Source organism: Bubalus kerabau, chromosome 6 (genome assembly GCF_029407905.1).
Source record: "Bubalus kerabau isolate K-KA32 ecotype Philippines breed swamp buffalo chromosome 6, PCC_UOA_SB_1v2, whole genome shotgun sequence".
Taxonomy (NCBI): domain Eukaryota; kingdom Metazoa; phylum Chordata; class Mammalia; order Artiodactyla; family Bovidae; genus Bubalus; species Bubalus kerabau.
This window is the reverse complement of record NC_073629.1, coordinates 117,557,133-117,698,360: the sequence shown is the minus strand read 5'-3', so window position 1 is coordinate 117,698,360 and position 141,228 is coordinate 117,557,133. Positions and strand designations below refer to the sequence as shown.

At 51.9% G+C, this 141,228-nt stretch overlaps 3 protein-coding genes and 1 non-coding gene across 4 annotated transcripts; 1 reads left to right on the top strand and 3 right to left on the bottom strand.

Moving 5' to 3' along the window:
• Positions 1–10,070: 10,070 nt before the first annotated feature.
• On the bottom strand, positions 10,071–10,143 carry TRNAG-CCC (transfer RNA glycine (anticodon CCC)). The gene has a single exon. It is a non-coding gene; the product is annotated as a tRNA-Gly (tRNA).
• A 14,792-nt stretch (positions 10,144–24,935) lies between these two features.
• RAB17 (RAB17, member RAS oncogene family) lies at positions 24,936–47,941 on the top strand. Its single transcript, XM_055587036.1, has 6 exons — positions 24,936–24,991; positions 35,083–35,242; positions 41,971–42,122; positions 42,492–42,617; positions 46,680–46,773; positions 47,044–47,941. Exons 2-6 carry the CDS (start codon positions 35,086–35,088, stop codon positions 47,154–47,156), a joined length of 642 nt encoding a protein of 213 aa, XP_055443011.1. The 5' UTR covers positions 24,936–24,991; positions 35,083–35,085; the 3' UTR covers positions 47,157–47,941.
• A 5,991-nt stretch (positions 47,942–53,932) lies between these two features.
• Positions 53,933–54,701, bottom strand: PRLH (prolactin releasing hormone). Its single transcript, XM_055587035.1, has 2 exons — positions 54,602–54,701; positions 53,933–54,129 (listed from the first exon to the last, which is right to left on the bottom strand). The coding sequence occupies exons 1-2, from the start codon at positions 54,699–54,701 to the stop codon at positions 53,933–53,935; spliced, it is 297 nt and encodes a 98-aa protein (XP_055443010.1).
• An 8,058-nt stretch (positions 54,702–62,759) lies between these two features.
• Positions 62,760–107,958, bottom strand: MLPH (melanophilin). Its single transcript, XM_055587034.1, has 16 exons — positions 107,848–107,958; positions 100,900–101,033; positions 86,429–86,650; positions 86,185–86,297; positions 84,097–84,135; positions 83,344–83,447; positions 81,419–81,538; positions 80,278–80,482; positions 78,055–78,194; positions 71,206–71,394; positions 70,822–70,977; positions 69,078–69,170; positions 68,307–68,384; positions 66,499–66,556; positions 65,761–65,861; positions 62,760–64,275 (listed from the first exon to the last, which is right to left on the bottom strand). The coding sequence occupies exons 2-16, from the start codon at positions 101,007–101,009 to the stop codon at positions 64,249–64,251; spliced, it is 1,755 nt and encodes a 584-aa protein (XP_055443009.1). The 5' UTR covers positions 101,010–101,033; positions 107,848–107,958; the 3' UTR covers positions 62,760–64,248.
• Positions 107,959–141,228: the final 33,270 nt, after the last annotated feature.

Below are 141,228 nucleotides of genomic sequence, written 5' to 3'. Positions count from 1 at the left end.
CCTCCCTGTCCATCACCAACTCCCGGAGTTCAACCAGACTCACGTCCATCGAGTCAGTGATGCCATCCAGCCATCTCATCCTCTGTCCTCCCCTTCTCCTCCTGCCCCCAATCCCTCCCAGCATCAGAGTCTTTTCCAATGAGTCAACTCTTCACATCAGGTGGCCAAAGTACTGGAGTTTCAGCTTCAGCATCATTCCTTCCAAAGAAATCCCAGGGCTGATCTCCTTCAGAATGGACTGGTTGGATCTCCTTGCAGTCCAAGGGACTCTCAAGAGTCTTCTCCAACACCACACTTCAAAAGCATCAATTCTTCGGTGCTCAGCTTTCTTCACAGTCCAACTCTCACATCCATACATGACCACAGGAAAAACCATAGCCTTGACTAGAAGGACCTTTGTTGGCAAAGTAATGTCTCTGCTTTTCAATATGCTATCTAGGTTGGTCATAACTTTCCTTCCAAGGAGTAAGCGTCTTTTAATTTCATGGCTGCAGTCACCATCTGCAGTGATTTTGGAGCCCAAAAAAATAAAGTCTGACACTGTTTCCACTGTTTCCCCATCAGCTCGATCCCACCTTTGCATATGTCGAGCCTCTATTTCCCATGAAGTGATGGGACCGGATGCCATGATCTTCATTTTCTGAATGTTGAGTTTTACGCCAACTTTTTCACTCTCCTCTTTCACTTTCATCAAGAGGCTTTTGAGTTCCTCTTCACTTTCTGCCATAAGGGTGGTGTCATCTGCATATCTGAGGTTATTGATATTTCTCCTGGCAATCTTAATTCCAGCTTGTGTTTCTTCCAGTCCAGCATTTCTCATGATGTACTCTGCATATAAGTTAAATAAGCAGGGTGACAATATACAGCCTTGACGTACTCCTTTTCCTATTTGGAACCAGTGTGTTGTTCCATGTCCAGTTCTAACTGTTGCTTCCTGACCTGCATACAAATTTCTCAAGAGGCAGGTCAGGTGGTCTGGTATTCCCATCTCTTGAAGAATTTTCCACAGTTTATTGTGATCCACACAGTCAAAGGCTTTGGCATAGTCAATAAAGCAGAAATAGATGTTTTTCTGGAACTCTCTTGCTTTTTCCATGATCCAGCAGATGTTGGCAATTTGATCTCTGATTCCTCTGCCTTTTCTAAAACCAGCTTGGACATCTGGAAGTTCACGGTTCATGTATTGCTGAAGGCTGGATTGGAGAATTTTGAGCATGACTTTACTAGCGTGTGAGATGAGTGCAATTGTGTGGTAGTTTGAGCACTGTTTGGCATTGCCTTTCTTTGGAATTGGAATGAAAACTGACCTTTTCCAGTCCCGTGGCCACTGCTGAGTTTTCCAAATTTGCTGGTATATTGAGTGCAGCACTTTCACAACATCATCTTTCAGGATTTGAAATAGCTCAACTGGAATTCCATCACCTCTACTAGCTTTGTTCGTAGTGATGCTTTCTAAGGCCCACTTGACTTCACATTCCAGGATGTCCGGCTCTAGGTGAGTGATCACACCATGGTGATTATCTTGGTCGTGAAGATCTTTTTTGTACAGTTCTTCTGTGTATTCTTGCCACCTCTTCTTAATATCTTCTGGTTCTGTTAGGTCCATACCATTTCTGTCCTTTATTGAGCCCATCTTTGCATGAAATGTTCCCTTGGTATCTCTAATGCCCATTGACAAATGAATGGATAAAGAAGATGTGCTGTATCTATATAATGGAATATTACTCAGCACTAAAAAGAATGAAATAATGCCATTTGTAGCAATGTGGATGGACCTAGAGATTATCATATTGAGTAAAGCAAGACAGAGAAAGACAAATGCCATATATCACTTATATGAGGAATCTTAAAATCATACAAATGATTTTACTTACTTACAAAGCAGAAATAGACTCACAGACATAGAAAACAAATTTATGTTTACCAAGGGGGAAGGGGAGGAAAGTGGTAAATTAGTTTGGGGTTAACAGATACACACTGCTGCTGCTAAGTCGCTTCAGTCATGTCCAACTCTGTGCGACCCCATAGACAGCAGCCCACCAGGCTCGCCCATCCCTGGGATTCTCTAGGCAAGAACACTGGAGTGGGTTGCCATTTCCTTCTCCACAGATACATAAAATAAAGAACAAGGACATACTGTATGGCACAGGGAACTATATTCAATATTTTGTAATAACTTGTAATGGAAAAGTATGGTAAAGGAATATATATATACACATATATATACACACACACATATTTATATATATCATATAAAACTGAATTGCTTAGCTGTATACCTGAAGCTAAACAACACTGTAAATCAACTCTACTTCAGTAAAACGTTCTTTGAAAAAATATACACAGATGACCAAAAAGTGCAGGAAAGATGTTCAACATCCTTGTCGTTAGGAATATGTAAAGTGAAACCACAGTGAGATCCCAGTTGGCATCTGCCAGATTGCCCACCATTGGAAAGATGGACAAGACCAAATGTGGGTGATGTGTAGCAGCTGGGACTCTCACACTGCTGGTGGGAGTACGGCATTGTACAGCCAGTTTGGAATGCTGTTTGGGAGTTTCTTAGAGACATAACCTACCCTATGATCTGGTCACTAGACTCACTGGTATTTGCCCAAAAGAAATGAAAAACATGTCCACAAAAAGACATGTGCAAGAATGTTTAGAGTAGCCCAAAGCCAAAAGCAACCCAGTGTCCATCAGTAGGTGAATAGACAAGCACATCATAGAGCAATAGTACTTGGCAATATAAACTAACAAACCCCTAAGACAGACAACAATGTGGGTGAATCTCCGAAAAACGATGTTGAGTAAAAGAAGTCAGACACAAAAATGTGCGTATTGAATGGTTCTGTTTATATGAAACTCTAGAACAGGCAACACTAAGCTGTGGAGATAGAAATAGACTAGTGATAGCTTCTGTAGGACTCATCTAACATGCTAGCAGAGTAATGCTCAAATTCTCCAAGCCAAACAGAACATGAACTGCGAACTTCCAGATGTTCAAGCTGGATTTAGAAAAGGTAGAGGAACCAGAGACCAAATTGCCAACATCCTCTGGATCATCAAGAAAGCAAGACAGTTCCAGAAAAACATCTATTTCTGCTTTATTGACCATGTCAAAGCCTTTCACTGTGGATCACAACAAACTGGAAAATTCTTCAAGAGATGGGAATACCAGACCATCTGACCTGTATGCAGGTCAAGAAGCAACACTTAGAACTGGACATGGAAAAACAGACTGGTTCCAAATTGGGAAAGGAGTATGTCAAGGCTGTATATTGTTACCCTGCTTATTTAACTTAAATTCAGAGTACATCAAGTGAAATGCTGGGCTGGATGAAGCACAAGCTGGAATCAAGATTGCCAGGAGAAATATCAATAACCTCAGATATGTAGATGACACCACCCTTATGGCAGAAAGCGAAGAACTAAAGAGCCTTTTGTTGAAAGTGAAAGAGGAGAGTGAAAAAGTTGACTTAAAACTCAACATTCAGAAAACGAAGATCATAGTGCCCTGTGCCATCACTTCATGGCAAATAGATGGAGAAACAATGGAAACAGTGGGAGGCTTTATTTTTCTTTTTTTTTTTTTTTGGTCTCCCAAATCACTGCAGATGGTGACTGCAGCCACAAAATTAAAAAATGCTTGCTCCTTGGAAGAAAAGCTATGACAAACCTAGACAGTATATTAAAAAGCAGAGACATTACTTTGCCAACAAAGGTCTGTCTGGTCAAAGCTATGATTTATCCAGTAGTCCTGTATGGATGTGAGAGTTGGACTATAAAGAAAGCTGAGCACTGGAGAATTGATGCTTTTGAATTGTGGTGTTGGAGAAGACTCTTGAGAGTCCCTTGGACAGCAAGGAGATCCAGCCAGACAATCCTAAAGGAAATCAGTCCTGATATTCATTGGAAAGACTGATGCTGAAGCTGAAACTCCAATACTTTGGCTACCTGATGTGAAGAATTGACTCCTTAGAAAAGACTCTGATGCTGGGAAAGATTGAAGGCAGGAGGAGAAGGGGATGACAAAGGATGAGATGGTTAGGTGGCATCACTGACTCGATGGATATGAGTTTGAGCTAGCTCCGGGAGTTGGTAATGGACAGGGAAGCCTTGTGTGCTGCAGTCCATGGGGTCACAAAGAGTCAGACATGACTGAGGGGCTGAACGGAGCTGCAGGATGAGTGGACTGACTACAAAGGGGCACAGGGAAGCTTCTGAGTGACGCAGATGCTCCTTCCATGAGGTGGCTGCTGCATAGGGAAAATAATTGTCCAGGTTTATCTGGGTATTATGGACAGAAGTCTGTAACATTGTATAGGAGGTGGTAACCAAAACCATCCCCAAGAAAAAGAAATGCAAGAAGGCAATAATGGTTGTCTGAGGAAGCCTTAAAAATAGCTGAGAAAAGATGAGAAGTCAAAGGCAAAGGAGAAAAGGAAAGATATACCCATTTGAATGCAGAGTTCCAAAGAATAGCAAGGAGAGATAAGAAAGCCTTCCTCAGTGATCAGTGCAAAGAAATAGAGAAAAACAATAGAATGGGAAAGACTAGAGACCTCTTCAAGAAAATTAGAGATATCAAGGGAACATTTCATGCACAGATGGGTACAATAAAGGACATAAACAATATGGACCTAACAGAAGCAGAAGATACTAAGAAGGGGTGGCAAGAATATACAGAATTACTGTGCAAAGAGGATCTTCATGACCCAGATAACCACGATGGTGTGATCACTCACCCAAAGCTGGACATCCTGGAATGCGAAGTCAAGTGGGCCTTAGGAAGCATCACTACAAACAAAGCTAGTGGAGGTGATGGAATTCCAGCTGAACTATTTCAAATCCTAAAAGATGATGCTGTGAAAGTGCTGCACTCAATATGCCAGCAAATATGGAAGACTCAGCAGTGACCAGTTTTCATTCCAATCCCAAAGAAAGGCAATGCCAAAGAATGTTCAAACTATGGCACCATTGCCCTCATTTCACATGCTAGCAAGGTAATGCTCAGAATCCTTCAAGCTAGGCTTCAGCAGTACATGAACTGAGAAATTCCAGACGTTCAAGCTGGATTGAGAAAAAGCAGAGGAACCAAAGATCAAATTGCCAACATCCGTTGGATCATAGAAAACAGCAAGAGAATTCCAGAAAAATATCTATTTCTGCTTCATTGACTATGCTAAAGCCTTTGACTATGTGGATCACAACAAACTGTGGAACATTCTTAAAGAGATGGGAATACCAGACCACCTTACTTGCCTTCTGAGAAATCTGTATGCAGGTCAAGGAGCAACATTTAGAAATGGACATGGAACAACAGACTGGTTCCAAATTGGAAAAGGGGTACATCAAGGCTGTGTACTGTCACCCTGCTTATTTAACTTATATGCAGAGTAGATTATGTGAAATGCCAGGCTGGTTGAAGCACAGGCTGGAATCAGGATTTCAGGGAGAAATCAACAACCTCAGATATGCAGATGATACCACCCTAATGGTAGAAAGTAAAGAGGAACAAAGGAGCTCTTGATGAGGTGAAAGAGGAGAGTGAAAAAGTTGGCTTAAAGCTCAACATTCAAAAAACACAGATCATGGCATCTGGTCCTATCACTTCATGGCAAATAGATGGGGAAACAATGGAAACAGTGACAGACTTTATTTTTTTGGGTTCCAAAATTACTGTGGATTGTGACTGCAGCCATGAAATTCAAAGACAGTTGCTCCTTGGAAGAAAAGCTATGACCAACCTAGACAGCATATTTAATAACAGAGACGTTATTTTGCCAACAAAGATCCATAGAGTCAAAGCTATGGTTTTTCCAGTAGTCATGTATAGATGTAAGCGTTGGACCATAAAGAATACCGAGAGCCAAAGAATTGATGCCTTCGAACTGTGGTGCTGGAAAAGACTCTTGAGGGTCCCTTGGACTGCAAGGAGATAAAACCAGTCCATCCTAAAGGAAATCAGTCCTGCATATTCATTGGAAGGACTGTTGCTGAAGCTGAAGCTCCAATATTTTGGCCACCTGATGCGAAGAGCTGACTCATTGGAAAAGACCCTGATGCTGGGAAAGATAAAAGGCAGGAGAAGAAGGGGGCCATAGAGGATGAGATGGTTGGATGGCATCACTGACTCGATGGCCATGAGTTTGAGCAAACTTTGGGAGATTGGGAAGGACAGGGAAGCCTGGCGTGCTGCAGTCCATGGGGTTGCAAAAAGTTGGACACAACTGAGAGACTGAACAAAGACTCTTGAAGAATTTTCCACAGTTTATTGTGATCCACACAGTCAAAGGCTTTGGCATAGTCAATAAAGCAGAAATAGATGTTTTTCTGGAACTCTCTTGCTTTTTCCATGATCCAGCGGATGTTGGCAATTTGATCTCTGGTTCCTCTGCCTTTTCTAAAACCAGCTTGAACATCAGGAAGTTCATGGTTCACGTATTGCTGAAGCCTGGCTTGGAGAAGTTTGAGCATGTGTGTGAGATGAGTGCAATTGTGCGGTCTGCATGCACATCTACACGCATGTCCATCGCATGCACACTACTGTGTATAAATTATACGATTTTTCAAAAAGTGCTTAAAAATGAGGGTGAAGGTCTTCTTTGAAGGTGTGTTGGGTAAAACTGTGGGCTCCCAATGCAGGGCACCCGAGTTAGATCCCTGGTTGGGGAAACTAGATCCCACATGGGTGGGGCACCCGAGGGTCCTCCTGACACAAGTATGAAGTTCATGTGCTGCAGTGAAGACCCCCGGGGCCGCAGCTAAGACCCCACTCAGCCAAAATAATAAACAGGTAAGTATATTTTTTAAAAGTGATGATAAGAAGATGAAACCGATGGAAAAATAAGGAGGCAACAGTAGAGAGCACTGGCCCCCTCTGAGCATCGTATTAGACTTGTGGTTATAGTGTAACGACTTTTGAAAGCCCGTAACCTGACGCATCACCTCCTCCAGGATGAGGAGGCCTGGACACATAGATGCCGTGAAGGGGTGTTTGGTGTTAGCCTGTTTGACCCCCGTCTCCTGGGAGTGTCAGGAGGTTGGGGTGGTCATTTGTGGTGGGGTCTCAGATAGCAATTGGCATGCTGCTTTGCTGCAGAAGGACCACGGGTAGCGTCAGGACATGGAAACAGAGGTGATCTTCCCGCCATCCAGTTCAACCCACTGTGGCAGTTCTGAAAGGAATCCCCAAGCTCACTTCTTTTCTTCGCCTCCTGCCAGCTCATCAGGTGTCCTGTGGTCCTGTCTCCCTGTGAGCTTGTCTGTCCTCATGGTCACTGATCACCTGTAAGCTGGAGGGTGGGGCCAGGGAAACCCCGGCTGTGTCTGATCTGCCCTGTTTCCTGTCCGGTACTGCAAGGTGATCTGAGTTGTGGGCTGGTTCCTGTGGCGTGTTTGACAGTTTGTATACATCTGTGCCTGTGGTGAGGCTTTTTCTTTTCTGGTTTGCAGCCAGGTTTATTTTTTTACTTGAAGCATATGGCAACCCTGGGCTTCCCAGGTGGCAATAGTGGTAAAGAATCCACCTGTCAATGCAGGAGACATAAGAGATGTGGGTTCGATCCCTGGGTCAGGAAGATCCCTGGAGGAGGAAGTGGCAACCCAGTATTCTTGCCTGGAGAATCCCACGGACAAAGGAGCCTGGTGGGCTGTGGTCCACAGGGTCGAAAAGAGTCGAACACGTCTGAAGCAACTGAGCATACATAATTGATCTACAATATTAGATTCATTTCAGGTACACGACATAGTGATTCAGTGTTTTTATAGGTTACACTCCCTTTAAAGTTACAACATATTGGTTCTATACTCCTTGTTGTACAACATATCCTTGTAGCTTTTCTTTGGTGAGTGTAGAGTCTGGCCCCAAGGTCACAGGGGCAAGGCCAAGGCTACAGAAGCAGAGCCCAGAGCCAAGGTCACTTCTGAAACTGACTGAGCCCCATTATAACCACTGCCAGATCTTCACCAGCAGGCTTCCTGAACCTAAATTCTGCAAAAACGCCCACCTCAGGGATCACCATACAGTCCCCTAACCAATCACCTAATGCCAACCTTCTGGCAAGAATTTCCTTTGTTTTGAGGCTATAAAAATTGGCTACAAACCCACAAAAGTGTGTTGCCTCTGCCTGGCCTGTTAGAAGGTCGGCCCACTGTACTTGGTGCGCCCTGATTATCTCTGCTCTTTGTTCTTAGTAAACTCACCCTCTTCTGAAATACTGTGTCAGGAGATTCTTTTCCAACCCGCAGGGATGGCAGGGCAGGGAGGCACCTTGAGTAGGAGGTCACTGGGTTTCTCCAGCCCTTACAGGGACCAGTTAGCAAGTGGAGCTTTCCCCCTTGAGGAATCGCTGTTTTCTATGAGCAAACAGCGTCCTTATCAGCTGCTCAACACCACTTCTCCCAGGTGGGGACTGAATGCACATGTTTCAGGTCTTTCTCATTATTTTAGGAAGATGCTTGCCGTATTTTTGGCAGTAGCTTTGAAGAGCGCTCTGTGTGCTGAATTTGCCAATTTTAAAATAGCACAAACATTTCCCCATGTTTTGGTTCTACTGAAGAGCGCTCTGAAGACTTTCTCCTGAGAAGTTCACTGGAAATTTTTTTCTACATTAAGATAGCGCTGAACAATTGAGACCAGCCTGGCGGGGCCTGAGCTTTGCCTCGTGTGACTGTCTACCGTGACAGCGCCCAAGGGCTCTGGGCTGAGATGAAGCGCTCAGTGCCAGCACTCAGGCTATTTTAGGAACATAATAGAAAAATAGTTCGCCACTTACTCATCTGCAGTCTGTGCTCAAGTTGGAGCTCTTGATATCCATACTCCCAGACAAACAGCGGTTTGTAAAATTTGTTACAAGCAGTGTCTAAAATTCAGCTTTGCCTCAAGCAGAACAAAGGTTATATGGTTTTCTTCTTGGGAAACATTTTTTTTTTTTTTGGGGGGTTTGTTTATTCACAGTAAAATCTAGTCACTATGCAAGTTAGCATCACTGGGATGATTAAATGAAATCACAACTCGTGCCAAGTGCCCGGCAGAGCACAGCCCACTGGAAATGTACATTAGCACACCTACTATGTGCAAGGCGGTCAGGGAGAAAGGACGATGAGCAAGAGCCGGTTCCTGTCCCCTGTGGGTCTCAAGGCAGCAACGGAAGCCTAGACTGGCTCTGCTCCAGTGGAGCTTCTCGCTGGGAAAATCAGGCAGGAGTGGCACCGTCCTGTGGATGCACCGGACTTGTTCCCACAGGGAGAAGTGGTAACCTCAGAAAGCCCAGGCAGAGAGGCGATGAGCTGCAGCCTTGCATTTACACGGGCATCACGGCCACAGTGGGCTTCCCTAGAGGCTCAGACAGTACAGCGTCCGCCTGCAATGCGGGAGACCTGGGTTCAATCCCTGGGTTGGGAAGATCTCCTGGAGAAGGAAATGGCAACCCACTCCAGTACTCTTGCCTGGAGAATCCCATGCACAGAAGAGCCTGGTAGGCTACAGTGCATGGGGTTGCAAAGAGTTGGACATGACTGAGTGACTTCACTTTTTAGTCCACAACCACAGTTTCACTGCCCAAAGGGCACAAGTGTTAAACCCCAAAGGGTAGCAGGATGCAGTATCCCAAAATATGCGTTTTTGGTGTGAGGCTTATTCTGAGCTGATTGTTTTGAGAAATGGCAGACACAGGCTTCCCAGGGGGCTCAGAGGTAAAAAATCCGCCTGCCAATGCAGGAGATGCAAGAGATGCAGGTTCGATCCCTGGGTTCAGAAGAACCCCTGGAGGAGGAAATGGCAACCCTCTCCAGGATTCTTGCCTGGAGAATCCCATGGACAGAGGAGCCTGGTGGGCTATAGTCCATGGGGTCACAAAGAGTCAGACTGCGCGCACATACACACAAACACAGGAAAAGCCCAGCAAACAGAGTAGAAGTTGCCCTCCTCCTTTCTTAAAATATTTAGATTGCTTAATTTTTTAAATACTTATTTTTATTTTTTTGGCTGCACCAGGCCTTAGTCGCAGCGTGTGGGGTCATTAGTTGCGGCGTGTAAACTCCTAACTGTGTCATGTGGGATCTAGTTCCCTGACCAGGGATTGAACCTGGGGCCCCTGCATTGGGAGCGCAGAGTCTTAGCCACTGGACCACCAGGGAAGTCCCAAAGTTGTCCTTTGGTAAGATAAATCTGCACATCTTAAGGGTGTCTCCATGTATAAGGGGGGGGTCTCCCTCTGCACCAGGAACAGAAGACGGCTGTAAATCACAAGAAACCCTTATCAGTGGCTAAGGCACCATTTAGATCTGCAAGTAAACCTCACCCCTGTTTACCTGCTAACATCCCATGATTGAATCCCCACCTTTCTGTTTTGTCATTAGTTAAGATGGGATTTGGGACTTCCCAGGTGGTGCTAGTGGTAAAGAACCCGCCTGTCAATGCAGGAGACATGAGACGTGGATTTGATCCCTGGGTTGGGAAGATCCCCTGGAGGAGGGCACGGACCCACTCCAGTGTTCTTGCCTGGAGAATCCCATGGACAGAGGAGCCTGGTGGGCTACAGTCCATGGGGTTGGAAAGAGTCGGACACGACTGAGCAACTAAGCACAGCACAGCACAAATATGTTCCTAAACTTCCGTTTGCTTTTCTCTTGTTACTCTGTCTTTTATTTCAGAGATTTTAGCCAAGAACTCGGAAGGGTAGAGAGAAAACTGTGTTTTCTCTCCTGCAACATCTCTCTCCAGGGAAACTCTCATCCTGTTACGCTGAGAAGGGGACTCAGGACCTTTGCTCAGCCCCAGACCTTAGCTGTTGACCAAAGCCGCTGTCTGTCCTGACAGGACAGAGATGAGCTGCCCGCTCCCAGGAGGAGGGCCTCTGGCCTTGAGGAAGAGGAGGATGTGGGAGGCAGGGACAGGGCTGAGGTTGGGCCGGGGCCAGTCCTGGAAGGACGGACAGACAGCCTCCAGAACAAGCCCAGATAAGGGGACAAAGACATGTCTGTGCGCGGCTGAGAGGGAGCAAAGACGAGGCCGACAGGGCCACCATGCACAGATCTGCTCGTGTGAGTATAAGTGTGTATATGTTTGTGTGTGTGTTCGTGTAAAGTACATTCCTAACTCTCTGCTTCCCAGTCTTGAGCAAGACCTTGCTTTTGTCTGATGGTTGATAAATGTAGGGAAAACCATCCATTCAGATTACTGCAACATATTCAATGTTCGGATGATTTCCGTTCCTAAAGGAAATGGGGTGTTTATTCACTCACTGGTTCCTTCATTCACGTGGCCCTTTCATTCTGTGCAAGGCCTCGCTTCAGATGAAAAGCCTGACTTTGTTTTTGTGGTTTTCGTTCATCTGCTGGTCACTCGCTCACTCACCAGTTCAGTGAGTGTTCCTGAGCGTCCTCTGGGAACAAGGCGAGTGGGCCTCCTCCACGCTTTGGAAGCGTCCGGGGTGAAGCCTTTTCTGGTGTTCTCGAGATGTCCTCTCTCACGTTCAATCGCAGCGTTTCCTGTGCTTATTGCGGCTTCCCAGTTTCCATTTTCGCTGCAAAGAATCTCCCTGCAGACTTGCTCCCCCATTCAGGTCCTGGGAAGGCGACTTGCACTCTGCTGTGCTTGGGGAGGACCGCTGTGTCCTCAGGCCGCAGGACTTAGGGAGAAGGGTCCCCTACAGCACACCTGGAGAAGGGAGCTGGGGTCCGATCAGACGCCTGTCTCCACCGGCGTGACCCTCCAGGCTGGTGGCTCTTCAATGCACCAGGTGCATGTTTCTGGGTGGGCGAGGATGGACGCCACGTGTTTCTGATGATTCTGAGTGTCTTTCATACTCCCGGGCGCTGACCCGTATACTCTTACTGTGCAGCTGACATGAATCTTTTAATGTTTATATTGGTACTGAGTTTGTGAAGTTTTCTTTGGCATTCCTCATTCTGCAGTAAGCTCCCTGAGGGCATTTCTAGGGGCCCTTTAGGTCTTGGCACAGTTCTGGGGACATGGGATGGGTTCTGAGAGGCGCCGAGTGGAGGATAAGTTTTGAGATCTATTGTGTAAGAGAAAGGATGTGTCTGCTCCATCTCGTGCTGGTCAGACTGCTCTCAGGAGTGTGGTCTGGCTCCGGGAGGAAATGTGGATTGGACACAGACACAGCGTCCAGAAGGGCAACCGGGAGGCCTGGGCGCTGCTGGGGAGCTGAGCAGAGTGGACTGTGGCGGCGCTGAGGGCCGGGGGGCAGGCGTGGGTGCAGGTCACAGGGCAAGCGGAGGAAGAGGCTTCTCGGCGTCAGGTCCCAAGAGAGGCCGGGGACCTCGTGGCAGATGCAGAGAGCCTCAGACAAACCTCCTGCCAGAGAGACCCCTGAGGAGGGCTAGCTTCAAGCTGGGCAGGTTTTCCCCCACGTCCATTTCCTGGACCACTAATTCCAGAACATGCTAACAGGTAGTCTGTGAAAATGTGTCTGGGCTCCAGCAAATGGGGAGCTGATTTCAATAAACCTGAACAGCTTGCAATGTGGGGGCTTCTGTGTACAAATGCGCCTTGACTCTCTGAGAAGGGATCACAAGGAACCATCACTTCAGACCCATCTGACCTCAGACCTGGTCCTGGAAACATCACACATCAAGAATCCACAGAGCCCACTTTGGAGATAACAGAGAACAGTGTGTCTGATAAGACCGAGGCCAAGGGCCCTTCCGGCTGTGAGATTGCAACAGGGAGGTTCATCCACTGAGCTGGGTGCTTTACTGGAGCTTTGTGTGGCTGCCCTGTCCACTCGGGCTGTAACAGAACACTGCAGATTGGGTGACTTACGAACAATAGCGAATTACTCCTCACTGTCCTGGTGGCCGGGAAGGCCAAGATCATGGGCAGTTTCAGTGTCTGGTGGGGTCTGCTTCCTGGTTCACTGTGCACTCTCAGGGTGGAGGCGATGGGAGATCTCTCTGCAGTCCCTTTTACAAGAACCCGAATCCTATTCGTAAGGGCTCTGCCCTCATCACCTATTCCCTTCCCAAAGACCCCACTCCTAAAACGATCACACTGAGGGGTAGGCTTCAACATGTGAATTTTTTTGGGGTACAAATATTTTAAAAACTTAAGATTATGGCATCCAGTCCCATCACTTCATGGCAAGTAGAAGGGGAAAAGGTGGAAGCAGTGAGAGACTTTATTTTCATGGGCTCCAAAATCACTGCGAATGGTGACTGCAGCCATGAAACTAAAAGACACTTGCTCCTTGGAAGGAAAGCTATGACAAACGCAGACAACATATTAAAAAGCAGAGACATCACTTTGCTAACAAAGTTGCATATAGTCAAAGCTATGGTTTTTCCAGCAGTCGTGTAGGGATGTGGGAGTTGGACCATTAAGAAGACTTAACACTGAAGAACTGATGCTTTTGAACTGTGGTGCTGGAGAAGATTCTTGAGAGTCCCTTGGACTGCAAGGAGATCAAACCAGTCAATCCTCAAGGAAATCAACTCTGAATATTCATTGGAAGGACTGATGCTGAAGCTGAAGTTCCAATTCTTTGGCCACCTGATGTGAAGAACCGACTCATTTGAAAAGACCCTGATGCTGGGAAAGATTGAAGGCAGGAGGAGCAGGGGACAACAGAGGATGAGATGGTTGGATGGCATCACCGACTCAGTGGACATGAACTTGGGCAAACTCTGGGAGATGGTGATGGACAGGGAAGCCTGTTGTGCTGCAGTCCATGGGGCTGCAACGAGTTGGACAGGACTGAACGACTGAACAACAGCAAGAAGCATTCAGTCCATCAAAGTGGCTTTCTGAACAACCTGGAATCAGGATGCATTTTAGGTATATCTACCCTGAGGAACTGAAACAATACAAGACAGATTGGTTTTGAGTTCTGGAGTTTGTAGGCAGTTTAATGATAATTATTAAAGTAATAGGCATCGCTCTGCAGGGAACCCATGTGGCTCAGGATGCTCCCTTCTGCTCAGAGCTTCCTCTTTCCACCATGTTTGTCATGGTCCCCCCACCTCCCCCCACCTTCCCCCACCTCCTCCAGCTTCCTCAGCAGCTGATGGGCTGTGGGTGACTGTATGGGAAGTCAGGGTTGGGGCAGGGGCGGGACTGATGGTCAGGCAAGGCTGCTCCCTTGTCAGTACCAGAACCATGGGCTGCTGTGAGTGTGAGAGGCAGAGCAGCAAACAAGAGCTGGGGGACACACAGAGGACCCCTGAAGCGGACAGCTCGTCCCTCCCAGGGCTGGCTGCCCTCTGTTTTGTCAGACATGAGTAGATGTCTAACAAAATCCTTTTTACTCCAATAAGCTTGAGTTGGTTTGGTGACTTGCAACCAAAAGAATGTTTTCAAAGTCTCCTTGTGAGTGCCTGCCATTTCAGGCTCCATTCTGGGTCTTGTCCACACCTGACATTTTTGTACTCACAACTTCACATGGCTAAGGCCCAAATTTATTCATCGTTTACAGATGAAGTGAGGTTCAGAGAGGTCATGTGACCTGCGAAGGTCACACAGCCAGCAAAGCTCAGAGCAATCTCCAAAACCCAGTCGGTCTGACACCACGGCCGTGGCTCAGCCTCTCTCTGCACTTGCCAGCTGTACTCTTCTCTCTGCAGTGGGGAGGGCAGGGTAGGGGCCCGGTGGGCCCCAGAATGGCCCCTAGGGGGAGCAGGTGATGGGGGTTCCAGCTTCAGGCAAGAACCCCATTGCTCTGAGGGTTCCCCGGGATGGCATCCCGTCTGCAGAGTGGGTGGAGGGGGCTGGGTGGCCGTGAGGAGCCCCGCCCCGGCTGGGGGGTGGGAAGCTGATCTCCAGGTGAGGACTCCTGCCTGGTCTCCGGGCTCTGCACCCACGGGTGACTGCACCCGCTCAGCCCCTCGTTCCCGGGCTGCACCGCCCCCATCGCCACTGCCCCGCCCCTCCCCCGCCCCCTCCACGCCTCTACCCCCTTCTCACCCCGCCCACTTCCCTCCCCACCACCCCCACCCCCGCCCAGGCCCAGTCGAGCAGGGCAGGGACACTGTGCTGCCGATCCTTCAGTTGTGAAGAGTGACGAGGACGCCAGCCACAGGGAATTCTGACCACACAGCAGATCTCACGGGAGCTAGACTGAAGCGATCCGAGACTCTGCAGTCCTGGGGACCAAACTGTAACCCGCCGCCCCTCTAGAGGGCCACGGCTGCCACAGCCCACGGGCCTGTTCCGTCTCTGTCTGCCTTCTTGGTTCCCACTGTCGTGGCCAAATGCTTAACTGGAGAAGGTAACTGTCCCAGTCCCTCGGAACTAACAGGCGACACGCGCGTGTCCCCAGCATCACCTCTGCTGGGGAGACCCTGTGCATAGCGCCTGCTGCCTGGAGCCTGGGCGGGGCTCCAGCGTGCGCCCTGTGCAGACGTGCAGGGCCGTGCCCAGGAGGGCCCCGGGCTCGGGCTGGCGCTCTGTGTGGGTCTACTAACCTCCCGAAGGGCACGGGTTGGTCTAAGTTCTGTACCAGTGTCCTGGGAGAGATGTGACAAGTCACCACAGCCTGGAGGGCTTGAACCAACAGGCGTGTGTAGTCTCACGGTCCTGGAGGCTTGGAAGGCAAGGTGTAGGTGGAGTTGGTCCCTTCTCGAAGCTCTGAGGGCATCCATGCCTCTGTCCTGGCTTCCAGGGGTCACTGGAAGCCCGTGGTGTTTCTTGGATGTGAATCTGGGGGACACTCTTCAGTCACGTGGAGTCCAAAGGCCTCCTCTTGGTTCAGGAACCCCCAAATGACCAGGCCTGAGACAAATGCCCTACCTGCTCCTCACAGAGACAGATCTACACAGAAGCACGTGGGTTGACCTTCTCATGAGTATTTATGATGTCCATGGTATCATGAGTTGAATTGTGTCCCCCCAGAACTTGCATGTTGAAGTCCTAAGCTCCAGCCTCCTAAATGTGACCGTATTTGGAGTTCAGTTCAGTCACTCAGTGATGTCTGACTTTTTGCGACCCCACAGACTGCAGCACGCCAGGCTTCCCTGTCCATCACCAACTCCCAGAGCTTGTTCAAACCCATGTCCATTGAGTCGGTGATGCCATCCAACCATCTCATCCTCTATCGTCCTCTTCTCCTCCTGCCTTCAATCTTTCCCAGCATCAGAGTCTTTTCAACGAGTCTGTTCTTTGCATCAGGTGGCCAAAGTACTGGAGTTTCAGCTTCAGCATCAGTCCTTCCAAATGGGAGAGAGAGTCTTTACAGAGGTCGTCAAATTGCAGTGAGGTCATTAGGGTGGGCCCTGGTCCCATATGACTGGTGCACTTATCAAAGGGGAAGGGTGGACACAGACACACTCTCACGGGGAGAACACCTTGTGAAGAGATGGAGGTGGCGCTTTTATGAGGTGAAAAGTGGTGAAGGCTACAGCAAACCCCGCAAAGCAGGGCAGAGGCTTCAAGCAGCTTCCTTCTCTCAGCTGCAGAGGGAACCAACGTGCCCACACAATGTCTGGGGGGAGAAAGTGCTGTTTCTCCACTTTTTAAAGAGATGGGTTTTCCATACGTCTGGATCTTCCCATAGTCCTGCCTGGCTCCCTCTGAACATCACCGAGCGCATCCCTGGCTGGGTCCCCCTCGCCACCTACTCCCTTGTCCCGGCTGAGGATGTGGACACAGTGGTCTGCAGCCTCTGTGGTGGTCATGCCACCCAAGGCTTCTCAAGTGTGGACCATGATCCCTGCAATGAGCCTCGGGGCTTGGGAGGGTCCGGGTGTGTGGTTGCTGGGGGAGGTCTACTCCACAGCTTCTTCCTTAGGGAGGGCAGCCCCAGAATCTCAGCGGAAGCTGAGGAACCACTGGGAAAGGAGGAAATCCAATGGTCTGTGGCTCAGACAACTCTTAGATTTAAGTACCCCACGTCTCAGTCTCAGAAGTTTATCTAAATTGAGTTGAAGTCCCCCCTCCTGCCCTCGTCCCAGTTTCACATTTCCCCAAGGCTGCCTCGTGTGCCCCACGGCTGGCTGGGCAGGAGGCTGAGTAATTTCACTGTCAGCATGAAGTGTAGCTAAAAGTAGCTGATGAGCTCAAGAACTGAATCATTTCCTCAGTTCTGCCCTCTGGATTCTAGGTGCTTTCTGCATGTGGAGCTGCAGCTGAGTCAAAGGCTGTATTATCATCAAGCCCATTGAGAAGAATTCCCAGTTTGTCTTCCAGAAAAACAAACATTCTCAGTAGCAGTTTCTAGAAGTGTCTCGACTCTCTTTAAGTGAAGGAGCCTGTGTGTGGAGCCAAGCTCCCAACTGATAAATTGATGTTGAACCTGTGTTAACTCCAGCACCCCATGACCCAGCCACAGCTTGGCTTCACCCTTAAACAAATGCAATTCAACAACTGAAGCTAATTTAAGAAGTGATTCCAGGGGTGTCTGAGTTCTAGTAAAGGTGCAAGAGCTTGTACTGGACTACTCTTCCCACAAAGAGCAAAGATAAAATGTAAAATGGGTTTCCCTGGTGGCTCGGATGGTAAAGAATCTGCCTGCAATGCAAGAGATCTGGGTTCGACCTGTGGGTGGGAAGATCCCCTGGAGAAGGAAATGGCAACCCACTGCAGTAGTCTTGCCTGCGAGGTCCCATGGACAGAGGAGCCTGGTGGGCTACAGTCCACGGGGTCACAAAGAGTTGGGCATGACAGAGCGAGTAACAACACAAAATGTAAAACACTGTTTCAGGACACTGGAGAGTGACTTGAGAAGCAAAAAGTGGAGGGACTTGACCCTTGAAAGAAGGGGAACTGCTCTGGGTGAAATACCCATGAGTGTGAATCCTCAGAGGGCTCCTCTTGGTCTGCTCAGGGCGGGGCAGCTGGAACTTACAGGTCTGAGAAGTCGGAGGGTGGAGTTCGGTGGCCAGGGTGGCTGGAGAAGGAGGGGTGAAACCTTAGTTACCGAGGGTTTTTGTTATGAAGGGGTATTGGATTTTGCAAATGTTTTTTCTTCATCTACTGATATAATCATGATTTTCCTCTTTTAGCTTCTTGATGTGGTGGATTGCGTTAACTAATTCTTGAATATTGAACCAGCCTTGCATATCTGGGGATAAATCCCACTTGGTCATGGTGTACAATTCTTTCTATATACTTTGTTGGATTTGATTTGAGAATATTTTGTTGAGGATTTTTGCATCCATGTTCAAAAGAGTTATTGGTCTATAGTTTTCTTTTTTTAAAAAAATTAATTAATTTATTTCAATTGGAGGCTAATTACTTTACAATATTGTAGTGGTTTTTGCTATACATTGACATGAATCAGCCATGGTTGTACATATAGTTTTCTTATAATGTCTTTGGTTTTGGTATTAGGATAATGCTGGCCCCATAGGATGCATTAGCAAATATTTCCTCTGATTCTATCCTCTGAAAGAGATTGTAGAAAACTGGTGTAATTTATTTTTTAAATGTTTGGTAGAATTTACAGGTGAACCCATTTGGGCCTGGAGCTTTCTGTTTTGGAAGATTATTAATTAGGGATGCAATTTTTAAAATAATAAATATAGGTTTATTCAGATTGTCTATTTCTTCTTGTGTGAGTTTTGGCAAATTGTGTCTTTCAAGGAATTGGTCCTTTTCATCTAGGTTACCAAATCTGTGGGCAAAGAGTTGTTCCTAGCAGCATTTTATTATTGCTTAATGCCCATGGGATCTAAACTATTCCTTATTTTCATTTCCAATATTAGTAATTTGTTTCTTCTTTCCATTTTCCTTAGCCCAGCTAGAGGTTTATTAATTTTATTAATCTTTTCAAAGAACCAGCTTTTGGTTTCTTTGACTTTTTCTATTGAATTCTTATTTTCAATTGCATTGACTTCCATTCTAATTCTTGTCAATTTTTCTGCTATCTTCGGATTTAATTTGTTCTTATTTTTCTAGTTTCCTAAGGTGGAAACCTAAGGGTATTGATTGTATATCTTCTTTTCTAATATACATATTCAACACCATAAATTTTCCTCTAAGCGCTGCTTTTAGCACATCCCACAATTTTGGTAAGTTGTGTTTTCATTTTTAGTTAAAAATATTTTCAAATTTCTCTTGAGGGTTCTTCTTTGACTCGTGTTATTTACAAGTGTATTGTTTAATCTTCATAAATTGAGGGATTTTCCAGTTATCTTTCTGTTATTGATTTCTAGTGTAATTCCACTGTGGTCAGAGAGCAGACATTGTATAATTTCTATCATTTTAAATCTGTTAAGGTGTGTCTTATGGCCAAGAAAGTGGTCTGTCTCAGTGAATATTCCACGTGAGCTTGAGAAACGTGTGTTTGCTGTCTTTGAATGGAGAGGTGAAATCCTGAAAAACAAGGGAGCCCCCAAACATTGTAGATTAATGCTCCCCAAATCCATAGCGGTCCCCTCAAGAGCTCATGCACAGGTGAGGTTGCCAGAAGCCCAGAGGCAATGCCTGAAGGTTTAAAGAGCTGAGCAGTGATTTTCACTGCCACCCACTCACTTCAGGGGACAGTGAGTTTGAAGTCTAATTTCTGCTGTGTAGAGGGGCCTGGTGGACCCCTCAGACTTTCCACTGAAGCCCCAGAAGGTCTTGAGCTTAGGAGCAAAGACTGTGCCCCCAGACTAAGGTTCATCTTAGGACTGAAGGCAAACAAAAACAGTTTCCACCCCAACAAAGCGTAAAGCACACTTTCCAAAATTTAAAGAGGACCCACCAGCAATTTAACTGCCTTCTAGAATCAACTCAACACTTTTCACAGGGAAAGAATCCAGAGTCTCAGCAACACACTGTTCACAATGTCTGACACACAGTGATTCCCAGACACACGGAGAATCAGGAAAATGTGACCTGTGGTGAAGAAAAACACAGAAAAGTCAGTCAACAGACCCCCAAACCAGAACTGGTAAATAAGGAGCTTAAAATACTACGATAAATAAAATAGACAATCTATAGGGAACGGTGCATATCATGAAAAGAGAAGTGGCAAATTTCGGGGGAGATTTAGAGATGCTAAAACAGAACCAAATGGAAATCATAGAACTGAAACATACAATAAGGTACTTAAAAAAACAGTAAAGAAGAGAGACTTTAAGGTACTTCATTAAAGCAAAAGGAGAAGGACAGAGGAACAGACAGAACAAATAGAAAACAAACAAGACGGTAGAAAAGAGAAAGCGAAAGCTGCTTAGATGTGTCTGACTCTTTGTGACCCCAAGGACTATACAGTCCATGGGATTCTCCAGGCCAGAATACTGGAATGGGTAGCCTTTTCCTTCTCCAGGGCATCTTCCCAACCCAGGGATCAAACCCAGGTTTCCCGCATTGCGGGCAGATTCTAACTGTATCAATAATTGTATTAATAGTAAACAGGCCAGAGACTAAATTGGAAGGCAGACAGGATGAAAGAGTTAACACTCAACTCTGTATACTGTTTACAAGAGACACACAATAAGCATAAAGGCAGGTTGAAAATTAAAGTATGGAAGAGATATATTGGCTCATTTGCCCTGGTGGGGGGTCCTTACCCATTTCCTTCCTGTCGAGTCACATACCTTGCAGCCAAGAGAAGGAAGGGCTTTCTGAGCTCCGGGAGTACTGTGCGCACATTGTGAGGGCCTGGGACTGTGCCCTGGGGGGTGCCAGTGAGTTCAGGGCCTGCAGTGGGTGGCCCCAAGAGGCTGGCCTGGAGAGATGCCCCGTGGGTGAAGACAGTTCTTCATTTATCAAGCCTTTTTGTGTCTCCGCCTTCCCTGGTGACTCAGCTGGTAAAGAATCTGCCTACAGTGCGGGAGACCTGGGTTCGATCCCTGGATTGGGAAGATCCTTGGAGGAAGGGAAAGTCTACCCACTCCAGTATTCTGGCCTGGAGAATTCCATGGACCATATAGTCCATGGGGTCGAAGAGAGTTGGACACGACTGAGCGGCTTTCACTTTCTTGTGTCTCCAACCACTCTGCCTCCTGGCCTGGATGCACACACTGGTTTGCTTTGCTGGGGGGTAGGGGGTACAGGCCAGCTCAGAGGCCTGTGGGGAGGTAGGCCTGGGGCTACTGGGGAATTCTCAGGATCTAGAAGTCGGGGGTGGCACAGGTTTTAAGTAGTTGCATCCCTTGGCCCCATGGACTCGTCCTCTGTGACAGCAGGCTGGAAGGCCAGCAGAAGGCCCTTGGAGAGTGACCCACAAGCTGGGGTTGCTGAGGATAGGGGTGAAATCAAAGATTTCAAGTTAAGGGCTTAGCAGAGGGCCTGGTGAATAGTAGGTGCTCAGGAAAAAGAAGTTATGTTGGTTTGTTACCTGTTCTAGTCTTTGCAGAATTGGACAAGGCTTCTCCCCACTCACCCTGCCACCTACTGCAGGCCCTGCACCCACTGGCGCCCCCTAGGGCACAGTTCCAGGCCCTCATGATGTGCACACAGTACTCCTGGAGCTCAGAAAGCCCTTCCTTCTCTTGGCTGCAGGTTTCTCATCCATCTGTCCATCCATGTGTTCATATTTCCTCCTGCAGATACCTTTCCCACTTCACTCTGATCAAGCGAGGGGCTCTCCTCTGCCTGTGCCCTCTGCCCCTCTTGGACCTGGTCTGAGCCAGGGCGGCCTCTTTCTGGATGCCGCCCTCCTCCCGTCCTGCAGCCTGGGTGCCCTGGGGCAGCACTTTGCTTCATCTGCGCCTCTCCCCTCTGCTCTGCCCAGCCTGGCAGGCGGCCACACGCCGAACTGATTGTTGAGCTGAGGAATTTAACTTGGTGCTCAGAAACCGCTGTTGGAATTTTCCATTGAGATAAGCGAGGGTGAAGGTTTCAAGGTGAGGCTGGAGGTCATGCCTGCTTATCTCAAGGTTCTTAGGAGGTAAGAACAGTCTGGAAGATCTGTGTCTCAGATTTCTATCACACTATGAGGTTGATTCTTGCCTAGAGCCCTCCAGGAGGCTCCACGGAAGAATGGGAGGCTCGTCTCCCCTGCAGATATCTAAAGCAGGTCACTAGGCACGTCTATCAGAAAGCGGTGTGGATAATCTGGGCCACGGGGTTCTTTCACAGGGAGCAGGGGCTGGGGCGGGCAGTTGGCAGTGTTTGCTACAAGCCCTGAAAACTTCTTCAAAAATCTCAGAAATGTTTATTCAGAAGTGGGTCAGGCATTTGCCAAGTGACCCCAGGAGGACATGAAGGTGGAAAGTTACAAAAAGCTGATGTTTGAACCATCTCAGGATGTCGAATCCTAGAATCTAGAATCCACATGGATATTTGAGCAGAGACTGGAAAATCAGTGGGCAGTGCTAATGGTGTGTTCTTCAGCCAGTGGGTGCTTAGGCCAGATGGTCCCCAGGGGCCCCTTCAACTCCAAAATCCTGTAGTTTTGCATTTCTTTTGAAAGGGGAATGTGCCCATGCATGCCTGTATCTGTGGCCTGATTAATTGGCATGGCGGAAAATTTTCCCTGTTAATGTCCATACAGGAAAGTTGATAAATGCAAAGAGAGAAAGTTAAAAGTTTGTATGGCCATATAAAAATAACATTAATTATGGTCATATAAGTAAATTTGTTGGGCTTCCCAGGTGGGATAAGAATCCACCTGCAATGCAGGAGATGAGAGTTCGATCCCTGGGTCAGGAAGATCCCCTGGAGACAGGCATGGCAACCCACTCCAGAATTCTTGCCTGGAGAATCCCATGGACAGAGGGGTCTAGAGGGCTATAGTCCATGGGGTCGCATAGAGTCGGACATGACAAGCAACTGAGCACGCATGCGTACAATTGCTTATGCACAAGTTTTGACTAATTTCCACCACAAGCAGTGATGACTGGCCTGCAGGTCTCAGCGAGGTTAGCAGTCAGAAGGTCTGTGTTCTAAGTCTCCATCCGCCCACCAGGGACTTCACTTGTGCCCAGGCCTGACTCCCCACACCCTCACCGGAAGGCCTCCCCTGGTTTAAGTGTGGCTGCTGGGGCCTGAGATCAAGTCACAGAGGCCAGAGGTGAAGGGAGATCTGGAGCCCTGTGATCCAACGGCTCACCTTAGAGATGAGGAATCGGCCGTCGAGAGGGGGAGTGACTTGCTGAGGTCTACGTGTGAGGAACCTACAGGTTTCAGGGAAAAGACCCACCGAGATGACAGCCGTGCAGGGTGACCCCAAGACCACAGAAGCGATGAGCCCCCAGGCCCTCCTGAGCATGTGAGTCTTGGCCTCTCATGGCCTTTTGAGGTGAGAACAGGTCCGTTGTTGGGGGCTGGCCTGAGTCCAGGCCCCGGGGGTGGTTCTTCGACACCCGCCAGCGGTCACTCAGCGTCACCTGGGGGGTGGGGGTGCCCCACCCCCGTGTGCTTTGGCTCAAGTCCTGAGACAGCCAGGACTCTAGGTGGTTCCTGAGATTCCCACCCCAGGTGTCCACACCCCGGCTAACCCCGTCCCCTTGAGGGCGCCCAGGGCCTGGCCGCAATGATGCCACCCTTGAGATCAGGTTGCAGTACATGGCGAAGGTGAAGGCATTGTCGCCGACGGAACTAGGGTCCCTCATCAACTGACTCCGAGTTAAGGAAAGGGAGATTGTGCCTGGTGGGCCTGGCCTGATCAGATGAGATGGGGTGGGCGTCTGGAAGTCAGAGAGAGGTCCTGATGGCCTTGAGAAAGCAGCCATGTGTGAGAGGGCCTGGGGGTTCTGGCCAGGAGCCTTCTGTGGGGGCTTCTGAGAGGTGAGACTGGCCCTGACAGGGAGCTAGTAGCAAAAGGAGACCCCAGTTCTGCACTGGGAAAGACTGGATTCCACCAAGACTACATGAGCGTGGGGGGACCTTGAGTTTCAGAAAGGACAGAACCTGGCTGGCATCTTAACCGCAGCCTGTGAGACTGAAAGGTTGTTTTTGAATCACGCGAATACACCAGGATTCTTGGCCCCCGGAGGAGAATTCAATCCGGGGCCAGAGAGGAGGCTTGATTGCTCAGAGCTTTTGTGTAATAAAGAGTTATTAAAGTATAAAGGAGATAGAGAAAGCTTCTGACACAGGCATCAGAAGGGGGCAGAAAGAGTACCTGCTTGCTAGTGTTAACAATGAGGTTATATAATCCAAAGAATGTCTGGAGGTTGCAAAGACCTCATCAGACCCACTCCCATAATTTACATCTTAAGGTAACACTGTCCTCAGGCAAGATACATCCTTGTAAAGACCAGGTCTACTCCCATAATTAACATTTTAAGATAACAGAAGGTTGAATCCAAAGACTGTCCTTAGCAGGATACATTATTGTTATATAATCCTAAGGAATGTAGAGAAGGAAAAAAAAGTTTGTCCTTTCTTCCTCCTTGAGAATTCCAGACCCCTCTCTCCTTGGGGACCCCTAGACTCTCTATCAACCTGCCTAGGAAATGACTCTCTCAAGACCCTGGGCAGAGGACCCCGGAGGCTGCGCCCAGGCTCCTGACCCTTGGAATCTGTGAGGCTATAAATGTGTTCTGTAAGCCTCCGAGTTGAGAGTTGCTTGTTACACAGAGACAGACGGACAGACAGGCCCTGAGCCCCCGTGCACCCAGAGGTGCTGCGTTGGCCCCACTCCAGGCTGCAGTGGGAGCACCATGGATTTGGGGCTGTTCCCTCTGCTCCTGGGCCAGTCACTGGGGGCTCTGGGGCCATAGGTCACAGAGTTCTAAATGCAGTTTTATTTTATGTTGATCATTCATGAGGCTTCCTCTGCTGGGAAATGGAAGCAGGGATTCTCCACTTCAGTCCCGTCCAGGGAACTTGCTCCCCGCGGGCCTGGAAAGACACAGAGCCCCAACCCCACCCCTGGCGCTGGCTCCTGGCTGTTGGTGGCAGCGGTGAATTCTTCTGACCCAAATACTTCCTGCTCTTCTGGGCTACTAGTTTCATGCACAACAAAGAGCCCCACAGCTTGAGGAAGGCGCGGAGGGAAATAAATCTGCAGCGCCAAAATGAGACTCACAACAAAGCTGAGAAACTCAGCGGGAGCCGGGGCCTGGGAGGAGCGGGACTTCCGGCAGGTGCTCCGGCAGGTGCTCAGAGGCTCCGCAGCCCCCGCGCTAAAGGCCAGACCCCCTGCCCCAGGTGACCACGGTGCACCTTGCCCCGGGAGTTTCTCTGGAAGGGAGGCGGCCTGACCTTGGGGAGGCTGCCTCTCACCTGTTTTCTGTCGGAGCCGAGCCTCTGCCCGGCCCCCGGCACACGGCCACGCCCAGCCTGCCCGTGGAGGGAGCTGGCCTTCCCCGTGACCAGAAGTGGGGGAAAGGGGGACCCAGGTCGGGGCCCTGGGGGACCCAGTGATGACCGGCTGTCAGGCTTGCTGGAAGTGACGGGGCCTGGGGAGCACGTGAGTCAGGGTTTAAACTCCTGAGTGTTGTTGTGTGTGTGTGTGTGTGTGTGTGTGTGTGTGTGTGAGTCTGTGTGAGTCTGTGTGCACATGTGTGTGTCTGAATGTCTGTGTGTGTCTGTCGTGTGTATCAGTGTCTGGGTGCATGTGTGTGGATGTGTGCATATCTGTGTGTCATGTGGGTTTGCGCCTCTATGTCTTTGTGTCTGTGCCTGAGCCCCCGTGTACGGAATCAGAAGTGGAAACTGAGGGGCCAGGAGTGTGTACTCCTGAGCGCCAGAGGTGACCTCGCTCGTCCCTGCGGTTTGCTAGGTCAGGGTTCCGGCAGGAGATTCCGGTTGAAAGAATCTCCTTTAATCTCTTTGTTGTTGTTTAGCCACTGAATCCTGTCTAATTCTTTTGCGACCCCCATGGACTGTAGCCCGCCAAGCTCCTCTGTCCATGGGATTCTCCAGGCAAGAATACTGGAGTGGGTTGCTCTTTCCTTCTCCAGGAGATCTTGCCAACCCAGGGATGGAAGCCGTGTCTCCTGCTTGGGAGGCGGGTTCTTTACCGCTGGGCCAGCAGGGCAGCTGGTTTAAAGAGTGGCCTCCGGGAAAATTCAGTTCAAATCTTGAATCCATTTCCAACGGATTTCGGATCTGGACGCGGACTGTCCTCAGGGTAGACAGCTGCGCGGTAATCCTTGCACGTTGGGCGGGGCCAGCCAGGGCGGAGGCCTTGGGCAGACTGCAGACCGACCCTCCCTGGGGCGGCTCCTCCCCAGAAAGGCTGGTTTGGATTTCCCACCCTCTCCTTTCTCCCTCGGTGGAGGGATGTGAGCTTGTAAGAAAGAAAAGCCCCAAACTGCAAGGTTCGAGAGGGTGTCCCTATTGGCCTCAAGCATGAGAATGTCTCTGCATTTAGAGAGACTTCAGTCACCCCAGTTCAGTTCAGTCACTCAGTCGTGTCCGACTCTCTGTGACCCCACGGACTGCAGCACGCCAGGCTTCCTTGTCCGTCACCCCATCTTCATGAAATTCCAAAGGCCAAGCCAGCAGTCACATTTTTGATTCTCTCCCTGAACAGAGGGCTCCAACCTCTGATTATCAAATGCTTATGACATGTAATCACACAAAAAAAGTCATACAGGAAAATGCTTACTGCAGTCTTATTTATTACAGGAAAAAAAAAAAAAAAAAAGAAAGCCAAGTAAACATCCGGTAACGGAAATAGTTCAGCAAACTGGAATCGTTGTAGGGGTGTTATGTGGTCATTAAACACACACATGTCAAATGCATCTGTAACATATATAGCAATGTGGAAAACTACTCTTGATACAGCTTATTTTTTTTCTTAATGTTAAAACGATTGTTTGTAAGATTCTGAGAAACAAACTAGAAGAAAGTAGGCAATATCTTGTCCCTCGTGTAAAGGGAATGGGATTATGGGTAAAGAGATTTTTTTCATGTTGACAATTATGTGTTTATGTTTATAGCAAAATAATATTTGTAGATAAAGAGGTGGGTTACCTGTATGTTTATTTATACTCCACCGAGTTTGGTTATTTCACACATTTTGGACTAAAGATTTTCTTGACTTGAGTTTTATTAGTTTGTGCACAGAAATAGAAAAGAAAACTCAAAGAGGTATCTTTAAATACTTGAGAATGCATTGCTTCAGTGTGTTAGAAAGCTCTCTTTATGTAGCATTATAGCACAGGTGAGTGGAATACCTGCTTCTCAGCAGGTGCCTTAGGTACTTAGCAAGAAGCAGGGCATTTCTGCGGGTGTCACAGACAGCTAGGGAGTCCATTCTTAAAAGTGTTGCTTTTTCTGAGCTTTATTGAGACATAGTCGACTTTTAACATTGTCTATCTTTAAGGTTTGTTACGTGCTGACTGGATATATTTGCATATTGCAAAATTATAACCATCATAGCTGAGCCAACACCCCTACCCCCTCACATAATTACTGTGTCTTTTAAAAATTTTTCTTTATTTATTTTAACTGGAGTATAACTGCTTCACGATGTGATACTGGTTTCTGACGTTGGTTTCAGCTATGTGTGTGCGTATATGCCCTCCCTGTAGAGCCTCCCTCCCACTCACCCCCGTCCTGGCCCTCTCGTCATCACAGAGCTGAGCTCCCTGTGCTGGACAGCAGGTTCCCGCTAGCTGTCTGGCTCACACATGGTGTCAATATGTCGGGGCTACTCTCCCCGTTCATCCTCTCCTTTCCTTCCCTCACTCTTTCCATGTGTCTGTTCTCTCCAGGGGGGTCTCTATTCCTGCCTTGGAAATAGCTTCATCCGTACCATTTTTCTAGACTTCACATATATCTGTTAATATATATTTGTTTTTCTCTTTTTGACTTACTTCACTCACTCTGTATAACAGGTGCTGCTGCTGCTAAGTCGCTTCAGTCGTGTCCAACTCTGTGCAACCACATAGACGGCAGCCCATCAGGCTCCCCCATCCCTGGGATTCTCCAGGCAAGAACACTGGAGTGGGTTGCCATTGCCTTCTCAGATAATAGGCGCTAGGTCCATCCATATCTCTACAAATGACCCTCTTTAGTTTCTTTTAATGGCCGAGTAATGTTCCATTGTATAGATGTACCAGGTGGGAACATTTAAGATCTCTCTCTTGGTGGTTTTCAAGTGTGTGATCAGTATCAGCTCTAATCATTATGCTATACTCGAGGTCCCCCCCCCCCAAATTCGCGAATCTTACAGCTGAAGCTTGCACCGTTCGACCTGTATCTCTCCGTTTCCCCCACCCCAGCCACTGGTCACCACTGCACTACAGTTTCTCCACATTCAGCCAAAGAACAGGTGGTTAATGAGTGAGGGCTTGCTACTGAGCTGACCCTCTTTAGGATGGTGAGCTCAGGCTGGCGGCTCCCCGGCAGGCTCCTTGCACCAGCAGTTATAGACGTGGACGGAACACAGGACCTGCTGGCTCTGTAAGTGGTTGAAATGATGCTCGTTCCTGGTGAATGCGGTGTGGACATGAAGGCAGCCTGCTCTGGCTTTAAAATTTTTTTTTCTTTTAAAAACAACTTTGTTTTATTGAAGCTGATCTACAATGTTGCATTCATTTCTTCTTTATAGTAGAGTACTTCAATTATGTATATGCATATATATATATTCTTTCTTATACTCTTTTCCATCATGGTTTGTCCCAGGATAGCAAATATAATTCCCTGTGCTATATGGTAGGACCTTGTTGTTTATCCATCCTACATATACCAGTTGGCATCTGCTAATCCCAAACTCCCAATCCATCCCTCCCCCTTGAGCCTGCTCTGACTTTGAATCCCAAATCTTTGTCTTAGGAAAGCTTCTCATCTCTCCATAAGGTGAGGTAACACTGGCCCCGGAGGCTTCTTGCTTGGCTTCAACAGAAGCCTGTGTGCAGCTGAGCCGTGCAGGGCCCCGAGCCTGCCGCCCCTGCTCATCGGTGGACACGGCCTGTCCCTTAGCCTTGGTCTCCTCCTCCCCTGCCATCTTGTGGAGCAAGGGCTCCCTGCTCCACACACAGAGAAGCCAACACTATGGCACTGTCTTTTGAGAAAAGACAGCTTTAATTCGAGGTTGACCAGAGAGGAGACAGGAGACAAGGCTCCCTCTCTGCAGTCCAGTGTTGGGGCCACATTTAAGGGGCTCTGGGAATTTTAAACTCAGAAGCTAATTAGTTCATCTTAGATCAGTCCATTTAAGTGTTCATTGGAAGGACTGATGTTGAAGCTGAAACTCCAATACTTTGGCCACCTGGTGCGAAGAGCTGACTCATTGGAAAAGACCCTGATGCTGGGAAAGATTGAGAGCAGGAGGAAAAGGGGATGAAAGAGGATGAGATGGTTGGATGGCATCACCGACTCAATGGACATGAGTTTGAGTAAACTCCGGGAGTTGGTGATGGACAGGGAGGCCTAGCGTGCTGTGGTTCATGGGGTCGAAAAGAGTTGGACACGACTGAGCGACTGAACTGAACTGAACTGAACTGAAACCAGTCCATATAAGTGACTCGCGCACCCAGAAGTCGTGTTTTCCTTATTAAAGGACTTCTCACATGATAAAGGGCTCTGATGCCAGCACTTCTGTTCTTTGCTTTCCGTAGTCTGAAGCCTCTTGGTCCGGAGTCATCCTGGAGGCATGGTTTCTGCCTCTCCCATGCACAGCACTGTCTCTGTACAGCGACTCCAGGTTTGATTAGTCAACCAATCTGTTTAGGGAGGCAAGACCTGTTCAAGTTGGTCAAGGTTTTACGTGCTGTTTTAGCAGCTTCATCTGAATGTAGGGTGATCCTAAAGGCAGTTCAGTTCAGTTCAGTCGCTCACTCATGTCCGACTCTTTGTGACCCCATGGACTGCAACACACCAGGCCTCCCTGTCCATCACCAACTCCCGGAGCTTACTCAAGCTCGTGTCCATTGAGTCGGTGATCCAACTTTCGGTAACTTTCTGCTTTCCTTGGTCTCTCAGGCTGAGCTGCCTGGCGGAAGCTGGTCTCAGGGCCTGCTGGAGGCCCCCTCCTCTGGTTCTCTTTCTGCAGAGACCCCAGCCTACTGCTTGACAAGCTATCTGGCGTAGGGCTGGCTACACAAACGATGTCTGACATGCTGACTTCTTGCTAAGCCAGCCCCACGTTCACTCATGAGATCTTTATTGAGCACCTACTGTAATCTCAGTGGTTAGATGGCATCACCAACTCAGTGGACAGGAGTTTGAGCAAACTCCAGGAGATAGTGGAGGACAGGGAAGCCTGGTGTGCTGCAGTCCACGGGGTCGCAAAGAGTTGGACACGACGTAGCAACTGAACAACAGCAGCAATCTCAGTGAACCCTCGGCTTTCTTGAGAGGTTACAGCCCAGTGAGAGAGATAAACAATTACCATCAAAGTAGCTGAATTAAGGTAGAGTTAGACACTGAGATCATTTCAATCAAGAAGAGGAACAGGGGGCTGTAGGCCGGGCGATGGCAGGGAGTGTTGTCTCTTTTTTGAGCTGCTATTTACGGGGACTGGACACAGGATGGGATGGGGCGGTGGGTACCAGGGTGGGGTGATGTAGGAGTGGCAGCTGTGAGAACAGACGGGACGCTGCGGCTGGAGAGGGATTTGCATCGGAGTGAGCAGAAAGCAGAGGTAGCTGCTCCACTGTGAGGCAAATTCCCCAGCTTATTTGGCGATGTGGTCGACAGATAAGCAGCTCTAGCAACCCCTGACCTTTGAGCCTGTGTGTGCTTGTTATCTCTCCTGGGGCTTCAGGCTGCTTTCCGGACTCTGGTTTGCCCTTTGACCCGCAGAAGTGAGTTACAGGCGTCATTTTATCCCTGGAGGGCCAGCCTCTTCGGGGGCTCCCCGTTTGTCCTTAGTGTTTATTTTACTGTGTCTTTTTTTGAAAAAGTGTTTTAACTTATTTATTTATTTTTTTGGCTGTGGCGCTCGGCATGAGGGATCTTAGTTCCCCAACCAGGGATTGAACCTGTGTTCCCTGCCACGGTAGCTCAGAGTGTTAACCCCTGGACCACCAGGGAAGTCCCTATTTTACTTTGCCTTTGAGTTTCATTTCTACCTGTGGGTCAGGAATCTGCAGCAGGACAGCTTTGAGTTCTTGCATGAGTGGTGGGTTCTGGAGAGAGGGCTGGCCCTTGTAGAACCCATCCCCCAACCCCAGGCAGCTGTGAGTCTGGGGGCTGCAGAAGAAGCTGCAGCGGGATGTCACCCACTGACACCATTAAGTGTCCCGAGGAATATAGGGTTCCAGACGCGGTCTCCGGGAACCACTCACCTCTGCTGAGTCCCTGTCCCCGGGGAGCAGATGGGCCTGTGAGCCCTTGTCTGCCAGGCATGGTAACTCTGGGCACTTTCTGTTCAGAAAGTCTCACTTGGTAGTTAGGACTTGCTCCTGTTCGATTGTTTTCCTCTTGTCCCCACAGGGCAGAGCAGACCGGCCTATGGCCCTGGCTGCTTGTTGGGGACATTGCGGGGCTGGGGTTGGGGGTTGCTTCCTACTGCTGTTTCTTCCTTTCCTCTCCAGAATCCCTTCCCTTCCTACATGGAGATGGGAGAGGCTCTGCTCACAAGATGGGCTGACTCTGAGGTCGATTTGGCCAATTTTCAGGGAAAGATTTTTCTAGAAGCAATGCAGACAATTGTTGTTACTTAGTTGCTAAGTTGTGTCCAACTTTTTTGTGACCCCATGGACTGTAGGCCACTAGGCTCCTCTGTCCATGGGATTTTCCAAGCAAGAATACTTGGTGGATTGCCATTTCCCTCTCCAGGGGAATCTTCCTGACATTATCTGCCTTCTGAAGAAACATGTACCACACTCACAAAAGCATTCTTGCCAAAAGATAGCCAGTATCCAAGCAGATTTCTGTTCTGAGCCACCAAACTACAGAAAATACAGGTTTTGCAGGAGCATATTCAGTGACCATTCAGGGATGCAATCAGCAAAATCCAGACTGAAAACTATAGGAAAATATGATTTCTTCCACAAATAAATTGCAAGGAAAAAGAGGATGCATGTACATATACTGATATTTGCAAAAAGAAATAATAGGATGTCTAAGAATCCCCTCAAAGTAATCTTTGGTGGGAGTGGGGTTTGGGGGTATGGGCACAGCTAGTTCTTGGGAGGTGGATGATGGAAGCCTGAGGTTCACCGGAATGACCTCCTTCTGTGCTGTTCTGGTACACGCCTGACATTTTCTGTAATGAAAAAATACATGGAGTTTGCCCAGATTTATTTTGATCACAGACCCTTTTTCTCCAGGGCCTATCACTGAGTGTTTTCAGTTAGTCAGTTCAGTCATTCAGTCATGTCGACTCTGCGACCCCATGGACTGCAGCATGCCAGGCCTCCCTGTCCATCACCAACTCCTGGAGCTTGCTCAAACTCATCTCCATCGAGTTGGTGATGCCGTCCAGCCATCTCATCCTCTCTCATCCCCTTCTCCTCCTGCCTTCAATCTTTCCCAGCACCAGGGTTTTTTCCAGTGAGCTGGCTGTTCACATCAGGTGGGCAAAGTATTGAAGTTTCAGCTTCAGCATCAGTCCTTCTAATGAATATTCAGGACTGATTTCCTTTAGGATGGACTGGTTGGATCTCCTTACAGTCCAAGGGACTCTCAAGAGTCTTCTCTAACACCACAGTTCAAAAGCATCAATTCTTTGGCACTCAGCTTTCTTTATAGTCCAACTCTCACATCCATACACGACTACTGGAAAAATCATAGCTTTGACTATATGGATCTTTGTTGGCAAAATGATGTCTCTGCTTTTAAATATGCTATCTAGCTTTTTCATAGCTTTTGTTCCAAGGAGCAAGTGTCTTTGGATTTCATGGCTGCAGTCACAATCCACAGTAATTTTGGAGCCCAAGAAAATAAAGTTTGTCACTGTTTCCATTGTTTTCCCATCTATTCGCTGTGAAGTGATGGAACTGTATGCCATGATCTTTGTGTTTTGAATGTTGAGTTTTAAGCCAGCTTTTTCACTCTCATCTTTCACTTTCATCAAGAGGCTCTTTAGTTTTTCTTCACGTTCTGCCATAAGGATGGTGCCATCTGCGTATCTGAGGTTATTGATATTTCTCCCGGCAATCTTGATTCCAGCTTGTGCTTCATCCAGCCTGGCACTTTGCATGATGTACTCTGCATATAAGTTAAATAAGCAGGGTGACAATATACAGCCTTGACATACACCTTTCCCAATTTGGAGCCAGTCTATTGTTCCATGTCCAGTTCTAACTGTTGCATTTTGAGCTACGTACAGATTTCTCAAGAGGCAGGTCAGGTGGTCTGGTGTTCCCATCTCTTTAAGAATTTCCCACAGTTTGTTGTGATCTACACAGTCAAAGGCTTCAGCATAATCAATAAAGCAGAAGTAGATGTTTTTTCTGAAACTCTTTTGCTTTTTCTATAATCCAACAGATGATGGCAATTTGATCTCTGGTTCCTCTGCCTTTTCTAAATCCAGCTTGAATATCTGGAAGTTCACAGTTCACATACTGTTGAAGCCTGACTTGGAGAATTTTGAGCATTACTTTGCTAGTGTGTGAGGTGAGTGCAACTAACTGTGGGGTAGTTTGAACATTCTTTGGCATTGCCCTTCTTTCAGATTGGAATGAAAACTGACCTTTTCCAGTCCTGTGTCCACTGCTGAGCTTTCCAAATTCGCTGGCATATTGAGTGCATCACTTTCACAGCATCATCTTTTAGGATTTTAAATAGCTCAACTGGAATTCCATCACCTCCACTAGCTTTGTTCATAGTGATGCTTCCTAAGGCCCAGTTGACTTCACATTCCAGGATGTCTGGCTCTAGGTGGGTGATCACACCATTGTGGTTATCTGTGTCATGAAGATTTTCTGGGATAGTTCTTCTGTGTATTCTTGCCACCTCTTCTTAATACGTTCAGCTTCTGTTAGGTCCATACCATTTCTGTCCTTTATTGTGCCCATCTTTGCATGAAATATTCCCCAGGTATCTCTAATTTTCTTGAAGAGATCTCTAATCTTTCCCATTCTGTTGTTTTCCTCTATTTCTTTGCATTGATCTCTGAGGAAGGCTTTCTTATCTCTCCTTGCTGTTCTTTGGAACTCTGCATTCAAATGGGTATATATATTCCCTTTTCTCCTTTGCCTTACACTTCTCTTCTTTTCTCAGCTGTTTGTAAGACCTCCTCAGACAATCATTTTGTGTTTTTGCATTTCTTTTTCTTGGGAATGGTCTTGATCCCTGCTTCCCGTACAATGTCACAAACTTCCATCCATAGTTCTTCAGGCACTCTATCAGATCTGATCCCTTGAATCTATTTGTTACTTCCACTGTATAATCATAAGGGATTTGATTTAGGTCATATCTGAATGCTCTAATGGTTTTCCCTACTGTCTTCAACTTAAGTCTGAATTTGGCAATAAGGAGTTCATGATCTGAGCCACAGTCAGCTCCTAGTCTTGTTTTTGCTGACTGTATAGAGCTTCTCCATCTTTGACTGCAAAGAATATAATCCATCTGATTTCGGTGTTGACCGTCTGGTGATGTCCATGTATAGAGTCATCTCTTGTGTTGTTGGAAGAGGGTGCTTGTTATGACTGTATGTTTTAAGGCTTTCAGTACAGTGGGAAATACTAAAATGTTTTGAGATCCTTGAAACACTAACCATTTTTGTAAATAGGTTTTCTGGAACCTATTTACCAGCCAGTTTTAATCCAGGACTTCCCTGGTGGCTCAGATGGTAAAGCATCTGCATACAACACGGGAGACCTGGGTTCAGTCCCTGGGTTGGGAAGATCTCCTGGAGAAGGAAATGGCAACCCACTCCAATATTCTTGCCCGGAAAACCCCATGAATGGAGGAGCCTGTTAGGCTACAGTCCATGGGGTCGCAAAGAATCGGACACGACTGAGCGACTTCACTTCTTTAATCCAGGAACCACAACTGAGAGAGTGCTGTGCCTCTCAGGCTTTTCAGAACATTTTTGGAACAGCTATGGATTGTTCAAAAGTGAGAGGTGATAGGAGGAGGAAGGGAGCCGGTCGGATGACTAGCATTCAACGGCTACCCTGCAGGGTTTGAAGATGTTCGTATGCGTTGGCCCTGCAGGGTCCTGGGGACATGCTTTCCAAGCACATCACAACAGACCTATGTCATAGCTATCGTGACCCCGATTTCCAGATGGCAAGATGGGGTGCATAGTGCCCAGGACTGGCAAGCCAGGCGCCTCTGACTTAGAACTCCATTCCGTTCAGGGCTGTCCAGGTTTGGTCAGTGTCCCGGGGGTGAGCTTGCTGAGATCATTTGGCATCATTCAACCTCCTTGCATCACTGTCTCTCTGCAGGGCATGGCGCAGGTGAATGGGGTCCCTCGTCCCGGAGCCGCCCCAGGCCAGCCCTGCATCTTCAAGCTGGTTCTCCTGGGCAGTGGCTCTGTGGGCAAGTCCAGCTTGGCTCTCCGGTATGTGAAGAACGACTTCAAGAGTATCCTGCCGACCGTGGGATGTAAGTGATGGGACAGGGCACCGCTTCCTTAGTCTCCTAGTGGGGAAGCCAGAGCTGCTGACCCCATGTGGGGCACATGGGAACCAGCCACCTGGGAATTCTCATGCCCTCCTGGAGCCTCAGGCGTGCCAGGGGCACAAGGTCCTCCATGGGCTGGCAGGCACGCACATGGAATCCAGAACTCAACCAGGCTTCAGCTCAGCTGGAAGATTCCAGGGCTGAGTCTGGCACTGAGGGTTGGGTATGTGAGAGATTTTGTTGGTGAAAGGGGAGCCCAGAAGAAGCACCTGCCCCCACGCTCTGGGACCCGGCCCCCTAGACAAGCCAGCCTCTCACTCTGGATGGTTGCCCTCCTACTAAAGCTATTCCTTTTCTGCCCGGACTCAGTTTACCCTCCTGGCTTGGGTTGGAGGGGGGATGGGTGCTGTTGGAAAGGTTGTCAGGGATGGAGGTTCCTCTCACTGTGTTGGTTAAAGAGGCTAACGGATCACAGCTTTCAGAGGGGAAGGACTTTGGAGCATCTGTGGGCAATCAGCCTCCTTCACATCCTGTCTAGGGGTGAAACCCCCCATTTCCCACCCAAAATAGGGAAACCCAACCTGTGTTTTGTGTCAGTTTGCTTGGGAGGCAGCCCAACGTGCTGGAAAGACACCTAATTTGGAATGAAAGCTTTGGTTTGAAATTGGGACTCGGTTATGCAGAGTCCCTTGGACTGCAAAGAGATCCAACCAGTCCATCCTAAAGGAAATCAGTCCTGAATATTCACTGAAAGGACTGATGCTGAAGCTGAAACTCCAATACTTTGGCCACCTGATGCGAAGAACTGACTCATTTGCAAAGACCCCGATGCTGGGAAAGATTGAAGGTGGGAGGAGAAGGGGACGACAGAGGATGAGATAGTTGGATGGCATCACCGAAGCAATGGCCATGAGTTTGAGCAAGCTCCGGGAGTTGGTGATGGACAGGGAGGCCCGGTGTGCTGCAGCCCATGGGGTCGCAAAGAGTGGACATGACTGAGCAGCTGAACTGATACTGATGGATAAGCCTTCCATTTCTCTGCATCCATTCATTCATTCGCTCATCTATCCACTCCCTGTCTCACTTAGTAAGTAGCTGGGGGTGGCCTGTGTCCCAGGCCCCTAATAGGTATGGAGGATTTTCTAAATGCCAAGCAGGCACACCGACACAGAAACAAAAATTCAATGAACAGCCTTTGGGGGCCCTCAGTCTTCTCAGGACGGTGGTTCCTGAGTCCCTGAGGCATGCAGGGCCCAAGGGACTGGCAAGGGCCAGGCTCCTGGAGTCAGTGGTGGGAAGGGCAGAGCAGGGCGAGGGGCTGGCCATGGGATGGAGCCGTGGGGAGAGGACTGTGGATTCAGGCCTGCCGAGGGTGCACAGGGAAACCTCTTCTCCTTCAGCAGGAAAGCTGACCCCACTCACCTGTGATACTGGACTGGGCCTTAAAAGAAAAAATACAACTAAGTGCTAAGTCTGGCCTGCAGGTGGGTTTGAGTCCAGAGCAGAGACCACAGAAGGGGCCAGGCCGAGCTGGGATGTGAGGGGGGTCATGTGCCTGGGTGTGACCCAGATCTGGACAAGCCGTCTACACTGGTCCTTGCTGTCTCCTTCTCCTGAATCCGGATCCAGGTTCACACCCAGGCACACAGCCCTCCATATCCCAGCCCAGCCAGAGGGCTGAGATCCCACCTGTGAGCTCACAGGGCTCTGCCTGTTTTTGTGAATAAAGTTATCTGGGAATACCTGCCCATACCTGTGTATTCTCAGTGGCCCACAACCCTCTGGCTGAGGGTGTGTGTGTGTGTGTGTGTGTGTGTGTGTGTGTGTGTGTTTGTGTGTATGTGTGTGTGTGTGAAGTTGCTTTAGTTGTGTCTGACTCTTTGCAACCCTACGAACTGTAGCCCACCAGGCTCCTTTGTCTAAGGGATTCTCCAGGCGAGAATACTGGAGTGGGTTGCCATTTCCTCCTCCAGGGGATCTTCCCGACCCTGGAATTAAACCCGTCTCTTTAATGTGGGTTCTTCACCCGCACGTTCCAGGGACGTCTCTGGAGGGGTGGTGACATCTAGCGCTTGTGTGCGGATTTGCCGGTGGAACCAGTTTGGACCAGCTGGGGCTTGTGTGAAGCAGGGGAGTCGCCAAGGGTGCTGGGTTTCTCCCCCCTCTGCCCCTCTCCCTGCTGAAGGAAACTTTGCTGGAGCCCAGGCGTCCCTGAGGAGTCACCCATGTCGTGTTCCCTTCAACCCGGAGGCAGTTCATGACTTTTACAAAAAAAGGGAAGGCTGCAGAGAGGGCTTGAGTGAGCCGGAACGGCTGTTTAATTAAATTAAAAGGTCAAAAAGCAAAGCCTTTCCTTGTGTTAAGGTTTAGCCGAGAGTCCTTTGTATTGGGGGCCACAATATGCAAGTTGAAGGAAAAACCCCAGTGAGTTCTTCGGTCATTCAGTGTCCGCAGGGGGTCCATTCAGCTCAGCGAGTGGAAGGCACACCTGCTTCCAGAGGCTGGGGAGGGGGCCGGGAGTGTCCCCAGGGGTCCCTGCCACTGGGGCCCCCTTGTTGAATCTGTGGCGGGGGGGGGGGGTGCAGAGGGGGTCGGAGCCCTGCTTTGCGTCACCAAGAAGAGCAGCGTGCCACGTGGCCCGGTTCAGATTATTGGCTGATGAAAATGCGCCAACGTGTCGTCTCCCCCAGCACCGTCCAGAAACGTGAACGGTTCCTGGTTCTTGGTCCGGCTTGTTGCCAATATCATTTTAGGCCAAATCTCCAAGTCTGTTTGCACATCTTGGAAGTTTATCTCTTAATCACTCTTCCTCTTTACCTGTGAACAGGTAGAAAATGTGGTCAGCAGTTTTCTGAACAAGGTACATGTGGGGTCTTTTCTGGAGCCAGAGAGTCTCCAGGGCAGGGGGTGGAAGTTGGCATCAGTTACCAGCCCAGAGGGCCCCCTGGGGGCCTGTCTCTCTCTCTCTCTCTCTCTCTCTCTCTCCCGGGAGATGAGGGGCTGTGGTCTGTAAACAGCCAGCAGCCTCTTGTACCACATCATTGCTCCAACTGAAAACCCTGCCCTCCTTGGAAATTTGTTAGGATTTTATTAAATACTTTGATTTACACTCAACCATGACTTGTCATTTTCAGAGTAGGAAAGGAAAATATCAGAAGCTAAGACAGCTAAACAGAGGAAACAGAGCTGAGTTTTATGCCCACCTGTCACCCGGCAGTGAGGGTTTTTAGGATGAAACCAAAATCGAACTCAGAAGTGTGATGTGACCTGACAGCAAACAGGTGAAGCATGTGGGCAAAAGGCTGCTGCTCCCGGCCGAGGAGCCAGGGGAGAGGGAGGCGGGGAAGGGATGTCGGGTGGCAGACAGGCGCCTCCTCTCTTTTCTCACGGGTTTGACAACACGCTGGGAAGAGGGCATTGTTGACTCATGGTAAGGAAGGAAGCTGGGCTTTCGAAGGTTTAAGGAAATCAGCACATTTCTTGCAGCGGATAGGCCTCTTTCCAAGGCCCGTGTGGGGCCATCACCCTCGTGACATCAACAGTCCTAGTGTGACCTCATCCTGCTCAGGCTTCCCTGGTGGCTCAGAGGGTAAAGCGTCTGCCTACAATGCAGGAGACCAGGGTTTGATCCCTGGGTCGGGAAGATCCCCTGGAGAAGGAAATGGCAACCCACTCCAGTACTCTTGCCTGGAGAATCCTATGGACGGAGGAGCCTGGTGGGCTACAATCCACGGGGTCGCAAAGAGTGGGACACGACTGAGCGACTTCGCTTCACTTTTCTCTCAGGCCCCACAGTAGCCTCTCAGGAGCCGGGAGCTGTCAGTCCTGCTGTTGAGCTGCATACTGCAGCTTTGTTTGACCTGGTGTCGTGGTCTGCTGGGCTGTGGCAGCAGAACACCACAGACTGGGTGCCTTAAGCATCAGAGACTTATTCTCACAGGTCTGGAGGCTGGAAGTCCAAGCATGAGGGGCTGGCAAAGTAGGTTTCATTTGGAGCCCTCTTTTCTTGCCGTATGGGTAGCTGCCATCCTGGTAACTGGCTGTGTGTCTGCATGGCCTCTTCTTTGTGTTTGCAAGGGATGGAAGAGAAAGAGAGACAGACAGGGAGAGAGACAGAGAGACACACAGAGAAACAGACAGAGCATGATGGGGGTGCATTCTTACAAAGACACTAACCCTGTTTTGGGGGCCCTACCCTCGCTGGACTTCCCTTGTAGCTCAGTTGTTACAAAGAATCTGCCTGCAATGCAGGAGACCCAGGTTCAATCCCTGGGTCAGGAAGATCCCTTGGAGAAGGAAATGACAACCCACTCCAGTATTCTTGCCTGGAGAATCCCATGGACAGAGGAGCCTGGCAGGCTACATAGTCCATGGGGTTGCAAGAGTCGGACATGACTGAGCAACTAATCCACCACCCTCAGGACCTCATTTAAGCCTCATCACCTCGCAAAGGCTCCATCTCCAAATACCATCACGCTGAGGGTTAGGGCTTCGACCCACTGACTTTCGGAGGACACAGGCATTCAGTCCATAGCACCTAACAAGTGTATATGACTCCAAGCTTGTGGATGAGCAGAAAAATGCAGGCCAGGCAGGCAGAGGCCCCATCGGCAGCTTCCATTTAAGAGTTGCCCCAGACCAGGTTCTCGTGAGAGAGAGTGGTGATCTTCCCCTTTTTGCGCTGGAATCTCAGCCCAGATGTGTCTCTTACCCTCCATCTGTAGTGGATTGAATCGTGTCCTCAGTGATACATCCACGTCCTAATCCCCAGTACCTATGGCTTTATTGGGAAGAGGGTGTTTGCAGACATAACTAGTTAAGGCTATTCCTGGGTTTCGGGTGCACCCTGAATCCCATGACCAGTGTCCCTGGAAGAGGAGAACACAGAGATGCAGAGGGGACAGCCCTGTGAAGACAGCGGCAGGGGGGGAGCGCCTTCAAGCCAGGGCCACCCATCACTGCCGCCCCTACCGGGAGCCGGGAGGGGGCGTGGGGCGGAGTGCCTCCCAGAACTTCTGGAAGGAACCATCCCTGGTGATTTTGAACCTTGATTTTGAACCCCTGACCCCCAGAACAGAAATAATACGTTTCTGCTGTTTTAAGCCATGCATCTTGTGGTCATTTGTTCTGGCGACCCCAGGACACTCACACGCTGCCCTTGGAGTGAAAGTTTTCATTTCAAGCATGAAGCCACATCTGCCAGAACCTCCCAACAAGCCCCCAGCGCAGCCCCGGTCTGGGCAGGGCAGCAGTTTTGCCTGGAGCACCCCACGGGCTCCTCTGCAGTCTCTGGTTTAGTTCTGTATGTGACACACCCCATATGCTACGGGGCCAGAACACCTTTTTTTAAAATAACTTTTATTTTATTGAAGTATGGTTGATTCGCAGTGTTGTCTTAATTTCTTCTGTACAGAAAAGTGACTCAGTTGTGCCTGCGCCTCCCCTTGGCAGCCACAGGCTGCTCTGTGTGTCCTTGTTTCTTAGATGAGCTCATTTGTGTCATAGTTTAGATTCTGCATTATGTGATGTCATGTAATATTGGTGTTTCTCTGTCTGACTTGCTTCGCTTAGTATGATCATCTCTAGGTCCATCCATGTTGCTGCAGATGGTATTATCCCATTCTTTTCTGTGGCTGAGTAATATTCCATTGTGTATATGTACCACATCTTCTTTATCCATTCATCTGTTGATGAACATCTAGGTTGCTTCCAGGCCCTGACTATTGTAAATAATGCTGCTATGAACATTGGGATGCACGTATCTTTTCTAATTAGAGCTTTTTCCTTTTCTGGATACATGCCCAGGAGTGGGATTGCTGGATCATATGGTAGCTCTGTTTTTACTTTTTTGAGGACCCTCCACACTGTTTTCCACAGTGGCTGCACCAATTACCAATTTACATTCTGGGGACAAAGCGTCTTGGTGTTACTAATTAGCTCCCTTAAAGTCACGTCACTTGGGAAAGCTCTGTGAGGGGAAAAGCAATCTTCACGTGAAAGGTGGGTTGCCCTGGATGTCAAAGGGAAGGTTTGGGGTAGTTCTTTCATTGTGTGTGATCATTAAGCAGAGACACGGATGCATAAGCAGAGTCCAGATGCTCACTGCCCCCAGGGGTGACAGGTAAGAGCACAGACGTCTCCCTGCAGTGAGTGTGTGCAGAGCACAGAATAGGCTGCCATAGACTGCCTCCTGGGGAAGTGGGGCCCAGCGGCACCCCGAGGGCCGACACTCAAAGACCCCAGTGGGCTTGTCGGGAGGTGGGGAAGAAAGGATTCTAAGCAGAGTTGTCAGTGGAGATGGGAGGTCGGGAGGCAGAGGTGTGGATGAGGCTGGGAGGTTAGCAGGAGGCCAGGAAGGATTCAGGGGAGGAGATGGGTGACCATCACTTGCATTGCTGGACACCCACGGGGACGTGCGGAGCCCTGGTTGCCAGAGACCCTTCCATGCCACACATTGTCCAGAGGATTTGAGTAGGACCCTGGAGTCCATCTTCCCACACAAAGCCTCTGTGGAATCTACGAGCAAGTTCCTTGTAACTCTGCTTCTTCTGGAAGCTGCCACCTTCCAGACGAGGTGTTTGCTGAGCCTCGCCCACAGAGGTTGCCAGGGAGCATGGGCTGTCTGTCTCCCGCTGGTGAGCTGAGCCCCGGCTGAGCGGTGGATAGGATCTCGTTCTGCAGGTGAAGGTCGCTCTGGGCCTGTGTTTCAGGTGCATTCTTCACCAAGGTGGTGGACCTGGGGGCCGCGTGTCTGAAGTTTGAGATCTGGGACACGGCTGGTCAGGAGAAGTACCACAGTGTCTGCCGCCTCTACTTCAGGGGCGCCAACGCTGCGCTTTTGGTGTATGACATCACCAGGAAGGTGAGGCTCACCTGGGCGTGTCCCCGCCCTCCCAGCCCTGAGGAGGCTACCTTCCAGAGGCATCATGTGACTGGCCTGGGCTGGTCCTTTATATTAAAATCGTGACAACCAGTGGAGACTCCTTCAGTGAAAGTTGGTCACCTCCTCCAGGAAGCCCTCCCTGACCACCCCTCTTCCTGCTGCACAGTTGGGTTTGTGCTGCTCCGTGGTCCTCTTTCTGGAGCATCACTATCCATCACTCATGATTCCTTGGGGGGGCGGTCAGTTGGACCGTGTTTTACACGGGGTGGCCACTGACACCTGCCTTGTCTTTTCTGGGACGGCTGAGGAAGAACACCAAAAAGGAAAACACCCGTTTTCCTTTTTCAGGATTCCTTCTGCAAAGCGCAGCAGTGGCTGAAGGACCTGGAGGAGGAGTTCCACCCTGGAGAGGTTGTGGTGATGCTGGTCGGCAACAAGACAGACCTGGAAGAGGAGCGGGAGGTGACCTTTGAGGTGGGTCTGGAGACTGTCATCAAGTCGCAGTGGGGGAGATGGGAGGGACCCCAAACACACGTGACCACCCACTCGCACAGCCACACACGCACACACGATTCCAAATTCAGTTTCCTTCCTGGGCCAAGGTTTCTGATCTCTCCTGGGAAGGTCAGACCCAGAGATGGTGGCTTCCAGCTGTGGGGAGAGCCCTGAGCATCACCATAGACCCCACTCCCCCCTGGGCACCGAGGCATGGCACGGGCAGGCAGCACCAGGAACGAGGAAACCATGGCCTCCCCACCCTCTCCCCCTGTGAGTGATGTGGGTTTCAGGTCTTCATCTTTGTGTTTAACAGACTGTTCAAGAAGTACGTGCTAAGTCGCTCAGTCATGTCCGACTCTATGAGACCCCATGGCCTGTAGCCCAGCAGGCTCCTCTGTCCGTGGGATTCTCCAGGCAAGAACACTGGGCTGTGTTGCCATTTCCTCCTCCAGGTTCAAGGGGCAAACCCAAATTTATTTGCTAGGAAATTAGCAAGGAACAGAGGACCCAGAAGCTGTAGTTCTTCTGTAAAATGACCAAGAGCAGAAAAAGTGCCCAGGGAGGTGAGCCTGTGAAGTGCTGGGAGCCTGGAGCAGGGAGCACGGGTCTGTGTGTGTGTCTCTGTGTGTACGGGTGTGTGTGTCTCTGTGGGTACAGGTGTGTCTCTTTGTGTGTATAGGTATGGGTGTCTCTATGTGTGTGTATAGGTGGTATCTGTGTGTGTATGGGAGAGTGTGTGTGTATAGGAGGTACAGGTGGTATCTGTGTGTATAGGTGTGTGTGTCTGTGTGTGAACAGGTGTGTGTCTCTGTGTGTGTGTACAGGTGTGTGTGTGAACAGGTGTGTATGTCTCTGTGTGTGTACAGGTGTGTGTGTGTCTAGGAGGTAAGGTGGTGTCTGTATAGGTGTGTGTCTCTTTGTGTGTACAAGTGTGTGTGTCTCTGTGTATGTGTGTATAGGTGTGTGTGTGTGTAGGAGGTAAGGTGGTGTCTGTGTCTACAGGTCTGTGTCTCTGTGTATGTATAGGTGTGTGTAGGAGGTAAAGTGGTGTCTGTGTATAGGTGTGTGTCTCTGTGTGTACAAGTGTGTGTGTCTGTCTGGGGGTGTGTATAGGTGTGTATGTGTAGGAGGTAAGGTGGTGTCTGTATATAGGTGTGTGTCTCTCTTTGTGTACAGGTGTGTGTGTGTCTCTGTGTGTGTATAGGTGTGTGTGTGTAGGAGGTAAGGTGGTGTCTGTGTACAGGTGTGAGTGTCTGTGAACAGGTGTGTGTGTCTCTCTGTACAGTTGTGTGTGTCTGTGTGTGTAGGAGGTAAGGTGATGTCTGTATGAACAGGTGTGTGTTGGTGTGTGTGTGGAAGGTAAGGTGGTGTCTGTGTGTACAGGTGTGTGTCTCTATGTGAACAGGTGTGTGTGTGTGTCTCTGTGTACCAGTGTGTGTGTCTGTGTGAACAGGTGTGTGTGTCTGTATGAACAGGTGTGTGTCTGTGTGTGCACAGGTGTGTGTGTACAGGTGTGTGTCTCTGTGTGAACAGGTGTGTGTGTCTGTGTGTGCACAGTTGTGTGTGTGTAGGAGGTGAGGTGGTGTCTGTGTGTGTGGGGTATGTGGGATGGGTTTAGGAGAGGTGGAGGGGCAGATGAGGGGTGGCAAGGGGTAGGGAGGGGAGGGAGGCTGGAGGCTGTGGGCTGCCAGAGAAGCCCCATGCTGCCCTGGGGCTCAGTGGCAGAGCCCCCCGCGGTGGTGGTGGGCCCAGGGGCGGGGATCTGATGGGTGACTTAGGAAGAACATGCGGAGGACAGGTCAGGCTGTGGGGGAGATGGGACCTGGGTGGGGAGACCCTCAGGGAGGCCAGGGGTCCAGCTCTGGGGCGGGCGGGGCCTCCTCACCCCATGGCTTAGACTGCACGGGAGCCGCCACCCCAGGGCTGTTGACCCTGGGACCCCAGACCCCACCCTGGCCTCTTCTTCACTCCGAGCTCCCACCAGGCTGGGCCTTGGGGTGGGGGTGGGGGGACAGAGTGCACAGGTGCCTCGTCTGGGCAGAGGCCAGGCTGACCAGAGGGCGGTGAAGCTTTCACAGTAATTTGGGGGCTTTTCTTCTTAAAATAATTGCAGCATTACAAAACTTGTTGCAGAAATAGTACAGATAGTTCCTGTCTGCCCTTCTCCCAGCTTTCCCAGGTACGAACGACTGACTTACGTAAGCACAGAAAGTGAAAGTGAAAGTCGCTCAGTCGTGTCTGACTCTTTGCGACCCCATGGACTATACAGTCCGTGGAATTCTCCAGGCCAGAATACTGGAGTGGGTAGCCTTTCCCTTTTCCAGGGGATCTTCCCAACCCAGGGATCGAACCCAGGTCTCCCACATTGCAGGCGGATTTTTTATCAGCTGAGCCACATGGGAAGCCTGAGAATACTGGAGTGCTCCAGAGGATCTTCCCAACCCAGGAATTGAACCGGGATCTCCTGCATTGCAGGTGAATTCTTCACCAGCTGAGCTCTCAGGGAAGCCCTCAAGCACAGAATGATGAGCAAATCAGGAAACGAACAGCCACCCAGTGCTCTTAGCTCAGATTGGATCACTTTCCCACTATGGTCCTCTCCCTGGTTCAGGGAGCTCTCGTCCTGGATCTGGCCACTGAGAAATCCCCCACCCCAGTGGGCCTTGTCCCTCCTGCCCCGTTATTCTTTGAGGTCTTTCTTCCTTCATGGCTGGCCAGGAATGGCTGGCCAACTTATTCCTGGTTCATCTTGCCCTTTCCTAGCCCCAGCCCTGGAAATCATTTCTCTGAGGAGCACTGGTTCCTTGCGTGGGGGAATGAATTTAGGAGCCAAGATCTCTGCACTGGATGTTCTTATTCCACGGGCAGTGAGATAACCATTAACCCCATCCTGGGGGACCTCAAGGACAAACTGGCAGACGGGAGGCTGGGGACCTGCAATTTAGGAGCTAGAGGCCCATTGCACTGAGAACAAACCCTTAGAGTGACCCCACCTGGAACCCTCAAGCTAGTGGGGGAAAGGCAGATATTTGGGTTTCATTCAGATGACCAGGGGCTTCCCAGGTGGCGCAGTGGTAAAGAATCCCCCTGACAATGCAGGTGATGCAGGAAAAGAGGGTTCGATTCCTGTTGGGAAGATCCCCTGGAGGAGGAAATGGCAACACACTCCAGTATTCTTGCCTGGGAAATCCCATGGACAGAGGAGCCTGGCGGGCCACAGTCCATGAGATTGCAAAGATTTGGACATGACTGAGTGAGCATGCATGCAGATATGACCAGATGTGAGCTACCCGAAGTCACCAAGTCTTCATCTGTACCAGGTCACATTGTCCTTTAAAACACAAATGATAATGAGCCATCTCTGTGTCTGGGAGGGGCTGAGAAGCTTGGGGGGGGTGGTGGAGTGCAGCTCTGTGGCTCAGGTGAGGAGAGTGGACGCTGCTGGGTGCAATGCTGCAGGCCTGGCTGGCCCAGCCCCCGGGGCCCGCTCAGCCTCAGGCAGGACCATCTGGGGCCCAAGCTCCTCCTGGGAGGGTCTGGAGGTGAGGGGCCTGCCTGGGGAGGCCCCCAGGTCCTCCTTCGTGGAGCCTTTTCCCCTTCTTGGCCACACAAGCAGCCCTGGAGTTTCCCAGCCTCCCTTGCTTCACACACCATCACTCCATGCAGGCCTGACCCCTGTGACCAGCAAGGAGGGGGAGCAGAAAAGGGCCTAGGGGGGCTCCCACCAGGCTGGCCTCATCCCCCTTCCACGTCTCCTCCATTCTCGCTTGCTTTCAGAGCCCCCCGCCCCCACCAGATTCCACGGTGGGAGGGGAGCCTCCCCACAGACCCCACTGGGGGTGCTAGGCTCCCCTTCCAGTGAGCGCCACACCCCCCTCCTGGCCCCACTGCCCAGTCCTGACCACCTCCCCCAGGAGCCCCAGTAACAGGACGTGAGGAATGAGGTTCTCCACTGATGCAACTGTCCCGTGGTCTTTCTGGGTCTTCTCAGTACATTTCTGATGATTAATGTGGACTTTCCACGGTCACTTCCTCCAGGAAGGGAAGGAGTTTGCAGAGAGCAAGGGGCTGCTGTTCATGGAAACCTCGGCCAAACAGAACTACCAGGTGGCCGACGTCTTCAATGCTGTCGGTGAGTGACCAGCCCCCCGCCCCGGAGCCAGAGGTGGGGTGGGGTGGGGTGAGGGAGTGCGCCTTCTTCACATGGGTCTTCTCTGGCCTCCTGAGGCCCAGCCGAATGTTGCCAGGGGCCTGGAAGGTGGACATGAGTCAAGGGCGCCTGTTTCCTGGTTCCCGGAGAGCATGAGGGAGGGGGCGTCTCCAGGGGCTGCCAAGGGTGCAGGGGCTGCGCTGGGCTGGGGGCTTCCCTCCCAGCTGGGCTTCCCCCTCCTGTCGTCCGCAGCCCGGGAGCTTTCGCGGAGAGAAGAGAGCAAGGAGGGCCAGAGGCAGCGGAGAGACGCTCCGCTGACCCTGAGCGAGCGGCCCTCGTGGCGGGGCCGATGCTGCGCCCACTAGAAGCGGCCGCTCCGGGGGCAGCCGCGGGGAGCGGGTACTCCCAGCCCGCGCCCCGGCGGTCCTCCGAGCGAGCTACGGCCAGCTCCGTGGTGACGGCGGTGCTGACCCCGGTCCACCGTCGAGCCCGGCGCGTGCTTGAGTCCTCGAGGTGCAGGAAGCCGGCATTCCTTAGAATAATCGCCTCCCTACCCACTCCAGTGTTCTTGCCTGGAGAATCCCAGGGACGGGGAAGCCTGGTGGGCTGCCGTCTATGGGGTCGCACAGAGTTGGACATGACTGAAGCGACTTAGCAGCAGCAGCAGCAGCAAGCTCGTGGGAACCCTTTGGGAGACGTTTGTGTGTCCAGGGGCCTCCAGAGGGTGGGGGCTCCACGTCCCCAGATGTCAGATTCCGCCTAAATCCCGGATGTCCTGGGGGTGGGCACGCCTGACCCTGCCTGGAGGTGCCCCCCTCAGCTGCCTGGCCACCAGGTACCGAAGGAGGGGAAATCAGCCGGCAGGCACTTGGTTCTGGGCAGGAAGCTGCCCGGGGTGGGTTGGGGGGTTTCACCTGCTCCCGGGACGGGGGAGAGGGGTCAGCAAGCCCCGCTGGAGTGGACCACGTTGTCCCTGGACCTCTGTGAGGGTCCCTGAGGGGGGCACCTGGGGGCGGAGCGGGGCCCCACAGTCCACTTCTCGGGGTGACTATGAGGACAAGACGCTTGGGCCCATAGGCTTGAGGACTCGGATTTTGAGCGGAGGGATACCTTGTTCTGCTCCAGTGAGTTTTTCTCCTAAAAGTAAACCTCTTTCTCGCACGTGGTCTCTGGTGAGTTTGTAGGGGGGGGTTGTTACGCACGTCCCCCGAGGGCCCCCAGGCGGGGTGGCGGTGGCAGCGGTGGGCACAGGGCATCTTTCGGGCGGAGACACGTCTCGGGCTCGCCTGGTTCCTCCTTTTAGAGAGGCCCCCCACGGCCCTTCTGGGAGGTGAGCCAGCGGCCACATGAAGGTAGTTTAAAGGCGGCTGCTTGAGGGGGAGGTGGTGATGCCGGTTCCCCCTCTGAGACTGTGATAAGCAGGTGTGAAATTTTAAATAAGATGCCACTGTCATCCTCCCCCCACCCCCCGCAAAAGTGGCTTCACTTTGTCAACTGTAAGGATTAACAGAAGGACAAACGTAAAGCGGCCTCCCTGTTGATGCCGAGCCCCTTGACGTCCCCCAAACGCGTGTTTCTTTCCTAGACAATTTCTGGGTGAAACCTGGCGGCTTACTGCTGTGAGCCCTGCAGATTCTGGCTGCAGTGAAGTGTCTTATACGGCCGTTCCCTTGAAGATGGAGCGTGTGGGACACGAGCCCTTGCTGGGTCAGACCGTTTCCTGTGCGCTGTCTCCTCACTCAGGGCAGCAGGGCAGGGTGGCTTAGTCGCTATGTCCTGTCCGACTCTGGGGACCCGGTGGACTGTAGCCCACCAGGCTCCTCTGTTTCTGGGATTTCCCAGGCAAGAACACAGGAGGGGGTTGCCATTTCCTTCTCCAGGGGATCCTCCCCATTCAGGGATTAAACCGGGGTCTCATGCGCTGCAGGTAGTCTCCTGCATTGCAGGCGGACGCTTTGCTGACCGAGCCACCAGGGAAGCCGGCTGGGCTGGGACTCCCCCAGCAAAGGAGGAGACCACTTTGGAGGTGGCGGGAGGCTGAGGTTGCCTCTGGCCACTAGATGGCACTCCAGCCTCGCTGAAGCAAACCCCACTGCTCCAGGTCCGGAGAGTTGCTTTGCTGAACGATAGATGTCTTTCAGAGGAGTATCGACCCATCCATGATGAAATAGGAAGTGGAGAGATCATGCTAGCAGTAGGATGCCTATATATGTGATTGCTTTCCTCCTGTTTTCTCAGGCCAGAATTTATTATTAAAGCATATTCTTTGACTCATTGCCACCTCCCTCCTTCATGCCTCCCTCCCTCCCCGCAGGATGGGATGGGGTGCATGGTGACTCTGGAGTCTAGGGTCCCCATTGCCGGGTGTGATTGCCCCTTTCCCTCACCTTCTTCCCCACGAGGCAGGTGGGGCTCAGCCCTGGAATCACCTGGAAGCCTCTGTAGGCAGTATCCCTGAGCCCACCAGCTCCGTGTTAGATCTGTCTGCAGGGCGGCATGGGCCCTGGGAGGCCTAGACCCACTCAGTGACCTAATATTCAGACACAGGGGAGCTCTGTGGTAAGGGCAGGGGTTCTCTCTGTCCTCACATGGGGCTCCCAGTGCCTGGTATGACTCTGGCATATGCCAAGCACTCAGCAAATGTGTCCCAGGAGAGGACTGAGGCTATTTTCCCCAGCATTGTAAAGAAAAGGCAGGTTTTTGCTTAGAAACAGCCTCCACCACACCCAGGGACAGGTGTTTCTGGAGCCTCTGTGTCTGCTGCACACACCTGAGCTCAGCCCGCCCTGGACCATGAGGTCGGGGTGGGTGTGGAGCCTGGAGGGAGATGAGTCCCTGGGGTTGCGGGTGTTCCAGGCACAGATTCTCCAGGGTAAACGGTCCTGGGGGAGGCCAGTATGTGAGCTCTCTCCGGTCTGCAGCTGGGAAAGCCGCTCCAGCCCTTTTCACGAGCCAGAGACTCTGTGTGTGTGTGTGTGTGTGTGTGTGTGTGTGTGTGCACGCACGCATGTGTGCTCGTGGTGGAGGTAGGAGGCACAGCAGAGCTGAGAAGCAGCCTCTGGGAGCAACCCTGCTTCCTTCCTGTGGTCCTGACCTTTCCCCTCCCGCTCTATTTCTAGCTCCTCCTCCGTCTCCCCTGGAAGAGCCCCCTGTGCCTGGAGGGGCTGACTCAGGAATCCATTCTTTTCCTTTTAAAATAGTCCCTTTTTGGAGGTCACATTTAGAACAACTTGAAATCATCTTACCATTTGTAAGATGTTGAATGAAAAGAAAAAAAAAAGGAAGAAAGGGGAAAAAGGAGAAATACCTCCTTTAGAAGAATCTGCTCAGGAGGAAAGAATCAGAGGATCAGCATCATGCAGCCCACGAAAGACAGCTGGTCTCAGCAAGGGTACCTGGGGGCCCGAGTCCCTGGCCGGAAGCTCTTTGGGAGACAGGCTGCTGTCACAGGGCCCCAGGACTTCTGAAGATCGTTTCTGAGCAGACGGGAAACTGAGAGGGTCTTACAGTCTGCAAAGGGTCATGCTTGGCTTCTATCGGAGTGGGACCTGGAGCCCACCATCAGATACCATGTTGTAGGACAGACACGGAGTGTCCGTGCCTCAGCGATGGCTGAGCCCCACTCTGCCCTTGGACCCAACTGCTCAGATAACAGGAAATACAGGGGCAGGACGGAAGGAGGAGGTCAGAGCACTTGGGGGAGCAGGCGCCACGTGCTGCGCGTGGATCATCCTACCAGGTAACGCATCTGGGCTCTTGTAAGAGTTGGTGTCATGACAAAATCAGATGACGGGGGATGAACAGGAAATAACTAACCATGACCCTGAATCTAGACTGGAGTCTGGCTTCCAAAAAAAAAAAAAAAAAAGAAAAAAAGGCAGCTAAGAGTTCCTTGCCTTATTTGGGGAATTTTGAGTATGGATGAAAAACTCTATGATATTATGGAATTCTTACAAAATGTTTGAGGCATGATAATTTTGTGGTTATGGTGGAGATTGCCCTTCATTTGAGGAGAAAGACACAGAAATGTCTAAGGGAAATATGATATCTATAACTCACTTCCAAGGGGTAGAGAGAAGAGGGGAGAGTGCGGGAGAGAAAGTAAATGCAGTGATAATCGTGGACACTATTAGTATTTTTATAGAGATGGCACCCCACTCCAGTACTCTTGCCTGGAAAATCCCATGGACGGAGGAGCCTGATGGGCTGCAGTCCATGGGGTCTCGAAGAATTGGACATGACTGGGCAACTTCACTTTCACTTTTCACTTTCATACATTGGAGAAGGAAATGGCAACCCACTCCAGTGTTCTTGCCTGGAGAATCCCAGGGACGGGGAAGCCTGGTGGGCTGCCGTCTCTGGGGTCGCACAGAGTTGGACATGACTGAAGCGACTTAGCAGCAACAGCAGCAACAGTAATTTTCTGGTGGAACCTTTTGGATTTTCTATGTACAGTGTCATGTCATCTGCAAACAGTGCGAGTTTTACTTCTTCTTTTCCGGTCTGGAATCCTTGCCCTTCCATCTTAAACAAGCGGAACCAAGCCCTTTCCTCTTCCCTCCCCTTCACTGCTATCTCCCTCTCCTTTCCCTTCACAAACAAGGCTTTGAAACAATCGTCTTTACGGACTCACTTGCGATGCTATTCTCAGGGTGCTGGAATTGCCCACCACGATCCAAACATTGGATCATTTTGATCTCCTTATCAGAATTTTACTCTTGACCCATTTCCTCCTTTTTATATGGTCTTTTCTAAGGACTGTGGGCTTCCCTGGTAGCTCAGTTGGTAAAGAATCCACCTGCAATGCAGGAGACCTGGGTTTGATCCCTGGGTTGGGAAGATCCGCTGGAGAATGGATAGGCTACCCACTCCAGTGTTCTTGGGCTTCCCCTGTGGCTCAGCTGGTAAAGAATCTGCCCGCAATGCGGGAGACCTGGGTTCTATCCCTGGGTTGGGAAGATCCCCTGGAGAAGGGAAAGGCCCCAGTATTCTGGCCTGGAGAATCCCATGGGCTGTATAGTCCATGGGGTCACAAGGAGTTGGATACAACTGAGCCACTTTCACTTTCACTTCTAAGGGCTTGTTACATTTTCTCAGACTCCAGCTATTATAAATGGAGGGTAGGGACTTCCCTGGGAGTCCAGTGGTTAAGACTCTGTGCTTTCAATGAGCCAGTTCGATTCCCGGTCAGGGAACTAAAAGCCCACATGCCTTGAAGCCAAAAAAAAAAAAAAAAAAAAAAAATTAAGTGGAGGATATAAGTTATCATCATAATATTTTTGAACTTTCTTGTGTGTTTAAAACTTCCATAGTAGGAGTTTGGAGAATACATAAAATATCCCATCTCCCCGACTCTCTGGGCCCAGAAGATGTGTTCCAGGGGCTGCCCTGACTGGGTACCAGGTACTGTGTGGCTGGAATCCGGAGCCCTTTGCCACACTGATGTTTCCATGTCTGCAGCACATGGGGCTGTGAGTGCTTCTATTTAAAGTGCGCAGCTGAGTGGCGTTTAGCCTGGTTACCACCTTGGCCAAGTTCCCAGACACTTTCAACCCCTAAAGGAAGCCCTGCATCCATGGAGCAGCCCCCGGCAGCCACCAGACCACTTTCTGCCTGTGGACTTGCCTCCCCGGACCTTTGTAAATGGAATCATGAGCGAGGGGCCTTTGGTGCCCGGCTTCTGCCGTGCTGCGTCCTGTGTTCACGATTCCCCCATGTGGCAGCATCAGGCAGGGCGTCACTCCTTTCCGTGGCTGAGTAATAAGCCGTGGTACGTGTGCGTAGACCGCGTTTTGGTATCCATTTATCTGTTGATGGGGGTTGGGGTTGTTTCTACCTTTTTTGGCCGTTGTGCTGCTGGGAACTGTCCTATATAAGTGTTTGAACAGTGGTTCTCAGCTCCTGGGGAGTGTCCCCACGGGTGGGAGGGGGCCATGTGGTCACTTAGGGTTGAACTGCTTTCCTTGGTCCTCCATGCTTCTGGGCCGGGCCCAGCACCTGCCTGCCCTGGGAGGGGACTGGCCGCACTCCTGTTCCTACGTGCGCGTCCAGCCTGGGGCAGTGCTGACCGAGCAGGAGCTCTCTCCTTGGGGGGGGACTGGCCCCTGCCCTCCCTCCAGCCTCCCTGGGGCTGGGGAGGGGGCAGCCCTGACCCAGCCCAATCCGGGCGGTCTGGGCCAGTTCAGCCTCCTCCAGCTGGCCAGTGAGCGTGGACCCCTGCCTTCCTCTATCTGGGCAGGGCAGCCGGGCCGGGGTCCTGCAGGCTGGCTCTGTGTCCCTGCCCCTGCTGAGTGTGGATGGAAGGAGTCCCGAGGCCTGGGGGTTCCTGAGATCCTGCAGGCAGGGTGCAGGCAGAGGCCTGACGGGCCTGAGCTCTGGGTTCAGAAGCAACTGGTTAAACCTGCCCGCCCGCTCCTGGCCCCAGCGCTGGAGGGGTGGGCACACCTTGGGGAAGGGGGTTTATGCTCACAGAGCATGCACACCTGTTGGCAGGTACACAGGGGCCGCGCCACCCAAGCTCAGGACTGAGGAGGGTGTTCACAGGCCCAGATTCGTGTGGGAACCGGGGCCCCCAGGAGGTGGGGATGGAGCTCAGTTGTCCCATCAGTGGCTGTGTGCCCCCGACACCAAAGCGAGCTCCGCCTGAAACAGGACGCAGGGGCATCCCCGTGCGATTTGAAAGGGACACAGGTGGGGCTGAAATACTCGAATCCAAGAGTACTGGAGACAAGCACCCCTGTTTCTTTCTCTTCCACAAGTACCAACAGGGAGGCAAAAAGAACTGCAGCAGAGAGCGGGGCAGGTGAGGCCGAGGGGCCGTGATGCCCTCCCTAGGGCCTCTGCACAGCGGCCTCATGCAGTGCGCAGCCTGAGCAACTGGTCAGGGCGGCTTGGAGGTTGTCATGGGCTGCAGGTGGCCAAGGCCGCCCCAGCCCCCTGCTCAGTGCCAGGTGCCCTTGGGCGAGTCCTGGAGCCTCTGGGCTGCTGGGCTCTGAGGGTCCTTCCAGGCTAACATCCTGTGAGGGAGAGCACCGTGTGCTCTGTCGCCATGCAGACACATGTGAACAAGACAGCTGCTTTTATTAGGACTGGAGGGAAGGTGGCTGGTGGAGGAGGAGGGGTGGGGGGCAGGCTCCCGCTGTTACTCCTGGACCAGCTGGGCCATCAGCCGCCCCAGGAGGGCTCGGGAGGGCTCAGCGCCGCCTTCCAGGGGGAAGCAGGCCGGCACGCGCCGGGAGCCAGGCCTGGGTCCGTCCCCCGGGGCAGCTCTCCGCCGGCCGAAGCGGCCCACAGGCCGGATCCCGCGGCCCGCGTACCAGGCAGGGTTGATGTCGGGGGCTGGAAACAGCGAGAAGAGCGCATGGAGGCCTGTGCCCTGGTGGGTGCAGCCCTGGTGGCCGGGCCGGGTGTGTGCTCAGCTCACGGCTGCCTGTCGCCCAGGCCGTGCCAGGACCACCCACCCGCACAGGAGGCTCACCCGGAGCGTCCATTTCTGGTGCTGGGGTGGCTTTGGGAAGTAGGATTTCAGACTCACACCAGGACACACTCCCCTTCCTTTCCTGTCCCCACAGCCCCGTTCTCATGGGTGACGTGCACTCAGCCCCAGGCCACCCATGTGGTGAGGAGTGACCCTCCCCCATGTGCTGGGCCGCGACCCTTGGGAGCAGCTGTTGGGGCCACCTGGGGGAAGGGTCTGGGGAACAGGAGGCCAAACCCCAACTCCGGGATGCTTAGCAAGGATGCCCCAGCCCAGGAAGTGGCCAGGCACCCCCTGTGACCCCTGGGGGCGGGGGCGGGGCTGGACACTCACTGCGGATCTCCATGGAGTGCTGGTGGGCTCTGCTGGCAGCCCCCTGCAGGGCCAGGCCCAGCAGCAGCAGGCAGAGGAGCCAGGCCCCCACCGCCTTCATCCTACTCGCTCCTCGCAGAGGCCCCGCTTGGGAGGGTGCAGCCTGGGGGCAAAGGTGAGCGCACATGAGGGTGTGTGCACAAAGCGGGGCGCCTCGGGTAACGCCTCACACACTCTGTGTGTGTCAGAGTGGATGTGCGTGAGTGTGTGCACACATGCATGTACACGCACATGGGTGTGCACAGGTGTGCGGCAGGTGTGCATGGGGTTACACGCGTGTGCACACCCAGTCGGGCTCCGGTGTGCACTTCTCTGCTGGGATGGCAGTGAGCCTGGAGCAGCAGGTGTGCCTGACTGTGTGCACAGTCCCTCGCTCCCCCGGGGACCCCAGTCTCTGCTCTGTACAGTGAGCGTTCGATGAGGTGACCACGTGTGTATTGGCCTCTCCTGGGCTCAGTCGTGTTTACAAGGACCGTCTGTCATCAGAAGGAGCCCGGGGGGAATATGAGCTGTGGGTGCAGAGAGCTGGGCTGTCTTGGATGTGCTTCGGTCTGTCTGCCTGTCCATCTGTGTCAGGGAGCCAGGAGTGTGGGAGGCCTCTGCTCCACTGTGGGTGTGCACACTTGGCTTTGGTGGGGTGGCGAGGGGGGACGACAGAGGCGAGCAGGTTGGTGGGGACCTGCCAGGAGGAGCCAGGTGGCTGCCGAGGTGGAGGGGGTGGCCTAACCTCAGCCATCAGCCGGGGGTGGGGGCCTGGGGGTTGCTGAACCCGGACCTCGCTCAGGGCAGGGGACCCCGGTGCAGGGCTCTTTCCCTCCCTCAGCCCAGTTCCATCCTGCCCTCTGCCCGCTGACAGCCGGGCACTGTAGAAGGGTCATCATTCACCATCCCTGCCAGGAGTGCTCACCAGCCCCCTTGACCCCAGATCCAAGCCGCTGAGTCTCCAAGATCAACCAGCAGCCCGTGGGGACCTGCCCTCATGCAGCAGGACAGCCTTGTACAGGTGGGGGAGAGCTGTGGGTGACAGAGGCACCCAGAAATCTGCCTCTCACCCTGCTGGGCTGAGCCCGAAACAGCGTCCACCTGGCAAACCTGGCAACTCCTTCTGCAGGTGCCCTCACCTCAGGGCTGGCTCCTTCCCCCGCTCCCCACTCCCCCAGCACTTAAGGAACCAGCAGAAGACGCCAGAGAGCTTGTCTTTTTCAGGGAAGACCCCTCTGCTGACCTTGGCTTTCCAGCCTGTCCCTGAGCCCAGCGGAAAGTCAAAGCGTTAGTCCCTCAGTCGTGTCCGACTCTTTACAATGCTGTGGACTGTATCCCGCCAGGCTCCTCTGTCCCTGGGATTCTCCAGGCAAGAATACTGGAGTGTATTCTTAGGGTTAGGTTAGGGTAGGTAGCCATTTCCTCCTCTGGGGGATCTTCCCTACCCAGGGATCGAACCTGTGTCTCCTGCAATGCAGGTAGATTCTTTACCGTCTGAGCCACCAGGGAAGCCCTAGCTCCAAGGAACATGCTCTCCAACTGAGAGATTTAAAATGTCCACCCCTTCCTTTTTTAGAGACCTGTTGGCAGGGGGACTCCAACTTAGAGGAAATGGAGGCGCCATCATGAAAGTAGAGTGATAAAGAGGTGCTCCCAGACCGGCTGGGCTGTTCGCTGTCCCCTGGCTAGGACCCCTGCTGGGTGCAGGGCGCCTTAGGAGAGCCCTGGCGGAGCCTGTCTCCTGACCCTCAAGGTCCGGCCTCCTGAGAGCCCGGGGCTCGCTGTCTCCTGGCTGGTGGGACTCCTGGTCTGTGTTCCCAGCGGAGTTGCCTGGATGGCTCTACCTTTCGTTTCCACCATGACAGCCGACTGGATAGGGGGCCCGGACAGCCAGGGGTGGCTTCTGGATGCACAAACGGGGTGGGGTCCCCACCAGAGCTGGTCCTGGCTGCCAGGACAGAGCCGTGCCCGGATAGGGAGGGAAGGGTGGCAGGGGAGGAGGCTGGAGCGTCAGGGACCCCCGCCCTCTCCAGCGCTCCTCGAGTTACTCACCGAGGTTCCCAGCGGCTGGCGAGTGCTGTGGACAGGAGCGGGGACCCAGGTGGGGCTCTCGCCCCTTTTATGCGCCCGGGAGGAAGCAGCTGACCCAACCCCCTCCCTCCCTCTCCGCCCGCCTCCCTCACTGGGCCACATCGGAAGAGTCATTTTCTTTTTTCTTTTCTTCTAATTTTTTTTTTTTTTTAACTCTCATCACCGATGTGATGTGTCTTTTCCTGGGTTATATAATTTCATTTGGGCTGAGTGGTTTTAAAACACATTAGCTTTCCTTCTGCACGCTTTGGGTAGACTGCAGAGCCAGGCACCACTGGCCTGGGTGCTCCGAGCCACAAGACGGCTGACACAGAGGTGACCCTCCAGCCACCTCCCTCCTCCTTTAAGTACCGCTTCCCGTGCAGAGTCACCCAAAGAGGCCATCACAGCTGAACGACACCCTCCTAACCCTTCCCTGACCAGTCCGTCACCCACGTGCCTTTTCACAGCTGCATTTATTACATACAAACCACTTTCGTCCTGTTTCTACCACTGAAAAATTGTGTTTATTCCAGCCCTTTCCAGAGTCATCATAATTACAGTTGAAAGAAGTTTATTATGATTATCTGGTGAAGGGAATGGCAATCCACTCCAGTATTCTCGCCTGGAAAATCCCATGGACAGAGGAGCCTGGTGCGTTACAATCCATGGGGTTGTAAAGAATCAGACACAACTGAGCAATGAACACACACACACATTATGATTATAAAATGAATGAGTACATTTCTATTATAAAATAAATAACATATGCTAAGCTGCTTCAGTGGTGTCTGACTCTTTGCGCTCCTGTGGACCGTAGCCCGCCAGGCTTCTCTGCCCATGAGATTCTCTAGGCAAGAACACTGGAGGCAGTTGCTGTGCCCTTCTCTGGGGGATCTTCCCAACTCGAACCTGTGTCTCCTATGTCTCCTGCATTGGCTGCAGGGTTCTTTACCACTAGCACCACCTGGGAAGCTCCGATTATAAAACAAAGACCTGTATTTCTATTATGAAATAAATAATGAAGAGGCTTATTTTTATTATAAAAGCAATTTACATACACTTGGATAGAATTTAGCACATACAGAAAAATAGGAATCTAAGAACACCCATGTATCAGAGAAGTCAGCCATTGATCCCATGTGATGCACTTCCTTTTCATAGGCTTTTCACCTATATTCTGGGTAGGTTCATTGGATTCATGCATTTTTGAATCTCATTACTTCCATTTAACCATCATATCCTCAAGTTGTGAAAAAATCTGTACACTTAGGCCATTTTAAATAACTACACACTGTTCTCCATTTCACTTGGGCCTCATATTCTGAATAATGATAGGAACCAACCAGTGCATCCTAAAGGAAATCAACCCTGAATATTCATTGGAAGGACTGATGCTGAAGTTCCAATCCTTTGACCTCCTGATGCGAAGAGCTGACCCATTGGAAAAGACCCTGATGCTGGGAAAGATTGAAGGCAGGAGGAGAAGGGGATGACAGAGGATGAGATGGTTGGACGGCATCACCAACTTAACAGACATGAGTCTGTGTAAACTCCGGGAGTTGGTGATGGACAGGGAGGCCTGGCGTGCTGCGGCTCATGGGGTCACAAAGAGTTGGACACGACTGAGAGCCTGAACAGCAACATAGCAAAGGTCATTTACACCCCCCTGAACATCAACCCGAGGAGCCCATCCTGGGGGGACCCCTCCCGGCTGTTTCCCCCAGACATGTGCAGGGGCCCTGCGGCCCTTCCCCAGCCTCCATCAGACTTTGAGGAAAGTTCCAGAGCAGCTCCCAGCCCTCAGAGGGTCAAGTGTGCTTCTCTTTCCTCCCACGGCTGCCCATTCCCGGTGAAGAAGGTTTTGCGGGGGGCAGGTGGGCTCTCTGGGGGTCTGGAGTGGAGGTCGGGGGGAGGGATGCTGGTGAGGGGGGTGTCCACAGAGCGTGAGGGGCAGAGGAGGGGCCCGGCCCACACCCCGGCTGCAAACTGAGGCCCCTGGGATGGAGTCCGTCCGGATCCCTGGGGAGCACGGGGTGAGCAGGGGTCAGAGTGGCTGTGCTGAGGACTGCTTCTGGAAGCGCTGCTGAGGCCAGCCCCGTCCGGAGGGTCCTCTCCTCCTCTCCCTGCAGGGCTGCCCGGCACCAGGCCCTCGGGGGAGCAGACCCCGTGAGACCAGGGCAGCTGGAGGCAGCTGGAGGCAGCTTCCTGGGCAGACCGTTGGGGGAGCGTGTGCTTGTGTGTGTGTGTGTGTGTGCGCGCGTGTGAGTGTGTGGGGTAGTGAACCCTCCCCTTTCAGCCAAGCATCTTCGCCACAGTGCAGGGTTGGTGCTGATGAAAGAAATAACCACATGCTGAGGCCTGGGGAAGTCATGCTGGCTTATAGGGGAAAGGGAAAGTCGCTCAGTCGTATCCAACTCTTTCCGACCCTGTGAACTGTATGGAATTCTCCAGGCCAGAATACTGGAGTGGGTAGCCGTTCCTGTCTCCAGGAGATCTTCCCGACCCAGGGATGGAACCCAGAACTGGGATCTCCTGCATTTCAGGTGGGTTCTTTACCAACTGAGCCATCAGGGAAGTCCCACTTGTATGCGAGTTACCCTGAATTTGAAACCAACTAGAACAGCCTGTTTGTGGCCCATCAAACATACTTTGTGCAGCTGCTTAAACTCAAACAGGAAAAGGCTCACTGCCCACCAGGAAAGAACGCCACTGTTGTGCATGCTGAGCCGTGTCCCACTGTGCGACCCCAGGGACCGTGGCCCACCCGGGTCCTCTGTGCATCGGATTTCCCAGACAAGAATACTGGGGTGGATTGCCATTTTCTCCTCCAGGGGATCTTCCCGGATCAGGGACTGAACCCGCGACTCTGTGCCTCCTGCATTGTTGGGGGCTTCCCAACTAAGAATGTCCATGTTCAAAATAAAGATGAGATGCCTCCCATCCTGGGACTATAAGGCTGGTCCTCCTTTGATAAGACTCCCCTCTCAGGTGCCAAGGCCGTGCTGACCCCCTGTGCACGGGCTGATCTGTTCTGCTTTTGAAACCTTGAAGGGATGTATCCCTGACTTGTTTAATGTTTTTTTGTTCTGGCGAGACATGAAACTGCTGAAAGCCTGCTTCTCTGGAGCAGATTCTGAGTGATCTGAGAGGCCATGTCTCGGGCTGTAGCCCTCAGCTTGGCTCAGATAAAGCCCTTTCCCATTCCCTCTGTAGACTTGACTTTACTTTCCTGTTGCTTACTTTACTCGGGGGTCCACCAGTGGGCGGTGGCACGGCTCCAGCCCTCCCCCTTCTTCTCAGAGCAGAGAGCTCGGCCCAGCTGACAGAGCGGAATGATGCCCCCCACCCCGTAGTCTCTGGGGGCAGTCATCAGAGGACCCAGAGTGACTGAGGGGCCCTTGGGGAGCTGAAGATGTCATGGCAGCTGGTGGGGCAAACGCAGGTGAGATGCTCTGCTGCTCTTGCCAGGACCCCTGAGCCCCAGGGAGTGCCTGCAAGATTTTTTTTTGGGGGGGAGTGGGGGTTGTTCACGTGGCACGTGGGATCTTAGTTCCCCGACCAGAGATCGAACCCGTGCTCCCTGTATTGGAAGCATGGAGTCTTAGCCACTAGGCTGCCAGGGAAGTCCACACGTGACCTTTTCCAGAACAGGGTCTTTGCTTGTGCGATTGGGGTAAAGATCTTGAGATGAGGGGACTGTCCTGGAGAATGCAGATGGGCCCTAAATCTAACGATGAGGGTCCTTGCGAGAGACGGGCAGAGGGAGGTTTGGGACAGACAGGAGACACAGGGAAGGAGCCTGGGTGGCGGTGGAGTCGCAGACTGGAGGGAGGAGGCCGCCGGCCGAGGACAGCGGGAGTCGCCAGAGCTGGGCAGAGGCCGCAGACAGCCTCTCCTGGAGCCTCTGCGGGGAGCACGGCCCTGCACACACCTCGATTGTGGACTTCCGGCCTCTGCCAGAGGATACGCTTCTGTCGTCTAAGCTGCCCAGTTTGTAGCAATCTATTCGAGCAGCTGGGGGTCCATGGAGATCAGGCTGTGTGTGTTGTGTTTTCCAAGACACAACATATTCGGTTTTTTGCCGAGATTGTGAGTGAATGGGAGATGCTAGCTTCTTCATCCTCTCCTCATTCTGGCTCCTTTGGGGTTTCCTGGTGGCTCAAATGGTAAAGAATCTGCCTGCCAAAGGGTTGGGAGGGTCCTCTGGAGAAGGAAATGGCAACCCACTCCAGTATTCTTGCCTGGAGAATTCCAAGGACAGAGGAGCCTGGCGGGCTACAGTCCATGGGATTGCAAAGAGTCAGACCAACTGAGTGACTAACTCATCACTTATTCCTCGCTTTTGGCTTCTTCACCAAACAAAACTTGCAGTAATTATAGAACGAGAGAACAAACAAGGCCAGACTTTGAGAAGAGCCTCAGGGCGGGGGGCAGACAGGCACCTGGGAGGGAAGGTTTGGGTGGTGGTGGCAGAAGCCGGGGTGCGGGGAGGCTGGGGTGAAGATGCAGGAGGTAAACATGGTCTGGTCCTTCCTCCCTGCTTGGCACTGCCTGGGATGATGCTTGCCAGCCCCTGCTGCCCAGGTCAATGCCACAGGCCCGGACCAGGGGTCAGCACAGATTTCCCGTACGCACTCAGCTCTGATTTTGTAGCACAGAAGCAACCACAGACACAAGGAAACACAGGGACGTGGCCAGATCTGCTGACCCGACCTAGGCCGCTGGGGTGGGCAGCCTCAGGAGGGGACAGGAGCAGAGGGGCTCTGGAGAAAAGGGAAGGGCTAATCTGCCTTGGATGTCGTCCCTCCAAACCGACAGGACCGTGGGGCCCAGGCCAGGGGGCTGCCTCCTCTCAAGCTCCCCGGGGCTGGAAAGGCAAGGTGCAGGGGGCCGGCAGTGGGGTTCTGGTGACCTTTCTGACGCCCCAAGTGTGGCAGGCAGCAGCCAGTGGTCCTGGGAAACCCGCGTCCACAAGACACAAGGACGCTCTCGAGAGGACAGTCACACACTGGACCACAGGTCGCCCTGGAAACAAAAGCACAGCATCCATGCAACACAAGCCGGTATAAAACAAGCACAGGAAGGCATTGCAGGCAGAGGCCAGGGGGTTCGTGAGACCAGGCCTGGCATTCTAGAAACAGCGGAGTGCACGCCTTTGGCATAAAAATGTATCCCCAGGATGTCCCTGGATGCCCAGGGGTTAAGGCTTCACTTTCCAATGCAGGGGGAGCAGGTTTGATCCCTGGTCAGGGAACTAACATCCCACATGTCTTGTGGCCAAAAAAAACCAAAACATAAAACAGAAGCAATAGTGTAACAAATCCAATAAACGCTTTAAAAGTGGTCCACATCAAAAATAAATCTGAAAGAAAAATCCCGAATCAGTGACACATCTGCTGATGGAGTGGGAGGGCGGAGGTGCATGCAGAAGGCAGAGGCCAGCTTTCCTGACAGAACGTGAGATTGAAGAGAGGGCAGAGCCTTGGCCGGAGCCCCGGGGAGGACAGAGCTGATGTGAGTGGGTACAGCAGGGTGTGGGGGATGAGATCTGAGGTCAGCAGGACGAGCTGACGTTGAGATGCTGGAGGAAGGGGTGGCTGGTCTGTGCAGGGGACCTCGGGGCGTCTGGCCGGCAGACCAGCCATGGGCACCTAAAGCCATGGTCCTAACAGGGAAGGAGAGGAGGCAGGAGGGGCCGGGGAGCCAGCACAGGATCTGGAGAACTGACATCCCCGATGACCCGGCCATGGCCACGGATGAACACAGAGTCCTGGGCTGTGCGCACCGTCAGGTGATTGAGTGAATGAGTGAGTACAGCTCTGGACCTAATCGGAAAGCCCCGCGAGGGGCCTTGGAAAGAGGGACCAGTGTGTTTCCAGGCTGGAAGCTCTCTGCACTTAAGTTAGCTGTGGAGCGAAGTGGCCACTCTGGTCCTCAGTGGGCCTGTTACCCTCACCAGGGCAGGGCTCCAGGCCAGCCAGGACCACCTCCCCCCAAGGCTAGGAACTCACAGCAACCCCCTGTTTACTTTGTGAATAAGGAGGACTGCACATCACAAAGGACCGGCCCTCTTCCACGTACAAGCGTCTTTAATCATTTCCAGCACTGAATTGAGGAGCTGCCTATTTGAAGCAGCTTTCATTCGGAGAAGGAGGATCACCTCCATCGTTTCCACAAACCCCAGCACACTGCCAAAGCCCAAGTCATCTGGATCAATGCGGAAGCCAATTCTAAAAGTCCCCCTGGAGCGGCCATGGGCCAGTTTGTGGGCAATGTGGCCCCTGCGGGGACTGAGACCCTGTGGGGTCAGTGGGGATGGGATCAGACCTCCTGGTGCAGAATCCGTAAGCCGTAGTGAGACAGTCAAGTCGGAAGAAAATCTTAGCGGGCAAGGCTCTTGGGCATCACAGATTCACCATCTCCTTTCAGTTGCCACTGAACACAAGCACCAAGCATTTGCGAGAGGGAAGTGAAAGCTGACCTGAAGTCACCTTGGAAAGCATTAGAGGGTCACAAGGTGGCTTCCAGCCCAGAGGGAGGCTGCTTCACCCTCGGGGCTCCGCTCTGCAAAATGGGCTGCTCTGACAGTCATACAAACAGGTCCCCGTGAGGCCCCCAGCCACGCCCTGGAGGGGGCGATGCGGTTACCGTGCCCAAGGCAGCTGCAGAGGGTCCCAGGGGGCCGCCCTTAAAGCTGGACCTCACTCTGACTCCCAGATTGTCCGAGGTGGAGGAGGACTCGGAGCTTGTCTACGGACAAACGGCAGGTGGCCGGCGGGTGTCACCAGCTGGTCCTTTGCCCCACTGGATCCCACCACAGTGAGCGGCAGTGCCAGGCTGGAGCCCAGCCTTCTGCCCGCCCGTCCAGAGTGCCACCAGGGCCTCCCAGCAGGTGGTGTGCCCCAACACCCGGGCTGTGAGTGGACGCCCACCTGCTCCCCCTGCACACTCTGTCCTCAACCAAAGGGTCCTCTCTCCCAGCTTGCGAAGCACGGGTGGACTTGAAGACAGGGGTGTGTGTGTAAGGAGATCTGACAGCCTGTCCCTCCTTCTCATTCAGAGAGACAAGAGTCCAGTCACTTGTCCCGATGTCCAGGAGTGCTCACACATCCGGCAACGCTCACGCAGACACACTCACGAGGACACAGACAGCCAGGGCGGTCACCGCGTCCTCTCCTGTCCATGCCGGTCATGAAAGCAGCATTAGGAAGCCAGCAGGGAGTGGGTAAAAAATCACACTGAGAAAGATTTTTGTGCTCTTCAGAAAGCTTAAACCACAGCGCCCTGGAGGAAAGACATACAGCCTAGATGCCTCTTACGAATCAGAGCAGCCACGGACCAGGGGGCCTTGGAGGTGGTCTGTGAACTTGGGTGAAGAGCTGATGATCTGAGAACCTCTGTCAGCTTGTGGGTGGGTTTCCAGCACGGGCCGGGGTCTCTTCTTCTTCCTCCACTGGGCTGTGTGCAGCGGAAAGCGTGGGGCAGGAGGGGGTACGCGGTGACCGAGGCGGAGGGGAAGAGGGTGGGTGTCCCGTTCAGGCGAACCTCTCCTCTTAGGGCTGGTGGGTCATCACGGGTTTCTGTGAAGCACAAACACACATGGACACACCATATGCACAAGTGGGTGTGAGATACACAGCCATACACGTAGGCACACACAGGCACAGAAACTCACAGGTGAGGACAGAGGATCATGGAGACACACAGGTGTGCACACGAGTAAAGACGCACTTAGCTATATGAGTGTGTGCACATAAAAACACACGGGCGTGAACACAGACGCACACGCGCACACACGCAGGAGGGCACACAGCTGTACACGAACCCATGGACCTGCGGTCAGAAGGCATCGGTCAACCCCCGGCCGGTTTTTCACTCAACCCCTCTCTGCCTCAGTCTCCCCAGCTATGAATTTGGGTCCATGACACTGGCCCTCATCAAATGGGCTGTGAAGATGCAAAGTATTTTGACAACTGGAAGCGCTGAAACACAGGAAGGTGTGTTCTCATTTGGAAGCACTTAGATTTTCAAGGCCCCATTGGCGATTTCATTATCAGTCTCCTGCAGTGAGTGGCCCTGCTCTGGCCACGGCCCAGGCGGCCTTTGCCCGGCTCACGTGGGGCCGGGCGGGGAGCCTCGTCTGGGCTGGGGCTGACGCTGGCTGTGTCGGACCCATGGGGCCCACCTGCCTGCCCGTCTCCCAGCCCCAGGTATCAGCAATGAGTGTTGTGAAATCCTTTGAAATCTGTTTAAAGATGGAGTCCATGGAAATAACAGAGCGGGCACTTCATCTTCTCGGACAGCCAAGGCATCGGCTCAGACTTGCTTAACCGGGATGATGTCGGAATTGTTGCTGGGTGGTTGCAGCCGGCAGGTGTGGTGTGGGTGTGGACAGCGGTGGGGATCCAGGGTGTTGGGACCCTGATGGTGGCCACTGAGGCCTCCTGCCCATCCCTGGGCTGTGGGCGTGACTCTGGTCCCTCGAGGTTGGCTGTCACACTGTGATAGCACCGTGTGTGTGTGGACCGCTGTGGGGGCCCCAGGAAGGCGGCACCTCCATCAGAGAACCCGACGCTTCCCCCAGGATCTCGTGCGGCTGGAAACACCAGGGACCGTGGTGTAGGAGAAGGCCTGCCAGAGGTGCTCCTGCAGGCGTCAAGGCCACAGCCACTCCCGGGCCAGCCTGATGCTCCCTGGGCTTGGGGAGGAACCCCAGGCTCCTTCTGCACGGAGGTCCCTCCCAGGGAAGCAGGGGGACAGCGCCGACCCCAGCATCTGCACAGGTGGCTCGGCTGCTCGACCTTTAGGCACGCGGGGCTGGGCGGGGAGCCCCCACTGCCTCGTGGGCTGTCCTGGATCCCAAGCCCAGACCCCCGGGGGGGTGACGCCCCCCAATCAGCCTGACCCTGGGGTACCTTTAGATATGTTTTCCATTTTCCTATAGATCTTTTGTTGATCTTACTTTTCTTGTGAGTTTATCCCAATTCTTTACTTGGAAGACTTCACGTGTCAGCCGGACAGGTCACAGAATTTTAAAGCCGCCCCAGTGAACAGAGAACACTCACCGCAAAGCTGTGGTTGGCGGCTCTCTTCCTGCCGTTGGGGTTTCTCTGGGTCAGGGACCCACGGTACATGGACTTCCGACTGAAGGAGTCATCATCTTTGTCTTTGGGGAAAACAGAAGGGGGCTTGTTTACTAATCACACACTTACCTCAAACAAGCATCTTTGCCTCCTAAGAAATTTTAAAAGGAGCATGAAAACAAATGCATCATCCAGGACGAATGCCGTCCTTGTCACCACCAAGACATCAAGAAACTGTGTCCCACGCTCTGTGTGAGGTCTGGAGCTGAGCATTGTGCGAGCGCGTGCCTGCTCAGTGATGTCTGACTCTTCCACACTCCGTGGACTGTAGCCCCCCAGGCTCTTCTGTCCATGGGACTTCCCAGGCAAGAAATACTGGAGTGGCTTGCCATTTCCTTCTCCAGGGGCTCTTCCCAACCCAGGAATTGAACCTGTGTCTCCTGTGTCTCCCGCACTGGCAGGCCGATTCTTTACCACGGCGCCACACCATGTACGTACAAATCATATCACAGACACAGACGCCACACCTCCACTTTTACGTGCTTAAAGTAGCAAATCCCAGGGGTCCAGGCATCAGCTCCCTGCAACAGTCCCGGGGGGTGGCCAGGGAACAATGGGGTGTCCTGTGGGTGTCCCCTGGCTTACTTACAAATCTGGGGCCCTGATCGGTCATTTTCATGCTCTCTTAGGCCTGGGGAATGAGGGGAGCAAGTGACTTACCTTGGCTTTTGGGGTAATCGCTGAGCTCCCTCCTCATGGGATGGGGCGCAGCCTCTACCTGGGAGAATGCCCGTCTCTGGGTGTCACTATGTCGCTGAGATTGTAGGGGCACCGGGAGCTAAACGCAAAGTTCTCATCATTCAAGCAAATTCTGACAAGTGAGGGTAACTGTCTTCTGTTCTTTGGCAGTATTAGAACTTTAAACAGTACTAAAATGCATGTTATCAATAAATCACCAAATACCAGAATATAAAAGAGATGTATGCCTTTTGGGGAACTGCCCATTTTGGGAAGGGACTCTCAAGAGTCTGTGGTCTTGGAGAAGACTCTTGAGAGTCCCTTGGACTGCAAGGAGACCCAATCAGTCCATCCTAAGGGAAATCGATCCTGAATGTTCATTGGAAGGACTGATGCTGAAGCTGAAACTCCAATACTTTGGCCACCTGATGCAAAGAACTGACTCACTGGAAAAGACCCTGATGCTGGGAAAGACTGAAGGCGGGAGGAGAAGGGGACGACAGAGGATGAGATGGTTGGATGGCATCACCGACTCAATGGACATGAGTTTGAGTAAACTCCGGGAGATGGTGAAGGACATGGAGGCCTGGTGTGCTGCAGTCCATGGGGTCGCAGAGTCGGACGCGACTGAGCGACTGAACAACAACGATACCTGCCCAGCACCCACGGTTGCTGACTCACACCTTCCCTTCCCTCGCCCTTTCTTGTCGCTCAACTCTCTACTCTGGGACAATTCTTTCCCCCTCCTCAGGGGGAAGCGAGAGCCAAACAGCCTGACTTCCCGGGAAGTCCTGCCAACGCCGGCCCCCTGGGATTCAGCCCAGCTGCTCTGGGGCTGTACCAGGGGCCTGGCCGTGGACGCCTCCAGGGCCGGGCATCCCGGGACACGTCAGGGAGGTCTGGCCCCAAAAGAGGCTGGAGTTGGGGCCAGGGGTCCTGCCTGAGACCCTCTAGCTCGGTGGTCTGTGTGGTCTCCTCCCTGACCCCCAGTCTCCCCATCACTTTAACAGGGGTGGCATCCGCCCCGGCTCACCAGGTGTTGTAAATCTCAGACGGAAGGGATGAAAAATACTGTGTTTATTGGAAAGAGCAACCCAGCGCTGCTGTCATGAGAAGCAGAAGCGACTAGATGGGCACTGGAGATCCCCAGAAGCTGGCAGGACATGGGGCAGATGCCGCTCTCCATGGGGCCCTGGGAGGCGCTGCCCCCTCCCTCCCACCCCACCCCGTGTCTTCCTGACGGGCAGGCTGAGGGGTGTTGCCCCCCCAACCCCGTCTACCCTTGTGCTGCTGCCTGCACGGAGGCTCTGTGCTCCCTCCCACGGGCTGGACGCGCGGCTCCCAGAGCAGGGCCGTCCCCAGACCCTGTGCCAGTGGACACGTGTCCTCCGTGACCGGTGAGCACGCAGGGGGCACACGTCCAGCACGTGGTCCAGATGCAGGATGGCTCCCCTGTGACCTGCAGTGTCTCCGGGGCTCTGTGTTACCCTGAGCCGGTTGCCCTGCCTGGAGGTCTACCCGCCTCCTCCCCAGCCCCTACCCCAGCCCTGCCCTCTGTCCCACCCTCCCACTCCCCTGCTGGGTTTTCCCAGCTCCCCCCTCCCCACCCCCGATAGACACCCTACCCCAAGCCGTGCCTCTGGGGGAAGCCAGCCTGGGAGACTCGCCAGGCTTCTTAAAGTCTCAATATTTCAGCTCCACCGCCCACCAGCTTGTCCTGCTGCTACAAAAGTCAGGCCAGTCGTTTACCCTCTCCCACCCTGTCGAGCCTGGGTGCAGCGAACACATACCTCGGCCTCATCCGAAGGGTCTGTGTTTGGATCCTTCAGACTCTGGCCAGATGTCCTGACAAGCCGGGGGAGAAAGATCTGGAGAACAAGGAAGGCGTCTGGGCGTCACGACAGCCTGTCTGACCTCCAGCCACAGGGCAGGTGAGCGGGACTAAGGACGGATGTGCTCTCTGATACTCGGCCTGAAAGGCTGGGATGGCCTGTCAGCCCTCCAAACACACCACTGCAGTGCTGCTGGGTTCCGCAGATTAAAGTACGGAATGCCCAGCTGGCTCTGATTTGCAGATCATGAGTGAACAACTGCAGTATATGCAGGCCCCAAAGAGCGCACAGGGTGTACTTATACGAGGAAATGACTTGTTGCACATCCGAAGTTCAGGTTCAACTGGGGTGTCCTGGGAGCACCTGTCATTCTGCCAGATTCCCTCACAGTGTGGTCTGCCTGGAGATTCCCGACTTGAATCGGGGAGGAGGATGCCGCTCTCAGGTCTCTGCTGTGGGCGGATCTCCACCCTGACCCTCGATCTCACCCGCTGTGAAGCGGAGCTCTGTTAAGCCTGTCCAGGCCCCCCTACTCTGCCTCCCCGGGGTAAAGTGCTCTTTATGTCAGAATTGGCAGTAACAGATGAAAAAGAATCCCATCCAGGTCACTGACATCAGGGGAGGGAAGAGGAAGGCGGCTGGTGGGGGCCATTGCTGCCCCAGGCCACTCCATGCCCCTCCCGGGGCTCCGGGCACGACCCCCCAGGGCCCCGAAGTCCCTGCACTCACCGGGAGGTTAGACTTCCTCTGGGGCGTTTCCGAGGGCCGCACCGTGAGCCCCGCTGCCTGCAAGGCTGCAATCCTGGACTTGATATTCGAAACCTGGAGGAACGACAGATAGACATCACTCGGAAGTCCCTTCTCAATGTTGCGGACCAGGAAGAGCAGCTGTTCTGGCTTCATCGAATTTGCTAACATGATACTCCCCCTGAGATGGGTGTCGCGACCAGGGGTGCTTCCTGGGGACCTCATTTTCACCCATCTTCCATGGTCATCGGAAGGGTCACCCATCCCCAAAGGTGAGGAGAGGGGTTCCAGACATTGTCTGGAGGCTCATCCTTGAGGGCTGGAAGGAAGACGGTAGTGACTGGGGAGAGAGTGGGAGGAGGAAGCTTCCGGGAACAGGAACCAGGGCCCGTCAGCTCCATTCAGATGCCTCCTGAGGCCTGTCATCGTTCCTGAGGTCCCCAGGGTTCTCTGGAATCGGCCCGCCCCTCACACCTCACTCCCCTAGTGTCAGGGTTTCACTGTTGATCCCTGAACATGCCTCGTTCACACCACTGCAGGGCCTTTGCACACGCTGCCTTCTTCTTTTTAGTCTTTGCTTATTTGTCTGCACCAGGCCCTGGTTGCGGCGTGCAGGACCTGTATTTGCAGCACGTGGGAGCTAGTTCCCTGACCAGGGATCGAACCCAGGCCCCCTGCATTGGGAGAGCGGAGTCTTAGCCACCGGACCACCAGAGAAGCCCCATGCCTTCTTCCAGTGTTATCCCTTCCTGACCACCCTTCTAAGCGGCCTGTCCAAGTGCTCCCTCGGGCTCTCCTCTCCTCATGAACCGAGATGACCTCCTTGTCGCGGACTTGCTCTCTGTCTCCTCCCACTAAGGATGTGAGCTCCATGAAGGCAGGGGCTTGGTCTGAGGTGTTCACTGCTGCATCTGTGTGTCTACATGACACCCACCACACTCGGAAGGTTGAGGATTGTCTGCCCCACAAGAAGGAATAAGTGAACCCAGAGTTCCCAGGCTAGCTTGCTCCCCATAGCCTGCCCAGCCTGGCAACACACCCCTCTTCCTGGGGATGGAAGGGCACGTGCTGGAGAGAACAGAAACAGGAATGAATGGGCAGTGGGGGCTGGGTTCCCCCCACTCTGAGGGCTGAACCCCTATTCTCCAGGGTCCCCGGGGGCAGGCAGAGTAGAGCCCAGGCTCCTTCATTGTCTCTGGAAGCCCCTGCTCCATCCTTTGATCTTTGCACACCGCTGACCCACCCCCACCCCCAAACTCAGGCCCTGGACCCAAACACACAGGGTGACCCTCGGTCAGAATTTGAGCCCTGGGGCCATCCTAAATCTAAGCCTCCTTCTGGACAGCCCTCCCAGGACAGGGAGGGGAAGGGTCAGCCTCTTCCTTCCACACTGCCTGTCTCTTGCCGACCTGAAGGGGAACAGGTAGGGCTGGGGTGCTGGGGGTGGACGGAGGGTGGTTCCCACAGACACCCCCAAAGTCCTGCTCTGGAGCTGACAGGGTGGGCTCTGCTATGCGAGCTCTTCAGGGCCCTTCCCCGGCCTTCAGGGCCCCCACCACCTGTCTGGGGCACCCTTCCGTCCCCGAGGAGAAGGTCATGTCTCCAGGCCATGCACGTTCCAGGCGGCAGGCCAGCCTGGGGACTCCGGGTTCACTTATTCCTTCTCGTGAAGCGAACAGTGCTCCATCTCCTGAGCGGGGCAGGCATCACGCGGCCAGCCGCCTACCTGGCTCTCCGTCCGCCGCACCTCGCAAGTTGTGGCAGCCACTCGGCCCTCTAGCTCTGCCAGCTCCGCCTCCATGGTCCTGCTGGGCTGCTCGGGGTCGCCAGGACTCAGCGGGTCCTTTCCCTGGCTGGGCGTTTGGCCTGCAGCCGTGCGGACCTAGGACAGGGAAGCCCCAAGTGTGACCACGAGGCAAAGAGGCCGCAGGGCTCTCACTGACGCACGTCCCATCCTGACGATGCTTCTCTCTGCACTCCAGGGGCGGCCGGGCACCCGGGGCCCTCAGGGCCCACCAACGGTTGTGTCTGGGCTGGTGGCTTAGTCACAAACTGCTGATCCCTGGCCCTGCCTCCCCGTCTCCTGCTGAGACCGCTCGGGGGACCTCACCTCCCGGGTGACTCCAGGGTGGTCCTCGACGGTCTTGCTTCTGCCCATCTCAGCCCCTGCATCCGTGCCCTCCTCCTCCTCCGCGGATGAGGCCCCTTGGTCACTGATGTGGCTGGTCAACTCCTCCAGCTTTCTCTTGAGGGCCGCTTCTTCTGCGTCGGCATCTGTGGGCTCGTCAGCACCTGGATGCTGAAATGGACAAGCGGGTGGGTCTCACTCAGCAGGTCATCTGGAATCACCGTGCTCAGAGGCAGGGCTCCAGGAGGCGCCCCGTCCTCCGCCCCCCTGGGACTCGGGGAGCTGTGGTCTCATCCACCCCCTACACGAGCATGGCCAAGGTGCTGCCCACCCCAGCCTCCAGAACCAGGCAGGGTGGGGTGTCCTGAAGATCCTAACAGCATCCAGGCCATTGGAGAGGCACCATTTTGAATATCTCTCTGTCCCCAAACTGGGTCCGCAAGCTATTTCCTAGGGCTTAGCGTCATTGTTAAGGTGCCAAACCAAGATCTCGGCCTGGACTGTTTGGAACTGGTTGGCTGAGGCCCAGCGAGTTGACACATTCTCTGGGTTTTCCTCTGTCCGCTTCATGTTTATACTGAAGTAGGGCTCAGGGGTGGGTCCTGAACTTGCATAAGAACAGTGGCATTCACGTCCACTGACCACGGCGTGTCTCTGCCTGCCAGGCTCTGTGCCCACGCCTCCTGTCGGCTTTGCAAGGGGAGTCAGAGTCGCAGATGCCTGCCTGGAGCTGAGACGTGTCCACAGCATATCTGTGACTCTTGTGTGAGCATCGCAGGCATGTTTTCTATGACACCGTGAGCAGCACCTTTGCCACGTGTCCCTTCTTGAATCTAGAGCCAGAGAAGTTTGTCATCTGGCTTGGATGAGATTCATACAACCCAGAATGTCTACTTATCTGCCTCAGCTGCTGAGAAACACAGAGGAAAATAGTGCTTGTATCTGGCAATCTCTACTCCAGGCTCTTATCTGTGTATGTGCTTCTCAAAACTAATTTTCAGGGTGGGATTATTTGGTCAAAATTGTTAAAGTCTCTGTTATAAATGCAGTTGCGATTGCAGCATAAACAGTGGCTGGAATAGAAGGGAACCAACATGTATGGATGTGAGAGTTGGATCATAAAGAAGGCTGAGCCCTGAAGAATTGATGCTTTCAAACTGTGGTGCTGGAGAAGACTCTTGAGAGTCCCTTGGACTGTAAAGAGATCCAACCAGCCCATCCTAAAGGAGATCAGTCCTGAATCTTCATTGGAAGGACTGATGCTGAAGCTGAAACTCCAATACTTTGGCCACCTAGTGCGAAGAGCTGACTCATTTGAAAAGACCCTGATGCTGGGAAAGATTGAAGGTAGAGGAGAAGGGGGCGACAGAGGATGAGATGGTTGGATGGCATCCTTGACTCAACGGACATGAGTTTGAGTAAACTCCAGGAGTTGGTGATGGACAGGGAGGCCTGGCGTGCTGCAGTCCATGGGGTCGCAAAGAGTCAGACGGGACTGAACTGAAATGACTAAGACTGCACCCCTGCATGCCTCTGAGTTTCCTGCACGTTCTGCTGGGCCCACTGAGGCACAGGCTCTAGGTACAGCTGATGGCAGGGGGCCTGGATGGGGCAGGGGACTCCACTCACACCACCACCGCCCCCACCCCAGCTCTCTAAGCACCATGCATAAGCTCACAACCCAGGAAACCTCAAGAGATCTGGGTGGGTGCCTCAACCTCCCTTAACAAAGGGGCTTCAGCTCTCTCTCCTTACTTGGCTGGGACCTTCCTGGCCCCTGGGGGTCACCTGGCTGCCAGAAGCATGACTGTTTCAGCAGGAAATCCACAGCTGACACCTGCATGTCCGCTCACAGATCTGGAGCAGAGGGTGGGACCCAGTGGTTGGAAGATGGAGCCACACCTGCCTTGGGACACTGACACCCACCACCCTGGGTGCTCCAGACGCCAGGCGGTGGAAGGAGAGCTAAGTGCACCATCAGGGACATAGGCTGGGAAGGGAACTGGGAGGCCTCTGTTCTGACCACAGGGCTCTGGGGCGCCAAGCTGCAGCAGGAGCAGGCAGCAGGGCCTGGGGAACATGACTAAAGCAGGAAAGGTGACACGTTCGGCGTCACTGCCGTGGGCAGTGGACCCGTCACCACGGATCATGAGCCACACAGGAAGGTAGGAATTGATCGCGCCAGCCTGATGGGACGAAACGGCCAGTGCCCCGGGTCACCGTGGGCCAGGAGGCACCAAGGTAACGACCTGAAGTGACTCAGCGTACGGCCTTCTCATCCCTGAGTCACCAGCTCTTGAATCTTGAGTCACAGTCTATTAGCTCCCAGGCTGGGACAGAGGAAATCAATTCTTCCATTTTCCTCTGAGCCCAGCAGATGTATCTTTCCTGCCATTATCTTGTCCGTGGGCCGCCTTGTCTTAAGAGGCAAATGGCACCAGCGGGCTGGGAAGACTCTTCCACATAGTTTCATAGGTAATTAATTAGTTTGATCTTCACAGCAGCAAGGGCCCTGAGTGGGCAAGTCTGCCCGGAGAAGAACACGAGCTGAGAAACTTAAGCATGAAGGTTTCAGGCAGGAGGGGCCCCGCCGTCACCTCAAGTGACTGCTGGCAACTGGAACCAGCTCTGGTCGCACTCTGTGTCATCTGAGAAGCAACAATCAATCCCTGGCAGGGCGGGGAGGGGTGCTCAGAGGACAGCCTCGTGTCCCCAGGGAGCATGGCTGGCCTGGAACACGTGGCCAGAGGGTAAGAGCTGAACCAACCAGAGCCCAACACAGGCACAGTGAAATGTCACATCCACAGTGAAACAGAAGGAAGCACACCCATGATGAGAATCAGGAAGTTCTCGTCCTGATAGAGAGGGGCTGGGGGGTGGGGGTGGGCAGCGTGGAGCCACTGGGAGGCCACAGTCCCCAGTCCAGGAGGTGAGCTTCGGGCTCCACGCTGCTCTCTGGGAAAGGACTCGGCCATCTGCCTCCTGGACGGCATGGACATGATGCACAGAGCACCATCCTGCTTTTCCACCTGGGATCAAGAGCTACTGGCCCCGTGTGGACAACCCCCCCCCCCCGCCCCGCCCCAACCTCCCCCCCTGCCCCGCCCAACCAGCACCTGCCTCTCAGGCGCTCAGGAACCCAACGCTCTTGGCCCTCCCTTCTGCAAGAGTGGGAGTCACTCTGCCCCGTGTGAGCTCCGTGTCGAGGTAAGTCACACGCTCCCGGGACGCACGGGTGGCAACTCGGAATAAACTCCTAGTGTTTTCAGCTCCTTTGCAGCAAAACGTAAACAAACAATGTACAAATACAGTCCAGACAGACACAGGCCGTGGAGGAAAACAAACCGCTGTCACTTGCTGCTGGTGAGGCCCTTTGTGGGGAAACTGAGTCAGTGTCTGGAGCCCAAGCTCTCAGGTCCCCAACGCTCACCACCCACCACTCGGGGTGGGGTGCGTGCCATGGCGTGCCATCTCAGGGCCTTGGAGCATCCATCCTCAGTACCAGTGCACCATCTTCGGCTTCCTCTTGGCATGAATGATTGTTTATACAAAGTCTTTGCTGAGTCCCTCACCCAGAAAGTCCTGACCATGAGTACAGACTCAGACAGACAATAGGTCACATGAGGACCATTCAGATGGACCCCAACAAAAGATTATTCTCAAGAACTCTTGCCCTCCCACAGGCATGTCTGTGAGACCTGGTTTAGAAGAGATGCTCTGAGAGGTGGGTGGAGGCAGAGACCTTCCTCCAGGGCCCTGTAGCAGCTCCTCCACGAAGACCCTGTAAGGGTTGGCCCTGGGTCTTCACTGACACTTGGGGATGCTGCTGCCTTGGGAGGTCGCTCTTCATCCTGCCCAACTCCCTGTTCATAAAGATGTGGAGGACACCCTGCAGGGGAAATGTTAGTCGGAGTAAATAAAGTCAAGAGAAAGAAATGGAGAAGAACTCCAGAGACAAGGTACAAGCATGAAATTCAAGGAGGCAAGAAGGAGGATTGGTGTCAGGAGGGCTAATACTGGGATCTGTGTTTTCCTGAAAGTCACTGAAGTTGCTAAATTTAAAACTTGCTGAAAATAGACAGTTTAATTCTAGTCTTCATCCCATTGTCCCTGGGAACTGGGAACTGCTCTGCCAGATGTGTTCTGCAACCCACGGAGGTCTCTGTCCTGGAGAGGTCTCAGTCTGGGGAGGTCTCTGTCCTGGGGAGGTCTCTGTACGGGGGAGATCTCTGTACGGGGGAGATCTCTGTCTTGGAGTGGCCTTTCCCTCCACCACCATCCTCCCCCACCCTCCTCTGCCTGGGGAGGTCTCTGCCTAGAGAGGTCTCTGCCTGGGGAGGTCTCTGTCCTGGGGAGGTCTCTGTCCTGGAGAGGTCTCTGTCGGGGGAGGTCTCTGTCTTGGAGTGGCCTTTCCCTCCACCACCATCCTCCCCCACCCCGCAGGGGCCAAGCCAGTGACCCCCGGTCTGAATCAAAGCACACTTCCTTTGTGTCAGAATCTCCCCAGCTGTTCCCCAAAGGAAGTGAGACCCCCCTGGGTCGCAGGGCAGAGAGAGACCGCCCTTCCCCGCAGGCCTTCTCAGGGCCTCTCACACCCTGCTGCGCTCAGGGCAAAGGGTCAGCGACACCTCTCGGGGATGGAGGTGGGAGCAGGAGGAATGCCTGGCCCTGGGTCGGGCGACACCTCCAGGCGGTGTTACAGGAATGAGGGCCAGTGGGCTGAGGGCACGGACTCTGGAGAGGGAGACACGCAGAGCTGAAGCCGAGCATCTGCCCCACTGATGCTTTAGCCCAAACCTGACACTGATTCACCAAAGAGCCAGGCAAAGACAGGCTCCTCCTACAAGTCAGGCCACCTTCCGAGTGCAGTCACGAAGGGCCTGAGGCTGGAAAGGCCCCTCGCCCGTTCCAGGCTTGGACAGAGGACAGGCCGGCACCCCACCCTCCCTGCTGGAGAAGAGCAGATCTCCTGCTGTCAGCGCTGGGGCGGGGGGCTCAGCGAAGGCCCTACCCGCTGGGCAGCCCTACTTCTCATCCCCAAGGCCCTGGGGAGCAGTTGGTAGCCTGTGACACCAGGCTGGATGAAGCACAAGCTGGAATCAAGACTGCCGGGAGAAATATCAATAAGCTCAGTTATACAGATGACATCACCCACATGGCAGAAAGTGAAGAGGAACTAAAGAGCCTCTTGATGAAAGTGAAAAAGGAGAGTGAAAAAGTTGGCTTAAAACTCAGCATTCAGAAAATGAAGATCATGGCATCTGGTCCCATCACTTCATGGCAAATAGATGGAGAAATATTGGAAATAGTGAGAGACTTTATTTTTTAGGGCTCCAAAATCACTGCAGATGGTGACTGCAGCCATGAAATTAAAAGATGTTTGCTCCTTGGAAGAAAAGCTATGACCAACCTAGATAGCATATTAAAAAGCAGAGACATTACTTTGCCAACAAAGGTCCCTCTAGTCAAAACTATGGTTTTTCCAGTAGTCATGTATGGATGTGAGAGTTGGACTATAAAAAAAGCTGAGAGCCGAAGAACCGATGCTTTTGAACTGTGGTATTGGAGAAGACTCTTGAGAGTCCCTTGGACTGCAAGGAGATCCAACCAGTCCATCCTAAAGGAAATCAGTCCTGAATAATCATTGGAAGGGCTGATGCTGAAGCTGAAACTCCAATCCTTTGGTTACCTGATGCGAAGAGCTAACTCACTGGAAAAGACCCTAATGCTGGACAAAATTGAAGGCAGGAGGAGAAGGGGATACAGGCTGAGATGGTTGTACGGCATCACCGACTTAATGGATATGAGTTTGACCAAGCTCCAGGCCAACTCCTGATGGAAAGGGAAGCGTGGTATGCTGCAGTCCATGGGTTTCAAACAGTTGGGCATGACTGAGAGACTGAACTGAACTGAAAGGCTTTGGAATAACAGGTTGCTTCTTCCTCTTGTGAAATATATATATATATATATCTTAAGATCCCCAACCACTGATCGAACCCGAGTCCCCTGCAGTGGAAGGTCAGAGTCCTAACCCCTGGACACCCAGGGAATTCCCTAAACACACAATACTTGATAAAGTATAACATAGATATTTTCATTTCAGGGGATCAAGTACTGATACCTGCTATAACGCGATCAACCTCAAGAACACTGCTCTCAGTGAGAGAAGCCAGGAACAAAAGGTCACAGATTGTACGGTCGCGGACTGTATGTGGACTGTCCAGAAGAGGCAAGTCCACAGAGACAAAAAGCAGGCCGGTGTTTGTGGGGCGGGAGGATACAAGCTTCCTTTTGTGGTGACAGAGATGGATTGGAGCTGACAGAGGGGGTGTTTGCACCACCTTGTGAATCTGCTAGGTGCAGATTGTTTATTTTGCTAAACGTTTATTCTGCTAAATGCATCGTTTATTTTATTTTTAAAATTTTATTTATTTATTTGGCTGTGCTGGGTCTTCATTGCTGCACGGGCAGGCTCCAGAGCACAGGCTCGGTATTTGTGGCCCATGGGCTTAGCTGCTCCGTAGCATGTGGAATCCTCCCAGACCAGAGATGGAACCCGTGTCTCCTGCAGTGGCAGGCGGATTCTTCACTACCGAGCCACCAGGGAAGCCCTGGACTGTTCACTTTAAAATGGTTCATTGTGTGCTATGTGAATTTCATGTCAATAAAAAATATATTTTGAAGACACCGCATCTCTGTTATGTAGGCTTGCCAATCTTGTAGTTTAAAAGTTGTAAGAGCTTTAAGCTCTCAGAGGTGAACTGACATTAAGGTAAAAAGACTTCAGACCCAGAGAAGCAACCAGAATGCGTTCTTTCCGCCCCGCTTTACCTGGCTCTCAGAGGCAGTCCAGCCTTTCTGTCTGGGATGGTGAGAGGCCACTCTCTGAGTCCAGATGCTTTCTTCATCCGAGGTGTCCACGTCGGCCAGATACTGGGAGGGCAGCTGCTCATTCCTGAGGATGTCTGTCCCTGTGGAGTAAGAATGGGGTTGTGGTGAAAAACTGAAGCCAGTGGGTGTTTTATCCAATGAAGAAAAATGAGAGATCAAAGACAACAGAGACATGATTCTACTCCACTGATGATACGGGGCTGAAGATCCCTCAACTAAGATAAGAAGGGAGCAGAGTCCTTGTCCCCCCCACAAGGAACTTTGGGGACAGAAGCCCCTGGCCCGGCCGGCACTCACTGGGGGCTCCAAGTGTTGGAAGCCAGGTGGTGCCTGGTGTGGCAGATGTGGGTCCCGGCAAGTTTCCATGCGTGGACATGACTTTGGGAAGTCTTTCCACCTTAGTCTCTGGGGGCTGGCTTTCCTGCCAGACTAGTGATTCCCAGACTCATGGGCATGGGTCACTGATGGTGTGGCTTCAGAGACTTATTCCTGGGCTCTGGTGGTGGAAGATCACACAAGTCCTCACCAGGAAGTACCCTCCAAGCTCCAAGTTGGCCTGGAGCGCACCATACACAGCCGTGCTGGAACAGGGAGGGGGCGAGCTTGCGTGGGAGGACACACAGAAGCCCGTGTCCCGGGAGTCAGCGTCCACAAGCTGCTCTTGTGCCTGACCTGCCGTGGGGCTCTGCCGACGCCCTGCATGGCCTGGGGGCGGGGCTCTGAGCTCGGATGAGGCTCTGGCCCTGCCGACCCTGTGGTTGCAGCCCAGGAGACCTGTGCTGAGGACCTGGGGAAGCCCTGCCAGACACCTGGCCCCTGTGGGCTTGTCAATGTGTGTAGCTTTAAGCCAGTACATTTGTGATAAGTTGTTACTCGGCAATAGCTAATAGATACACCATCCCATTTAAAGTCCCCAACAGTGTGGTGAGTTAGGTGCTGGCCCTGGTTTACAATGAGGACACTGAGCCCGGTGGTTAAGGGGTTTGATCAAGCACACACCGTACTCCTTTAAAGCTCAGACCTTGTGGCTTGTCTGATACATTTATTGAGACGGCACTACGGATCAATCTCCCACACTTGCTGTAAGATGCTCCCAATTTAAGAGGCAAGGTGACAGAATGTGTCTTAGAGTCCGTGAGATAGGGTGGCGAGTTGGTCAGCAGAGCTGGGCTTGGTACTCAGAGCTGCCTGTCCCCCCAGGCACCTGCCCCAGCTCCACAGAGTCTGTCTTCCTCTCCCCTCCCACTGCCCCCGCCATCCACGTGCTGGGGGTGATTAGGGATCCCGGGAGGAAATGTGCTGATCTACGTCTTCATCCAAAGACTCAGTCAATGTAGATTCACTTATCCATTGTTTATGGGGAAATAAAAGTCCCCTCCCCACCCCCCAAATGCCTCCAGCATTTTAATGGGCGTGTGGATCATGAGATTAGAGTCCCTATAATACAATGAAAAGGGAAAATGGAAAGAAGGCCCGTTTCCTGGCAGACACCGTCTTAACTACATTTCCCGGGAGCTGGCCCCCACTGTGGTAAGGTCAGGCGGGAGCACATTGTGGCAGGCAGCCTGGGCTGTCTGTGGTCTCATCGGCTTCTACATCACTCGGACACCTGACCCCCCGGACCCCGGCGCCCACTCCCACAGGGCACAGACACAGACAGCGATTCGAGATTTCATCTCTAAGCCAACTGACAACAAAATCAAACTGAGCGAACCCAGGGTCTCAGCACTTGCAGACCTCCCGAGTCACAGCAGGCAGGCAGGCAGCCCAGATGGACCTGTGCCCTATCTTGGTCCCAGGTTTGGAACTGCCTGGTCCAGCGGTCAGGAAAGTTGGTCCAGGTGACCGGTGACCCTAGGCATTTCAGGGACACCTGCGTGTCTCTATCCCACTCCCACTCGACATCCCCCGTCACAGGCGGCAGTGAGCTGTGTGGCCAGCCAGGGGGTTGAGCTGGTACCTCTGAGGGTTATGGGGAGGCACCCCACCCCGGGGAGCTCCGCTGACAACGGCGTCTGCCAGGACTGCACACGCTGGACAATCCCAGGAAGGAAGGGGCTCCTGGCAATCAGCCAGTGTCCCGGCGTTGTGGGGGGCTGGGCTCCGGCGACCCCCTGCTCCCGTGTGGAGCCTGTGTGGAAGACCACGGTCAAGCACACTTACCGGGAGTGGCAGCGACCCCTGGGCCTGCGGTGCAGGACTCTCCCGGCAGGCAGAGCTCCGAGAGCTCGTCTGGTCCAGCAGGTGAGAGGCCGACCCTCTGCTCTTCTGGACAGGGGTGGCACCCGGGGGCCCTGGCATCAGCCTGGTCCAGGATCCTGGCCTCCTGGGAGGTGGTCTCCTCCACGCAGGGGTCATCTGTGAGGGCCTGAGCACACGGGAATGGTCAGCAGGTTTCACTAGGAACAGGCAGCTCCTTGGAATGTCTTTCCAGTCCAAGGACTGAGAGTTTTCAGGTATCATTCGACCGACCAAACACAAGTCACCCCTCCTCTGCACCCCAGCAATTCAACTCCCTTTCATTTCAAAGGGCTGGACTTGCTACCAGAGCAGGACCGTGGACCAAAGACCTGATGGGTGCTGGGTCCCAGCTCTCTTCCCTATTGGACCCTGCACCCAGGGGTCCATAGATCGCCCTGGGTGGACCCCATCCTGGGCTGGCACCACCCGAGCCAGGGCACTGAGATGTCAGGGCTCCAGCTGGGGCACCGTCACTCTGAGGCTGGGGTGTGCCAGGCTCAGTCTCCAGTCCCTCGTGGAAGGGATTCCGTGAGGCAGAGATCACCCCTTTACCAGATGAGGTGAGAGGTGGGGAGCCTCACACAGGTTGCCCAGACCAAGGGCACAGAGCCAAGGAGCCAAGGGACCACACGGCCGGGCTCTCCCCGGCAGCCCTGCGGAGGCCCCGTGTCCTGGTGTGATTACCAACAGCCTCTTCCACCACAAGACCGTCCTAGCTTGGGCAATAAGGTACAGGAGCCCTGCGGATCAGACCAGGGGTGCTGGACTCGGGGACCGTCCGACTCCTCTACCTTGCGCTCCTGAGTCACGGGGGGTCTGCCTTCATTAGAGGACAGACAACCCAGGCCCCCGACTCATTGGCCCCGCACCCCTCTTCTCAAAGCAGTCCACCCAGGCTCTCCAGGACAGGAGGGTGTGAGGCCTCTGTACCCCGACTCCAGTTGCCTCCCCCCAATGCTATGCCTGCAGGGCCATCAGACTGTCCCCCAGAATGCTGTCCTTTCCTGGGGCCCGAAAACCTGTCCCCCAGGTTAACTCAGGGGCGAAAAGAGAGCCCACTGACCTGCAGGCCGTCCGTGGCCCCTGAGACTGAGGACAGGCTTGGTGGGTGACCACAGGATGGATCAGAGTCGTCCGAGTCGGCCTCAAAGTCCCAGCCGTGGATGGGGAGGAGGCGCTTTTTCTGAGCAGAAAGGGATTCCAGGGAGAGGGGAGGGAGGGTCAGCCTGATGGCGGGGGCCAGACATCCCAACCCCGGGCAGCAGGGGGTGGCGGGGGAGGGCTCCTCCACGGACCCATCTGCCTTCTGTGCTAGACACGAACCCAAGCAGACCCCGAGAAGGCTCCTAGGGCCGCCCAGAGTCCACCCCCATCACAGGATCTGCACGCCCAGCCCCTCTTAGAAGAGCAGGGGGAAACACCTGCTGGGCCTCCAACGGGCACCTGGCTGCTCAGAGGCACTGAGGTCACAGGCCTGGGCCGCAGCCTTGGGGGGCAGGCAGGGTTTCTCGGGCTAAGGAGGGGGGCCTCCTGGCCCTCCCCCCTTGGTGAAAGAGGGGCACCCAGCACGGGGAGAAGGTGGGGAACGGGGCCCCCAAGAGCTCCTTCACCTCTAGATGCTAGAGCAGAGCTGAGTTCCAAATCCTTCCTTCATAAGGGTTTCCACCCTTTGAATGTATTTGCAGGGAATATTTCAGACACTAGAGAGTGTTTCCGGAGCCCAGTAAATAGCACGAGTACAGTTTTATTTTCATAAGAAGATGCATGTGCTCCCCAGGGAGCAGCCGGCAGAACTGCCAGTGTGGCTCTCAGAGACCCCCTAACTCTCCAAGGGTCTCCATCCAGCACCGCCCACCCTGCCCTGCCCTTGCCCCGATCCTCTTCTGTCGTCCCGCCCAGACCCCCAGAGGCTCTCTCTCCTGCCTTTGTCTCCAAAAATAAGTTAAAAACTAAGTGAAAACGGGGCTTCCCTGGTGGCTCAGTGGCAGAATCCACCTGTCAATGCAGGACACACGGGTTTGATCCCTGGTGGGAAGATCCCACGTGCCAAGGAGCAACTAAACCCAAGCACCAGAATCACTGAGCCTGTGTTCCAGAGCCCGGGAGCCACAGCTACTGAGCCCCTGTGCTGAAGGTCCTGAAGCCCGTGTAGCCCAGAGCACGTGCTTTGTAACAGCAGTGAGTGAAGTCGCTCAGTCGTGTCCGACTCTTTGCAACTCCGTGGACTGTAGCCCACCATGCTCCTCTGTCTGTGGGATTTTTCAGGCATGAAGACTGGAGTGGGTTGCCATTTCCTTCTCCAGGGGATATTCCCAACCCCAGGGATCGAACCCAGGTCTTCCACATTGCAGGCAGACGCTTTACCGTCTGAGCCACAAGGGAAGCCCTTGCAACAGCAGAGGCCTCTCCAGTGAGAAAGATGAGCACTGCAACTAGAGAGAAAGCCCCGCTCGCCGCAACTAGGGAAGGCCAACACGCAGCCGCAAAGCCTGGGCAGGGCCAAAAATAATAAATAAAATAAAGAACACAGCCTTGAAAAAATAGGTGAAAACAGGCATAGACCAATAAAAACAAGACTCATGGTTGGCTATAAACAAAAGCAAGAAAGTTTACAGAGGAGAGCGGGCGGGGGCTGCTTCCCTGAAAGGTACAAAGGCTGACTCGGGGACACCCGTGCCCTCAGGACAAGACCCAGGACTCTTGGCCGGATGGGCCAGGCTGGAGGTCCAGGCAGGCCCTGCCCTCCGCTGCGTGCTCTGGGTTCCCACCGGGATACCGATGCTGAGAGCTGAGAGGACATCTGGATTTGGTACCCAGCCATCTCAGAGACCCTGGAGCACGGCGGAGGTGGCTGGGTCTCCCGGCTTCTGCCAGGTTAGCTAGTGGAGGAACACAGAGCCTGAGGTTTCTCCGGAAATCAGAACAGAGGCTCCAGCTTCGGGGCGGGGGAGTGGGGGGGGGAGTGGGCGGGGCTGCGGGAAGACCTACTTGGCTGCCAAGGGGCTGGGCCTGGGCCGCTGTGTCCCCTTCTCCATCCTCATCAGTCTGCTCTTCCTCTCCACTTGGGTGTCCGGGCATCTGCTCAGGCCCACCTGCAGTGGATGCATGCGTGACTCCACCAGGGAGAGAGACCAGGACAAACCATTCATCCACCCACCCACCCACGCATCCGTCCATCCCCCCACCTCCACCTGCTGTGAAGCTACCCGACCAGGCCCTCTGCTGGCCTCCAGAGCCCTGTCAGAGCATCGCATAGGGCTGGTCTGAATCCATAGCAGGAAACCAACGCCCCGCATCACTTTCACCAACAGCCGCCTTCACTGACCGCCTCCTAGGGATCTGAAGACACTGCGGTGCGGTGGGCGAAGGGGCCCTGGAGCTGTCACTGCTTAGCCCAACAAACCTCTTCACCTGCAGTCCATTCACCTCCTTCTCAGCAGGGCCCCAAGACTGCGGGGCGAGGCTCAGCCCCTGGCGCTCCTCCCCACCTCTCTCCCCCTGACCCCGGTGTTTCCTCACCTGCGTCCCCAGGCCTGGCCCCCCCATCCCCCGTTATCCCCACTGCAACCTCATTTTTTCCTCTTTTCTCCTGTTCGCCCTGGCCTGGCCTGGGTTCTTCTCTTAAGACACTACCAGGATGACCCCGTGAATTCTGGGGTTCAGTCTGGCAGCCTCGGGGATCATCCCCCCTGCTCAGGGGGCGAGGGCACCCTGGCACCTGTGTGAGCAGGAAGGACTTACTGTGGACGTCGGGCGCACTCCGCACTCTATCAGGTAAACCTACGATGGAGGAAAAGGCGCTGAGGGGACCGGCATTCTCCGGGAGCCACCTGCCCGAGCCGGGCTTCCTTTCCTGCCCCCCCGCCCCCCGACACTGCCTGCCCGTCCTGTTTCGGGGGCGGAGGAGGGGGGCGTGGGGGAACGCGCCCACCGCTCTGAAGCCTCCCACGCAGGGAAGACCCCAGCGGGCCCCCCACCTGCTACCCTGCCTGGGCCAGGTTTCAAAACATTCACTTTGATCCTTTCTTCTCTGTAAGCTTGAATACTTTTTTTAAAGGCACGACTTCCCCATTTCGCGCTCGCTCCCGGCGCCCTTTCTTGTCTGCTGCACTGACAGGGGCCAGCAGGGAGAAGGCAGGCCCCCGGAACCAGCACCCGGCCTGGGCCCGCCGCGCTGCCCGCCGCCCCACACCGGCAGCGGCCTGAACCAGGACTTTGGTTGCTTCGCAGCGCCACCTCCTGGCCGGCAGCGTTGACAGTTCGGAAACGGGAGGTTCCGGGTGGTACCGGCTCCTGCAGCTTTAAAGGGCCCTGGCTGGGCCGTCAGAATCCTCCTGGCTTTTTACCTAAGGCGGATTCCTGAGCCCACTCGGGTCTCTAGAAATAAGCGCCCCCTACACCGGAGCGAGGCCCAGGTCCTCAGGGTTGTGATGTGGCTGTGGTTACCCACCGCGAGCGGGGACTTGAGATTATCAGATGCTCCGCAGGATGGCTTTTCCCACGTTGCCTGTGGTTCCCACGCCTGAGCCCTGCGCAGGGGGCCCCTTGGCTGGCTGGCCGAGCCGGCACGGGGATTTACTGATACGCTCCAGCCGAGACAGAGATATGGGTCATGGAGAAGCAGCCCAGGGAGGAGGTGGGGAAACCTCACAAGAATAGGGTGACGGTGCCTTCCCATGTCCCCGGGGCACCCTTAGTGATGCTGGCTGTCTCAGTGTGGTTCTCAGGAGGGCTGCTTTACTCTTAAAAATGTCCTGGTTTCAATGATTTATCACATGCCCCCACAGCCCCCGCCCAGGGAAGGTCCCTCACCCCGCCGTGGTCTGTTCCTCCAGGTGCCAAGAGCTATTACAGGTGAGGGTGCCTCTGGGTGGTCTGTGCTAAATTCAACAGTGTCCTAAGGGACTGCCCTGGCGGTCCAGTCGGCTAAGACTCCAAGCTACCAATGCAGGGGGCCTGGGTTCGATCCCTGGTCAGGGAAGTAGATCCCTCATGCTGCAACTAAGGGTTCAGATGGTGCAACGATCCCGTGTGCTGCAAAGACCTAAGACCCCAAGTACCACAACTAAGACCCTGGGAAGCCAAAGAAATACGAACAAATACAATAAAAACACACAAGAGTGTGCTGAGACCCCTCTGAAACCTGTGCCAGGCCCAGTGCATGTGCAAATGCCCTGGGGGTGGCCATGCCCAACTTCTGCATCCTCCCATTAACCTGAGGCTTTAAGGGTCACAGGACACAAGGCGGCACCTCCCCAGGAGGCCCCGGGCAGATGGCCAGGCTGGGGCACAGTGAGGACACCCTCAGTCTCAGGAGCATGGCACCTTTTCTGGACCTGCAGGGGATCCAGACCCGAGGGAACTGGCCTTGGTCCCCCAGGTAGAGACAGTCAAGATGCTGAGCCCCCAGACAGCGGCCTAATAGCTCTCGTGGCCTGGATGCCTGGCCAGGTGTAACTGCCCAGCCTGGGGCTCAGGTGACAGGGTGACAGGCTAGTGCTTCCTGAAAACACTGCTCAGTTCTCCCCATCCAAGTTTAGGAGGAACTTTCAAGTTCAGGCAACCTCAGAGCCTTCTCTGAAATATTCATCTACTCAAATGGCTTCAAGGTGGACAATACAGGTGAACACACGTTGAGTGTAAGAGCACAGTCTGAATTTCAAGTTCTTCATGGAATAAATACTTGGATTCAAAATATGAAAGCCACTGATTGAGTTATAATCCATCTCTTCAAGTCTTGATTATCATCAGACTCAACGGGAAATGTTTGTTGAAAAGATAGAGTCCAGGTGCCAAATCAGACACCTAGGGAGGAGGCCCACTCCTTACCTGCTCCCTGCAGCCGCCCGCAGAGGGACCGGACCACCTGGGCGCTCCCGAAGCGCTTGAAGCGGGCTCTCACGTGGCTGTAGTACCACTCCAGTGAGCCCATCTTCACGACCCTGCAGGCGGGGACATGGAGCTCAGGCCCATGCCTTGCCCTGGGGGGTGCACACACACACACACGAGTCCCTGGAAGGGACAGGCCAAGCCCCTCATCTGCAGGACCCTCCGACCTCGAGGTCCCACTCACCTGGCCAGATGGCAGGGGTCACAGAGCCAGCCTTGCTCCTCTGGGTGGGGGTGGCCGCAGCCTCTGCAGGTGAAGAGGTGGCAGGCCAGGCACTGCCTCTTGGGGGTCTCAAGGAGCCGGAAGGGCTGCAGGCAGCGGGCGCAGTGGGTGTTGTTCAGGTGGGCCGTGTCTGAAAGCAGCTCCCTCTTGGAGTTTTCCTTCTTAATCTTGCCCTTCAACCCCCTTTATTGGAAACAAGAAAATATTGGACCCCTTGTTTTTACAACAAGCTTTAAATGTGTACACACACAGAGAGCTATCACATTCAGAGATTCAGACAATAGCAACCCCAAAGTCAGGTAATGGCGCCACAGGCAGGCCTTACTGTCCACAGCACCGCCCCATCCCACTCCAGGGAAGACCAGCAAGCTGGGTTCAAACACGTGCCGTCCAGGTAGGCTGGAATCGAAACCCGCTACGTTCATAGATGTGAAATTGCATTTGAGCACTTCTGTGACTCTCTATGAGGTTACGTTTCCCCAGGCAGTGTGCCCATGACTTTCTTTCATAGCCAAAGGGGTGCAAACTGTACAGATTCAGCCTCGTGGGAGGGGCTCCCCACCACGGCCCGCACAATCTCACGTGACTCAGTGTAACATGAGGATGGACAGAGGTCCTGGAGCCCAGGTTCATCCCCCAGCTCTGACCCTGAGCCCAGGGATTTTCTGATGCAAAGCCCACAGCCTGCAGGCTCCACCCAGGCACCCTGTGCAGCTGGACGAGCGTGGACCCGTGGCCACTAGGACCCAGGGTCCAAGCTCCCTCAGACCAGGTGGGGTCGGCAGCTCCAGGAAACTAGCAGAGATGGAGCCAGGGGGGATTCTGGAGGGGTGCACCCTGGTCAGGCCACACGGTTATCTAGAGTAAATCTGTTGCCCAGTTTCATTGTTTAAGAGGAAATTAGATCCCATAGGCCGCAACTAAGATTTTACATGCTCTGACTAAAGATTCCTAGTGCTGCAAACGAAGATCCCTCGTGCTGCAACTAAGACCCAGCACAGCCAAATAAATAAACAGAAGAGGAGGTTAGAGAAGACAGAAAATCCAGGAGGTCCTGGTCTGGTCGGAACAGCAGCAGGAGTCAGAGAGGACGATGTGAGAAGCCTCATCCAGATGTCTGGGTGATGCTGCCTTCTCCAGGGCCCGGCTGGCCACAGCTGCTCTGCCTCCCTGGACTGAGTGAATGGTGCTGAGCTGGGGACAATACTACGTAAGTGGAGGTCAGGTCGGGACCTGATTGTGAGAGTTGAGAAGCTCAACCCAGACCAGGTTAAGGGAGCCATAAAGGTTCAGAATCACATGGTCCCACTGCTGCCTGAATGTGCTCAGTCCCTCAGTCGTGTCTGACTCTTTGCGACCCATGACTGTAGCCCGCCAGGCTCCTCTGTCCATGGGATTCTCCGGGTGAGCATACTGGAGTGGGTTGCCATTCCCTTCTCCGGGGATCTTCCCAACCCAGAGATCAAACCCTGGTCTCCTGCATTGCAGGCAGATTCTTTACTGTCTGAACTGCCCAAATAACCTCCCTAAAAAGGCGACACAGAGAGTCCTAAGGGCAAAGTCAGACAGTATTTCCTCCTGGAGCAGGTTGAGCTGACTCCCCAAGTTGGTTTTCCTGAATAAGACTGAAGAGTCCCGGGCAAACCAGTTCTTCACACCAGCAAGTGTTCAGTCGCAGCTTCCCGGTGAACTTGCCAAGTGGAACTGACTGGTAAATGTGCCCCCAACAAGGAACACACTGCTCTTGTTCTGGCTGCAGAGAATGTGTGCCAAACGTAATATTTTTAGTTTTAGATGAGATAAAATTAATCCATTCTTAGCGACAGAGATTAGCCAGACACTAGATGCCATTGTCTCCAGAGAACTCCGCAGAAACTGTGGTTTCTGATGGGGACGCCCCAGAGCAGCGTGGGGGTCTAAGACAAGGCAGTGATTCTACGGAGCTCTGGGAACCTCCTGATCGAGCTAGGCATTGGCTGCACTGTGCTGACTTCCCTCTCCCCACTGTGCACTAAAGTACGCATGAAGACAGACAAAATAACTTGGCCCCCCAAGCCAAGAAACACAGTCTAGAGGTAGCAGGAACCTAAAAATACTATTATTCACTGCCAGTCTAGATAAAACTGCATTGACAAGGCAAAGAAAGGGTCTGCCTCAGGCTTCCCACCTGGCCCAGCGGAGCACCTGGGCCCGGGGGAAGGGCCTAGTCTTCAGGTTCACTCTTGCTGTCTCTACTTCAGCCAGAGAACCTAGAGGCCACGCCTTGGCTCGGCAGGGCCGTGTCCAGCTTCTCTCCATAAGTGTCCTCGTTCTCCATCCAGGTAGAGTCAGACCCCCTGGGAAGAAAGATCAGGATATGGGGAGGTAGGGGGAGCTCAGGATGTGAAAGTGCAAGTGCAGGGCATGAGGTCCTCTTAAATAAGAGCTCATAGAGTCCACAGGAGGTGGATGCATTTCAGGTGTTGAATTTTGGGGGGAACAGATAAAGATACTCTGCTTTAGACTCTTTAAAACATAACTTCTCTTCTTCACAGCTGGAGAACAGGAAGGCAGGAAGAGGGGGACCCCATGTTGGTCCAGCAGAGTAACACCAGATGCTGGCCAGCCACAGAGCATATCCACCAACCTGGAGAATCTGAGGGGCCAGAGACATCCACAGCCTGCTGACAGCAAACATGGGGTTGACCAGATGTCCCTGCACTACAGGCGCTTCAGCGGGCAAAAGCCCAACATGAAGCTGCAGGTAAAGGTCACCTTCAGGAATACAGATGCCTGAATGAGATGTACCACCAGAAACAGAGGAAGGCTTGGAGCCATCTGTGTGCTGTGCTGAGTGGGCATAAGAGGGAGGAGCAGGAGGTAAGAAGAAGCCAGGCTGAGATGGAAAGACCACAGACCACATCCACTGAGATGGAGAAGACTGGGCTAAAGTGAAGATGGAAAGGAACCAAAGTTGGCAACGAAGAGGGGAACTGGTAGAATGTCAAGTCCAGTGATTCAGAATAGTGGTTCTCAAAGTGTGCTCCAGGGGCCACCAGGGGTACCCCAGACCCCTCAACAGGGGCCACAGTGTCAAAAGTCTTTTCATAATAACACTAACATTTGTCTTTTCTGCTCTTGGGCCCCTGCACTGGCAGTGTGAAAGTGGTGGTGGGTGAAAGTTCTGGGCTCAGAACAGATCAAGCCAGAGGAGCAGACTGTCCCTCTGCTCTCAGAAAGAAAAGGAAAGCGTGTCTTATGACTGTGTCTTTGATTGAAAGCATGCCACGTGGGACTTTCCTGGTGTCCAGGGGTTAGGAATCCGCCTGCCAATGCCGGGGACACGGGTTCTTCTGTGTCTGTGATGATCCCACATGCCACCAGGCCATATGGAAGCCCGCCTGCCCTGTTCAGTCACTCAGTCATGTCTGACTCTTTGCAACCCCACGGGCTGCAGCATGTCAGGCTTCCCTGCCCTTCACCATTTTCCAGAGCTTGCTCAAACTCATGTCCATTGAGTCGATGATGCCATCCAACCATCTCATCCTCTGTCACCCCCTTCTCCTCATGTCCTCCATGTGCCCCAACATCACGGTCTTTTCCAATGAGTCCGGTCTTCGCATCAGGTGGCCAAAGTATTGTTGGAGCTTCAGCTTCAACATCAGCCCTTCTAATGAATATTCAGGGATGGTTTCCTTTAGGATGGACTGGCCCTAGAGTTCCACAACAAGAGAAGCCATCGCAATGAGAGGCCCTCACACAGCAATGAAGAGTAGCCGCTGCTCACTGCAACTGGAAAAAGCCTGCATGCAGCAACAAAGACCCAGCACAGCCCAAAATAAACTAATTAATTATAGAGTATGTCAAGTGATGGTATTAGTTGCTGGTGACGAAACCCAGGCTTTCAAGCTCAGAAAAGACTTTTGGAAAACTTTTGTCTCTGCTGCCCTGAGCTTCAGAGTTTTCTGTCACAGAGAGGTTTCTGATGAGATCAGCAGCGATAATGATGAATTGCTTTGGTTATGTATAATGAAACGTACTGACGTCGGGAAAGTCTGCACAGGTGTCAGCAAAGCACATGTGGATAGAAGAACCATTCCATGTGCGACACGGACCAGTGGATCTTAATGTAACGGGGAAGTTCATTGACATGGCTTCAGATTCCACATGACAACTTTAAGAAACTACCAGTCACAGGGTTTTCATGTATTGTCAGAACATAACACCCATAATCATCTGGAAAGGCTCCTCCTTCTTTTTCCTACTACATCTGTATGAAGTCCGAATTTCTTCAACAACACATTACAACACCCTGAGTGCAGAGGAAGTATCAGAATTCAGTCATCTCCAATCAAGCCAGACATGGAAGGGGTTTTCAAAACACACAGAACAATGCCATTGTCCTCATTTATGTTTTTGTTTTGGAAAAATGTATTTTTCATAACATTTTTATTATGTTATAAGGGGGCTATTGTACTTTAAATAAATGAACAACTACTTTTTAAATGCCCAGTTGCAACTTTTGGTGGGTAAGTATAGACAGATATAACCCAGGTAAGCAAAACCTCTTTGGAGTTTTCAAAAATTTAAGAATCTATCAGGTCCCTCAGGGCAAAATACTTGAGAACCACTTATTTTGAAGCCACATGTTTACTCTCCTGAATGCAGAGGAAAGGGCTGAAGAGACAGGAGTGCAGAGAGAAGATGATGGCCAGGGCAGAGAAGGGCAAACACCTGGCAGGTAATTCAGGCACACCTCGGAGTCACTGTGGGTTTGCACCAGACCACCACAATAAAGCGAGTATTGCAATAAAGTGAGTCACAGGAATTTCTTGGTTTCCCAGTGCAAATAAAAGTTATGTTTGCATTATACTGAGGTCTAGTAGGTACGCAACAGCATTATGTTTGAAAAAACAATGCACATACTTTAAAGTACTTAAGCATTATAAATTGTTAACCATCTTCTGAGTCATGTTCTGTTTGATGGTGGGGGGACAGCTCTGTGCTGATGGCTGCTGACTGATCAGGGAAGTAGTTGCTGAAGGCTGGGATGGCTGTGGCAACTTCTTAAAATAAGACAATGAAGTCTGCTTGTGGATGGACTCTTCCTTTCACGAACAGATTTTTTGTAGCATGCAGTGCTATTTGACAGCAATTTACCCACAGTAGAATTCTTTCAAAATTGGAGTTAATTCTCTCAAATTCTGTTTTTGCTTTGCCAATCAAGTTTATGAATATTCTAAATGCTTTTTAAAAAATCATTTCAACAACCTTCACACCATCTTCACCAGGATCTCAAGAAACCACTTTCCTTGCTCATTCGTAAGAAGCAACTCCTCATCTGTTTAAGTTGGACCATGAGATTGCATCAATTCCCTCACATCTTAGGCTCCACCTCTCATTCTAGTTCTCTTGATACTTCCATCACATCTGCAGTGATTTCCTTCATTGAAGTTTTGAACGCCTTAAAGCCACCTGTGAGGGCTGGAATCAACTTCTTCCACACTCCTGCTAATGTTGGTACTTTGACCTCTTCCCGTGAATCACGGGTATTCTTCAAAGCATCCAGAATGACAAGTCTCTTCCAAAAGGTTTTCCATTTATTTTCCCCAGATCTATCCGAGGAATCACTACCTACGGCAGCTATAGCCTCCTGAAAGAGATTTCTTAAAGAATAAGACTTGAAAGTCAACATTCCTCCTTGAACCATGGGCTGCAGGGTGGACGTGTGTTATAAAGTATGAAAACTCTATTAATATCACTGTTCATCTCCATAAGAGCTCTTGGGGGATGTTTCCCATTGTCAGTGAGTAGTAATATTTTGAAAGGAATCTTTTTCTGAGCAGTGGGTCTCATCAGTGAGCTTAAAATATCCAGTGAACCATATTGTACACAGATGCGCTGTTCATCCAGGCTCTGTTGCTCCGTTTACAGAGCACAGGCACAGTGGATCTGGCAGCTCTTCAGGGCCTTGGGATTTTCACAATGGTAAACGAGCACTGGCTTCAACTTAAAGTCATCGGCTGCATTAGCCCCTAAAAGAGGGTCAGCCTGATCTTTGGCACTTTGAAGCCAGGCATTGACTTCTCCTCTCTAGCTATGAAAGTTCTAGATGGTACCTAAAATCAAGGTGTTGGCAGGAGTGTGATCCTTCCTGGAGGCTCCGGGGGAAGGTCTGGTCCCTTGTTTTTTCCAGCTTCTAGAAGGCACCTGCATTCTCTGGCTCATGGCTCTTCTTCCATCTTCAGAGTCAGCAGTGGTGGGTTGAGTCCTTCTCACAATAAATGACACTTATATGTTGTCCTGTCTCCCCCTTCCTTTATTTATCAGGCTCCTTGTGATCATACTGACCTACCCGGTTAACCCGATTGTCCCCTGACATCCAGGCCCCTGACTAGCAGGTTTTATTGCACCTGCAATTTTTATTCCCCTTTGCCACATAGCCCAACATACTCATAGATTGGGGGATTAGGAAATGGGCATGTTTTGGGGTTTGTTATTCTGCCAGGATTCAGAGGGGAAAGTGTGTGAGCAGAGATCTTACTCCCAACTGAGAGATTTCAAGTATGAACTTCCTACCCCATCTTTCCTGAGAAAACAACTTGAAGATGTGCTCCAGAGGACCGAAAACCGAATCTCTAGTATGACCCTTAAGAATGAGTGTGAAAGAACCAATGGGGCAAAGAACTGAGGGAAAATAGTATTAAAAGTATGTCAACCAGATGAAACATAAGTGTCAGAGAGAATTGCTGAAAGAGGACAAGCATCAAGTAGTAAGGATCAAAAGAAAGTACATGATCTAAGGTCCTGACTATATGAATAAGTATCAGGAATTTTAATGAGGGAAACAGAAACTTGCTGAAGTTCAGTGGTTCTTCCAGCAGTCATGTATGGATGTGAGAGTTGGACCATAAAGAAGGTTGAGCCCTGAAGAGCTGATGCTTTCAAACTGCGGTGCTAAAGACTCTTGAGAGGCCCTTGGACAGCAAGGAGATTACACCAGTTAATCCTAAAGGAAATCTACCCTGAATATTCATTGAAGGACTGATGCTGAAGCTGAAGCTCCAACACTTTGGCCACCCAGTGCGAAGAGTTGACTCATTGGAAAGGACCTTGATGCTGAGAAAGATTGAAGGCAGGAGGAGAAGGGGCAGCAGACGATGACATGGTTAGATAGCATCACTGACTTGATGCACATGAGTTTGAGCAAGCTCCGGGAGATGTGAAGGACAGAGGAGCCTGGAGTGCTGCATCCATAAGCTTGCAAAGAGTCAGATACGACTTGGGGACTGAACAACAACAGCAAAGTTCTCTGAAGTCTCTGAACAGGGTGAGCAAATGATGAAAAAAAGGATAAAGAGGAATTATATAGTGATGTGTGAACGACAGACTGCTGAGAGGGAGCCTCACCGAAATCTCGTAAGTGATCTCAGACCAAAGTTAATCTCCAGGCTTTGCTGGCAGCTGACTTCCTGGTTCAGCTTCTGTGTTTTCAACCCTGGAGTTGTCTGTCAGTGGTGCTAAGTGGCCCAGCAAAGGCTGACTTCAAATTCCTTATTATTTATTTATTTTTAAAGCAAGTTATGGTTTGCAAGCCATGCCTCACACCAGGAGATCTTTCATGGATAATCTCAGGCATTTGGGTTTGTTTGCAAAGATTACAAATCCACATCACCACCTGTTTGCCTTTCTGGGGGTGGTTCACAGCCTAATATTTGACTTGTGGGCTGTGCCCTTGGAAACAGTGTTCTATGTAGGAAAATTTGGGTCCTCACCCAGCGACATGAGTCACCCACACATTCTCATTTACCCCTTTCCTTTTTGAACATGGGGGTTTCTGTGTTTTTCTAATTTGGAGACTTCTTTATCATTCTAATTTTAAGACTTTCTCTATAGGTCAAAGATATAACTCATTGCCATTTCTGTTAAAACTTTCTTCTAATTTTTAAACAGTAAACATTGTCTTTTAAACTTCAGATGTACATGTTTAGTCAATACTTATCGATATGCTGTGATTTGTACCTGTCTTGTCACAGGTAGGTTTTCCCACCTCAAGATTAGGTACATGTTCATCTATATTTTCTTCCAGTAATTTTCATAGTTCATGCTTTACATGTTTAATATATCAATTAGAAATTGAACTTAGGTCACACTCCCTCCCCCAGTCTTGCACTCACGGTCAACTGTCCCGACACTCCGCTGTAATTAATCCTTCCCTTTCTCACTGATATGAAATGCTGCCGCTGTACTGGAAACTGTTACACACACTGGGTCGCATTTTAGAGCTTTCACGCTGGTGCACTGATTACTTACATCTGTGAAAGGCCCATGCTATCTAATTAATGTAGCGTCAAATACTTTTTGTTATCTCCTGGAATACGGCCCTGCTTATTAGTCTTATTTAAATTGCGGTGTCTTACGTCTTCATTTGCTATAATGTTTTTTTCATATTCCCCCAAATGCCTTAGGAATTTGACACTCATTCCTCAAGAGCCAACATCATTGCAGCATTCTTCCCATACAGAGGATGGGATACCATCTGTTACAATTTACAGTTTTGGTATGTTGTTTAAGGATGTTTTATACTATTCTTTATGTGGCTATTACACATTTCTTTTTTTATTGGAGTATAATTTCTTTACAGTGTTCTGTTGGTTTCTGCTGTACAATGAAGTGAGTCAGCCGTATGTATACATATAGCGCCTCCCTCTTGGACGTCCCACCCACTCCCCCATCTAGGTTATCACAGAACATCGAATTGAACTGCCTGTGCTATTCAGCAGGATCCCACCAGCTAGCTATTTTATACATGGGAGTGTATTTATGTCAAAGCTACTCTCCCAATTCACCTCACCTTCCCCTTCCTCCTTAGGTACTTCATATTTTCTTTTTATAAATAGGATTTTTCTATGTACATTCTGATTGGTTGCCTCTGATGTCTACAAAGGGGACACTGATTTTCTTTTATATTCTTGTATCTTATATAACTAGACTACTAAATTCTCTCTCTCTCTTTTTTTTAATTTTGTAGGTAACTATCTTAGTTTTTATCTTCTGCAGGTAATAGTTTTGGATTTCCCTGTCCATTGGTATACTCTGTATTTTGTTACTTTCTCTAACTGCATTGACTAGCACTAATAGAACATTCTAAATTGGTCATGAGAAGCGGCAATGAAAGAAATTCTTTTCTTGTTTCTAACATTAATGTATCATGACGGCTCTTGTTTGAAGCATTTTTTCGTCATGTTAAAAAAGTATCCTTTAATTTCAATTTTATTACTTAAAAAATCATCAAAAAGTGTGCTACCAAACACTCTTCCACAGTACTGAGATAAGCGTAAGTTTTGTCTCCTTAGCCTGTGACGTCCAATACAATTTCAGTGATGATGGAAATGTTCTATATTTGCTGGTCCAGTGTGGCAGCCACTATCCATGTGTGTGGCTACTGAAAATTTGACATCTGACTAATGAGACAGAAAAACTGATTTTTAAGTTGCACTCAATTAGTTTAAATAGACACACGTGGCTAGTGGCCTCCATGACAGCCTTAGGCATATTAAAATGGTGATTTAACTGAGCTGTATTTTTCCTCCTTTATCTTTGTTAATATAGGCTATCAGAGTGAGCCTAATGAACATTTTTTTTCCCGGTCTGAAGCGGTTTAAACAACGTAGGAATTCTTTGTCCTTTGGGTATGTGAAAGATTAAAGATCTGAAGGGGTCCAGATGCTTTCATGGACTTTGAGAAGATATGTCTTAGGCAACTTATCCCTTTAATGCACCAGAAGAAGGACGAGGGGCCTTCAAAGTAACCACAGAGAAAAGCCAGGAAGGTGTGGGAAAAGAAACACCAGTTACAGACACGGGATCGGTGAGGAGGGCAGAGTCCAAGGTCAGGGAAGACTAGGGGCTGAGAAGGGGCTTCGAGTGGGCCCCGAGGCGTAGCTGCCAAGACAGACCAGTGGGTCGTGAGGCAGATGGAAGGATGTGCAGCACTTGGATCATCTGAAATGAAGGGAGCAAGACGTGCCAGCATTCAGCGGGGCGCTGGGGTCAAAGGAAAGGCTTTCCGTGTTTTTTGTTTGTTCTTGCTTTTGCTTTGTTTGTTTCAATGTGGTGCTAGACCCTACTGACATTCCAAGCAGAAGCCAGAGGACAGAAAGGGAGTAGCTGAGGCAGCTCCAGGAGCGGGGAGCAGAGGAAAGGTCCAGAGTGCCAGCGAGGACCCGGAGAGGGAAGACAGGGTGGATGTGAATACGGTAAGTGCAGGGATGGGGGAGGTGATGCCTGGCAGCCTCGAGCCTTCTGTGAGGAAGCAGGCGAGCTCATTCCAAGGCCCGGGGTCTTGGAGGGGAGTGAAGGCTTGATGAACTGCCTAAAGGTTTCTGTGCGTTTTGGGGTTTGGGGTCCTCTGGAGTGCAGCCCTGTGTTCTGAGGGGAAGCCAAGAATAACATCACACTCCGCACAGTAAATACCCCACTCCCCAGTCGCACAAGCCAACTTCAGGGAGACATTATATCTGCCTGGGGCTAAATCAGAGGCTATACAGCCTCCCCCTTCCTCCTTAAATTCCCAAAATAGTCTGCAGGGAAAGCTGTTTGGAAGCTCCACAAGGCCTCTGTCACTCAGGAGCTAGCCTCCCAGGGACATCCTCCTGGTCAGTTTGGAGGGGAGCTGTCCGAGAGGTCTACCAGCAGGCCTGGTGGTCCCTGGAACAAGTGTGTTCTGTGCGGGACATCTCGTTAGGAGGCTCGCAGCGAACACAGACCAAGATGCTCCAGCCTGTGCCCTTCAACACTGGCTGGCATCCGTCTTCCCCACGGGGCCGCAAGTGTCCCCCACAAACGGCAGGAGGTCAGGCCTGGCCGAGGGGTCAGAGGCTTTCATGTTGTGGGGATGGTCTACCGGGCATTGGGAATTAGGGTCAGGGCCTGGGCCAGCTCACTGGTCACTCACTTTGACAGGAGAAGTCAAAGTGCTGGTCCTGCCACGTGGGACAGGGTGCTGGAACCTTCGCCCAGGCCCTGCCCCAGTATCCTTTACAGGGGGATGCTCCCACTTGGGGAGAAAAACCGAACAGCAACCCATCTAACACACACTTCTGTTCACTTTGTAAGTATGAAATGAAACGCATTTTTGTTTGATTGTTTCCTAATGGGTATACTTGGTGAATCGTCTCTCAGTAAATCGACCTTGCTGCTGGTGAGCCGACCTTGAGCGCACACACTGTGTCCACCTGATGTGTACTCAGGATGGGAAAGTTCTTTCCGAGTAACGAATATGTTTGGTTCTTGGTTTCACAGTTTTTTCCCCCCTATTGACTTTGTTCTCTCAATGACCTTGGTAAGGTTTTGAGCTGGCCCATCCATTTGGCCTCTCTTTTGGAGTGTGTCAAAGACATCAGAAACTCATCTGATTGCTGTACATCTGAAACTAACGCAGCCTTGTAAATCAACTATATTTCAATAACAATTAAAAAAAACCCTGCTCATCTGAACAACCCCCGAGCTGCTCAGTTTGTTACAGGCACCTGCTCAGTGCTCAGCTGAGGGCCAGTGCCTGCATTCAGGCAGTTGTTGACTCAGAGATTAGAGACCCAGGAACTGGGAGCACAATGAGGACCCCAAGGGACCATGCAGAAACCCCAGTGTGCTACAGAGACTGGGATATTGTGGTTGCAGGAAATGGATGGTTAACATCGAAATTGGTTAAATGCAGAGATTAACACTGAGATAAGGCCAGGAAGAAGGAGGTTTATGATTTTTAAAATGTCTTCAGTTTCATAACAGACTGCTGGTATTTTAGCCAATGCACTCTACAGAACCAACGTGTGTCCACACGCCAAACGGTCCTTATTCTGAGCTGTGCCCTTCCTAAGTCTCAGCCCCGCCCGAGTGGAATGTGAACCCGTGGGCTCTGGCCTCACGGAGCCGCATGACCACATGCCTGGGTCCTGCTCCCTGGGGGTCAGGGGGACACTGGGGAAAAGGCTTGCACAGGCAGAGGTGGCTTCACCTCTTGCTGCACAGATAGCCAACGACACCGAGCAAGAGACAAGCACATCGGTGTTTCCACGAACGCCCTTCACTCAGCCCTGCGGCTTATCTTTTCCAAGTGCATCACCAGTGGGCCGGTGCGCACAGGAGCTAACAGAGCAGCACTTCCGGGGTGCCAGCATCCTCGCCTTGGCTCTGGCGTGGATTCTCCCAACCACCACCTCTCCGCACGCGGACACTTCCAGGGACCACGTCCTGCGCTGTTGTATTTAAGAAGCTCACCCCTGATTGTCACATGTCTGGCCGAGAAGACGCTAAATTCTGAGCAGGAGGCTTCGGGGCCTTCTGAACAAGGACGTCACCCTGACCTTAAACGACTGACCAGGGACCTGACCTGATCCATGGGCACCCCCAGGAGAGAGGTGTCACCAGCGGGATCCTTTGGAGACTTCCTTTCTAGCAGTAACTGGAGGCTACCAGGGTGTGTCTCCCCTTTGCAACCCGAAATGGCTACAAGAAATATGGAAAATAGGGTGATGGGGGTCAGCAGGGTGTGGTGCTCCCAATAGGCAAGAAACAGGAATTTCTGCAAAACTACCTGGGTTCTGCCTGGACAGAGGGAGGGGCTGACGCCCTCAAAGGTCTCCCTGGAGAACTGGGATCCCCTGCCCTCCGATCGATCTGTGCTTCTATAAAGGCATGGAATGGGAGGGTCTGAGCTGCCATTAAAAATAAGAGTGACAACAGCTGGGCTGCCTGGAGGGTCTGTGATCCCCAGACAGGAAGGACCAGGCGGGCTCTGTCACTAAGAGCGTGTGGCCGTGGTCCTAGGTGCAGCTTCCAGGTTGAGGCAAAGACAGGAGACACGAGGCAAGGCGGGCACCTGCCCCAGTCAGGACCGGGACGACGCCCGAGGCTGGCTCTGGGCCCTGGTCCTGGGGTTGTGGCAACTGATGGGAGTCAGGGCTCCAGATACCAGTGGGGTGAGAGCTGCTTTGTAATGAAAACCCTGGGGGTGACCTGCAGCCCAGGACAGAGCAGAGGGGAGGCAGGCTGTGCAGAGAGGCAGCAAGAAGCCTCCTGGTGCTGCCCCAGACCCTTCCCCACCATCACCAAGGGGTGCTGGGCTCCACTGAACTTGTTTCACTGGACAGCTTGTCAACACCTTGACTCCTAAGCTCCAGGCCCAGAAGAGAGTTGTGTGCTTGCTTTAGGCCACGGGGTTTGGCTTGATTACAGTAGCCATGGCCTCTGTAGGTGGACACTCCCACAGTCCTGTCTTGCTGGGCTCCTGTCTTGCTGGGCTCCCGTCTGGTGTGTGGGGGGCCGCCCTGTCCACCTCGTATCTAATGGGCCACCCAGTGTCCACAGATCTGTGTCCTGGTTCCCTCCACACCTGTTCCGCACTCAGCTTCCCCGGGTGAAGTGAGGACCCCTCCACAGCCACAGTTACTCAGGCCCTGACTCTGGAGTCATCCGTGACCTCAACGCCGCCCCTAAAATCAAGACCCCACAGCCAGCCCTTCGGCAAACTTGCCGGCTCCCCCTTGTCAGCTCATCTGACCACTTCTCAGTAGCCGCCGGCTGCAGAGCAGAGTCCGGGTCTTGTTACTCCCTCGCCTAAAGGCCTGCGGCCACGCAGAGAACAGCCAGTCCACGTCCCCGCTAGACCCTCGGCCCCCACCCCAGCTCTGACCTCCTCTCTGCCCTCCACCGCCAGGAGCCTTTCAGGCCTTTCTTTGGCCACTTCCCACCTGCCTTGAGTCTTCACTTAACTTCTCCTTTGCAATAGGCCTGCCAACCCACAAAATACCCCAAGGCAACAAGGGAGCCCAGGAAACAGCTAAGCCTTGGAAGTTTGGTGGAGGAAGAAGCAAAGCAGAGGAAGAACATTTAACACCAAGGGGGCTTTAGCTCAGCCCATGGGAGAGACCTGCAAGATGGTGCTGGGGTCTCCACAGTGAGGATGGAGTGCCCCCAGCTCTGCTGGGAAGAGGTAAAAGTCCGCCTTTGTCCTGAAAGCCCTTGATCCTGGCTTCTGGGTGTTGCAGATCAGCATCAAGACTTTCCCTCTTCATCACCTTTACTCATGCAAGGCCGTGGTCTTAGCATTAGCAAAGAATGTCACCTGGCACTGGATCAAGTTGAAATAAAACTATTCAGGGAACGTCTGACCATCAGGAGGGAAGTCAGAGCTCCTGGTTTTAATTAAGGGGGAACTGAGGCCAGAAAGCAGGTGACTTTCATCCAGTGTCCTCCACCGAGTTACTGCTGTCTGCCTGCCCAGAGGCCCCCAGGGATCCCCTCCAGAGATGCTAGGGCCAGCTGCATGGGCCCCAGCTGCAAGGGCCCCAGCTGCAAAGGTCCCAGCTGCAAAGGTCCCAGCTGCAAGGGCTCCAGCTGCACGGGTCCCAGCTGCACGGGTCCCAGCTGCGAGGGCCCCGCCACACACTCACTCTAGTCTTTCCTCTTCTTTCCTCCGAAGGTCGAAGTCCCGTTGAACCACCTCCCAGACATGCTTGGCCTCTTCATCCGTGAGCTTGGAAAGATCCAGTGTCTTCCCCATCTCTGCTGCTCATCAAGGTCACACCTGGAGTAACACAGGGCCCAGCAGTCAGCCCAGGAAGCCCGTGCGGGTGCCGGGCGAGTCACAAAGGAAGAGACAACGCAGAAACCACCAATTTCCCAGGAGCTGGAACCTGGGTTAGGTCGTTTTTGAAAACAGGCAAACATGTGTCTGGAAACACACACAGTCAAAATAAGGGAACCCACGTGTAGAGTCCCCACAGCTCAGAGTCAGAATTCAGATGACACTGCCCTTTCTGGACACTGAAGATCTCAATTCACACCAAGAGGACAAAGGAAGGAAAACCCAGCTGTCACAAAGCAAGAGAAGCAGAAGCAGAACCACCTTTCTCGCTACTCAGGGTGTGCTCCGTGGACCAGCAGCATCTCCTGGAGCCTGTGAGAAATGCAGACTCCCAGGCCCGGGCCCTCCTGATTCAGAATCTGTGTTCTGACAAGGTCCTCGAGGGGTCCTCCACCTGTCTCCCCTACCTCAGCACGCCCACCCCTTGAGTGTGTCTTCACACCTCCTAACAGCTAGTGGAGCATCATTTCATATATCGTGATGACCGCAACCTCCCCCTGGCACTCGGGGACACATTTTGGTGCCCCCACTTCTCTGGTCTGTGGCAGGTGGACAGCTGACCCTTGGCCAGAGACCATGATTGCTGCACTCAGTCCAGCTCTGTTCTGGCGGGACGGGGTTGGGGGGCAGATTCTGTTTGGGTGATGGGATCCTGGTGGGAACTGAAAGCTCAAGAATCTCTGTGCGACTTCAGCGAGTCTTCATGAAGGACCGAAACCCGCTTTTCAGGAATATCAGAGAAGGGACCCAGTCTGTCTGGTCTCACTGGGAAGCCTCAAACACCAACCAAAGACGCAAATCTGCTTCTGAATTCTGAGCAGCATCTCCATTCACTGATGCTGACCTCCTGAAAGTGATCTCTGTGCAAATGCAAGCAACACTTGCTCTGTGCTAGAAAGCAAGTTTGCTGTACAAGAGGTTAATTATGAAGACTGTCATTTTCTGAGTAACACTCAGATACCACTTGAAATGAAAGTGGCCACAGAGATCCGGTGGCTGTCAAACTATGCCTTAAAATAGGTGAAAAATAATTTCTAATTTTTTTTTTTGCACTGACCCTCTCAATATTTCCAAACTCAAGCACTGCGCTATGAATGTTGTATTAATAGGATGCCCTGATGGGTCAGAATCATTCAAATTATTTTCTTTACACTTGAACTGAGATTTTTGGACGTGAAAACGTTAAACCCAAACTGACTCTTGACGCTTCCCCAGAGCACATAGCTTCTGTTTGTCTTTAAAAAATGGAACAAAAAGTCATTTGATGGATGCCTGGGGTTTATTCATCTTTGCTTTTTACTGTCGTTGAGAAAATTCTATCATAAGAAGAACATTCATTTGAAATTCTATTTTCAGAGCAGATGAAAGCCGTGACTATCAGCTGAGTAGTCAGCATTCTCTCTCCTCTCCTAAAGGAAAAGTCACAATTTCAGGCTTCATTTCAAGAAACTTAACTTGTGAGGTGTGAGGGAGAAAAATAAAACAAAAAGAAACCAGTATATTTTCCTTGCCATGCAAGTTTAACTGTCTTAGAGTGGGTCAGTGACTGATGACCCATGGATGAAGGACCCACTAGGGGTCAGAACGCCTGCCTGGAGGCTTCACAGCCAGAGGATGCACCCTGGGCCCCTCTCAAGCCTGTCTCTTCTGTTTGATGCTTCTTTCTAACAAGGATGGCACCTGGCTTCCCTGCGCAGACAGCAAAGTTGATCGCAGCCTAGGGACTGGCGATACTGGACCAGGGAGTCACCTCCAGAGAGCAGGGTGACTGCCAGGGATGGGGTGGGGAAGACACCCAGGCTGGCTGCCCGCTGCCTGGAGTGAGGCCGGGCAGAAGCTGCTGAGACGTGAACAGAGAGAGATGGCCAGGGCACAGTGCTTCAAGGGAACCAGGGCATCATGACTTAGCACCAACTCGGAGGTGCCAGGGTTGACCCTGAGTTGTTAAGTGAAAGTGTTCGTCTCTCAGTGGTGTCCGACAGCTTGTGACTGCCCCCCACCCCCTAGACCCATGGACTGTAGCCCGCCTCTGTCCATGGGATTCTCCAGGCAAGAATACTGGAGTGTGTAGTCATTCCCCTCTCCAGGGGATCTTCCCGACCCAGGGATCAAACTCAGGTCTCAAACAGCGCAGGCAGATTCTTTACGGTCTAAGCCACCAGGGAAACTGATGTGTGTTCATGATGCTGTTTAGTGAAGCCAGGAATGAGGTGATACAGAGTTTGAAGAACAAGCATCCCACGTAGCTGACCCAAGAGTGGACTGTCGGTATTTCATGGGGTAGACATAATCTGAAAACTTTTACTCTGGTGCCTGTTTTTAGCTCTGCTGGGAGAGGAGGGGAGGAGACTGATTGGAAACTTCAGACCAACCCCATCCATCGGACCCTATGCCATGCAGCCGGGAGGTGATGCCTCCCAGGGAAGCAGGTTCCCAGGGCAGCCAGGGGTCAGCAGCCTGTGGTCCCGACACGGGGCTTTATTATGGTGACCAACCTTCCCATTCAGTGAGCTGATGAAGTGCAGAGGCTTAAAGCTTTTAATTATTTTTGTTAGTTTACTTTGTTGTTGGTGGCGGTGGTGATGGGGGTGGGCGGAGGTGGTAGTTTAAATCTTTTTTCCTTCCATTTTGGACCCAGTTGGTTCTAGCTAGTTTTTTTTTTTTTAACTTTTAATTTTTCATTAGGGTGCAGCCAATTAACCGGCAGTGTGATAGTTTCACGTGAACCGCCGAGACTCAGCCATACACACACATGTACCCCTTCTCCCCCAAACTACCCCCCCATCCAGGCTGCCACATAACATTGAGCAGAGTTCCATGTGCTATACAGTAGGTCCTTGTTGGTTATCCATTTAAAATATAGCAGCATGAACATGTCTGTCCCAAACTCCCTATCCATCCCTTCCTCCTATCTTTCCAAGGGCAGTGGTAAGTTCATTCTCTTTGAGTCTGCTTCTGTTTTATAAATTCATTTGTATAATTTCTTTTTAGATTAAAAATATAAGCAATGTCAAACCATATTTCTTCTTCTCTGACAGACTTTGCTCAGTATGACAATCTCTAGGTCATCCATGTTGCTGCAAATGGCATTTCAGTTTTAATGGCAGAGTAATATTCCATTACTTAACCAACAAAGTTCTGTCTAGTCAAAGTTATGGTTTTTTCCAGTAGTCATGTATGGATGTGAGAATTGGACTATAAAGAAAGCTGAGCACTGAAGAATTGATGCTTTTGAACTGTGGTGTTGGAGAAGACTCTTGAGAGTCCCTTGGACTGCAAGGAGATCCAACCAGTCCATTCTGAAGGAGATCAGTCCTGAATATTCATTGGAAGGACAGATGCTAAAGCTGAAACTCCAATACTTTGGCCACCTGACGTGAAGAACTGACTCATTGGAAAAGACCCTTATGCTGGGAAAGAGTGAGGGCAGGAGGAGAAGGGGATGACAGAGGATGAGATGGTTGGATGGCATCATGGACAAAATGGACATGAATTTGAGCAAGCTCTGGGAACTGGTGATGGACAAGGAAGCCTGGCGTAATGCAGTCCATGGAGTTGCAAAGAGTTGGACATGACTGAGTGACTTAACTGAACTGAATATTCCATTGTATGTATGTACCACATTTTCTTTATCCATTTCTCTGTTGGTAGACATTTAGGTTGCTAAAGCTTTTTAAAAACTATCTTTAGAAAATAAACTTAAACTGAATGGAGAATATGCTTGATTTCAGCAACCAAAGGGCATAAACCAAAAGACACCGGCAATTGGGCCATGAGCCGTTAGCGCCCTTCCGGCTTGTGCCAGGCTGGTATGTTGATGGGGCACTTGGGATGTCGTAGAAGGTCTGCCAGATGCTCTGTCAGGTACGGCCACGCATAAGGACCCTGGATTCATGGAGGGGGCAGCCTTTCAGCCATGGTCATCTCTCCCACCACCCCCCACTTTTCTCACCAAGACCCTGGTCTCCACCAGGTATCCCTCCAACCACCACAGTCAGGGGGGAACGTGGGAGCAGAGCCTGACCTGGGTCTGCCTAAGTGCCCTGCTAACGCGGGTCGTTCCCAACCCACAGAGCGGACAGGGTTCTGACCTGCCCTGGCCCGGGGGAACCTCCCAGGGCGTGCGTGCTGGGGAGGGTGGACTCCCCAGGCTCTATCTGCCCCTGGTTCCACTCGGGTGTAGATAACGCCTAGTCATGAGCTTCCTGAACAAAACGCTTTCAATTTGTGCCTGGTCCAGGGCTCAGATTTAATCACATTGTTAATCTTTGACTGTTAGCCCTCCTCAGTCATTTATAAGTTGTAATGGAGGAAAGAGAACCTTACATGGAAGTTAATGAGTTGGAAAGAGACAGTGGAACTGGTTTTACAAAGTGGGTAGCCTGAACCCAGATCACTGCATTTCAGCCGTGGCTCATGTGTGTCTGTTAAAGATTTGAGTTCATATTTTGACCCCATTGAGGGGAAATATGGGTGGGGGTTCTTCCTACACACAACTTGGGCTGGAGGGGCCCCCTGAGCCTGGGAACAAACGCAAGAACGAGTCCTCACGGCCGTCACCGCCTGAGCTGATAAACTTTCCAGCAAGCCCAAGTTCCTCTTCAACGCCCTACTAACAATGGCAGGAATGCGCTCTGACTCAGAATCAGGTGGGTGACCCCTATCGACAAAGGTACAGGTGCATTCAGGGGGAAGGCCCGGGTGCTAGCTGGGGGCAGGGGGGCTGTGCATCCTTCCCAAATGCTGTCCTCAGAGCGGGGCTGTGCGGTTACTTCTGCAGGCAGGGCTGGCTTCCCAGACACGCAACCAACCCCTCAACCTTCCTCAGCTGCAACATGAGCATGTTTTCACCCCGGAGGCACCCTGCCCCTGCAGGTGCTCTGAAATCACCCCAGCAGCTCGGGCCCTGCCACTTGCCTCCCTCTTGCTCCATCTCTCCACTCTCTCAGCTCCCTGGGGAGCTGCTGGAAACCTTGTTTCTACATGGACATCCTTCCACACTTGCACGAATCCTCAGCTACAGACTCCAGAGCAAGGATGGAGCCCCAGGTGATGCTGCGGGACAAGAATGCCCTGAGGATCAGGGGCTGGGCTCCAATCCCGGTTCAGGCACCAGCCGGCCCCCATGACTGGGGACCAGTCCCCTTCCTCTGTGGTCTCAGTGTTTACAGCTGTGCCGTGACTTCTCCAGCTCTCTCTAGCCTTGAGTGATGCCAGGATGTCGGAATTAGAGGGAGAGGTCATAGGGTGGGTGCAGGGGAGGGGGCCTCATCCTCCAGAGATTGCTTCTGCAGAGGATGAGACAGGCAGCTCCTGAACGCTGACCTGATGGCAGGGGCGGGGGCCCCCATAGGCCATCACCATGCTGCCATCCGAGAGCACCAAAGCCACCCTTCCGAGTAGCCTGCGGGGCTCTGGCTCCTCTTCACCAATCCCCAAGCCTCCCCCTGAGCTGGCCTTAATGTTTCAGTTACTAATGCTTTAATCAATAAGGCCCCTTGCCTGCTAGTCTGTGTACCTGGACTAGTCCTCAGTCACTCCTGCAGGGCACCTACCACTGCGTCCAGAGTTTAGACGTAGGCGGAGCGCAGGGACCTATGACTGGTACTTGGATTCTAAGGCATAAGGCCCTGGAGATCCAGGTACAGGGCTTTTGCCCAAGAAAGCTGGGTCTTGCTGAGGCCTAGCGGAGTGGCCAACAGAGGGCTAGATGGTAAAAGATGGACATGAGTGGCTGAACCTGGGTGCCAATGTCACTGCTCCCCCACCATGGTCTTTAAGCCTGACTGTCTCCCTGGGCTTCATGGCGATGGGCATTGCTGCCTTTGCATCCAGTGGGCCAGTGGGGCCTCGCCACCCCCTTAATCTCTCCAGCCTCTCAGAAAGAAATATGGAACTAAGATGGAAAAAAATCAAAACAGAAAAATGTAAAGGTCCCAGCCCACCTGAAAATGGAGTGGGGTTCTCAACATGTGGTTAAGGTGCGTAGGACACAGGTGTCTGAGCTTGGGAGACCGGAGGGCCTTTGTAAGCAGGGCTGGCTCAGGCTTCCCAGGTGGTGCTCATGTAAAGAGGAGACACCAGAGACAAATGTTCGATCCCTGGTGGGTCGGGAAGGTCCCCTGGAGGAGGGCACAGCAACCCCCTCCAGTATTCCTGCCTGGAGCACCCCATGGACAGAGGAGCCTGGCAGGCCACAGCTGAAGTGTTCCTCACTTTCTGGCTTGGGCAGGGGCCTGGGGCCAGTGGCCACTACCTGACTCCCTTCACCTGCAGACCCATCCCCTGGGCCCTGTGGGCTGGTCTGCGGGCCTGTCAGCAAACAAAATTCCAATACAAGTGGGGCTTTCAGGGGCCCCAAATCCAGGACACCTCCTCCAATGCCAGGACGCCCTAGGGCTCTCTTTCTGGCAGGAGTCGCTCCCCAAACAGCCTCACCGGGGTGACCTGCCCCCACTTAGTCTCGGAGTGGCAGGCTCAGCCCTGTCTGCAGGGCCATCGCCAACAGGACTTCTGATGGAAACCACCAATTTGCCCAAAATGGGCTCCGGAGGACCCAGATCTCCGGTTAGGCTCTCCAGGTGAAGCTTGGCTTTGGGGTTCGGGGACGGGGGATGGGTGGGGGGCTGGGCGCGTCCTCCTTATCAGTCAGGAGGGACCGAGGCCTGGGGGCCTGTTGGGGGCGTTTTCACACCGGCGGGGCTGCAGCTAGCACCGGGGACCCGCCACCCGCCCGGGTTCTCCCTGAACTCACCGACTCCGTTCCCAGGGGTGTCGGCCCTGGCCGCCGGGACTCCGGGGTTGCCCGCTCCGGTCCTGCCAGGGAGAGCGAGGCCACAGGCCGGCGTCGGGGCTTGGGGCTCTGAGGCCAGGCGGGCCGATCGGGCCGGGCAGGGCGCAGGGCGGGGGGAGGGCGAGGTCCGGGCGCCCGCGGGGATCACGAGGGCCGCGCCCGCCCCATCCAGCTCCGGGAGCAGCGAGCACCTCCGGGTGCGGGCGGCGGGCGGGGCGGGCACCCGGGCGCCCGCGCGGGAGGCGCCAGCGCAGGGCAGCGACCATCGCTCCTCGCCCACAGCCCGCTTGGCGGAGGAAGGCGGCGGCGGAAGGGAGGACAGGGCCGGGTCCGCATCTGGGGAGTCGGGCCGGTAACGCGGCCGCCGCGGTAGCCCTCGGCGCGGAGGGACCTGCGGGCCTCTCGCGCCCTCGGACCGCACGCTTTCTGACTTAATTCCCATCCCAGCTCTGCAGTTTACTCTGCTATTCACTCCGGCTTCACAGAAGGGACACCGAGGCTCAGGAAGGCGCCTTCCCTAAAGCCGCCGACTAACGCGTGGGAACGCTGGCGGGTAAGGGGGACTTTGGAGCGAGAAGCCCCAGCCCCAGGATCGCCGCCGCGGGAAGGGTCCCGAGACCTCGCCCATCAAGAAGAGTCGGCGGAGTCAGCATCCGCGCGCAGACCGGGCGGGAACAGACCGGAGGGTGCCCTCGGGGGAGCGAGCGGAGGGCAGCCGGGGAACCTCCTCCGAGCCTGCCGCCGCTTCTCTCTCCACGAGCTCAGTTCAGTCGCTCAGTCGTGTCCGACTCTGCGACCCAATGGACTGCAGCAAGCCAGGCCTCCCTGTCCATCACCAACTCCCGGAGTTTGCTTAAACTCATGCCCATTGAGTCGGTGATGCCATCCAACCGTCTCATCCTCTGTCTCTTCCTTCTCCTTCCGCCTTCAATTTTTCCCACAATCAGGGTCTTGGATTTCCAATGGTCGGTTCTTCGCATCAGGTGGCTCAGTTCAGTTCAGTTCAGTTGCTCAGTCTTGTCCGACTCGTTGAGACCCCATGAATAGCAGCACGCCAGGCCTCCCTGTCCATCACCAGCTCCCGGAGTTCACTCAAACTCACGTCCATCCAGTTGGTGATGCCATCCAGCCATCTCATCCTCTGTTGTCCCCTTCTCCTGACCCCAATCCCTCCCAGCATCCGAATCTTTTCCAGTGAGTCAACTCTTCTCATGAGGTGGCCAACGTACTGGAGTTTCAGCTTTAGCATCATTCTTCCAAAGAACACCCAGGGCTGATCTCCTTCAGAATGGACTGGTTGGATCTCCTTGCAGTCCAAGGGACTCTCAAGAGTCTTCTCCAGCACCACAGTTCAAAAGCATCAATTCTTTGGCACTCAGCTTTCTTCACAGGCCAACTCTCACATCCATACATGACCACTGGAAATACCATAGCCTTGACTAGACGGACCTTTGTTGGCAAAGTAATGTCTCTGCTTTTCAGTATGCTATCTAGGTTGGTCATAACTTTCCTTCCAAGGACTAAGCGTCTTTTAATTTCATGGCTGCAATCACCATCTGCAGTGATTTTGGAGCCCCAAAAATAAAGTCTGACACTGTTTCCACTGTTTCCCCATCTATTTCCCATGAAGTGATGGGACCAGATGCCATGATCTTCATTTTCAGAATGTTGAGCTTTAAGCCAACTTTTTCACTCTCCTCTTTCACTTTCATCAAGAGGCTTTTGAGTTCCTCTTCACTTTCTGCCATAAGGGTGGTGTCATCTGCATATCTGAGGTTATTGATATTTCTTCCAGCAATCTTGATTCCAGTTTGTGCTTCTTCCAGCCCAGCATTTCTCATGATGTACTCTGCATATAAGTTAAATAAACAGGGTGACAATATACAGCCTTGACGAACTCCTTTTCCTATTTGAAACCAGTCTATTGTTCCATGTCCAGTTCTAACTGTTGCTTCCAGACCTGCATACAGGTTTCTCAAGAGGCAGGTCAGGTGGTCTGGTATTCCCATCTCTTTTAGATTTTTCCACAGTTTATTGTGATCCACACAGTCAAAGGCTTTGGCATAGTCAATAAAGCAGAAGTAGATGTTTTTCTGGAACTCTCTTGCTTTTTTGATGATTCAGCGGATGTTGGCAGTTTGATCTCTGGTTCCTCTGCCTTTTCTAAAACCAGCTTGAACATCTGGAAGTTCATGGTTCACGTATTGCTTAAGCCTGGCTTGGAGAATTTTAAGCATTACTTTACTAGCGTGTGAGATGAGTGCCATTGTGCAGTAGTTTGAGCATTCTTTGGCATTGCCTTTCTTTGGGATTGAAAACTGACCTTTTCCAGTCCTGTGGCCACTGCTGAGTTTTCCAAATTTGCTGGCATATTGAGTGCAGCACTTTCACAACATCATCTTTCAGGATTTGAAATAGCTCAACTGGAATTCCATCACCTCCACTAGCTTTGTTCGTAGTGATGCTTTCTAAGGCCCACTTGACTTCACATTCCAGGATGTCTGGCTCTAGGTCAGTAATCACACCATCGTGATTATCTGGTCGTGAAGATCTTTTTTGTGCAGTTCTTCTGTGTATTCTTGCCACCTCTTCTTAATATCTTCTGCTTCTGTTAGGTCCATACCATTTCAGGAGCACCTCAAATCCACAGGTCCCCAAGTACCACCAGCAGCTCCAGCCCACTGTGCCTGCTTGTCCTTCCCAAATCCCCTGGACATTAAGGGCGTCACCACCTTCCCTCTCCTTTCCGGACTAGGGCGCAGGAGAGCCATGCTTGCCTTCTCCCTCTCCCTTACCAAAAGAAGATCGAACAAGAAGTACATTCTTACCCTCAGAAACTACTTTTCCATATCTGTGAAATGGGAATACAAACATAAAGAAATACATAAATGATCAGGGTTATTAGGTGAACAGACATGAATATCTCCATTTTGCAGAAGAGGAAATTATACCTTACAGGATTGTTGTGACCTCACATTGGATAATTTACAAGGTGTTTTCAAAAGCCACACGTTTCTGCCCTGGTTAGAGTGTTGGTTGTCTGCTGCGCGAAGCACTGTAAGTGCATTTGGGTTATTTCAGGCCCCCAGGGTGGCAGCAGCTCTGGCCAAACACCGGCCACTGTGTGTGCGAGCCCAGAAATAGGGACACTTAACCCAGGGCTTCCAGAAACCCTATGAACAATTCTTGTGTTTGTCATTTCCTTACCATAAACTTTACAATTGCTTATAAATTAACAGATCCCTTAAAAGTTGCTATCAGAACTGTAAATTGCTTAAGGCAAAAGTTAATTTTTTTTTAATCTTTCACCTATTTTTTGTTTTTAAATTGAAGTATAGTTGGTTTACAACACTGCGTTAGTTTCAGGTGTTAGTTTCACAGCAAAGTGATTGACACACACATACTGCTTTTCAGATTCCCTTTGCATTATAGATTATTACAAGATTTTTAGTATGTTCCACATACTATACAGTAGGTCCTTGTTGTTTATTATTTCATATATAGTAGTGTGTATATATTAATCCCAAACCTCTAATTTCTCTCTCTCCTCCTCTCCCCTTCGGGAACCATAAGTTTGTTTTCTGTGTCTGTGAGTCTTTCTGTTTTATAAAAATAAGTTCATTTGTATCCTCCTTTTAGATTCCACATATAAGTGATATCATATGATATTTGTCTCTATCTGATTTACTTCACTTGGTATGATAATCTCTAGGTCCATTCATGTTGCTGTGCATGGCAATATTTCATTCTTTTTTATGGCTGAGTAAGCCTTTGACTGTGTGGATCACAATAAACTGTGGAAAATTCTGAAAGAGATGGGAATACCAGACCACCTGACCTGCCTCTTGAGAAACCTATATGCAGGTCAGGAAGCAACAGTTAGAACTGAACATGGAACAACAGACTGGTTCCAAATAGGAAAAGGAGTTCGTCAAGGCTGTATATTGTCACCCTGCTTATTTAACTTATATGCAGAGTACATCATGAGAAATGCTGGGCTGGAAGAAGCACAAACTGGAATCAAGATTGCTGGAAGAAATATCAATAACCTCAGATATGCAGATGACACCACCCTTATGGCAGAAAGTGAAGAGGAACTCAAAAGCCTCTTGATGAAAGTGAAAGAGGAGAGTGAAAAAGTTGGCTTAAAGCTCAACATTCTGAAAATGAAGATCATGGCATCTGGTCCCATCACTTCATGGGAAATAGATGGGGAAACAGTGGAAACAGTGTCAGACTTTATTTTTGGGGCTCCAAAATCACTGCAGATGGTGATTGCAGCCATGAAATTAAAAGACGCTTAGTCCTTGGAAGGAAAGTTATGACCAACCTAGATAGCATACTGAAAAGCAGAGACATTACTTTGCCAACAAAGGTTCTTCTAGTCAAGGCTATGGTATTTCCAGTGGTCATGTATGGATGTGAGAGTTGGCCTGTGAAGAAAGCTGAGTGCCAAAGAATTGATGCTTTTGAACTGTGGTGCTGGAGAAGACTCTTGAGAGTCCCTTGGACTGCAAGGAGATCCAACCAGTCCATTCTGAAGGAGATCAGCCCTGGGTGTTCTTTGGAAGAATGATGCTAAAGCTGAAACTCCAGTACGTTGGCCACTTCATGAGAAGAGTTGACTCGTTGAAAAAGACTCCGATGCTGGGAGGTATTGGAGGCAGGAAGAGAAGGGGACGACAGAGGATGAGATGGCTGGATGGCATCACCGACTGGATGGACGTGAGTTTGAGTGAACTCCGGGAGCTGGTGATGGACAGGGAGGCCTGGCGTGCTGAGATTCATGAGATCTCAAAAAGTCTGACACAACTGAGCGACTTAACTGAACTGACTGAATATTCTGTTGCATATAATACCACTTCTTTTTTTTTTTTGTAAATTTATTTCTTTTAATTGGAGGCTAATTACTTTACAATATTGTAGTGGTTTTTGCCATACATTGACATGAATCAGCCACGAGTGTACATGTGTCCCGCATCCTGAACCCCCCTCCTACCTCCCTCCCCATCCCATCCCTCAGGGTCATCCCAGTGCACCAGCCTTGAGCTCCCTGCCTCATGCATTGAACCTGGACTGGCGATCTGTTTCACATATGGTAATATACATGTTTCAATGCTATTCTCTCAAATCACCCCACCCTTGCCTTTTCCCACAGAGTCCAAAGGTCTGTTCTTTACATCTGTGCCTCTTTCGCTATCTCTCATATAGGGTTATCGTTACCATCTTTCTAAATTCCATATATATGCACTATATTGCTGTTTTTCCTTCTGACTTACTTCACTCTGTATAATAGGCTCCAGCTTCATTCACCTCACCAGAACTGATTCAAATGCATTATTTTTAATGGCTGAGTAATACTCCATTGTGTATATGTACCACAGCTTTCTTATCATCCATCTAGGACACCTAGGTTGCTTCCCTGTCCTGGCTATTATAAACAGTGCTGCGATGAACATTGGGGTACACGTGTCTCTTTCAATTCTGGTTTCCTCAGGGTGTATGCCCAGCAGTGGGATCACTGGGTCATATGGCAGTTCTATTTCCAGTTTTTTAAGGAATCTCCACACTGTTCTCCATAGTGGTTGTACTAGTTTGCATTCCTACCAACAGTGTAAGAGGGTTCCCTTTTCTCTGCACCTTCTCCAGCATCCATTGTTTGTAGACGTTTGAATACCACTTCTTCTTTATCCATTCATCTGTTGATGGACACTTACATTAATTCCAAGTCTTTGCTATTGTGAACTCTGCTACTATGAACACTGGGCGCGTGTATCTTTTTGAATTAGAATTTTCATCTTTTCCAGATCTACGCTCAATGGTTGGATTGCTGGATCATGTGGTAGCTCCATTTTTACTTTTTAAAGTAACTTCCATATTGTTTTCCATAGTCTTTAAATGTTTTTTTATGCGTTTGTGCTTATTTATTTGAATTAGTGGGTTTTTTAAAATGTGCAAAGCTGACATGTGGTGATATATGATAAAGATATACGGTAAAGAATATAAACTTGTCCAGTATAAAATGACAAGTCAAGCTCAACCTTATTCCCCCTCCCAAGCCCATTTCCCCAGAGCAATTATTAGCAGTGGTGTGTGTGCACTCTTCCCAATTACTGTGTGTGGTTAAGCATGTGGACTCTGGAACCAGCTGCAGGAGTTGGACCCCAGCTGAGTACATCATCGCTGGGCTGCTACTTAGCCTCCCCGGCTCAGTTCTCACTTCTACATGGTGGGGAATAGCAATAGGATCTACAGAGCAGGCTTGTTCTGAATCAATATACACAAAGCGCTCAGATTAGACCTGCCACGGGGTGAATGCTTGGTGAATATTAACCACTATTTGGAAAAGACCCTGATGCTGGGCAAGATTGAGGACAGGAGGAGAAGGGGACAACAGAGGATGAGCTGCTTGGATGGCATCACCAATTTAACAGACATGAATTTGAGCAAACTCCAGGAGGGGAGATAGTGAAGGACAGGGAAGGCTCGTGCGCCGCAGTCCATGGGGTTGCAAAGAGTCGGACATGACTTAGCAACGAACAACGTTTAGTATAGACCCAATTCATTCTTTTTAATGGTCGCAGAGTATCCACTGCCATGAGTTTACTGTCATTATTTCACTACTGTCCTATTGATGGACTGTTAACTTTGGGTTTTTTTGCTATTTAAATTATTTCTGCCATAAATACATTACAGATAATACTTAATATTACTGACATATACATGTTTAAAGTGATATATGTGTGTGTTAGTCGCTCAGTCATGTCCAACTCTTTGCAACCCCATGGACTGTAGCACACCAGGCTCCTTTGTCCATGGGATTCTCCAGGCAAGAATACTGGAGTGGGTTGCCATTTCCTTTTCCAAAAAGGTGATGAAAGTATGTAAAATCAAGACGATAACCGTACTTAGCGCAGTCGCAATAAAGCATCACTGAGATCTGAGGAAGTGTTGTCTTAGGAATTCCTGCTTTCGACTGAGTTAGCTTGAGACAGTGAATCACCCCAGTGTCCTAAATCCATCAACAGGAACACAGATGCTCTATTTGTTATAAGTATCTATTAAATCTTTTAAACTGACAGCTAGCCATGCTGAATTAAGGAGAATCTTGTGATATATAAGTGATATATAAATATAATTATATGTGATATATAAAAGTGATATATAAATATAATTATACATACATATGTATCATTCAACACACAAATGAAAACAATTATATCTATCCAACAAAGTCCTAAAATTGAATTGCTGAGTCAAAGGACGTATGCAATTCTTAAGAGAAACTTCTAGACTAGAATTTAAAAAGTTTAAGTTATTGAAACAATCTCAAAATAACAAAAATGTACAAGTATTATACAAAGGACTCCTCCCTCCAATGTGTAAGTTGCTGACCTGATGCTTCAGTGTGGGTTGTGCAAACAAGGACAATCAACAAAATTTCAATCCACCCGTCCAACTCAGTAAACGATATGTTGCTGTGTATAATCGTGAGAACTCTTTCCAGTTTTGTCATTTGTCTCAACAATATCCTTTATTTTGAAGGATTTGGTTCAGAATGATTTCTTAATGTAGCTTTTGGAGGGGGGGGACAGAGGACAGGGGAGCGGGGAGATGAGCCTGGTGACCGCTGGCTCGGACCTTGGGGTGGGTTGTTGCTCCTCCTCCTGGCACTCTTGCCCCACCCTTATCTTTGGGGCCCTGGCCCCCTCCTCCACTTCCGAGCTTCTCAGGGGCCCCAGTGGGCTGTGGTGGTGCTCTCTGGCTCCCTGACTTTTTGCCTCTGCCCTGTGTCTGTCCTTCCTGTTCACTTGCTCGGAGCTGGCTTTCTTTTTCTAGACTATGTGGTCCAATCCTGTCTCTTAGAGAAAACTGATGCTCGGAGAGGAGCATCAGTTACACCCAAGGTCATACAGGGAGTCAGGGAGGCTCGCCTCCGCAACAGGGAGACTTGCATAAAGCCATGGCAGACCTTCAAGAAGTCGGCCTGGTGGGTGGACACCAGAGGGCAGTAGAGGGCCCCTCCCCACCTCCTTGTCTCAAAGTGGCTGGAGACACTGGTTTCTCTGAGATTCGAAGTGGACAGGACAAGCAAGGCCGGATGGCTGTCTCGTCCATGCCTTCAGGAAGATCAGCATGGAAGGTGGGTCCCAGGGGAGGGCCCTTTAATATCCCTGTCTCTGGGGGTAGCTGGGCAGGCAAGTCCCTTTGAGGGCTGGGCTGGGACTCTCCTTATCTCTGGCGGTGAAGAGGGCACCCCGGGGAGAGGAGGACCCTGGCCTGCTGGAGAGCATCCTACAGTGTCTGGAAGTGCCAGCTTCCCCGAGAAGGCAGGTGCAGGGTTCATGCTGAAAGGCCTGTGGTCCCCTGTCCACCACCTTCCCTGGGTCCTCTTCAGCTGACCAGCAGCAGCAGTTCAGTCCACCCTGCCTTCTCCCCTGTCTGAATCCACTGGGCTAGTTTGCCTTTGGGCCTCCCGGAACATCTGGATTTTTGAGATGAACACCCAGAAAGTTGAACACATGTAGAGTATCACCCTCAACCCCAGTCATGTTCTGAAAACTATAAGTGAAGTTGCTCAGTGTCCGACTCTGTGACGCCATGGACCATAGCCTACCAGGCTCCTCCGTCCTTGGGATTTTCTGGGCAAGAGTACTGGAGTGGGTTGCCATTTCCTTCTCCAGGGGATCTTCCCGACCCAGGGATAGAACCCGGGTCTCCCGCATTGTGGGCAGATGCTTTACCCTCTGAGCCACTAGGGAAGCCACTCTGTTAACTATAATTTAAAAGAAAATACATTTAAATGGCACAGTTCAGTCACTCAGTTGTGTCCGACTCTTTGTGGCCCCATGGACTGCAGCATGCCAGGCTTCCCCGTCCTTCACCAACTCTTGGAGCTTGCTCAAACTCATGTCCGTCGAGTCGGTAATGCCATCCAACCATCTCATCCTCTGTTGTCCCCTTCTCCTCCTGCCTTCAATCTTTCCCAGCATCAGGGTCTTTTCCAATGAATCAGTTCTTCTCATCAGGTGGCCAAAGTATTGGAATTTCAGCTTCGGCATCAGTCCTTCCAATGAACACCCAGGACTGATTTCCTTTAGGATGGACTGGTTGGATCTCCTTGCAGTCCAAGGGACTCTCAAGAGTCTTTCCAACACCACAGTTCAAAAGCATCAATTATTCGGTGTTCAGCTATAAATGGTGCAAATGAACTTATTTGCAAAACAGAAATAGAGTCACAGATGTAGAAAACAAACTTATGGTTACCAGGGGAGAAAGCAAGGAGTGGGAAGGGATAAGTTGGGAGACTGGGATCGACACGTACACAATACTATATATAATATAGGTGACTAATGAGGACCTTCTGTATAGCACGGGGAACTCTGCTCAATACTCTGTAATGACCTATATGGGAAAAGAATCTAAAAAAGAGTGGATATGTGTATATGTTTAACTCATTCACTTGCTGTATACTGGAGACTAATGCGACCTTGTAAATCAACTATACACCAAGAAAAATTTTTACAGAAGAAAATGCATTTACATCAGATACTGAATAATTTTCTTTCTTTTATAAATCTGAAAAACTGAGGAGAGTCCTGCTTTGGAAAGCGTTCCCCTGGCCTTGTGCTTGTTCTTCTGGGCGGGGAACCCTTGGGCCTTGGAGGAGGTGTCGCCTGACCTGCTGCCCGCCGGCTCTTCAGTACGCAGGGCCCCGTGACTGCCCTCCACTCGGTGCAGTGCACACAGTGGCCCCTGAGCTGTGTGTCTTGGGTCAGAACCACGCCAGGAAAGCGCCCAGCTGCTCTCCCAGCCCCTGCCCTCCTTCCCTCTAGCTCTGGGCTCCAGTCCTTTTTGAAATGATGTCCCTGCCCCACTTGCTTGCTCGTGTAAGCCCCACTGCATTAGGGTCTCAGCTCAGCTGTCCTTCCCTCCGAAAAGCATTTCCTGATGGTCCACCCCTCCCCACTATGAGACTCCCCATTTTCGCCTGCGCGTTCTTGCAGAACCTGTCTCCTGGCTTACCCACCACATTCGTGAGAAGGCCTGGTAACGTCTTTGCTCCCCTGCTCTAAGCTCTGGAGCTCCAGGTCTGGGATGTTCACTTTCTGTAACTGAGGCCATACATGGGGCTACCTTCCTTTTCGGAAGGCTGTGTGGTTCAGTCCTGTCTCTTACAGATGAGAAAACTGGTGATCAGAGAGGGTGTGGTATGCACCCAAAGTCACACAGCTCTGGGGCCTAGGACTGTGGGATATTCTTGCTGCAGTACACGGTGCTTGGCACATGGTTGGCCTTTGAGAACTACTTGTTGAATAAATGCTGCTTGATAATCATAATTGCAGATTTTGAGGATGCTCTTGATTTTAACTTTGACTGATGAGTATTTTCCAAACAGAGCCCTGCCCCCACTGCCCTGGTGGACTGAGCTCATAGCATCTTCCCAGGGAGAAGGGTCAGTTGAGAAGGATGGTGGGAAGGCAGGTGGTAGGGATGGAAGAGGGAGACCTTCTGGGGATGTCCTTCCCCTATTTCTCTCACCCTCCACAGCCCAACGCCCAGCTCAGCTCAGCCCCTCCCCGTCTCGGTCTGATATCCTTGCATTTTCTCCCTGGAAGGGTGTGTTGGTGGGCGCGAACAGCCCCTGTCTACTCAAACCTGCAGGGGATTCATTTGCCTGTTTCTACCCCATGTACAAGTGCTTGTTTTGGCAAATTGCTTCCCCCTCATCTGAACACATGAGGGATTGATTTTGATAAGTGCTGAGAAGGAGCTCTAAATAGCCAGCCAAGCCAGCCAAGAAGAGGGGGAAATCTCCTGAGGAATGAAACCCTTGACTCTAAAGCCATCAGACCATGCAGGTTTTGGGGGTTTTGGAAGCGTCAGGTCATGTGAGGCTGGTGGGCCTTTGCCTTTCCCTAAAATAGCTGAACTAGGAACTTTCACCGTCAGGGATTCAGAAACTGAGCAGAAAAGGTTCAAACTGAAGGAGAGGAACTGAGGCGATTAAGTTTTATGCTCTGTTCTCAGAAGACCTCCCATCTGAAAATCGCAGTCATGCTTATGAAGGGGAGGAGTATGGAGGGAACTGGCCTGAAGACCTACTGCGTGCCCAGTGAGCACCGTCTGGGTGCCTGACTTATATAATCTCGATTGCGTTGGGTATCTGACCTTTACACTCTGTATTGTATTACACAGGTGCCTGACTTAGTTGGATTGTGCAGGTCAGGAAGCTAAGACGCTAGTTCAAGTTCATGCAGTTAGAGACAGGAGATCAGATTCAAGCCCAGGTCTGAGTGTCTCAAAGCCTAGGCTTCCACCTGGCCAGGGGGCAGACTTTCCCTACAGAGGAAGGGACCTGCTCAGTTAGCGCCCCAGAGCCAGGAGCGGAGAAGCTGTGACGAGCAGATCTGGAAACGCAAACCCAGAGCCCCTCTGGTGGTTACCTGCCAGGGCCCACGGAGGGCAGCGGCCAGGCGAGCCCCCAAGGGCCTCCTGCCCTCATCACCCCCAGGCCCGGGTTCCCGCATCACGGTGTGACCATGTCAGTTCCTTCTGTGAACCCGGCACTCAGGCCCGTGAGTCCCAGAACGACCTGATTCAGCTTCAACAGCGTATGAGTGGCACTTCACGTTCAACTCTTGGACGAATGTTCCGGAATATTTGCAGTGTTGCTGATGCCCTTCCCTGCGGGGAAGTCGGTCACAAGACCTCTCCCTGGAGCCGCCGCCACCCTCACTCTCTCTGTCTGGTGCCAGCACAGGGCTTGGGGGTCAGTGCCAGCTGGAACACGACCCAGAACAGGAGTGCCTTGCAGCAGTGTCTCGCCCCGCGGCCAAAGCCCGCTGCCAGCTGAGAAATGCACCCCCACCCCACCCAGCCCATGGAGCCTCCCCGCCCTCTCCCCCAGCCTCCTGCTCTCTGCCACACTCGTGATAACTTTCCAGTTCCCCACATCCTCCCTGAACCCCACACCCACTTACAATTCCCAGCTTCCTGACCCCATGAAGCCTCATGGGCTTGCTTGTTTCCTGGAGTATAAGCTACGCCTTCCATTCGGGGTGGAAACTTGATGTCAAACTGGGCTTTCATGCCTTTCCTTTTTTTCTTCTTCACCTTCCAAACTGGCTCAAATTCTACCTGCTTTAGGGGCCAAGCTAGGTCACTGGTTTTGAAATTAGCTTTGTGTTATTTCGGGTTTCTGGACACACTTGATTAGAATGTTCAGGTTCGAAGTCATTTAAAAACTGTAATAAAAACCCAACACCCTTGTGAACCAGAGCAGCAGGCTTGGGTCTCTGTCCTCAGGGCTTGACGTGAAAGCTGGAATGTTGATCATGGCAGTGTTTGCAGAACCCACATGTCCAGCCACCTATGGGTGTGATCATGGCAGTGTTTGCAGAGCCCACGTTTCCAGCCACCTATGGGCAGACTGTGCTGATAATCAGGCAGAATTTACCGTGGAGTTGCCACTAGACGGTTTCCAGATAAAACATAGGATGCCCAGCTAAATTTGAATTTTAGATAAACAATGAACAATTTCTTTTGCATCAGCTTGTTCTAAGTGTTTCATGGAGCATACACACTTATACTAAAATATTATTTGCTGTTTATGTGAAGTTCGACTTTAACCAGGCATCTGGTACTGACACCTGGCAGATACATGCCAGTGCTACAGAGGGAACACCCTGAGCGTGTTTTCTATGCTAACATCAGGACCTTGAGAGGGAAGTGCTGGCGTCCTGTGGCCTTAGGATGGGGACATTTGGGTGGGGGAGTTTAACCTTCAACACCTGGATTTCCCAGAATGCTCTGAGCATAGAGAAGCAGCCCTTTTAGATGCTGGTACCCAGAGATGGGAAGACTTTACTGGGGGTGGATGTCCTACAATGGGACGCTTGTCCTCAAGATGTGTCCTCATCTCGCCTTATTTCCTCTAGATTACGAACTGGGGCCAGGTCTCAGCAGAGCCTAAGTGGGAAAATAAAACTGGGAACAAATATACTCCTCACCAACACAGTGACAGATCGTGGCCAGTAGGTCTCACCCAGCGACAGAGCGAAATGTGCGGGTGTGAACCTTGGAGATGCTGAATTGAGTTTATTGGTTTGCAAGAATGCTCCCACACGCCAGGATTGGACTTCCTGGCAAGGACACTTAGAAATTATTTTAACACACTGCTTTGTGTCTTTTTTGTAAACCTGCTAACCCACCCCAGTCTCCCCAAGTTTTCAAGGGGGTGGGAAGGGCTCTGCAAGTCTTGAGCATGATGTAAATGCGATGTAGGCACTGAGATTGTCTTGCTAGAGTATTAAGGAAGAGCTTAGAGGGTCTAGGGAAGTAAGAACGTGAGACTGGATTTATTATGTAAGGTTGTGTTAAGTCTCTGGTACCTGTCACGGTATCATCCTCGGGAACCTTGGCCATGCTTGTTCAGCACACGGATGAACCTTTCCTAGTTAGACCCAGTGTACTGGAAGTGGCAATCCCTCTGGTTGTCCAGGTAAGACTTACAGGCTCCAGAAGTTGGAAGCAGATCCTATAAAGATTCAGAGGGATGCAACTTTGGTGAAGTTTTAGGGCTCTAATGATCTAGAGTAGGCTGGAAGGTATCCTCTAAGGTAAAGGCAACTTATTCACTTTGGGGTCCCTACCACAGAGACAGAGCCACCTGCTGGATGAAACTCTGGATTTTGGAGGTGACGTATGCCTCGCTTGGGAATACTGCTACAATCCATTCAGCAAATTTTTTGGAAGGCTGGCAGGTTTGAGTGGGGCCAGAGGATGGGAGAATTCCGCCGCAGGTTTAGGCATTAATACAAGCTTCTCTGACTGATCAGGGAACTGGAGGAAATAAGATGGGAAGACTGGAGACAGAGGGGCGTGCGTGTGAATCTCGGGAGTGAGTACCATGGGTGACTCTTGTGTCTCAAGTCGGTGCCCAGCAGAGGCTGTCTCCAGCAGAAGGGACACTAAATGGATAGATATATTGGGAACCCCTTCCTGAGGAGGGCAGCCTCTGTGCTTGGCCACCTTAGTGTCTGCATGGGTCCAGCTGTACAGTGTCCCTCTCACCATGGCTGATCTAGTTGCTTCTGCTGCCCAATATCTGATGCTAAACCCTTTATATGGTACCCTGCCTTGAGACATTAGCAGTCCCTGGGATTGGTGTGTACTAGGGGTTCTTGCCTTGAGAACCCCATGAACAGTATGAAAAGGCAAAATTATAGAACACTGAAAGAGGAACTCCCCAGGTCGGTAGGTGCCCAGTATGCTACTGGAGATCAGTGGAGAAATAACTCCAGAAAGAATGAAGGGATGGAGCCAAAGCAAAAACAACACCCAGCTGTGGATGTGACTGGTGAGAGAACCAAGGTCTGATGCTGTAAAGAGCAATATTGCATAGGAACCTGGAATGTCAGGTCCACGAATCAAGGCAAATTGGAAGTGGTCAAACAGAAGATGGCAAGAGTGAATGTCGACATTCTAGGAATCAGCGAACTGAAATGGACTGGAATGGGTGAATTTAACTCAGATGACCATTATATCTACTACTGTGGGCAGGAATCTCTTAGAAGAAATGGAGTAGCCATCATGGTCAACAAAAGAGTCTGAAATGCAGTACTTGGATGCAATCTCAAAAACAACAGAATGATCTCTGTTCGTTTCCAAGGTAAACCATTCAATATCACAGTAATCCAAGCCTATGCCCCAACCAGTAACACTGAAGAAGCTGAAGTTGAATGGTTCTATGAAGACCTCCAGGACATTTTAGAACTAACACCCCAAAAAGATGTCCTTTTCATTATAGGGGACTGGAATGCAAAAGTAGGAAGTCAAGAAACACCTGGGGTAACAGGCAAATTTGGCCTTGGAATATGGAATGAAGCAGGGCAAAGGCTAATAGAGTTTTTCCAAGAGAATGCACTGGTCTTAGCAAACACCCTCTTCCAACAACACAAGAGAAGACTCTACACATGGACATCACCAGATGGTCAACACTGAAATCAGATTGATTATATTCTTTGCAGCCAAAGATGGAGAAGCTCTATATAGTCAGCAGAAACAAGACCGGGAGGGAGCTGACTGTGGCTCAGATCATGAACTCCTTATTGCCAAATTCAGACTTAAGTTGAAGAAAGTAGGGAAAACCACTAGACCATTCAGGTATGACCTAAATCAAATCCCTTATGATTATACAGTGAAAATGAGAAATAGATTGAAGGGACTAGATCTGAAAGATAGAATGCCTGATGAACTATGGATGGAGGTTCGTGACATTGTACAGGAGACAGGGATCAAGACCATCCCCATGGAAAAGAAATGCAAAAAAGCAAAATGGCTGTCTGGGGAGGCCTTACAAATAGCTGTGAAAAGAAGAGAAGTGAAAAGCAAAGGAGAAAAGAATACACAGAAGAACTGTACAAAAAAGATCTTCACGACCAAGATAATCACCATGGTGTGATCACTCACCTACAGCCAGACATCCTGGAATGTGAAGTCAAGTGAGCCTTAGAAAGCATCACTATGAACAAAGCTAGTGGAAGTGATGGAATTCCAGTTGAGCTATTCCAAATCCTGAAAGATGATGTTGTGAAAGTGCTGCACTCAATATGCCAGCAAATTTGGAAAACTCAGCAGTGGCCACAGGACTGGAAAAGGTCAGTTTTCATCCCAATCCCAAAGAAAGGCAATGCCAAAGAATGCTCAAACTACCGCATAATTGCACTCATCTCACACACTAGCAAAGTAATGCTCAAAATTCTCCAAGCCAGGCTTCAGCAATACGTGAACTGTGAACTTCCAGATGTCCAAGCTGGTTTTAGAAAAGGCAGAGGGACCAGAGATCAAATTGTCAACATCTGCTGGATCATCGAAAAAGCAAGAGAATTCCAGAAAAACATCTATTTCTGCTTTATTGACTATGCCAAAGCCTTTGACTGTGTGGATCACAATAAACTGTGGAAAATTCTGAAAGAGATGAGAATACCAGACCACCTGACCTGCCTCTTGAGAAACCTATATGCAGGTCAGGAAGCAACAGTTAGAACTGGACATGGAACAACAGACTGATTCCAAATAGGAAAAGGACTACATCAAGGCTGTATATCATCACCCTGCTTATTTAACTTCTATGCAGAGTACATCATGAGAAACACTGGGCTAGAAGAAGCACAAGCTGGAATCAAGATTGCCAGGAGAAGTATCAATAACCTCAGACATGCAGATGACACCACCCTTATGGCAGAAAGGGAAGAGGAACTAAAAAGCCTCTTGATGAAAGTGAAAGAGGAGAGTGCAAAAGTTGGCTTAAAGCTCAACATTCAGAAAACGAAGATCATGACATCTGGTCCCATCACTTCATGGGAAATAGATGGGGAAACAGTGGAAACAGTGTCAGACTTTATTTTGTTGGGCTCCAAAATCACTGCAGATGGTGACTGCAGCCATGAAATTAAAAGATGCTTACTCCTTGGCAGAAAAGTTATGACCAACCTAGATAGCATATTGAAAAGCAGAGACATTACTTTGCCAACAAAAATCCATCTAGTCAAGGCTATGGTTTTTCCTGTGGTCATGTATGGATGTGAAATTTGGACTGTGAAGAAAGCTGAGTGCCAAAGAATTGATGCTTTTGAACTGTGGTGTTGGAGAAGACTCTTGAGAGTCCCTTGGACTGCACGGAGATCCAACCAGTCTATCCTAAAGCAGATCATTTCAGGGTGTTCATTGGAAGGACTGATGCTAAAGCTGAAACTCCAGTACTTTGGCCACCTCATGTGAAGAGTTGACTCATTGGAAAAGACTCTGATGCTGGGAGGGTTTGGGGGCAGGAGGAGGAGGGGACGACAGAGGATGAGATGGCTAGATGGCATCACCAACTCAATGGACATGAGTTTAAGTAAACTCTGGGAGTTGGTGATGGACAGGGAGGCCTGGCATGCTGTGATTCATGGGGTCACAAAGAGTCGGACACGACTGAGTGACTGAACTGAACTGAACTGAACTGAGGGGTTGCCAGGCATTTAGAATGTTCAATTGAAAAGGATTTAGGATTTTGGTCCTGGAATAAGTTGCATAAACTCAATTTTCCCTGCTCATCTATCCTAAAAGCAAATAAATACCCTGGAAATTGTTTAACAAATGATACAAGGACTCTGAAAGATGGGTGGAAGAGGGTGGATGGGCCAGAGACCTCATGACTGGAGGAAGGACCATGTGGTGAGTTCCCTGCAGTTTCCTCTGGTCTTCTGCACAGCCCTGGGATGGGTGCCAGAGAAATCTGCAACCAGAACCTCCAACAGGCATAGATTTTAAAAAACCCACACCTAGAAAAGTCTACCCTTCTGGTTAAAGTACTGGGGAAGGGGAAGTCCAATAGAAACTTGATGAGGGGATGCCCTCCCCGTTCAACAACCGCGATCCCAGCAGGCATTCTGATCTGTGAGCAGCAGTGACAGCATCCAGGTCACCCCAGCTCCTCCACAGCTGGGCCCCTGGGCAATCCATCTGCCCACAGCTGTGAAGCTGTTACCGAGCCAATCCTGGGCCCACTCACCCATGCTCAGTAAAGCCAGTCTACTGACAGGATTGTGGTGAAGGAAAGTGCAATGTTTATTGCAAGAACCAAGCAAGGAGTCCAGGTAGCTCATGCTCAACAGGCTTGAAATCCCTGATGGGTTTCAGAAAAACAATTTTAAAGACCAGATGAGGGAGGGGTATCCCAGGGTGTGTGATTGGCTCGTGCACAATTCTCTGATGATTGATGGTGCAATAACAAGGTTACGTCACAGGGGTAAACATTATCCATCCTTCATCACCGATAGGTCGGGGCTGCAAGGTCATGATCAGCAAGTAGTCAATTTCTTCTCTTTGGTGGAGGCTTTAGCATCTGTAAAACAGGTAATGTGCATCAGATTCTATTACCTAGGTACTTCTTTTTTGTGCTTGTATGCTTAGTCTTGTCCGACTCTTTGCAACCCCATGGATTGTAGCCAACCAGGCTTCTCTGTCCATGGGATTTCCTAGACAAGAATACTGGAGTGCATTGCCATTTCCTTCTGTAGGGAGTCTTCCCGACCCAGGGAGTGAAATCGCGTCTCCTGTGTCTCCTGCATTGCAGGTGGATTCTTTACCCACTGAGCCATAGGGGAAGCTTTATGTCTTTTAAAAAAATTATTATTTATTTATTTGGTCACACTGGGACTTAGCTGTGGCTTGTGGGATCTAGTTTCCTGACTAGGGATCAAACCCAGGGTCTCCTGGATTGGGAGCATGGAGCCTTAGCCACTGGACCATCAGGGAAGTCCCTATGTAGGTACCTCTCAGAGGAGCCACAGCAGAGGATATGGAGTCTGTCCTAGGAAGATAACATAGGGTCCTGCTCTGTTATAAGGCCTTGTGTCTCCTTGCCTTCCACCCAGTGGCATAAGAAGACCCAGGCCAGTGGTTTCTTCCCCACCACCCTGAGGTCCGCCTAGTGATGGCAAGTGGCCCAGAGCAGTGCCTCCTGGCCCCACAGACACAGCCAGCAGAGACCAAGTGGACTGAGTGGGACCCCCAGCAGCACAGGAAGAATGAAGACCCGTGTGACTCAGTGAGGACTCAGGACACTAAAAGGTCTTGAACTGAAGCCCCCCAAAGTAGGCCAGGACCTACACGTCAACTAAACAGATGACTGTTGCTAAAACCGAAGATTTTATTAGGATGGGGTATCCTAACATAATAGCCAAAATGTCTCGGATATAATACAAAATCACTGGTGCTACCAAGAGCCTGGAAAACTATTGGATGAGAAAAGACAGTGAACAGAGGCCAATACTTAGATGAGTCAGATGTTGGACTTACCTGGCACAGATTTTAAAGCAGCTGACACATATCAGGGGGTGGGCCCAGCTTCACTGGGGGTGGGCCCAGCTTCTTTAGGGTGGGCCCATAGTCACCCCTGGAGAAGGAAATGGCAACCCACTCCAGTGTTCTTGCCTGGAGAATCCCAGGGACAGAGGAGGCTGGTGGGCTGCCGTCTATGGGGCTGCACAGAGTCGGACACGACTCAAGTGACTTAGCAGCAGCAGCAGTCATATATCAATGTCAGTGCTTTAAAATCAATGTCAGAAAGGCCTCAATAATCAATTATAAGTCATGGATTTATGAAATATTAGTACTTAGAATCAAGAGACCAGGGTGTTATCTACTTTCTGTGTGATTGTGGGGACCATTTTCAACCTTACCGAGCTTCTATTTCTCTGTCTGCAAGATGGAAGTAGTGTACTTTATCTGGCAGTGAGATGAATCATACAACACTCTGGCGACACTTTTGGTGCCCGCTCAACGACCATATCCCTTCTACACTGTTCTCAGGGAGAGAAGAGGTGCTCCTGGCTGAGAATACACAGCTTTCCAGCCTCCCTTGCAGCTAGGATGGACCACAAGGCATAGTTCCGGATGACAGAGACGTGGGAGTTCCTGGAGAGAGAGTCCTTTCTGGAACAAAGCAGGAAAACCTCACTGTGGTAAACCTGTGCGAATTGTGCTTTCCCTTTCTTTCCACCTGGAACTTGGATGTGAGGTCTGGAGCTGCAGCAGGTATCTTGCAACCAGGAGGAGAGGGTAAGGGTAGAAAGCCTCCCTGCTAAGGCCCCTGGGGTGGAAAGATGAGCCTGGAGCCCTGAGGGCATGGCTGGTGCTCCTGGCAGGCAGTCACCTCTGAACTCCTTGTTATGGGGAGAAAACAAACACCCACTATTGAGGCCAGCATACGTTGGGTTTTCTGAGATTGTAGCAGAATGTGCTGCTGATTTAATGAGGAAGGTGAGGAAGGGAGCGTTAGTGACAATTCATTCAGAGCCAGGAACTATTCTGAAGGTGAGACAGTCAGTCACCTTTAATCCTCACAGCTACCCTGGGAGGTCGGGGCCAGTTCTGTCCCCATTTCAGGGGGTGTGAGCGCCTGACAAAGATATGCAGTAAGTAGAAGGAGGGGCAGGAAGGCGTATGCCCCACCCCTCTTGTGTGGCTCAGTGAACTTTAGCGGTTAGTATTTCTTTGTCTTTGTTGTGTTTGTGTGAAATGCACTGACCTTCCTCCTGCTCCACCTCTCTTCCTGCCTCCTTCCTGCATCCTAACCTTCGGCCTCGTGGGTTCCACACGGTGCACAACCTCCTGTTCTAAAGGAGGCCGCAGGGCGGAGGCGGTCAACCCTCTAAGGTCCGCTGAGGCTGGCCCGGTCTCTTGCCTGTGAGTCCTGCTTTCCCACCTTTAACACTGGGACACCTTCCTGCACTCAGAGAGCATGAGGAGGCTCTGGGAAAGTGCTGGCAGCTGGAAGGGGCACCCACGCAGCTGGAGGGGGGTGCCCATGCAGCGGGATTCCCACAGTGGGAATGAGGTCCCGTCTCACCCTCACTAGCCAGGCTCCCTCCTTCCCACCCCACGTCCCCACTAAGTCCACCCACGCCTCCATCTGGGCCTGCCTGAGGCCTCAGAGGCGTTCCATTTGTGGCCAAAGAGATTAATTCAAATGCATAATTAAAGACAGGGACGCGGCTTCTGCTGGAGGGCGGGCCCTGCACAAGCATGCGGGCGCCCTGCCCACCCTCTCACGTCTGTCCCCTAGGGTGGGGCCCACAGGAGATCCTCCATCCCAGCCCAGCAGCAGGGAAGCCCAGAGCTCTCCAGGGCCTCCTGCGACCCTGGGGGGTGCCCCTCTCCAGTGTACTCACTCCCCCTCGGACACGGAGCCCCCACCTCCCTCCCGCCCTTTGACTAGGAGACCCTCATCAAAACCTCACAATTACGGCGCATCAGTGATGACTAGGGCCTTCCAGCCTAGAACATGGGGTATATTACCGCCTGCCCACAGTGTGATTCAAGATAAAGCCAGCCCAGGCCAGGGAGCAGTCCTGACAATTTAGGAACAGCCCCCCTCTGCCCGCACCCATCCCAGCCAAGGTTTTCACCTACAGTCATTACCTGAATGTATTTTATTGTTTTGTTTTTAGTACTGAGTTTAAGGGAAATCTCATCTCTTGGTGCACCTGCCCTGCTTGGTGGGGGCCCAGGCCCCCAAGTGCTGGGCTCCTGGGGAAGTCCCCTCCCAGAGGACTGTCATTCACGACTGCGGGGACCCCGACTGGCATCACTTTGCCCCCCACCCTCCCCGCTGCATGCTCCCGGTACAGCTGAGGGAGCCCCGAGTCCTCCCGGGCTGGGAGAGGGTGGGGCGGCGCCAGAGCCGGGATTTCCCTCCACCCGCACATCCGGGGTTGAGATCCCTGGCCTGGTGCCCATCACAGCTCCTGGACCTCGGGGCCAGCAGAGGCCTCCAGGGACCACCCCCCCACCCCCATGACGCCTGGGGCTCTCCAGCCAGGCTGCCCTTGCTCTCCACCCCCAACTGGCAGCTCCTGCTAGGAAGTTGCTCCTGGAAACTCCCTTCTGTCTGGAACCACCCAAGGAGCCCTGGTCCCTGCCCCGCCTCCAACAGGGCAGACCCGGGGGGCGTCGCTTCTGGCCACTGCTGCAGGGCAGGGGGGCAGCAGGTGGGTGGGCCTGAAGGCTGGGTGAGAGAAGGGGCCAGAGTTACCCTAACTCTTGGGAGGCGGACGGGTGGGACCTTGGTCGACCATTGCCCAGGAAACAGTGGGAGCCCATCCGTGACTCTTGGCGGCTCAGTCGTGTCACGGGTTCTGTGGTTCCTGGCGTGGGGCCGGCCGCTGAGGCTGTGGGAACATGTGTCCTGGGTTGCAGGGTGCTGAGTCAGCGCTCTGCAGAGACGCCGGAAAGCCTCCTTCTCACGGTCTGCACCCAGCACCCACTACCCAAGGAACTTCCCCGAGGTGGGGTCCTTCCGCTTGCCACTGCTGCACTGATCTCTGGGGCGGCCGGCCCTAGGACCACTGCTCCCTCAGCCCGGGGTTTGCTCCACTGCTGTCTTACAACTGCTCTCCTACCAGCCTGGCTATGCACCCCACAGGTGACCCTGAGCGCCTGCTCCCTATAGCCAGGGTCTGGGCAGGAAACAGCCAGAAGGGTTGCTGCCCAGGGGCCCTGGGCAGAGGAGTGGGCCGAGTTGAGGGAACTAGTACAGGAGGCAGACTTGGCCCTGGAGCTGGTCACAGTGGAGGCCACTGCAGAGGTCATAGCAGAGGCCATGGAGGAGGCCACAGCAGGGGCCATGGGGGAGGCCACAGCGGGGGCCATGGGGGAGGTCAGAACGGAGGCCTTGGAGGAGGCTACAGCGAAGGCCATGGGGGAGGCCACAGCAGAGGCCATGGAGGAGGCCACAGGGGGGGCCATGTGGGAGGTCATAGCAGAGGCCATGGAGGAGGCCACAGCAGAGGCCACGGGGGAGGCCATAGCAGAGGCCATGGAGGAGGCCACAGCGGGGGCCATGGGGGAGGTCAGAACAGAGGCCATGGAGGAGGCCACAGTGGGGGCCATGGGGGAGGTCAGAACGGAGGCCATGGAGGAGGCCACAGTGGGGGCCATGGGGGAGGTCAGAACGGAGGCCATGGAGGAGGCCACAGTGGGGGCCATGGAGGAGGTCAGAACAGAGGCCATGGAGGAGGCCACAGTGGGGGCCATGAGGGAGGTCAGAATGGAGGCCATGGAGGAGGCCACAGCGGAGGCCATGGGGGAGGTCAGAGCGGAGACCACGGAGGAGGCCACAGCGGGGGCCATAGGGGAGGCCAGAAGGCAGGCCATGGGGGAGGCCACAGCCAAGGCCACGGGGGAGGCCACAGCCAAGGCCACGGGGGAGGCCACAGTGGGGGGCCACAGGGGAGGCTACAACCGAGGCCATGGAGGAGGTCATAGCAGAGGCCACAGGAAGGGCACAGCCGAGGCCATTGCCACGCTGGGTTTTAAGGGGCAGGTGAGGGGTTTTCAGGCCTGTGGAGTGTGGAGCTGTAAGAGGCCGTGTCAGCAGCACTGTGGGGGCAGCACATCCAGGGCCGCTGCGGGCAGGGAGGGGACAAGGAGTGCGCTCTCCTGGCCTGGTGGCACGCCTCACTGGCTGTGTCTGCTGGGAAGCCAGAAGCAGGCAGGCCTGCAGTTGATGCTGGCCACAGAGGTCAGGGCCTGGGACCCAGAGCGGGGTGGGGAGCCTCTGAAGGGGCAAACATCTCCCCCCACCAACCGTGGGCTGGCCCTGCATGTCCCTGAGTCCCCGGCAGCCCTTTCTGCCCAGGCTTCTGGGTCCCTCAGAGCAGCAGCTGGTGGTGTGAGAGGCTGCTGATCCCACCCAAGTCTGCCGGCCCTCTGGCCCCGGGACCCCTCCCAGGAAGGCAATGTGAGGGGAGGCTCCAGGGAGGACAGAGCCTCCCCGCCCCTCTGTCTCCCGCATCCCACCTGATTTCGTTCCCATCTGTGGGCCGGGCACCCACCATGGTGTCTGCAGAGCCGGCGCTCAGCACACAGCTGTGGGGCCAGTGAGTAAGTGGGTGCTGAGTCCCACTGCGCATTTGCAAAGAAACACCACCCCTCGGGAGCGGGGGAGGTGACCTCGGGCTTCACGGGGGCCGGGGTGCAGTGCTGGTGTCCCCAGGGCCCTGTGAACGGGGCGGTGCCCTGGGCCTCTGTGCCTGGGCCCAGGTGGCAGTCAACTGCTCCCGCTGCCCGTCAGGTGGTGACCGCCAATCTTAAGACTGGCTCCCGGACATGGGGCCCTGGTGCCACTTGCAGCCGTGTGCCGGGTCACTGAGATAACGTCCCTCAGTCCCCAGGGCGCTCCTGTGGGATAAACACTGGTGCAAACACCCCCGCATTACCGATCAGGAGGCCGGGGCTCAGGCAGGGTGAGTGTCAGCGGAGTGACTCTCCAAAGGTCACTGGACAGTGCGGTGGGGCTGGTTCCCTCTCAGGTCTGAACCGCTCCACCAGAAAGGCCCCCCTGGGCCACTGGCGCCCCCATGCTGGTCCCGGGGAGATTGACAGCTGAGGCCAGACTCTGCTGACCCCCAGTCTGGTGACTGCTGGGCTGGCCCTTGGGTGGAGGTCAGGCACCAGCACGTGTCTCTCCAACCTCTCCATCACCTTTCCCTTCCAGACCCTTCTCTGACCCCTTACCACAGACCTGGCCCCCGCACCCTAGCCTGGAGGGTACCCTGTGCTTAGTTGGGTCCTACTAAGTCAAGACAGAGCCTAAGACTAAGACAGAGGGCTGGGAGGCTTTGTCCGCCCTGGAGGGTTCTTTCACACCACCTGCCTGTGGAGGGGGCCCAGGCAGCTCAGTGGTGTCCAACTCTGCCATCCCATGGACTGTAGCCCACCAGGCTCCTCTGTCCATGGGATTCTCCAGGCAAGAATACTGGAGTGGGCTGCCATGCCCTCTTCCAGGGGATCTTCCCAATCCAGGGATCGAACCCAGGTCTCCCACATTTCAGGAAAAATTCTTTACCATCTGAGCCACCAGGGAAGCCCGGAGGTTACACTGGTACCCTCTAAAAAGCCCCAGAGCTGTTCTCCTAGTGAACAAGAAGTTGAGTGTTAGTAGCTCAGTCGTGTCTGACTCTTTGTGACCCCATGGACTGTAACCTGCCAGGCTGCTCTGTCCGTGGAATTCTCCAGGCAAGAATACCAGAGTGTATAGCCATTCCCTTCTCCTGGGGATCTTCCTGACCCAGGGATCGAACCTGGGCCTCCTGCATTGCAGGCGGATTCTTTAGCATCTGAGCCACCCTCATCTCACCCACTAAATGCCCCACCTCTCTGCAGAGGGAGCTTCTAGCGTGGGCAACTCCCCTGCCCACTTGCTAGGTTTCCCCTGGTCTCTGTCCCACAGCTCCCTTGGCCTTGGAGTGTAATAGGCTGCCTGCCCTCCAGGAGCTCAGGACGGAGGGCAGTGGCCACTGACCTGGAGGTCTGTACCTTCTGGAAGTTCATCCTGGAACCTAGGAAAGAACCCTTCAGGCCAGCCCCGGTGGGACTCCGTGGTCCACGGGCTGGTTCCCGCTGCCCTCTGCTGCTCTCTCCTGGCCAGAGTGGGTTACTACAGCCAGCCCTGCTCACCCCGGGGACCCAGAATCCCCAGGCCCTGGTCTCAGCCCCACAAATGCCCTCTCTCCACCTGCCCTGACCTGGAGCCCACGCAGCCCCCACCCCCACCACAAGGAGCTTGGGGGCACTGTCAGGCTGCCCTATCTGATCTCCATGAGTGACTGAGGCACCTCTATAATTACAGACTTCTCCGGGGCAGACCTAGCGGCGAGCTTTAAGGTTTATATTCTTCTGCTCAATGGCTTGCCAGGCCTGGAGGTGTCTGGTTTCAATTCGATGGTCTTTGGAGCCCTAGCACATCTATGCTTGATTTCACAGGCAGGATGACTTCAGACGTCTGGAGGGCAAAGCCTGCAACGGTCCTGCCAAAACGTCCCTTGTGTGAAGTCCGGAATGGACATCTGCCGGCCGGGAAGTCCTCCAGCCCGGAAGGCATCCCAAATCTGGTGGCCGGAGCCCACTGGGCACATCCGTGTGTCCCTGCACATGATGAGTTCAGACCCTGATGAAGCAGCAGGGCAGTTCCGGCCCCAGGGGGCACACCCCACCCTTGTCCATTTGCAGACAAGGTGCTTGGGAGCTGAGCCGGGCTGGCTGGATGAGATGAGCTTACCCACTTTATGGTTCTTCTCCTTGGATCTAGTGAGCGTTGATCGAAGCGAAGGGCTCCCTGTTGCTGGCCCTTCTAAAGTGTTCCATCGCTGTCCCACTGGACTGAGTTAAAGAGACATCACTCGTAGGAACACCTTCTTCCTCCCTCCCTCCCTTCCTTCCTGTTTACCAACTATGAGTCTGCTTGGGCTGCTGTAAGAAACACCGCAGACTAGGTGGCTTAAACCGTAGCAAGGAATGTTCTCCCCCTTTTGGAGGCTACAAGTCCAGGATCAAGCTTCCCACCGGTCTGGTTTCTGAGAAGCGCTTTCTTCTTGGCTTGCCAATGGCTGCCTCCTCGCTGTGCTGTGTCCTCGCGTGGCCTTTCCTCTGTGAGTCTGTGTGGACAGAGAAGGAGAGAGATTTGTCCTGGCTCCTCCTGTTCTTATAAGGACACCAGTCCTATCGGATCAGGACCCCACCCTTATGACTTCAGTAAACTTTCTCCCTCCCCTCACGAGCCCTGTCTCCAAATACAGTCACATGGGGTTTAGGGTTCAACATATGAATTTTGAAGGGATGCGAACCTTGAGTCTACAGCCCTATTCATTTTGGTAAGACAAGAATAAAACAGAGCTCTCAAATAATTTCCCCCCTCTGGAAGCCTCTAGATAAAATTTCCCAGGTTGCACTTACTGTTGGCTGAGACGGAAAGCTTCATCATGTGAGGGTTGAATATTAGGGAGTATCTGGTGTGGAAGTATCAAAAGAAAAGAAAGAAAGAAAGTGAAGTTGCTCAGTCCTGTCTGACTCTTTGCGACCCCATGGACTGTAGCCTACAAGGCTCCTCTGTCCATGGGATTTTCTAGGCAAGAGTACTGGAGTGGGTTGCCGTTGCCTTCTCCAGGGGATCTGCCCAACCCAGGGATCGAACCCTGGTGTCCCGCATTGCAGGCAGGGAAGCCACCATGCTGCCAGTGCAGATACAGACTAAGGGCAACCAGCACAAGGCAACCCTGGGCCCTGCTCTCAGCTTGTGCCCCCCAGGAGCAGACGCAGAGCGTATTTGATGCAAATGATTTATTTTGGGAGGCCATTCCAGGGAAGCACCTGTAAGGGAGAGGGGAATCGAGGCCGGGGACTGAGGACATGGAGTATGTTACCAAGTCAGTTTCACCATGGGCGATCGGAGCAGTGCCTGCTGGGAGGTGGGGAGGAGGGGTGTGCCTGCCCGGAGTCATCCCAGCCTGGACGGAGGGTGCTGACTCTTTACCCACCGACTCCCGTCCGTCCTCAGGACAGAGGCTTCAGGCACGGAGCTTGTGGTTACCAGTGAATCACTTCCGGTCACAGCACCGGGTTCAGATGGACCCTCAGCTCTCATTTCTCCCTGTGCCCTGAGACCCTGCAGTTGGTCCAGCCCCCAGCAGGGATGCCACTGGAACTCCCTGCCCTGTGCCCAGATCTCCAGTGCCCAGTGGCTACCCCACCCCAACTCCACCCCCCTGCTGGCCGTTTCCATCCCCTCCCCTGCCCAAGGACCTCACACCTCTTCACTATAGTGCCCGGGTTAAGGACCATCTATGGCAACCCACTCCAGTGTTCTTGCCTGGAGAATCCCAGGGACGGGGGAGCCTGGTGGGCTGCCATCTATGGGGTTGTACAGAGTCGGACACGACTGAAGCGACTTAGCAGCAGCATGCTCACTCTGGCAGGAACTTCAAAGGATGTGAGGAAATGTGGATACAAATTTAGTTCAGATGACTTCACTTTCTTAAAAAAAGAATGCACTATGATGTTAGGGTCATCATTATGCTCAGTCATGTCCAACTTTTTGTGACCCTGTGGACTGTAGCCCACCAGGCTCCTCTGTCCACGGGATTCTCCAGGCAAGAGTCCTGGAGTGGGTCGCCATTCCCAGTTTCAGGGGATCTTCCCAACCCAGGGACGGAACCCACACCTCTTGTGTCTCATTGGCAGGAGGATTCTTTACCGCTAGCACCACCCGGGAAGCCCAGATGTTAGGGCCACTATAGCGCTATGGTAATTAAGACTGTTCTGTATTGACACGGAGATCAATGGCTCCAAAATGGAAAATGAGAGAGGACTTCCCTGGTGGTCCAGTGGTTAAGACCCCCTCCCAATGTAGGGGGTGCAGGTTCGATCCTTGGTTGGGGAGCGAAGATCCCACATGCCTCATAACCAAAAAACCAAAACATAAAACGGAAGAAATATTGTAACAAGTTCAATAAAGACTTTAAAAAGTGGTCCACATTAAAAGAAAAATCTAAAAAAAGGAGAAACAGTAATAGATCCACACAAACATGCTCAATTGATACATTTTTTTCCCCTTTAAAAAATTATTAAGGCATAATTGATTGACAATGTGTTAGTTTCAGGGGTACAGTGTAATGATTCAGTTATACATATACATACATAAATATTCTTTTTCATATTCTTTCCCCATATAGGTTATTACAGAATATTGATTAGAGCTCTCTGTGCTATACTGTGGGTCCTTGTTAGTTGTCTACTTAATGTGTGTTTATGTGTGTTAAGCCCAAGCTCCTAATTTACCCGACCCCCTCATGTTTCTGCTTTGGTCACCACAAATTTGTTCTTGAAATCTGAAGTCTGTTTTGAAAACAGAAAATTTCAAGTCTGTTTTTGAAGTTTATGAATTTCTGTTTCATAAATCAGTTCATTTATATCATTGTTTAAAAATTAGATTCCACATACGAGTGATATCATATGGTATTTGTCTTTTCTCTGTCTGACTTACTTCATTTAGTATGATCATCTCTAGGTCCTTCCACGTTGATGCAAATGGTATTATTTCATTCATTTTTATGGCCAAGTAATATTCCATTGTATATATGTACCACATTTTTATCCATTCCTCTGTTGATAGTCAGATTGCTTCCATGTCTTCAGCTGATGTTTGCCTAAGATGCAAGAACACCAGTCCAGGAGGACAGACTTTTCAACAAATGGTGTTGGAGCAAGTGGGCATCCACGGGCAAAGAAATGAGCCTCAACCCAAGTCCGACACATTTTACAAAAAGTCAATTACACCTGGATCACAGACTTAACTTTGAAGTATAAAACCAATAAACTTTTAATGAAAAAAAGAGAGTATTTTAGACCAAGGGTTAGGTGAAGGGTTAGTTGTTCGATTTCACAACAAAAGCATTGTCTGTAACAGCAAAAAAATAAAAAGGATAAGCCAGAATGTACCCAAACTGTAACCCTTGCTCTGTGAAAACCTCTGTTAAGAGGATGGAAAGAAAAGCTGCATGCTGGGAGAATGTATTTGCAAACCACACAGGCAACAAAGGATTAGTATCTGGGGTACATAAAGAACTCAACACTCAACAGTGAAAAATCCCCCAAACAATCCAATTACAGAACGGGCAAAAGTGACGAACAGGCATATCACCAAAGAGAGCACACAGATGGCAAATAAGCCAGAAAAGATATTCACTGTCGTTGGTAGTGGTGGTTTAGTCCCTAAGTTGTGTCCGACTCTTGCGACCCCATGGACTGTAGCCCGCCAGGCTCCTCTGTCCACAGGATTCTCCAGGCAAGAGTCCTGGAGTGGGTTGCCATTTCCTTCTCCAGGGGATCTTTCCAACCTAGGAATCAAACCTGGGTTTCCTGCATCGCAGGCAGATTCTTAACCGATTGAGCTATGAGGGAATATCATGAGTTTTTAGGCACATGCAAATGAAACCCACAGAGACACATCATTACTATGAGTGGCTGAAACAGAAAAGTAGGGGTAACAACAAACGGAGAAACTAGATCATTTATACTCACTGCTAGAAATGTAAGATGGGATGCCCCTTTGGAAAAGAGGGTGGCAGTTCCTATAAAAGTAAACATGCCCTTACCATGCTGCTGCTGCTGAGTCGCTTCAGTCGCGTCCTACTCTGTGCGACCCCATAGACGGCAGCCCACCAGGCTCCCCTGTCCCTGGGATTCTCCAGGCAAGAACACTGGAGTGAGTTGCCATTTCCTTCTCCAATGCGTGAAAGGGAAGTCGCTCAGTCGTGTCCAGCTCCTAGCGACCCCATGGACTGCAGCCTTCCAGGCTCCTCCATCCACGGGATTTTCCAGGCAAGAGTACTGGAGTGGGGTGCCATCGCCTTCTCCCATAGGGCCTTGCAATTGCATGACTGGCCATTGATTCCAGAAATTTGAAAATGTATGCTCACACCAAAACTTGTATACAAATGTTCATAGAAGCTTATCTGTATCAGCCCCAAAATGGGAACAACTCAGCATCCTTGGATGTGTGAAAGGGTAAACGACTTTAAACTGTGGTGCAGCTGTGTGTTGAAATGCTTCTCAGCATAAAAGGGACGGACTGCTGGTGTGTGGCACCTCTTGGACTGATCTCAAGGGAGTCCTGCTGTACGAAAAGAGTCAGTGTCCAGAGGTCACACACTGAGTGGCAGCATTTAAGTGGCCTTCTTGACATGATGAGTTTATGGAGGGGGAGGACAGATTAGTGGTTGCCAGGTTTGAGGAGAAGGGAGAGGAATGCGACTGGGGCTGTGAAAGGCATCGTTGTGATGGAGCCTCCACCTTCACTGTGATGGAGGCTACAGGATTCAGGACGTGTGGGAAGACTGCATGGCGCGCACACACACACACACACACACACACACACACACGTCTGTATCCGCACAAGTGCACAAAGCTGGTAAAGTCTGAATAAAGCTGATGAATCGTATCAAGGCCAATTTCTTGGTTGTGACACTGTATTATTATGCAAATTGCTACTACTGATGGAAACTATCTCTGTGTTACTTCTTATAACTACATGTGAAGCCACAGTGATCTCAAAGTAAAAAGTTAAAGGAAGCAAATGAGTTAAAAGAGGTATGAAAATGTGTATGCAAAGTTCACGGCATAATTGCCCACAGTCGGAAAGCATGGGGCTGTCTGTCAACAGGTGAGGGTGGGTCAGACAGGGTCCTCTGTGCCGCGCAGTGCTGATGGCCCTCAGTGAAAAGCGGCACGCTGGTGATAACCGAGCGGCCTGAGCGGTTCTCACAGACGTGCTGCGGGAGAGAAGCCAGACACGAGAGGACACGGAGCATTCACACACAGCAAGCTCCAAAATTTGACTTAGGTAAGAAGTTGTCTGGAGCTGAGGGTGGTGGTGAGTAAGAAGGGGCATGAGGGGTCCTTGTGGGTGACGAAAGTGTTCTCTGACCTCACTGAAGCAGTGGCTCCATGGTTACATTTGTCAAAACTCATGAAAAATGTACTTAATGTACACAGGTGTACACATTCACCAGGAATCATGATCCATTCATCTGTTGATGGACATGTGTGTGTGTGTGTACATAAAACTGAATCACTATGCTATGTGCCTAGAAACTAACTTGGCATTGTAGATCAACTAAACTTCAATAAAAATAAATAAATAAGTACATATTCACTGAACTTCAGTTTTTGCTCTCCTTTCATATAAAATATATAATTGAAAACAAGGATTTTCTTCTGCTTCTGGGTAAATTCACTAGAAATGTTTCTCTTATACCCTCTAATTACATATTAATAGAAAGAAAATAATCATTGAAATATCCATTTGGAATGAGTGCATTTGGGCATAAATTATATATGATTGTAAAGGATAGGCTTCCCTCAGTCTGAGCAGGAGGTTTTTGGCTTGGCGGCAGAGCTGGTTATAGACGTCAGTTTTAGAGTGTAGTTGGGCTCCTCACGTGGCTCAGTGGTAAAGAATCCATCTGCCAACACAGGAGACAGGAGATGTGGGTTTGATCCCTGGGTCAGGAAGATCCCTTGGAGGAGGAAATGGCAACCCACTCCAGGATTCTTGCCTGGAAAACCCATAGACAGAGGAGGATGGCAGGCTACAGTGCATGGGGTCCCAAAGAGTCAGACACAACAGCACTCACTTGCGCATGCGTGCACACACACACACACACACACACATGCTCTTCCCATGTTCCAGTTGACAGCTGGATGAGATTTATCTCTTAAAAGAGTCCTCTGCATTCTGAGGATAATTTAACTCATCCCAGCTGGGCCCTAACCCGCTCATCCCCTGCAGCTCATGTGATTAATCACCCATTTAAAAGTTTCTTTGGAGAAGAAAGTTTGGCTCTGGGGCTACACACATCAGGTTCTTAGGGTCGGGCCCCTATTCTTACTAGAAAGGGGTTCCTCCAGGGTGAAATCAAGATGTAATTGAGACAATTTTTTTTTTACAAAAGAGTAGCTTGCTCTTGCCAACGTGGAGGTGAGCCACTTGGATTTCCCTTTAAGAAAGAACTTGCTGGAAAGCTGGAGAGTGAGTTTGTTGGCATCCATTCTGGTGCGTGAGCTCAGGCTGCTCCCATGGGCAGCTCTGGACACACTCTGGGTAGAGTGAGGGGTTCAAGGCCTGGGTATTTCTACCCAGCGCAGGAAGCTCACGGGGCCAGCTGCGGCCAGTACGGCAGTCTGAGCACCCCCATCACTGTTCCCCTTCCCCCTCCCTGCTGGTGTCTCCCGCCTCGCCTGCTCCCTCGCCTCCTTCCTTCCCAGGCATCGTCCATATGTATCTTATGTATCTTGCACTCACCTCTGGCATTGCCAATGTCTCTCAAAGACCGCGAGTCACATACTTGCCAACCTCTTATTTCAGCCAGAATCCAGCTAAGACCACGGACTCCTTCTGGCTTTTTCAGAGAGAGGGCACAGTGCAGAAAGTGTTTCCACAAGCGGCAGAAAAAAGGTAAGAAGCAGAACACAGAATAATAAGGCAATCAGGACATTACCAAGAGGAGGAAGCAGCCCTCACCTTTAGGCCCAGAGGGATGACAGGAGTTATTCCTGGAGTCGGATATTTGGGGCCATCTGCTGGACACTGGAGTCATTTCAGGCAGGGCAGATAGGAGCTGGGCTCCGGGATGGATGGATGGGCAGTCCTTTGTAGTCAGGTTGGCAGCCACGTAAAATGGAGAGGCAGAGAGAGAGAGAAGTAGAAGTACCCTGACTTCTCCCCTGCCTGTCTCCCCCAAGTGTTTCCCTTTGTCTAAACCCAGCTAGGAGCTAGAAGACAGTTTGTTGTTTAGTAGCCAAGTCGTGTCCGACTCTCTGCAATCCCATGGACTGCGGCACACCAGGATCCTCTGTCCCTCACTCTCTCCCAGAGTTTTCTCAAACTCATGTCCATTGAATTAGTAATGCCATCCAGCCATCTCATCCTCTGCCACCCTCTTCTCCTGCCCTGTCTTTCCCAGCATCAGGGTCTTTTCCAATGAATCAGCTTTTTACATCAAGTGGGCAGAAGTATTGGAGCTTCAGCTTCAGCATCACTCCTTCCAATCGATATTCAGAGTTGATTTCCCTTAGCATTGACTGATGGAGAAGGCAATGGCAGCCCACTCCAGTACTCTTGCCTGGAAAATCCCATGGACGGAGGGGCCCGGTGGGCTGCAGTCCATGGGGTCGCTAGGAGTCGGACACGACTGAGCGACTTCACTTTCACTTTTCACTTCCATGCATTGGAGAAGGAAATAGCAACCCACTCCAGTGTTCTTGCCTGGAGAATCCCAGGGACGGGGGAGCCTGGTGGGTTGCTGTCTATGGGGTCGCACAGAGTCAGACACGACTGAAGCAACTTAGCAGCAGCAGCAGCAGCAGCAGCATTGACTGATTTGATCTTGCAGTTCAAGGGACTCTCAAGAGTCTTCTCCAGCATCACAGTTTGAAAGCATCAATTCTTTGGCA

Excerpts from the sequence above, each read along its gene's own strand:
- RAB17 (XM_055587036.1), top strand. The coding sequence starts at position 35,086 with ATGGCGCAGGTGAATGGGGTCCCTCGTCCCGGAGCCGCCCCAGGCCAG. Across the intron at positions 42,618-46,679 it reads AGCGGGAGGTGACCTTTGAG|GAAGGGAAGGAGTTTGCAGA; the intron begins GTGGGTCTGGAG and ends CACTTCCTCCAG. Across the intron at positions 46,774-47,043 it reads CGACGTCTTCAATGCTGTCG|CCCGGGAGCTTTCGCGGAGA; the intron begins GTGAGTGACCAG and ends TGTCGTCCGCAG.
- PRLH (XM_055587035.1), bottom strand. The coding sequence starts at position 54,701 with ATGAAGGCGGTGGGGGCCTGGCTCCTCTGCCTGCTGCTGCTGGGCCTG. Across the intron at positions 54,130-54,601 it reads GCACTCCATGGAGATCCGCA|CCCCCGACATCAACCCTGCC; the intron begins GTGAGTGTCCAG and ends CGCTGTTTCCAG.
- MLPH (XM_055587034.1), bottom strand. The coding sequence starts at position 101,009 with ATGGGGAAGACACTGGATCTTTCCAAGCTCACGGATGAAGAGGCCAAG. Across the intron at positions 86,298-86,428 it reads GACCCCTGCCATCTGGCCAG|GGTCGTGAAGATGGGCTCAC; the intron begins GTGAGTGGGACC and ends CCCCGCCTGCAG. Across the intron at positions 78,195-80,277 it reads AGGGGTCGCTGCCACTCCCG|GGACAGACATCCTCAGGAAT; the intron begins GTAAGTGTGCTT and ends CTTACTCCACAG.